Source organism: Scyliorhinus torazame, chromosome 2, assembly GCF_047496885.1.
Source record: "Scyliorhinus torazame isolate Kashiwa2021f chromosome 2, sScyTor2.1, whole genome shotgun sequence".
NCBI lineage: Eukaryota > Metazoa > Chordata > Chondrichthyes > Carcharhiniformes > Scyliorhinidae > Scyliorhinus > Scyliorhinus torazame.
Window position 1 is genome coordinate 123,113,926 of NC_092708.1, and position 144,179 is coordinate 123,258,104.

General features: G+C 48.5%; 1 protein-coding gene across 2 annotated transcripts; it reads right to left on the bottom strand.

Moving 5' to 3' along the window:
• Positions 1–24,841: 24,841 nt before the first annotated feature.
• On the bottom strand, positions 24,842–92,935 carry LOC140391609 (transcription factor Sp3-like). Of its 2 annotated transcripts, XM_072476271.1 has the most exons (7): positions 92,707–92,935; positions 92,448–92,539; positions 92,162–92,266; positions 65,275–66,742; positions 40,361–40,583; positions 33,063–33,262; positions 24,842–27,526 (listed from the first exon to the last, which is right to left on the bottom strand). In XM_072476271.1, exons 1-7 carry the CDS (start codon positions 92,711–92,713, stop codon positions 27,201–27,203), a joined length of 2,421 nt encoding a protein of 806 aa, XP_072332372.1. In that variant the 5' UTR covers positions 92,714–92,935; the 3' UTR covers positions 24,842–27,200. The 2 variants fall into 2 exon arrangements, with proteins under 2 accessions (XP_072332372.1, XP_072332381.1); XM_072476280.1 differs by lacking the exon at positions 92,162–92,266.
• Between the last annotated feature and the right edge of the window lie 51,244 nt (positions 92,936–144,179).

Sequence of the window (144,179 nt, forward strand, 5' to 3'; positions counted from 1 at the left end):
CCCGTCCCGCCTCCATCTTTTGAAGGTGGTATCTAGCATGGCTGGGGGGGGGAATCTGTGATTGCCGCAGATGGGGGCCATGGGGGACATTTTAGTTATCCCGAAGTGTTATCTGAGCTGCGTCCATGTTCTCAGCGTGGCCACTACCACTGGGCTTATTGTGTATCTTGTTGAGGGGGATGGGAGTGCTGTTGTAGCCAGGCCCCGGAGGTCCGTTCCTTTACAGGATGCCTCCTCCATTTGTACCCAATCTGTGTCAGGTTCTTGTACCCATCCCCTCACTCTTTCTGCCTTTGCTGCCCAGTGGAAGGATTGTAGGTTTGGTAAGGCCAAGCCCCGTTTGATTTTCCTTCTTTGCAGTGTCTGTTTTGGGATTCTCGGGTTCTTTCCCCCTCCCCCCCACACACACACAAACGCCATGATTAGACTGTCTACGTTTTGGAAAAAGGCCTTGGGGATGAATATCGGAATGGATCTAAACAGGAAGAGGAACCTTGGCAGTATGTTCATCTTGATCGTCTGCACTCTCCCCGCCAGGGAGAGTGGGAGTGAGCCCACCTTTGAAGGTCTCTTCTTACTTCCTCCACCAGGCTGGTCAGGTTCCACTTGTGGATCTGTGTCCAGTCGCTGGCTATCTGGATCCCCTGGTAGCGGAATCTGTTCTGGGCTGTTTTGAACGGGAGTCCCTCCAGCTCTCTCCCCCGTTTGGGTTCACTGGGAATGCCTCGCTTTTGCCCAGGTTAAGTTTGTAGCCCAAGAAGGTTCCAAACTCTTTCAGCATTTTCAGTATTGCCTTCAGTCCCTCCTGTGGCTTCGAGACATAGAGGAGCAGGTCATCTGCATAGAGTGAGACTCTGTGCTCTCTGTCTCCTCTCCGGATTCCCTTCTAGCTTTTCGCGTCCCGCAGGGCTATCGCCAGGGGTTCGATGGCTAGTGCGAACAAGAGTGGGGACAGGGAGCAGCCCTGTCTTGTTCCTCTCTGCAGCTGGAAGTATTTAGAGCTGGTGGTGTTAGTTCGGACGCTCGCTTTGGAGCATTGTACAAGAGCCTCACCCAGGCGATGAACCCCGCTCCTAGCCCAAACCGTTCCAATACCTCGAGGAGGTATTTCCATTCGACTCTGTCGAAGGCCTTTTCTGCGTCCAGGGAGACAATCACCTCTGGTGTTCTCTCCCCAGAGGGGGTCATTATTACGTTCAGCAGCCACCTGATGTTCGCTGTGAGCTGCCTACCCTTGACAAAGCCGGTTTGGTCCTCTGCGACCACCTCTGGTACACAGCTCTCCAGCCTTTTGGCCAGAACATTGGCGAGTATTTTCGCATCCACGTTCAGCAGTGAAATGGGTCTGTATGATCTGCATTCTGTCAGGTCTTTATCTTTTTTGGGTATCAGTGAAATTGTGGCCTGCGCTAGCGTTGGGGGCAGGGTGCCCCTTGCCAGTGAGTCCGCGAACATGTCCCTTAGGTGTGGGATCAGGACTGGTGCAAATTTTTTTTGGAAGTCCACCGGGAACCCATTGGGTCCCGGTGCCTTCCCCGCCTGCATGGAGCTGATGCTCTCCATGATTTCTCCCAGGTCTATTGGTGCTTCCAGCTCCGCCCGTCTGTCTTCCCCCACAACTGGTAGTTCCAGTCCGACTAGGAACAGTTCCATCTCCGCTTCCCCGTTGGGGGGCTCGGAGGTGTACGGTCCCCGGTAGAAGGTCTCAAATGCGCGATTGACATCCTTTGGTTCTGTTACCAGTCTGCTTCAGCTATCCTTTACCTGCGCTATTTCCCTTGTGGCTGCCTGCTTTCTCAGCTGGTGTGCCAATAGGCGGCCAGCCTTGACTCCGTGTTCGTAGAAGGTCCCCCGCGTCTGACGGAGTTGGTACACTGCTTTCCTAGTGGATAGCAGGTTAAAGTTCATTTGCAGCTTTTTCCTCTCCGCCAGCAGCCCTACGGTCGGGGCCTCGGAGTATTTTCTGGCGACTTCCAGGATGGAGTCCACCAGTTGTTGCCTAGCCACACTCTCTTCCCTATCTCTGCTTGCCTTGTAGGCTATGATCTCTCCTCTAATCACGGCCTTCAGTGCCTCCCAGAACGTGGAGGGTGAGACCTCCCCATTTTGGTTGTTACTCACGTAGTCGCCTATGGCCCGCGATATTTTCTGACAGAAGGCCTTGTCGGCCAGGGGGTCCGTGTCCAGCCTCCATGTGGGGCGTTGGGCACGTCCCATCTCCAACCTCACATCCATATAGTGTGGACCGTGGTCAGAGATAACAATTGCGGAGTATTCCGTTCCCGTGATCCCTGGAAGCACCGATTTCCCCATTGCAAAGAAGTCGATACGGGTGTATACCTTGTGTACTTGTGAGAAGTATGAAAATTCCTTCTCTCCCAGGTGCAGGAACCTCCATGGGTCCACCGCCCCCATCTGCTCCATAAATGCTCCTAGTTCCCCAGCCATGCCAGTCTTTTTCCCTGCTCTAGGGTTTGATCGGTCGGTCAGTGGGTCCTGTACACAGTTGAAGTCGCCCCCCATGATCAGTTGGTGTGTGTCAAGGTCGGGAATTTCTGTCATGGTCTTCTTTATGAATTCTGTGTCATCCCAGTTGGGAGCGTACACATTTATCAGTACGACCGGTGCCCCTTCCAGGACACCGCTGACCATGACGTACCGTCCCCCTGGGTCCGTAACTGTCTTGGTTTCCGTAAACCTCGTCCTCTTACTAATTAATATTGCTACTCCCCTAGCCCTCGTCCTGTTGCATGAGTGGTATGTCTGTCCCACCCAGCACTTCCTTACCAGCCGTCGGTCCTTCTCCCTCAGGTACGTCTCTTGTAGGTAGATTATGTCTGCTTTCAGGCTTCTTAGGTGGGTGAAGACTCTGGATCTTTCGACCGTGCCGTTGAGTCCCCTTACGTTCCAGGTAACAATCCTGGTGGGGGGGTTTTGACCCCCCGGTCCTGCGGGGTCACCCATACGTACCTGGTGGATGCGCCCCTGCCCTCCGGGGTTTCCCTTCATTAGGGGGCCGTACAAAATGGCCGCGGTCACCGCTCTCACCATGAGGTCGGGCTCCGGAGTTTCCTTTTGTCCAGGGGGCACCCACCATGGCCACCAGCTGTGTGTATGCCACGTGGCTGCGCCCCTGCACTCCAGGGTCTCCCTTCGTCCTGAAGCCCTCCCAAGTGGCTGTTTGTGGCACCATCTTGGTTCTTCGCCCTGCTCCATGCCTGCTGAGGCCTGTGTTCGTGCTGCTTATCTACCTCACCCTTCCCTTTGCTTCTCTTTTGTTCTGCGCTCTTCCCCCGACTCCTCTCCCCCCCTAGTCCCTGTTCCTCTGTCCACCCCCCCCCGTGTTCTTCCCCCCCCCCCCCCCCCTTCTGCCCTGCCCCCTCTCTCTTTGTGCCAGGCATTCCCTCTCCCCTGAGAAGCGCGCCGTGGCCCTCCTTTCTTCCTGCCCTCCCGTGTTAGCCCTCCTCGCTAGCATGGTGGCCCCCTCCCAGCATTTGCCCTGCTCTGGTCCTGATTTACCTTCCTTTTGCTAGCCCTTGTCTCGTCCTCCTGTCCGCCTTTTTCACCCTCATTCACCTTGCTTCGCTCCCCCCCATTGCATTGAGAGGCGGAACGAGCCCGGGAACGAGTCAGCACAGTCCCGCACAGTGCACCAAACACGTGTGTACAGTTCGTGATCGTATTGCCTCTGTTTGCGGTCTGCCCGCTGCTCTTTGTTCCAATTCTTCCTTTCTTTTCCATCCCCGTCGCTTTCATGATGGCCATTGTGGCTGTCCCTCCCCCAGTTTGTTCGCTCTAACGAACTTCTCCGCTGCCGCTGGGGTGTTAAAAAACAGCTCCTTCCCCTCAAATGTTCCCCAGAGTTTGGCCGGGAATAACATCCCAAATTTCACATTAATTTTGTAGAGTGCTGATTTGGCCCTGTTGAATTCAGCCCTTCTTTTGGCCAGGTCCGCCCCAATGTCCTGGTACTCCCGTATGGTTTTCCCTTCCCACGTGCTCGCTTTCATCTGCCGGGCCCACTTTAGGATTTTTTCCCTGTCTTGGAACCTGTGCAGCTTCACGATAATCGCTCTGGGCTGCTCCCCGGCTTTGGGCCTGGGTCTGAGCGACCTGTCGATTTCTGGGGGGTTTGGAAACTTCTCCCTTCCCACTAGCTTGCCCAGCATTTGGGTGACGTAGCCTGTTGGATCTCTGTCCTCCATCCCCTCTGGCAGACCCACTATTTTAACATTCTGCCGTCTGGACCTATTTTCCTGGTCCTCCACTTTCCCTCTTAGGCTCCCCTGGGTTGGTACCAGCCTTTTCACCTCGGTTTCCTGAGTTACCATCCTGTCGCTCTGGTCCGAGGCGGCCCTCTCCAACTCCTGAATAGTTTTCTCCTGCACCTCCACCTTCCTTTCCAGGCCGTTGATGGTTTGCTGCATTTTTTCTGTTGTCTCCGCCAGCATCTCCTTCATCATTGTGTGGAGCTCCGTCCTGAGTGCCTCCCTCATGGCGTTTATCTCCGTTTTTATCTCCTCCTTTATGGTGTTTATTTCCATTTTCAGCATGCTTCTCCATTCCTCCCCCTGTGCGGGGGGTCGGGGGGGGGGGGGGGGGGGGATGGTCGCCGCGTCCTGTTCCTGCTCCACTGCTCGGCTCGCCAACTTTTCTGCTTCCTGATTCGCCTGAACCTCCGCCTCGCCCCGTGGGGTCGTCTGCCTGCGTGGCTGCAGCTCCTGCTTTTTTCCTTCGTCTTCGCTGCTGTTCCTTCTTACATCTCGCCATCCCCCCAATTTATTATTTGGAGGCATATTTCTGTCTGTGCCTTTCTCTTTTTTTCCTGGGCTTTGGTGCGAAAAATAAATTCTTTTTTTTTGTTCCCCTCAAAGAAAAGAATAGAAAACAAAACCCAAGGGTTTTTTTTTTCTTTTTTTATCCTTTTAAAAACAATTTTTTTTAATATAAAAAGGGATTTCTTTTTTTGAAAGTTTTTTTTTCCCTTTAAAAAAGTTTTTCTTTTTTAAAAAAAATTTGCAGGAGAGGAACAAGGAAGGTTGAATTTTAAAATTCTTATTTTGTTCTTGTGATCCTCTCCGTGCACCGACTTTCAGGCCGTTTCTGAGCGATCCCCACTCCTCCTCCACATGCAGCTCACCGGGACCAGTCTCTCCTTTTTTATTCTCTCCCTCTCCAGCTCCTTGGATCGGAGCTTTGGCGCCTGGGCAGGGCCGAATTCGCGGAGCCTAAAGAATTTTTTAAAAAAAATTCCCTGGGAAAATCCCCCCCCAAAAAGCCGTGATTTTGTGGCTGTGCGCGAGCGTCTTTGCTGCGGCCGCTCCGTTCGCGATCGCCACCGGAAGTCTTCAATACCCTTCATGGGCCGTCCGGTCATGAGAGTGTGGGGGGTGAAACATGAGAGCAAATGGGAGGACTGTGTCCCACGTGGTATTGTTCTGTTGCACCATCTTCCTAATGGTCGCTTTTAAAGTTCGATTCATTCTCTCGACAATGCCACTGGATTGGGGGTGTTATGATATATGGAATTTCTGCCTGATCCTAAAAATTGTTAAAACATTTTGCATGTCTCTGCCGGTGAAATGGGAACCTTGGTCTGACTCAATGCTGCGGGGGAGACCCCAGCGTATGAATATCTGTTGGGTCAAAATCTTAGCGGTGGCCTTTGCTGTGTTTGTCCGTGAGGGAAATGCTTCTACCCATTTAGTAAAGGTGTCGATTACAACCAGCACGTACTTGAAACCGTTTCTGCAAGGGGGAAGGGGACCAATGTAATCGATTTGCAAATTTGTCCAAGGGCCATTCACAGGTCGGGTATGACGTAATTGTCCTTTCTTTGAGTAACGTTCAGGATTGTTCTGAGCACAGATAAAGGCAATTCTCGACATAATGGGTTACATCGCTTTTTAAATCGGGCCACCAACACAAAGGTCTTAAATGGGCAATGGTATTGTCTATCCCCTGATGTCCGTGTCTGTCATGAAATTGGTAAATGAGCTGGTTTCTGTCGTGGGTGGGGATTCCGTTTTTTAAAACTATGCTGTCCTGTACAGTCAGTGCGTCCTTCCATTTTTTATAGAGGCTGGGAAGGTGCTGTCTAAAACCTGTTTGAGGGTGTCGTCTGCTTTTTGGGCTTGAGATAGATCCTCAATATTGGTCTGGGAAACCTGGACTGAGTGTATTGGTTCGCTTTCGGGTGACTGCCAGAAGTGACCATGGCATCATCCTGCTTTGGCTAAAGCGTCTGCCTTTACATTACCAGGTGGGGAGGAGCGATAATGGCTTCTTACTTTAATGATACCATAAGTGCGACCTGAGGCTGTCTTGAGAATGTGCTTTAACAACTGGGCAGAGGGTAGGGGTTTTGCATCGGCTGAAACAAAACCCTCGAGATTCCCACAGAGGCGGGAAACTGTTGCACACATACAGGCTGTCTGACTGTATGTCTGCGGGAGTTGGAAAAGAGTCGGGGTGCTGAATTACATAGGCTATGGCTGCGAGTTCTGCTGCTTGTGAACCTAGGTGGACGGGCAATTTTAAAAGATCTCTTCTAGTGGCCGTCTCTACGCGTCTTCCACATAAATTCCACAACCAGTAATTCTAACTCCATTTTCGATTGTGGAAGAACCGTCTACAAAAAATTTTTAAGTACCCCCTGTGGTTTGGGAATCCTGTGTCTTACTGCCTGCTCGTGGGCATAGTGACTTTGGGACAAAGGGTCCTGTGTGGTGGTGGGCTGCTATGATCTGGCACTCATGTGGGGTCCCTGCATATTGGAGATTATCGGCTGGAAATGTGTGGGTTTTGGTGCGTTTTACCGTAATGTCCCTGCCTTGTAATAGTAGTGAACAGCGAGCTGCTCTGATTTGGCTGACTGAACCGTTCTTTAATCTATCATCCAGTAATAGTTGCGTGGGGGTGTGCTCGGTCAAGATCGTCACTGGGTTGAGGCCTGTGATGCACGCAAAGTACTGTACTGCCAAAAAGACTGCAAGAAAGTGCCGTTCGCAGGCTGAAAATCCTTGCTCTATGGGGTCTAATACTCTTGAGGCATAGGCTACGGGTCCTAAGTGATCGTGTCGTTCTTGCAGGAGCACTGCTGATAGGGTTCGGTCGGTGGTTGCTACTTCTATGGCATAGGGCAAGTCTGGGTCTGGAACTAGTAAAGCGTGGGCTGTGCCTCGGGTGCGCTTTAAATCGTCAATGGCATCTGTGTGCTGTGGAAGTTATTCCCATGGGGTGTTCTTTTTAAGGAGTTCTGAGAGTGGGGCTGCTTTGGTGGCAAAACCATCTATATAATTTCTGCAATATCCTACCAAACCTAGGAATGACCAGAGTGCAGTGACATTTTGGGGCAGGGGCAATTTAATGATGGGTTTGATCCGTTTCTGCTCAATTTCTCTCTTCCCATGGGTGATGATGGTGCCTAAATAAAGAACCTTTTCCTTTAAAATCTGGGCCTTTTTGGGGTTTCCCTTACATCCGATTGATTGCAGTAGGCCGAGTAATTCAGATAAGAGCTCTACATGTTCCTCTTTTGTGTCCGTTTGCAAGAGCAGATCGTCTACATGTTGTATTGGGCATTTGGGTCGGGAAAATTTAGAAAGTCTGTTGGCCAATTGTCGGTGGAAAATGGAGGGGGAATTATGGAATCCTTGTGGGAGGCATGTCCACGTGTACTGCTGCACTTGAAACGTAACTGCGAATTTATACTGGCAGCCCCTGTCTCACGGGATGGACCAAAGCCATTGCTGATGTCCAGCACTGTGAAATACTTTGCCTGTACTCCTTGTTTGAGCATGGTCGCAGGACTCGTGGCAACAGTGGGGGCTGCTAAAGGGGTTACCTTATTAAGTTCTCGGTAGTCGATCGTTAGTCGCTATGAACCATCGGGCTTTTTTATGGGCCAAATTGGGACATTTCTTGTGGAAGCTATGGGTCGAATAACTCCTTGGTCTAACAAATTGTTAATAACCTTCAAAATCTCACCCTCGGCTTCCTGCGGGAAACCGTATTGCTTTTGCGGCTTTGGATCGGGACCTGAAATCTTCACTGTACCTGGGATCTTCCCACAGTCGTGTTTGTGTTGTGCAAACGAAGCTTTGTGATTTATGAGGACCTCTCTAATCGTTTGGTCTGCACTAATTGTTTGGGGATTAAACCAATAATCCCTTACTGAGCAAATCCTGTTTTCATAATCCCCTACTGGGAGCGTAGCAGGAGCCCTAGCTGCTTTAGCCATTCGCCAGACACATTTGTTTACTGGGTCAAACGAAAGGTTATGGGAGCTCATAAAGTCAATGCCTAAGATGTGTTTGGCGGTTTGGGGTAAGTCAACTAAAACAACAGGGTGTTTGATGCTAATGTTCCCGATCTGGATGGGTACGGGAGCTGTGATATATCCTTGTTGCATGTGGCCTGTGAATCCACTAAGGGTGATGGTATCTGTGGTGGGCCATTTGTCCTGTTGAAACATGGTGGAGGAGTTTAAAGTGGTGCGGGATCTTCCTGTGTCCCAAAGAAAATAGACTGTATGTCCCCGGACTGTGCCTGTAACTACTGAACTGCCTGATTTGTCCCAGCGTGTGTCAGAGACCCAAGTTGGGGAGTCCGAACACCGTCAATCTAGGGAATTAAACCCTAAGTCGTCTGAATGGGCGCTATCATTATGCATGGGCCTAACATTGTTCCTGGGTGGGGGGTTTGGTTGTTGGTATCGTAGATGGTTCGGGGGTTTTGTCGGCAACCGCGGGCATAATGTCCTACGTGGCCACAATTGTAACAACCTCGTGGTGCCTGTGCTCTGGGTTGCTGTTCCTCGTGTCTACCCTCATTTATCCATGCTGGGTCCTGGCTAGTCCTAACTGGGTGCATGTTTGCTTCTATATCATCCTGATCTGTCCATCTGTGTAGGGTTTGTTCCCATGCTCTAGAAAGTCATTTAAGTACCCAAACCTCATTGTGTGTGTGGTCTGCGGGGTCGTAGTTTACACAAGCCTTTTGACCTGCGTCTGTGGCATGCGAGACATTCCTCATTTAGGTGTGCGCGGTTCAATTGTCCATAGACTGCCATGAAATGAATCCAGAGACGACCAGCAAACGCGGTCGGATGTTCTCCCTTCTTTTGCCTGCAGTAATTTAAACGCTCGACTGGATCTCCTTTGTTATACCCGATGGCATCTAATATAGCTGTTTTCATTTCCTGTAGGGTTCCTCCTGCTACATTTTGGGGTTCTGGCAAAGCTGACCTTACGGACTGGCTAAGGCTCATAACTATTAGCTTTGCTTCCTCCCTCTCATCTAGGATGTACATAACCTTTTGTTGGTGCACCTCCTCAAAGAAGCTGTGTGGGTCTGCGGTGGGCTGGAATGGAATAATTTTTGTGCAAGCCTCTCTTAATTGGGTTATGGATAGTGGGATGGTGTAAACAATATCAGGCTCCTCCCTATCCTTAGCTGCGTTCTGTGGTAACCGGATTCATGGGGGTCGAATTGTGAGTGGGGGTGTGTGCTGCCTGCACAGTCGGTGCTGCGGATGCTTTTCTTTTTGGGGCGTGGAGGGTTCGATTTTGATTTCCCGTGTCCTCTACGTATTTTTGGGCGCTTTCGTTTAACTCTTGCCAATGGGGAGCATCTTCCTCATCTAAATCCTGCCCAAAAGTGTACCTGAAGCCATTCTGCACTGAGAGTAGCGACTGTAACTTTTCTATCTTCTGTCGGCATTTAGCATGTCAACGGTACTCTGCCTCTGTTCCTTAGTGGAGTTGTAGGGCGCTCTCAAAGCTGCTTTTAAATCTGCGCATTTGCTACTTAGCTGAGCGACCTGTTGTTCTGTTTCCTCTCTTACCAGGACTGCACGCTGTGTATCTTGGTAGGCTTTATCATACTGGGTCTGGAAGCTATTAAGGTGAACTAGACAAGATTGATGTGCGCGTTTTACATCGGCCATTTCCTTATCCTTAGCTGCTAACTGTTCCCGGAGTTGCTCAATTGTCCATAGACACAAAACGAAGGAGATTATCATCGACTTTAGGAAGGGTAGTGGAGAACATGCCCCTTTCTACATCAATGGGAATGAAGTAGAAAGTGTCGAGAGCTTCAAGTTTTTAGGGGTACAGATCACCAACAGCCTGTCCTGGTCCCCCCATGCCGACAATATAGTTAAGAAAGCCCACCAACGACTACTTTCTCAGAAGACTGAGGAAATTTGGCATGTCAGCTACGACCTTCACCAACTTCTACAGATGCACCATAGAAAGCATTCTTTCTGGTTGTATCACAGCTTGGTATGGAGCCTGCTCTACCCAAGACCGCAGGAAACTACAAAAGGTCGTGAATGTAGCCCAGTCCATCATGCAAACCAGCCTCCCATCCATTGACTCTATCTATAATTCCCGCTGCCTCAGAAAGGCAGCCAGCATAATTAAGGACCCCACTCACCCCGGACATACTCTCTTCCAACTCCTTCCGTCAGGAAAAAGATACCAAAGTTTCAGGTCACGTACCAACCGACTCAAGAACAGCTTCTTCCCTACTGCCATCAGACTTCTGAATGGACCTACCTCGTACTCAGTTGATCCTTTTTCTACACCTTGCTATAACTGCAACATTATATTGTGCAGTCTCTCCTTCCTTCCCCATGTACGGTATGCATTGTTTGTACAGCATGCAAGAAACAATACTTTTCACTAATACATGTGACAATAATAAATCAAATCAAATCAATTATCTTCTCGCTTTCGTTACTGTTTCCCTCGTTCTTTTCTTCCTTCTCAATTAACTGCCTACGGAGCGTCTTCACAACCTCCTCTGTGCCTCGCAACTGTGCCAAACAGGACACTATTGCCATCGGCTTTCTGACTTTCCCTACGTTTTTCTTGTGGACCTCGCTTAGGTTCTCCCACCAAGTTTGTCCTATCTTTCCTGGACCTGACTCATCATTAGCGCAAAAATTCGACCAAAGGGGCTATCCTTTCCCCTTTAAGTATTTCCTTAACTCTTCCACCCATATGGAGCATTGCTCTACTCTGTTGGTCGCTGCGACCTCGGGTTCCTGTGGATTCATCAATCTTTCCATTGCTTTAGTGGCCATTACTTCTCTTATCTCTTTCTCTACTTTTAATTTAGTACAGGGGAATAAGGCGGTGATTTGAACAGCGGGTATAGCTTAGGCTATTTTCCGGCTCACAATCCCTCGATAGTTGTACACAATTCTAACGAGTTTACCTTACTCTTCCTGTTAGGTACGCATGCGGGTTAGTGCACACTTCCGAAATTTTGTTATTTGCTCAATATGGGACTTGCACTTGTGGTTCTTTCTCTTTCTCGCAATTGGATTCAAAGTTTGTGGGTTCTCTCGGAGTGACAAAGTTACTTCTATCGAGTCCCGTCAGAGTTCGCCAATAATGTTGCTCTATTTATTTATCTCGATGAACCACGAGCCTTTCCCTTATATATATCAAATGACCACACAACCAGTTAGTTAGTTCAAAAGATGGTTTATTGACAAACACAAGAGTTATCTCAACATGCAAACACAATATCTACTACGAGTTAAGCTACACCTATCAGCTACAATAACCTATACTTAACTTCAGGGCGACCAGCACTGCAAATGGATCAAGGCCTTTATCTCGATTTCACTGGGCTGGTTCGAAGAAAGTGGCTCTGTCTCTGCTGGGCTCATCTAGAACATAGAACATTACACCGCAGTACAGGCCCTTCGGCCCTCGATGTTGCGCCGACCTGTGAAACCATTGTAAAGCCCATCTACACTATTCCCTTATCGTCCATATATCTATCCAATGACCATTTGAATGCCCTTAGTGTTGGCGAGTCCACTACTGTTGCAGGCAGGGCATTCCACGCTCTTACTAGTCTCTGAGTAAAGAACCTACCTCTGACATCTGTCCTATATCTATCTCCCCTCAATTTAAAGCTATGTCCCCTCGTGCTAGACATCACCATCCGAGGAAAAATGCTCTCACTGTCCACCCTATCCAATCCTCTGATCATCTTGTATGCCTCAATTAAGTCACCTCTTAACCTTCTTCTCTCTAACGAAAACAGCCTCAAGTCCCTCAGCCTTTCCTCATAAGATCTTCCCTCCATACCAGGCAACATTCTGGTAAATCTCCTCTGCACCCTTTCCAATGATTCCACATCCTTCCTATAATGCGGCGACCAGAATTGCACGCAATACTCCAAATGCGGCCGCACCAGAGTTTTGTACAGCTGCAACATGACCTCATGGCTCCGAAACTCAATCCCTCTACCAATAAAAGCTAACACACCGTACGCCTTCTTAACAACCCTCTCAACCTGGGTGGCAACTTTCAGGGATCTATGTACATGGACACTGAGATCTCTCTGCTCATCCACACTGCCAAGAATCTTACCATTAGCCCAGTACTCTGTCTTCCTGTTATTCCTTCCAAAATGAATCACCTCACACTTTTCTGCATTAAACTCCATTTGCCACCTCTCAGCCCAGCGCTGCAGCTTATCTATGTCCCTCTGTAACTTGTAACATCCTTCCGCACTGTCCATAACTCCACCGACTTTAGTGTCATCTGCAAATTTACTCACCCATCCTTCTACGCCCTCCTCCAGGTCATTTATAAAAATGACAAACAGCAGTGGTCCCAAAACAGATCCTTGTGGTACACCACTTGTAACTGGACTCCAGTCTGAACATTTCCCATCAACCACCACCCTTTGTCTTCTTCCAGCTAGCCAATTTCTGATCCAAACTGCTAAATCACCCTGAATCCCATGCCTCCGTATTTTCTGCAGTAGCCTACCATGGGGAACCTTATCAAACGTTTACTGAAATCCATATACACCACATCAATTGCTTTACCCTCATGCACCTGTTTGGTCACCTTCTCAAAGAACTCAATAAGGTTTTGAGGCACGACCTATCCTTCACAAATCCACAAAAACAAAAACTCTAATCAAATTATTCCTTTCCAGATGATTATACACCCTATCCTTAACCTTTCCAAGATTTTGCCCACAACAGAAGTAAGGCTCACTGGTCAATAGTTACCGGGGTCAGGTAATCTGTCAGGTAGCGATCGTTGGTCTTGAACTTAGCTGGCTGTTCCTGCTGCAATTGGGTGGCACAGGCCGGATCCAAGAGAGACAGAACACATGGCTGCGCTCTCTTTTATCCCCCTGGGATTTCGCGCTCTTTGGGGCGGTCCTTAACCTTGAACCCAATAGTTCGACAGGGCTCTGATCATTCTCCTCGATTTCGGCCAATAAAGTGGCAGGTGCCTTGGTAGCTAGGCGGGTCCTTAGCTGTCATTGACCTTGGCAGTTCTGCTTTATGAGTAAGGGGAGTGGGGCCGATCGGTCTGTGGGTGTACCGGTAGCTTGATTGGAGTTCTATTGTCCTGGGAAAATGGGCCATTAAAATGTAAACGGGCAGGGGTTTTGGTCAGGTCTGGTTACCTGTGTTTTAGATACACATAGGCTGTGTATCCGTCTGAGTCCTGGGCTGGCCATAATTCCCATGGTCCTTTGCAGGTGGCCATCTTAGATGGCTACACCATCCAATGACTCTACACTTCCCACTGCCTTGGGAAAGCGGGCAGCATAATCAAAGACCACTCCCACCCATATCACTCACTCTTCCAACTTCTTCCATCGGGCAGGAGATCCAAAAGTCTGAGAACTCACATAAATAGATTCAAAAACAGCTTCTTCCCTGCTGTTACCTCACTCCTATCAACTCTCTTATGGATTGATCTGACTAATACTACACTCTTGTATGCTTCGCCCAATGTCTTTGTCTATGTATTTACACTGCGTACCTTGTGCTGCCCTATTACGCTAATTTTCTTTCATGTACTATATGATCTGTTTGAGCTGCACATAGAAAAATACTTTTCACTGTACCTCAATACAAGTGACAATAAACAAATCCAAATCCAAACCCCATGGAGCTTTGATTTTGCTCTTAAGCGTCTTATGTGGGACCTTACCAAAGCTTTCTGAAAATCCAAATACACCACATCCACTTGTTCTCCCTTATCTATTCTACTAGTTACTTCCTCAGAAACTCCAGTAGGTTTGTCAAACATGGTTTCCTTTTCATAAATCCATGTTGACTTTTTCCAATCCCATTGATATTTTCTACGGGCACTATTTAGTGGAAAGGTTTCGAAGTGTGGTAGCCGCAAGCTCCCTGATGCTCGGCCTGTCGCCACTATAAAGTGCTAATTGGTCACTTAAAGAGGCCCCATGGGATTCCCGCTGCAAATCATGGTTCGGCGCCAAGGAGACCAGCTCCAAGCATTGGTGCTGTCGACCTGGGGTGACTCTTGGATGCGGTGGAGGCCAGATAGGATGCCCTGTTCCCCTGAGGGTCCAGGAGAGTTAGCCACAGGGCAGCCACTGCCACCTGGGAGGAAGTGGCAGCAACCATCAGCTTGGGGAGCATGACGAGGACTGGCACCCAGCACCTCAAGAAGTCAACAACCCCCACTGGGCTGCCCGGGTGAGTTCAGACCGCACCCCTGACACTCTCCATACATACTCTTCCCCCCCCCCCCCCATCTCTCCCATATGCCCCCCCCAACCCCCCTCCCATAACCCCCAAGCCACCCTGGCAAGTAACCATGTGTGCGGCGAATGATGCCCTCTCTGTGTCCCTACAGGAGAGATTGGCCCACAACTGATGGGAGAGGGCCCAGGCAGGTGGTGGGGTGCCAGACATCAGAGTCCTCACCCCCAAAGAGAAACCGGGTATGAAAATTACGGGGTGGCCAAAGACAGATCGTTTACCAACGTGGAGGTTGGCGCACGGCGCAGAGGTGAGGTTACACCGACCCACACACACATGACTTGTCACATCTGAGCTGTTAATACCATAGACTGACCCATCTCTCCTCCTGACCACATGTCCATTTTCCCGGAGGACCTCCAGCCGATGGCACCAGCCCATCTGGGGTGCCCCCGCGCCCCCACCTCCCATGAGAATACCTCAGAGGAGAGCTCCGAGAATGCCTCCATAAACGCAGCACAGCTGTCATCTCCACCAGTGCAGAGGCAAACACATGGTTCGGCATGGGCAACGGCAGTGGACAGGCTTCTGGGGCACAATCTGCTGAGCATCACACCACAGTTGCAGATACACATCAGATAGTGGTAGGAACGCCCAGCTCAGGCAGCAGTTGCAGGTCTGCTGGATCCCTGGGTCTTAGCCAGATGCTGAGCCTTTAGACCAGGTTTACCCGGAGCTAAATCAGAAAATAGGGTGCAGCCGTGATATTCAGGCGAGGATGTCAGCGACTTTCCAGCAGTCCATAGCCGATTGTAGGAGTCCCAGAGGCTACAGGCGCATGAGATGCCGCTTCCAATGCGTGGCACCGAGGCTAACTCTGCTAGGATGGATTCTGCATTGGAGAGCCTGAGCATGACGTCAGCAGCATGAGTGGAGGTGTCCAAGGCGTGGCTCAGTCAGTGACGGCCATGGCTGAGAGCCTTGGTAGAATGTCCGGCTCGCTGGGGGACGTGACCCAGTACCAGGCTGACCAGGGTTCTGCGGGACATGTTCCAATCTCAGATGGGAATAGCCGAGGCGTTGTGGAGCTTGTCCCAGTCGCAGGTGTGTATTGCCGAGGCACTGCAGAGCATGTCCCAGTCACTGAGGAGCATCGCTATGGGCAATGCTGCAGACATTGGGGAGTCGTCAAGCCTGGGGCAGGGGCAGCCGGGGCTCGATCCGTCTGCCCCTCCATGCCAAGTTGGACCCCAGGCATCGCCACACCTGACCCATCCTATGGAGTGCAACGGCGGCCACGAGCCCCCCGCCCCCGAGTTCCACCCCTCTGACAACACCATGTCTCGCAGTCAGTACCTGGTACATTGCGGCAAGGTAGGGCATGTACCACCAGCAAGTGCACCGGGTCCCACTGGCCCCAGGGGACACCCGCTAGGAGCATAAAAGGCCACGGGACGTGGTAAGCAGCAGGCTGCCCCCACCTCTAATGTGCATCTTGGGAATACACCTAGGTGCAGCGATAGAGTACAGAAGGCTAAGCACGTCGAGGGTCACTGAGAGGGCACTGCGGGAAAGGCGGTAGATAGGGGGAAAAGGAGGTAGTGAGGGAGTAAGGTAGGGGAAGTGTGCTTGGGGGGAGGGGGAAAGGGGGTGGGTAGGGAGTAAGGGGGAGGAGTGTGCAGGAGGGATGGAGACAGGGCGGCATCATTCGGAGAATGGGGCAGTGGTAGACACTATGTGAAACCCAGTAAAATATCTGCACCTTGACCCACATGACGCCTCTGGCACTTTCTGCCGCTATGCGGGGCCAGCACCAATCACATGCCCCATCTCCCAGAACATGGGGGTCTTGGACTCCTGACGCCCCCCACTCACGTGCAGGTTAACTCAACTTCCTCCTGCGCGAGGATGAGCTTGATTCAGGTCAAGGTGGTGTATTAGGTGCACATGACTTGGGCGAGGATGGGTGGGTTCTTTTAGGGGATGACTGATGGGTTTGAGAAGTTTGGGCAAGGGCCAGCAAATTTAGCCCACATGTTCTGGGGCTGCGAGAAGATGGCGAGCGCCTGGGAGGCAGCGTTTGGAACATTTTCCAGATTATTGGAGGCTGAGGTCAGGTCAGGCTAGACCATTTGGTGGCAAACTTGGGGGTTTCGGAGGAGCCGGAGCTACTGGAGGGGTTGTGGGCTGCGTAGTGACCTTAGCCTCTCTGATTGCCTGGCGAAGGATCCAGTTGAATTGCAGGTCGAATACACCACGGGGCGGGGGAGGGGGTGGCCCGGCTGGGGATTGGTACGACTTTCTCCGACATAATTTGGATTTGTTTATTGTCACAAGTACCGAAGTGCAGTGAAAAGTATTGTTCTGCGTACAGTCCAGACAGGTCATTCCCTGCATGAAGAAAAACCATAGGACAAATGTTAATATGTAGACACAGGCATCGGGTGAAGCATACAATAGTGTAGTACTACTCAGTAAAGAAAATGTGTGAAGATATCAGATCGGTCCATAAGAAGGTCTTTTAGGAGTCCGGTAACAGCGGGGAAGTTGTTTTTGAATCTGTTAGTGCGTGTTCTATGACTTTTGTAACTCCTAACCGATGGAAGAAGTTGGAAGGGAGAATAACCCGGGTGGCAGGGGTCTTTGATTATGCTGCCCGCTTTGCCAAGGCAGCGGGAGATGTTGACAGAGTTAATGGATCGGAGGCAGGTTCGCGTGATGGACTTGGCTGTGTTTACGACTCTCTGTAGTTGCTTACAGTCTTGGGCCGAGCAGTTGCCATACCTGGCTGTGATGCAGCCAGATAGGATGCTTTTTATGGAGCATTTGTAAAAGTTGGCGAGAGTCAATGTGGGCATGCCGTGTTTCCTGAGAAAGTATAGGTGCTGTTGAGCTTCCTTGGTCATAGCGTCAACGTGGGTGGACCAGGACAGATTGTTGGTGATGTGCACATCTTGGAATTTGAAGCTGTCAACCATCTCCACCTCGGCACCATTGATGCAGACAGGGGTGTGCATGATACTTTGCTTCCTCAAGTCAATGATCAGCTCTTTAGTTTTGCTGACATTCAGGGAGATTGTTGTTGTTTCACCACTCCACTAGGTTTTCTGCCTCCTGTATTCTGACTTATTGCAGTTCCGAGATCTGACCCACTACGGTCGTGTCATCAGCAAACTACTGATGTACGAGTCCTTATTGTTGTTTTTTTTATTTTCGAGTAGTCAATTATTTTTCTTTTCCAATTAAGGGGAAATTTAGCGTGACCAATCCACCTAACCAGCACATCTTTGGGTTGTGGAGGTGAAACCCACGCAGACATGGGGAGAATGTGCAAACTTCACATGGACAGTGGCCCAGGGCCAGGATTCGAACCCGGGTCCTCAGCACCGCAGTCCCAGTGCTAACCACTGCGCCACATGGAGTCCTTATTGCTGAGGTGCTCCAGGAATGAGTGTAGGGCCAGGGAGATGGCATCTACTGTGAACCATTTGTGGTGGTATGTTAATTGTGGATCTAGGCATTCTGGGAGTATAGAGTTGATGTGCCTCGTGATCAACCTTTCGAACCCCTTCATCGTGATCGGTGTCAAGGCTACCGGACGATAGTCATTGAGGCACATTGCCTGGTTCTTCTTTGGCACCAGTATGATGGTGGTCTTCTTGCAGCAGGTGGGTAACTCAGAACGGTGTAGGGAGAGGTTGAAGATGTCCGCGAACACACCTGCCAGCTGGTCCGCGCAGGATCTGATTGCACGACCAGAGACCCTGTCAGGACATGTCACTTTCAGAGGGTTAACTTTCAAGAAGGCCGATCTGACTTCAGAAGCTGTGAAGGTCGGCATGGGTGTATCCGAGGCTCTGCTGGGTCAGTTAACAACGTTTGGATGGAACGACTTCCGGTGGTGGCTGTGAAGGAGTAAGTCGCACATTTGGTGGCTCCCGCTCTGGTCGGACTTTTGGACCTTTCCCCTGGACTTTTTTCCAGATTTAAGTGGTAAATTCGTAGGCTGAGGCAATTGAGCACCGTTTCTACGTATCGGTGTATGGAGAAAAGAACCAGAAGTGCACGAAAAGGCAGAAATAGAAAGATAGGCAAGAGCTGAGCTGAAGCTGCAGCAGGAGACAGCATGGCCGAGGACCGGACCCCTGGTGTGTCGGCCCAGCGATCAACGGAGCAGTTGATGCAGGTCATCCAGGACGGCTTTGCCAAGCAGAAACTGGACTTCCTGGACCCGATTAAAGAGTCGATTGATCGGCTGGAGCACAGATTGGACGCCCAGGATCAGGCGATCCAGAAGGTTGAGAAGGCGCTGGCTGAGCATCAAACAGTGGTGGAGCTGGAGGTGGGGATGCTGTGGGACCAGCAGAAAAGGCTTCTGGAGAAGGTGGAGGACCTAGAGAATAGGTCCCGTTGGCAGAACTTAAGAATTGTTGGGCTCCCGGAAAGGTCTGAGGGAGCTGATGCTGGGGCATACGTAGCTGTTATGTTTGAAAAGCTGCTGGGGGATGGGACATTCTTCCGACCCTTGGAGGTGGACAGGGCATACAGAGCACTTGCGAGGAAGCCACAAACGGGGGACCCTCCGAGGGCAATGGTGGTGAGATTCTACAGGTTCCTGGTCAAGGAATGTATTCTTCAGTGGGCCAAGCGAACGCGGAGCTGTAAATGGGACAACAGTATCCTGCAGGTGTACCAGGACCTGAGTGTGGAGGTGGCTAGGAAGAGGGCAGGCTTCAACCAAGTTAAGTCAGTCTTCTTCAAGAAACAGGTGAAGTTTGGACTGCTGTATCCGGCTCGTCTCTGGGTCACATATGAGGACCAGCATCATTATTTTGAGTCGCCCGAAGACGCGCTGGATTTCGTGAAAAGAAAAGGACTGGTGGGGGGCTGAGAACTCTCGAACTTTGATGAAACTTGTTGGCTTATATTGGGTCGCTTTTTTATTTTTTCTCTTCTGTTTTTGAGTTCTGTTTAAGAAGGGGGGGGATGTTTTTCGGTTTCGGGGTTTCTTTTTGTCGATGTTGGCAATGTCTTTTTCTTTGATGTGCACTTTTGTGGAATGGAGACGTGCTTGTTTCGGTTTCGGTGTTTTTTTTTTCAGCTGGGTGATTGTGTGGGGATTGTTAGATGAGGGAATATGTTTGTATGAGTGGGGGTAGGGGAGTGAGGGAACAATAGGTGGGAGACTTTTTGGCACCAGGGGTGGGGGCCACCAAGCTAGCTGGGTGAGCTAGCTCACGGAAGCGCAGTGGGGGGTGTGCATATGTTTAGTTTATTGTATGGGTTGGGTTTCAGAGTGGTGTTGCTAGGGTGGGGAGGGGGGGGGGCAGTTGTTCTGCTGACGAGGAAGGGACTTCGGTTGAGGGACAGAGAGGTCGGTTGTGGGGGGCGGGCCGGAGGAGGCGCGGCACATGGGCTGGAGGCGGGCCCAAGAAAGGGGATGGCTGATCGGCGGAGGCACTTTGCCCCCCAACTAGGCTGATAACTGGAATGTTCGAGGGTTGAATGGGCCGGTGAAGAGGGCGCATGTGTTCGCGCACCTGAGGGGACTGAAGGCGGACATGGTAATGCTGCAGGAGACGCACCTTAGAGTAGTGGACCAGGTTAGATTGAGGAAAGGCTGGGTCAGTCAGGTCTTCCACTCGGGGCTGGTTACAAAGACTAGAGGGGTTGCGATCTTGATTAATAAGCGGGTGATATTTGAGGTGGCTAGAATAGTTTCGCATGTGGGGGTTCGATATATTATGGTTTGTGGTAAGCTGGAGGGGATGAAGGTAGTGCTGGTTAATGTATATTCGCCAATATCACTCATTGCGCCAATGACGTGGAATTTATAAAGAGGATGTTGGGGAAGATACCGGACCTGGACTCGCACAAGCTGATTGTTGTGGGAAAATCAACCACTTCAGGAGTCAGACTTGCTGTGTCCAATTAGTGCAGTATATTGTTACACGAAGCTTCGGGAGAAAGCGAACGTACCCCGCGGTACAGTAGCCAGCCTTTCTGAAAGGGTTCATGGAGCAGATTGGGAGGGCGGGGGGGGGGTATATCCATGGAGATTTAGGCAGCCGAGAGTGAAGCAGTTCTCCTTCTACTCCCACGTGCTTAAGGTATACTCTCGGATCGATTTCTTTGCTTTGGGTAGGGCCTTGCTGGCAGGGGTGGTGGACACGGGGTACTCGGCGATCACAATCTCGGACCATGCAGGTTAGTAAAGATAGCAATCAGCGCCCGCAATGGAGGTTAGATGTAGGTCTATTGGTGGACGAAGCAGTATGCGTGAGGCTGAGGAAATGCATACAAAATTATCTGCAGGTAAATGATACGGGGGAGGTCTCAGCAGCGGTGGTCTGGGAAGCGCTGAAGGCAGTGGTGAGAGGGGAGCTGATCTCGATCCGGGCTAACAGGGACAGGACGGACAGGGCAGAGACGGACCGACTGGTAAAGGAGATTCTACAAGTCGACAGGAGGTACGTGGAGACTCCAGAGATAGGGCTTTTAAGGGAACGGCGGAGGCTACAGGTGGAGTTTGGCTTGTTAACCACAGGGAGGGCCGTGGAACAGCTCAGAAAGGCGAGGGGGGCGATCTACGAGCATGGTGAGAAGGCCAGCAGGATGTTTGCACAGCAGCTTAGAAAGAGGGAGGCAGCTAGAGAAATAGGGAAAGTTATTGACGAGGATGGGAACTTAGTTGGGGACTCGGCAGGGCTGAGCAAGGCGTTCAGGGATTTCTACAGCAGGTTGTACAGGTCGGAACCCCCTGCGGGGCCGGAGGGAATGAGGCACTTACTGGAGGGGCTGCCTTTCCCGAAGGTGGACGGGGAGCTGGTAGAAGGACAAGGGGCCCCCGATCAGGTTGGAAGAGATAGTGGAGGGCTTGAAGGTCATGCAGTCGGGTAAGGCCCCGGGACCGGATGGGTACCCAGTGGAGTTCTGCAAAATATTCTCTGGGATATTGGGACCGGTGCTGATGAAGGTGTTTAATGAGGCAAGGGAAAGAATGGTTCTGCCCCAGACGATGTCACAGGCCACGATTTCGCTTTTCCTGAAACGGGACAAGAACCTGGAGCTATGTGGGTCTTGCAGGCCGATTTCCCTGTTGAACGTAGACACCAAACTGTTGGCCAAAATTTAGTCCTCCAGGATTGGGGATTGTGTACCGAACGTCATTGTGGAGGATCGGGTTCGTTAAGGGTAGGCAGCTGGTGGCCAATGTAAGAAGGCTGTTAAACGTGATCATGATGCCCCCGGAAAGTAGGGCGATGGAGGTAGTGGTCGCGATGGATGCGGAAAAAGCTTTTGACCGGGTTGAGTGGGATTATTTATGGGAGGTTCTGGGGCGGTTCGAATTTGGGAGGGGATTTATTGACGGTCAGGTTGCTGTACCAGGCGCTTGTGGCAAGTGTATGGACAAACAGGACTTCAGACTATTTTAGACTGCACCGGGGGACGAGACAGGGATGCCCCCTCTCCCCACTGCTGTTTGCACTGGCTATAGAGCGGCTGGCAATTGCTCCGAGGGCCTCAAGGGGCTGGCCCGGGGGGTTGGTGGAGCACAGAATCTCGCTGTATGCGGACGACCTGCTTCTATGTTTCAGATCCAATTGAGGGGATGGAAGAAATCATGGGAATTTTAGCAGAATTCGTCCCATAAGCTTAATATGGGGAAGAGAGCGAGATGTTTGCGGTCCAGGCGAGGGGTCAGAAGCGACTGGGGGAACTGCTGTTTAGATTGATAGGGTACAGTTTCAGTTACCTAGGTATCCAAGTGGCACGGGATTGGGACCGGCTACATAAATTGAACTTGGCCCAGTTGGTGGATCAGATAAAAGATGATTTCCGGAGATGGGATGTGTTCCCGTTGTCTCTAGCTGGTGGAGTCCAAACGGTGAAAATGACGGTCCTCCCGATATTCCTGTTTGTATTTCAATGTCTCCCCATCTTCATTCCGCGGTCCTTTTTAAAGCGGGTCAATAAAGTTATAGTGGGCTTTGTAAGGGGGGGGCAAGTCCCCACGAGTGAGGAGGGTAATGCTGGAGCGGAGTCAGGGAGAGGGAGGGCTAGCACTGCCAAACTTTAGCAATTATTACTGGGTGGCTAACGGGGAGGATGGACGGGGCGTTCCGAATATGGTGGAGAGCGAGGATTGAGGGGATGGGGGACTTGTTCATAGAGGGGAGCTTTCCGAATAGGAGGGCGTGGAGAAGTTTGCATTGGCCGGGGGGGGTTGGGGTTGGGGGGGCAGGTGCGGAACTTTCCACGTAGACAGATACCAACCTTCCCACTCCTGCCGCTAAGGGGGATTCAGGACTGTAGTTTCCAGAGGATGGGTTTCTGACATTTATAAGGAACTTATGGGATCAGAAGAGATGCAGACTGAGGAGCTGAAGGGGGGAAATAGAGGAGGGCCTTTGGGCGGACGCGTTGAGTAGAGTCAACACAACCGCAACTTGTGCCAGACTCCGCCTGATTCAATTCAAGGTCGTTCACCGGGCTCACATGACAGTGGCCCGGATGAGCAGATTCTTTGGGGTGGATAGGTGCGCAAAATGTACGGGAGGACTAGCGAACCATGTCCACATGTTCTGGGCATGTCCAAAGCAGAGGGGATTTTGGCAGGGGTTTACTGACGTCATGTCCAAGGTATTAAAAACAAAGGTGGCATTGAGTCCAGAGGTGGCGATTTTTGGGGTGTCGCAGGATCCAGGAATCCACGAGGAGCAAGAGGCAGACGTTCTGGCCTTTGCTTCCCTGGTTGCCCGGAGGCAGATATTACTAGAATGGAGGGACTCAAAGCCACCCAAGTCGGAGACCTGGCTATCGGACATGGCTAGCTTTCTCTCTAGAGAAAATTAAGTTCGCCTTGAGAGGGTCACTGTTAGGGTTCGCCCGGAGGTGGCAACCATTCATCGACTTCTTCGCGGAGAATTAATCGTCAGCAAGGGTTAGGTTAGCGTAGATTAGGTTAGTGAAGATTAGGGGGTTAATTAATGGTGGGACCTGTTGGAGAGGGAGGTGGCATTTGCACTATGTTTATATTTTCATGTATTGTTTATATTGCTGCTGTTACAATGCCAAAAAATACCTCAATAAAACGTTTAAAATAAAACATTTGGATGGTTTCCTGCTCAAACCGAGCTTTGAATGCATTTTCATCAGGGAGGGGTGCACTGCTGTCGAAGATTCTACTTGGCTTTGCTTTGTAGTCCTCTGGCATCCCTGATGACTTTGCGGAGGACGTACCTGGATTTCTTGAATAGGTCAGGGTCGCTGGTCTTGGAATGCCTCAACCTGGCCTTCAGTAGGGACTCAATCTCCCGATTAAGCAATGGTGTCTGGTTGGGGAACTTACGTACTACCTTCTTTGGCACACAGTCTTCTACACACATGCTGATAAAGTCTGTGACGGTGGTGGCATACTCGTTTAGGTTGGTCACTCAGTCAGTCTACTGGCTCCAAGCAGTCATGGAGGAGCTCTTCTGTTGCGTCAGACCAGCACTACATGCTGCACAGGGGGTCAGAAGAGGATTTGAAGAGGAAGCCATTCATGACCTTACTCGAAGTTGTTTGTCGCTGGGGGAGAGCTTAAAAGGGGGGGAAAAAAAAACATTCTGTTGATGCTCTGTGTTTGGAATAAAATATCTTTTTTTTTTTTTAAAAAGGCAAATGGTCTGTTGGTCTTCATAGTGAGAGGATTAGAGTACAGGAGCAGGGATGTCTTCCTGCAATTATACAGGATGAAATGAGGCCACACCTGGAATCTTGTGTGCAGTTTGTCTCCTTATCTGAGGAAGGATGTTCTTGCTTTAGAGAGAGTGCAGCTAAGGTTTACCAGACTGATGCCTGGGATAGCAGGACTGACATAGCAGGAGAGATTGAGTCAGTCAGTTAGGATTGTCCTCACTGGAGTTCAGAAGAATTGGGGGGGGGGGGGGGGGTCGAATTCGGGTCCCTCATTGCCGTGAGGCAGCAGTGCTAACCACTGCACCACCTGGAAAGTCAAAACTTAAAACATTACCCCAAACTGGTTTCATATGTGGTTCGCTGGTTTTTCCCTTCACGTTCTTTGGAGTAAAACATGGTAGCATTAAAACAAGAGGAACGCTCTCTGGAGTTCTGGTATATTCCAGATCAAACTAAAAATTCAGTAGGCTTAACTAATTCAACAAATTAGTGATGCCAATCACTTTAGAATGGCATATATACATACTAATTATTTCTAATACTTGTTCCGTTTTGCTTTAATTTTATTTTTTCATTCTTCTCCCCTATTGTTTTTACATTAGTAATCAATTAACAATGTCATGGAACACCAAAAATGATACCAAATCTTGCCACAGATATTTTACTCGTGATTTAGTTTCAGAAACATACATTAATAATGCATACATCTCTTATGGCAGGATAACATTACGAACCAGAAAACCAAGCTCTATAGTTCTCCAAAACATACCATGACAGTATATAGTAGTGTTTGTGCATCTGAATCACAAACATGGACAAGAAGTTTCACCAAAAATAAACTAAAAAGGATTGGTGCTCAGGATGATTCAACAGACAAGGGAAGTAAACTTAAAATAAAAGGTCTAATTTTAGCTATTTGCAAATTACCTATTGGAACTATTTTTTAAAGTTATATTCCTCCTCCCCCCCCCCCGCCCTTAATTGGATGAGACAAATGAGGTGCCAAACTAGTTACTGCAAGAGTGTAATTATATACTTCCCTGTTGACTAATGAAAATTTAAATAAGGTTGGCAATTTATTGGTAGTATAATCTTATTTTATTAGCATTTTAATTTATATTTGTACATTTTGAAGGAACATGTAAGACTAGACACAATTACCACATGGCAATGTATATATTTTTATTGAATTTTAAAATCAAGTTTCATCATTGTTTTAAAATACCACATTAACTGTTTTGGGAGGGGAGGGAAGAGGTAGGGAGAGTATGATCTATATTAGCTCTAAAATGAAAAGAAAACTGCTCAAACAACCTATTTAAAACATTTAACAAAAAGTAAAAAAAAAATGCAATAGGTCACTACAAAACTGTACTATCCATTATATATTTTCACATGTAACATACACCTTTTTACCCCAACTGTTGGCACTTGCACATATAACAAATCTTAGTTTGAGGCCCACTTTTCCAATGCAAGTTCACACACCCTATGTGAGGGGAAAAATGACTGCAATCAAGGAACTATACTTCAACTGCAAATATCACTGCGGGGAAACCTCAAGTCTTGAGTCCTATGTTGATATACAACACACAATGTATGCTTTTTGGAGTTAGAGATAGATAATCAATTCACTTTTACTAAAAAGAGTAACTGGATTAAAAATAGAAACAATGATCAACTGATTAATGGTATAAACATTTCTTTCTATATTTGTGTCTTTATGCACTTTACCATTGGAATAATGCGACATCAAGTGACACTGAATCCTTCATAGTAGTGGTTCCTCAGTAACTAGAACCAAAAAATGTGAAACCACAATTCATTTCAGTTGGTTCAAAGCTGGTTTATACAGTTATCTGAATGTTTATTCTGCACATCTGATTTTATTACAAAAAAGGACACGGCAGTTAAAAATAAATTTAAATGGGGTGCAAACCACAAAGTGATGCACTACTCAAAGGAAAACGGCCACAGGATATCCCTAGTATATTCTGGAGAGAAGTGCAACTGTGTTATTTAATGGTACTGCATGTCTGGAGGCAATAATGGTCACCTTGGGTTTGAGAAGAAAAATGAAAGTCAAAAGGTAGCATCTTTATCCCTATTTCTATGGTGCTGAAATTATGATAGAGATTAAATAGTTATGCATTACCTCTGTAGCCTTAACAAATACGCAACAAATAGTTAAGGTAAAAACTTGTATAGAAAATTACAAAGGGTAGATGCATAAGAATCTGCAATGTGTCAAAGAAGTTTTATGCAATAGTTAACTTTGAAACTTCAAGGTAAATTACAATCAACGCATTCAGTCATTTGGCAGATGACCGTGAACATTTAGCAAAAAAAAATGGCTTTTAATAAATTGAAAAAATAGATTAAGACTTCAGATCCCATTTTTACAATATTCCTCTTTTATAAAGAGCTTAATGATACACAGAAATGCATACTTTGACATTTAAATGGCAAACAGCTAGTTTACTAATCAGCTTATAGAATGCAGACTATCAGTGACCCTTTTACGGTTGAAATATGCTTACTTGTATCAGAAAATGTAATGCATTGAATTAGAAAACGGCTATGAAATTTAATAGAAAACAGATTTATCACAATAAATTGTGTTCAAGATGTACATACTTTCCCATTCTGAACTTGGATCATCCCCAAATCTTAATTTTCAAGATTTCGCCATCAGTCTTGCATAGCTATTTCCGTATTTAAAATCTATCATGAGTGCTATTTTTGAAGAATTGCTACATGTGGTGAGTATCTGCAAAATGTACATGCAACATTGCCAGTCTTCAATAGATATATGAATACTGTATTACAAATACATAGAAAATAAGGCATTTTAGTGACATTTGTCACTTTTCCATAATACATGAATTTTTAACCACACTGATAAAAAGACTGCTCAAGAAAAAGCTCAAAATTTACTAGCCTTTTTTACTCCATTATAAAATCACTAACACATTGTTTTTTTTCCTCTATTAAACTGCATTTTTCAGTCCAGACAGTCATCTTCACCAATAGTGACTAACTGTATATCAGTATGTAACATTTCTTCAGTATTTGCACCATCAGAATGGTCAGTTCCAATCCCTTCCATATGGCCTTGCTGAATGCTTGCTATTACAGGGGACATAATAGTTCCTCCTGAAGGAAGGATACCAACATCAGAGGCAGATGTCACTTCCATTGATGATATAGCTGCACTGTTGTGGCTGGAAAGGTTGGCCCTCTTGTTCTGATGTGTTTTGATGTGCTTTGAAAGGTGGTCACTTCTTATAAAGCGCTTGGAGCATTCTGGACAGACAAATTTTTTCTCACCTGGGGGGTGGGGTATAAATTTAAACTTTCAAAGATTTCTCAAGAAATACTTGTATTAACATAGCACCTCTTACAACCTCAGTAATTTTAAAAAGTCCTTTCAATAAAATGGTTATTTATAATAATAATCTTTATTACTGCAATTAAGTTACTGTGAAAATCTGGTTGCCACACTCCAGCGCCTTTTTGGGTACACCGAAGAAGAATTCAGATTGCCCAATTCACCTAACAAGCACGTCTTTCGGGACTTGTCGGAGGAAACCAGAGGACCCGGAGGAAACCCACGCAGACACGGACAACTTGCAGACTCAGCACAGAGTTACCCGAGCCGGGAATCAAACCCGGGTCCCAGGTGCTGTGAAGCAACAGTGTTAACCACTGCCGCCATTTACACAAGATCTACAGATTTTGCATGTGCAAACAATATACAAGTTAATTTGTGAAATCCCTTGGCAGATTGGTGCTCTTATTTTTAACACATTAAGAAACTAAACATTATTCTAAACAAAAGCATTACCTCAACATATTAAAATCTTACATCTACATGTAGTTCCTATCAACTGCTTCCAATAAATTCCTATGCCTGCATGATACCTTCGACTCATGGTGACATTGCAGTGCCAGTTATGTCTTCCAGATTCTCAGTCTACTGCAGAGAAATTCATGTTTCAAGTAACTCATTCCTTTTGCTGTCTAGTTATAAATATAAAAGTAAACTTAATAGGCACAGAATGAAAGACTTTAAAATGCAACCAAGATACACCCATATGCTGCAGACCAATTATTCACCAGCCTCTAGCCCTTTTTCATCCAGATTACACTTGGCCTTGTCTCAGTGTGAAAAATAGGAAAATGGGCCATCTGCCACCTTTCCCCACTGTTGGCAAACTGGCATGGCAGCAGAAAAATATCAGGCGCACCATCCAATGCCTTCCCACACCATTTTGTTAGCCTTTCCATCTTTGAGCCGATCCCCAAAGGCACTCAAATTCTGGACAATACTCCAATTCTGAGTTGCGCAGATGAAACAATGGAACAAATGAAATGGGAAAATGGCTTTTAAGTAAAATTTCTGGTTAAGTGGGAAGAATGTCAAATCATATAGCTGCCCTAGCAAGAGCTTGTATTTCACTAACAGTTCAAAATTGTCCTCAACTCAAGTTAAAACAAGCATGAAATACAGAAATTGTAACAAAATCTAAAACAGATTTGAACAGTTTGCATAAAATAAGATCCTGACCACCTTAACGCAGTGGTTTTCAGAGTTGTCACGTGAAGACCCCTGCAGATAATTATACTTCCTGGGCTTATTGTCCAAGCTTCTCAAAGACAGTAACAGCTACTCTGAGGAAAAGATGGTCATTATTGCAGAAAACATTTTAAATCAGTATATAGCAACAGAAATAAAACAGTTACATTGAAATTTGGAAAATCTCAAATTACTTCATAGCTCTCTCCCCATCCTACACTATTGCAGCATTTGACTCAATGAAAACACCATCCTCCTCCAATGCATTATCTAACTTGGTGAGACTACCTTCACTTATTTTCCCACTCCATGCGGTCAGCTTGGGAGTCTCCCAGTGCGATCCTGCACCCCACATTAACATACTGCCTCTTGGCCATAAATCCGATGCACATGGGCACAAATTCAACTCAATTACTCCTCAATGCATGGACACTGCTTTTTGCCATTGAACCTCGCAGCACATCTGGGCCATTGAACCTCGCAGCACCATCCCCATATGTTCCCAGACAAGGATTGCACGGCGATTTCCCGGGAAGTTCAAACTCCCGATGGACAATTGCTCGGTGTTGGGAACCATCAAAATGCAATTTCAATTTCAAACTTCGGATGCTTCTGACCGTCTTACAGCAATAGTTAGCCAGAAAAATAATTTAAACCATTTCTGGGTCACTATTGTTACCCTTACCCGACGCCACACAGGACCCTCAACTACTCCCCTGACCCCCAAGGGGCCACAACTACCCCCAGAGGCCTCATCCAAACTCCACAGGACCCCTCAGACTACCCCCACTGCCCCAGGACACCCACACCAGCCCCCCAAACCTCCTACCAGTTTGCGCAAGCCCCCCCTCCCCCTCAATGCCTCCATGCACCCCAATTCCCCACCCCACCGACCCTCACTCCTCAATCCTATCCATTTACCATACAAACCCACCTTCTCCCTGGCTTGAAAGGGGCTGGAACTTTAAACATACCCGATTTACAGCAGCTAGTGCCATTCAGAAAGGGTGTGGCTTCCTTGCGTCCGACTGTGCAGACCTTGACTGAAGGCTTCAAGAGCGCATTGCCTTATACAGTTCTCCCTGCCCTGATTAGAAGGCGGACTAGCAATTTGACTCAGATTGTCACTCCATGCATGAGTCATGATTTTCTCCACCCAAGCAATAGCAACACCACAGACATATTAATTTTTATTTTTTTTTAATTTAGAGTACCCAATTCTTTTTTTTCCCAATTCAGGAGCAATTTAGAGTAGCTTTTGGGTTGTGGGGGTGAGACCCACGCAGACACAGGGAGAATGTGCAAACTCCGCACAGTGACCTGGGATCGAACCAGGTCCTCAGCACGTGAGGCAGCAGTGCTAACCACTGTGCCACCTTCTACATCATATTAATCTTATGGCCCTTCCAGAATCCGGTATCCTTCCTGGAAACAGGCTCAGTTTATACCTGACTTTATGAAAACTTTCTTCAAAATGACCCCAAACGATTTTAGACACCATATCCTCTTTATAAAGATAGCATACCCTATTTTTGTGCTATCTTAGCCCACTGTTGCTAAAATCTTTGCCTTTCAGCTCCAGACTCAACACTCCTGGTCAGCCTCTAAATTTTAGCTCACCAAAACTCTACTCCCCATTTCCTATCCTCTCACCTATCAGCCCTGTTCTCACTGAGGATCGACATCTCATAACCATCTCTATGCTGCAACAAGCTACTCCAATCAAACATTTTCTGGCTCCAGTCTCGAGTAGTCCCCCTTTGTTTGCAATCAGATCCATCCCATCAGCTAACTTGCTCCAACCTCTGGAATCTCCCACCCCTACCCCCTTTCAGCAGTCCTTCTCTTTTTATTCCCTTCTCCCACATGCTTATCCAGATTCCCCATAAATGTATCAGTTATTCACCTTAACTACTCCGTTTAGCAGTGAGCTCCATATTCTTCCTGCTTTTTGGGTAAAGTATCTCCCAAATTTCCCACTTGATTTATTAATGACTATCTTTTCCTTATAACTAGTTTTATTTACCCAACAAACAAACACATCATCACTACATCGATCTTACCAAACCGTTTTGCTAGTTCCCATTTCAATCTAGACTTTCCAAGAATCCAGCCTTTCCTGAAGTCTATTTTCAGCACTGGTATCATGCTTGTGAATCTGTTTTGCACCTTCTTCACTGCTTCTATACATCCTTTTTCAATATGGGAGGTCAGAACTTTGTACAGTATCCCAATTGTTAAAAGTAATTGTTTAAACTTTCGAATGGAGAAAATCACAAGATAGGGCTAACCAAATTAAAAGATCACTACAGAAAGTTGTTATTTTGTGTTGCAATCTCTAATAATGTAAGCCCAAAGGTTCCAATTGGGGTATCTAGGATAGAAAAGGGAAAATTCTTGAACTGACCAAGATCGGCAATTATCAGGATGTCAACTGAAACTTTCCTTAGTTCAAGTTTAGTATTTGGCCCAAATTAAAAAGAGATCTCTCCTTCTAGACTGCCCCTGCTCAATATTAGGATATCCAAGAGCCAGTTTTCATGGTTAGTTAGGAGTCACCAACATATATTTGTGCTCTCCATTTATGCCTTCTGAAATAGTCACATTCAGGTGAAACAGAAAATATATCTGAACGTTTATTTATGCAGAAAAGGATTTTGCTAGCATCTGATAATAAAACCCACCAAAGTATTTAGCTATCCATGGCAGCAAATTGGTCTATCTCTGCAATCCCAGTGCGGAAAAATTGTTGACAACCCACAAGTGCACTTTCCAAAGAGCAAGTTGTGCGACAGCCACATAGGTGATTACACGGTCTATTGTAGTTTAAAACTACAGCAGTGTGCCAGAGGATCACACCCTCATAAACGCACAGATCTGTCATGTACAGGGAGGTGGAAATGTTCAACAGCTAATCTCACTACCCATATATCTATTGTGCATCAGTCCTGATCCTACCGTTGGTGAGGCCGCATCTGGAGTAGTGTGTTCAGTTTTGGTCTCCTTACCTGAGAAAGGACATATTGGCACTGGAGGGAGTGCAGAGGAGATTCACTAGGTTGATCCCAGAGTTGAGGGGATTAGATTATGACGAGAGGTTGAGTAGACTGGGACTGTACTCATTGGAGTTGAGAAGGATGCGGGGGGATCTTATTGAGACATATAAAATTATGAAGGGAATAGATAGGATAGATGCGGGCAGGTTGTTTCCACTGGTCGGGGAAAGCAGAACTAGGGGGCACAGCCTCAAAATAAGGGGAGGTAGATTTAGGACGGAGCGTAGGAGGAACTTCTTCACCCAAAGGGTTGTGAATCTCTGGAATTCCTTGCCCAGTGAAGCAGTTGAGGCTCCTTCTTTAAACGTTTTTAAGAAAAAGATAGATGCCTTTCTAAAGAATAAAGGGATTCGGGGATATGGTGTATGGGCCGGAGGGTGGAGCTGAGTCCACAAAGATCAGCCATGATCTCATTAAATGGCGGAGCAGGCTTGAGGGGCCAGATGGCCTACTCCTGTTCCTAGTTCTTATGTTCTTTATGTACTCCCATTGTACGTTAGTGCCTTGCCAGGTTGGGAGCAGAGCTCTGCAGTGCCCATAGCTGAACAGGCTCAGCTGAAGTAGTTTCAAACTGGCAAGCACAAATCTTGTTGCTGTCGTGAAACTGTAAATATCCTTTCAATGGGGTACGTGACCCTTCTTATTAATAATAATAATAATCTTTATTGGTACAAGTAGGCTTACATTAACACTGCAATGAAGTTACTGTGAAAAGCCTAGTCACCACATTCCGGCGCCTATTCGGGTACACTGAGGGGGAATTCAGAATGTCCAATTCACCTAACAGCACGTCTTTTGGGACTTGTGGGAGGAAACCGGACCTGGAGGAAACCCGTGCAGACAATGGGAGAAGGTGCAGACTCCACACAGACAGTGACCCAAGCCAGGAATCGAACCTGGGACCCTGGAGCTGTGAAGAAACAGTGCTACCCACTGTGCTACTATGTAAGTAACAATTAAATTCCTCGTGGACTATGAACTGACCCAAAGTCAGAAATCCTTCTACTGAGCATGCAAAATAATACGAATAAGAAAATAATTGTAGCAGTTGTTGTAGCTGTGCTTCTTGCAACTAATCGTGAAGTCTAGCTCTTGGGACTATATTTAGCTCAATAACTCAGATCTCATGAAGTTCTGATTGATTAGGAATCGATTGAGGAGCAGCAATTTACGTTAAGATAATGTGTGAAATCTACTATACTATAGTTTCAAAAAGGTGAATGAAATTAACCTGTATGTGTTTTCCTGTGTCGCTGCAGTTCATCGCTGCGAGTGAACCTTTTCCCACAGAAAATCCAGTTACAGACAAACGGCCGTTCTCCTGTGTGCCAGCGAAGATGAGCTCGAAGATGGGATGTTTTTCCATAGGTCTTTCCACAACCGGGGAAGTGGCAAATATGCTGTTTTTTCTTGCCTAAATTATTGGAGGATCTGAAGAAAAACAAATTCAAATATCGTAAGCACTTTTTTTTTTTCCCTCTGAATCCTGAAAATGTTTCATACATTTTCAAAATTTTCTATAGAATTAACTGCACCAACTGAAAATATTAACCGAGTACTTCCTTCCAAACAACAGTTTTATACACTATTGTACTTACAACTACGAAGAATTGCAAAATTATACTTGGCAATTACCTTCAATTTATATACATGCAGAACCTGAAAATAATGAGCAATTTTTTGTCTATCTCTAAAAAATTTACTTAATTGGTAAATGAAGCTCAGGCTTTCACTTGAATTTCCTCCGTGTCCTAGGTGGGACAAACGGCCGCAATAATGTTCCTCCATCGGCTTCTGGCTTGTGCCCCGCCCCATGTAAGCACCATCTCTTCCAGTTCAGTCACAATCCTACACTATGTTTTTGGCCTGTCCCATTTACGCTTCCCAGCTGGTGTCCATCTTAGAGCAACCTTTGGTATTTGTTCTTGGGACATCCTTGGCATGTGGCAGAGCTTCTTATCCAGCGCTTCTTGATCTCAAGGACAATGCTGTGGCAATCAGTCTTCTCGTACAAACCTTCATTGGACATTTTATTTGGCCAACAGATCTTATATAGATAACTGTTATTTACACAGCCCTTAAATGTCTCAAGAGGAAAAATAAATGCTGAGCCACAGGAGATGATGCTGAGCCAAAGGAGGAGAGGTGAAGAGATATAAGACCATAAGACATAGGAGCGGAAGTAAGGCCATTCGGCCCATCGAGTCCACTCCACCATTTAATCATGGCTGATTTCAACTCCATTTACCCGCTCTCTCTCCATAGCCCTTAATTCCTTTAGAAATCAAGAATTTATCAACTTCTGTCTTAAAGACACTCAACGTCCCGGCCTCCACCGCCCTCTGTGGCAATGAATTCCACAGACCCACCACTCTATGGCTGAAGAAATTTCTCCTCATCTCTGTTCTAAAATGACTCCCTTTTATTCTAAGGCTGTGCCCCCGGGTCCTAGTCTCCCCTGCTAATGGAAACAACTTCCCTACATCCACCCTATCTAAGCCATTCATTATCTTGTAAGTTTCTATTAGATCTCCCCTCAACCTCCTAAACTCCAATGAATATAATCCCAGGATCCCATGACCATAGGTTTGGCTAAAGAGGGGTGTTTTAAGGCATATCTTGAGGGGCAGCTGGAAAGTAAAGTGGGACCGAGGCGGGGAAATATAGACATAGATGCCACTGTCAAAACTAAGAAAGCATCATGGGAGTGTAGTGATCGAAAACGTTAAAGAATGTAGCCACCTGAGTTGGCCAAGTCCCGATTTAAAATTGCGAACGGCAAAGGCAGACGGGAAATTCAGCCAACACAGGCAGAAACCAGCAGGTGCAAGTTTGCTGTGTATTTAACGCTGCAAAGGCCCAGAAAGCATCGATACTAGCAGCCATCTACATAATAACGTAGCAACCATCTACATACTAATAAGCAATTCCCGGGAACAATAGCAACATTTGGGACAAACAAAACTAAGCTAGACTCCCCGGCGCTAGCAGGGGCCAACACAAAAGAGGTTAACGGACACCTCAAGACCGCCCATCGATCAGGGAACCGCTCCAGTATTGGAGAAATCGAACCAAGCGATTGGAACAAAGTCCAATCACCTAGAACCAGGTACAGGGTCCGCCCCGAAAGGCGGGAAGCCCCTGGGGACTATAAAGTTAAGCCCCCAAGTTCAAATCGTCGCTTCTTCTTGACCGGGTCACCCAGCAACACGAACCAACATTGACCGTGACCGGTCCAACGGCCGCCGAGAGATCGTAAGTCTTAAGTCAACGCTCGCTACGAGATAGGCGCTCCTAGCTATCAATCCGTACCAAGTTCGAATCCCGCAGACTCAGAACCCAAACGAAAGGCCATTTGTTCCCCATACCTGGTGGGCCAGTCCGAAGTTAAGTACAGGCCTGTTAGTCGTAGAAGTAGCTTAGACGTAGAATTTGTGCATGTGTAGCGATTACGGTGTATAATAAATGTGCTTTGAATTAAATCTTACTAAATCGGTGTATTGAGTTATTGGTCATTACTCGAACTTGAACTTCGTGGCGGTATCATAAAGATACTTGGCGACTCGAGAGCAAAGGTTATAAAACAGAGCCAAGTGAACCAACCAAAAGTTAGCAACAAGAGACACAGCAGCAAGGGCGGCACGTGACACAGTGGTTAGCATTGCTGCCTACGACGCCGAGGACCCGGGTTCGAATCCCGGCTCTGGGTCACTGTCCGTGTGGAGTTTGCATATTATCCCCGTGTTTGCGTGGGTTTCACCCCCACAACCCAAAGATGTGCAGGGTAGGTGGATTGGTCACGCTAAATTGCCCCTTATTGGGGAAAATAATAATAATTGGGTACTCTAAATTTATTTTTAAACAGAGACACAACAGCAAAACGATGGAGGAATTTAACAGATAGGAGAATTTAAAATTTAATTTGAGATGAAGGAGAACTGGTAACACGCAGTCAGTGAGAAGCAGGGTAGAAATAGGAAAAATAGGGCATTAACAGGAAATGGGTGAGCTGAATAGTGAAAATCAGGCAAGCACCGTCATCGGGTATGCAACGATGCCAAAGATGTGGAAGTAGGTGGTCATTGTGATAAAGGGTTGAAAACGCGACTCGAGGTTGGATAGTTTTTTTTTATTTTATGGGATGTGGGTAGCACTGGTCAAGTCAGCATTTACTGCCCATCCCTAATTGTCCTTCAGAAGGTGGTGAGGAGTTCCATTCTTGAAGTCCACGTAATATACCACAGTACTGATAAAGAGGGTGTTCGAGATTTTGAGCCAGCTACAGTGAAGTGAGGCTGTGAAGTCTAGTTCAGCCCAAAATAGTGAATAGAGTTTGTTGTGGCTCAATATATTAGAAGAGTTTATGATTTGTGTTTGACGATATTTAGCTGCGGGAAATTACAACTCGTTGAGAATGCAAAAGGACGAGCATCAGGCCAACAGAACAAACAACCTGAGAAAGGCTAGTTGACCTTGTGTTAGCAAATGAATCCAGCAGAGGAGAAACATCAAAGGGGAGGACAGTGCAAGCGTGGGAAGGGAAGTTCTCAATTTTCAACATGATTGTGTAAATAGAATCTTATAAAATGGAGATCAATGATCAAAGAAACTCAAAACTTTAGGAACTTCTGAAAGCCTAGTTTACATGAAAAATGGCCTGAAAGAGATTAACTCAATTCAACTAATTGGTTTACATTTATGAATTACAGTAGTCTTACCTGAAAATGCAACGGTTTATATTTCTAATATCCATAATTAATTTTAAAAAGTCTTGGCTGGCAAAGTTGAATCTTAAATTCACAATGACCTGAACTAGTAACTGAAATACACCATTCCTATACTTCTTAGCCCACCATCTCCTGATGAAATGGGATAAGGATTTCCCTCTCCCTCCTCCTAGCAGGGGTCACTGGAAAGCGATCAGAACGGAGACCCTATCTCCGCAAATCCTGAAACAGAAGCCAAATGTAATACGTCCACTAAATTATTTAATTCAGCAGACCCTATAGATGATCAATCATGCATAAAATCCTTTTGTATTTGACTTTAAAGTTAAGACCCGACTTAAAACATTTAATATAGAATCAGAACACTCTCAGACTAAAAATGAAGTGTTATTTTATCTCTGATGGTTTGATTATTTCAATTTGTTGGGGTTTTTTTTTTTTTTTTTTTTTTTGAGTAAAGTAACGATGACAGTGCAAAACACCTCTTCTTAGGCAGTCCCTTGGGATTAAAGTTTGGTTTCCACTCTGATTCAATATGTCCAACGAGCCCAATGCACAATCTGCAGACTGCCATGTGGGGCAGGTGGTGCTTGCTGGCTCCCGCTGACACTTCGACTTCACCTCTGCATGTTCCGAAGTCTCTTGATATGTTCAATAACTTCTCAAATGAGCTTTCTCCATTTTGATCAGTCAAAAGTCAGGGTACTCTCGAGTTGATGGGTTTGGCCTCTTCAAGGATGCTGGAGGACAGTCTGAAGGCATTTCTGCGGTGTTCCTGAGAGTCTCCTGCCAGGAGTTCTACTTAGAGCAGTTACTTAGGGAGTCTGGTGTCAGGTATACAATGACATGCCCCATCCAGCTGAATTTGTTGTGAGTGATTAGGGCCTCAATGCTCCATTCTTCAATACCCTGCTACCCCAGTCTGGAGCTAAGTTCAAAAAGCCATTCAACAACTGAAAAACAACAAAGCCACTGACTGAGGCAGATGGTATTCCTGCTGAAATTCTGAAACAAAGCAGAGATATACACTCCTGACACAGTTGCACAACCTCAAATCCCTCATCTGGGAAAAAGGGTGCATGCCTGGGATCTCAGGACTGCTGTGATCACACCCAAATTCAAGAAGGGAGTCAGTCCAATTGTGATAACTACAGAGGAGTCTTCCTGCTTTCTGGCACTGGGGTAATCATTACGATGATCCTTCTCAAGTGCGCCTCCTCCCACTGGCCGAGGAGATTTTTCCAGGGTCACAATGTGGCTGTCACCATCAAAAGTACCACCTTCACTACACAGCAAGTTCAAGAGAAGTACACGAACAGCACCAATTGCCATAATGACCTTTCTTGACCTAATAAAAGCTTTCAACTGACAATTGTAAAGGCTAATGAGGTATTCTTCTCAAAATTGCCGAACTTCAAATTTTGTCACCAAAGCGGGAGGAAGGATCTCATTGATTTTTTTTTTTTAATTCCCTTCAGCCCGGTGGTGCAGTTGATGGTTAGGGTGTGGAATCCGCTGCGGAGACACTAAGTCGGAGGGGATGTCGGTGTTGACACCACTGTGCAGGAATCACAGGTTTAAGCCGGGGGATATGGATAGAATGTAGGGGAAGGAAGGGAGGCAAAACTGGTGACGATGAGGGACTTGTATTTGTAAGGGAAGTTTGCAGGTCTGGATGAGTTGCAGGAGGTTTGATTTGCAGAGAGGAAGTGAGTTTAGGTACTTGCAGGCAAGGGACTTTGCAAGGAGTGGAGGACGTTTCCCAAGTTGCCGGGGTATACACTATTGGAGCAGGGAGGGTAGTATTGGGGACATATCTGGGTGGTTGGGGGAATCGAGGGGTGCGCACACAAGGTGAAGATCAAGAGCACCAAAAAGAAGCCAAATAGAAAATGCTGGAAAATCTCAGCAGGTCTTGCAGCATCTGTAGGGAGAGAAAAGAGCTAACATTGAATCCAGATGACCCTTTGTCAAAGCTAAAGACAGAGAAAGTGGAAAATATTTATGAAAGATGAGTCATAGCCACAGATACTATGGCAGATTGTTTACTTAAAGATAGAATGAATAACGATGGTTTTGCTGGGAGTTGTTTATCAAGTTCCTACCAATTATTTCTAGAGCTTCAAGCGGATATATTTGAGAAAGTCATATTAACACAAGCAATATATGGCCACTGGAGGAATTCAAACTTAAAAGAAAATTTGAAAGCCACACCCAACAAAGTATTTGCAGGTTGGTTTCTTATACCAGAAAATGGAAAATCGGGAGATTCAGTAGAAAGAGTAGAGGTGCTCTTCCAAGGAGTCAAATTGTAGATTTCCTATTGGTGAAAGCAGTGATGTATTCCATGTCACTTACTATTCAAAAACCGTTCTTTGCACTAAAAATGAAGATTTCTAATAATGCTGTCAGATGAATTTTAAAAATCAATCAGCATGGACTCTACAGGCTAAGATGCAACAGTCTGCTTGCTCCTTTAGGTTCCTTCGACACCTCTTCCAAACCCATGACCTCTCCCACCTAGAAGGACAAGGGTAGCAGATGCATGAGCACACTACCATCTGCATGGGCACACCATCATCTGAAAGTTCCTCTCCAACCCACAAACCATGCTGACTTAGAACTATAATCACCATTCCTTCATTGTCGCTGGCCCAAAATCATGGAACTCCTTTCCTAACAGCACTGTGGGTGTTCCTACAACACGGACTACAAGATGAATTATGGTTGGGCATAAATACTGGCCTAGCCAGCGACACCTGCATCCCATGAATGATTTAAACATTTTTTTTTAAAAATTTTTTATAAAGTCCTCCAGAGTTTCTACACAGTCGAGCTCCAATGGCCATGCCAGTATACAAGCTTAAGGAACAACTCAAATGTTATGAAACACAAATCCTAAACAGGGATTTTGTAGTGGAACAGGATTGAAGAAAGCAGCTTCCTAATTGCCAATGAAATACACTTTTAACAGGCAGAGTTCAAGGAAATTAAGTATTTATTCATCGAATAATGTTGAGCCCATCAGATATAAACCAGAGTTCAAATCAGACTTCCATATTCAACCACTATAAACAAGTCATAGACCAGATTTTTAAGAAAAAATTATATTTATATTCCCAGGCCTGTTTACATATGAACAGCTTGATGTAGCTTTTTCCGGAGTGTGAGGTTTTTGATTCTGTTAAAAACTAGTGGAAATAAAACCTAAAAATCCTGAATTTAATGAAGTACGATTGTAATAAAAATACAAACTTGACTGCAAATGTTTTACAGGTCTCTTCTAGTACTACAACATAAGCATCAATGTTAATCCTGGGCACATAATCTTAGGCCTTGCATATACAAGGACTTAGGTACAGTGGTCAGTAGTGCTGCTTCATGGCGCCGAGGACCCGGGTTTGATCCTGGCCCCGGGTCACTGCCCTTATGGAGTTTGCATATTCTCCCAGTGTGTGTGTGGATCTCACCCCCACAATCCAAAGATGTGCAGGCTAGGTGGATTGGCCACGCTAAAATGCCCTTCATTGAACAAAAAGGAATTGGGTCCTCTAAAATTTTTTTTTATAAATACAAGGACTTGGGTTTTGTTTCATGAGTTGAAACTCTTACGAAACAGTCATAATTTGCTGTATAGAAATGTTTGGAGAAAATATTAATTAATATGAATTGGTTTGCCAAGCTTACTATGGAAGAATTTTTTTGCCACTGTGTATTTCCCCCTTAAAGGACACTTACTAAGTAGTGAGCCTAGTGCTCACAGAAGCTTTCAAAGTTTAATTTGTACTAAACAGAAACATACCTTCCCAAAACATCCTTACAATTAGGACAAGTACATGCTACTCGCCGGAGTCGTTTTCCTGGTTGATATTGCTGATCATTACCATCCTCATCCAGGTGCACTGACACTTGCGCTAAATCACTGGAACCAAGGACAGTCGCAGCTCCCACATTAGTAACTGTAGACGGTAGTGATGCTAGCTGCCAGGATTTAGAGTCATCCTCCTCCTCTTTTATCTGTACACCTGGAATAAGTAAGGGCATGAGGCAACTTAGTTGCTAACAGTGTATATATGGTACATAATTAACAAAACTTAAGTATTAAATGCTAAAGATTAGGCGATCACAAGAGATTGAAACAGGGAAGTATTTTGTGCAGATACTGCCCATCTAATACAAAAAAAATTACTGAATTACAAAAACGATCCTTTTCTAAACATATATGAATTATGGTAAAATATTCTTCTAGCTTGGCAATTTGCTTTAAACATTTATAAATTAAATCAGAATCCACACCATCGCCATCTATCTCAGGGGTCAGGTGGCACTGCATGCAGCCTTATTGGTTTAAGAAGAACACAAACAAAGAGCTGCTAGGATGAACACATCCAACAGTAATTGCCAGCTGAGCAAGAAAGAGGGTGAGAATGAACAAAAAGTTTCAACAGGATCTTTGGCAACATGGAAATAGGAAACATGGGAATATTTGCTCCTCCCAAACAAAGTGATGGAGAAGCTGCAGATTATAACTGAATGAAGGACTGAAAGCAAAAAGGAGATTCACAACCTACAATTTGACATAACCTACAATTCAAGATAAAACTTATATAGATTCACTTTCAAAAAAGGAAGTTGGCAGTGAATAGAGTATCCAAACCAAACTAAAATGAACAAACAAAATACATAATTATTTTCTAATTCAATTTGCCATGGATGCCACACCCAAAGGACTTTGACAGCAATGATAGATAAGTCAGACACTAAGTATGATGGAGGTAAGCTGGGTGAAGGAGAGCATATCTATTAATGAGCCTCCCACTAACACCAAATAATAAGAAGTCTTACAACACCAGGTTAAAGTCCAAAATGTTTGTTTCAAACACTAGCTTTCGGTGCACTGCTCCTTCCTCAGGTGAATGTACATTATGAATAGCATTCACCCGAGGAAGGAGCAGTGCTCCGAAAGCTAGTGTTTGAAACAAACATGTTGGACTTTAACCTGGTGTTGTAATACTTCTTACTGTGCCCACCCCAGTCCAACGCCAGCATCTCCACATCATGGCTACCAAATAATAAGGAAACCTTGATTTAAAATGTTATAAGAAATGACTCAAAACTATAAAAAATGATCAAATAGGACTTCCGGTGACGGCGGGCGGGAGGCAGCCGCGCGTTGGAGGGCTCCCAATCGGGAACGGCATTGTCGGGGGTTAACGCCCAGTCCTAGGGCCAGCGAAGGCAGTAAAAGTCGGAGACAGCACAGAGTAGAAGAATGTCGAAGACCAGCAAAAAAACGGCCGTGAAAAAAGCGGCCGAAAGTCCGTTGGGGAGTGGAAAGGTCACCGCGGGGTCAGTAAAGAAAATGGAAGCTGGAGCACCAGGGGAGGCCGCAGTGCTTACGGCTGAAGGAATAACTAAGGTGATGGCTGCAGAATTCGAAAAGCAGTTTGCGAAATGCATGGAGACGGTGAGGAAGGAGATGAGGGAGGTTTTGAATGCGCTGGTGAAGGAGGCGATTTCCCCGGTGATGATGGCGAGCGCAGTGGCGGAGGTGCAAGAGCAAGGGGAGGCGCTGAAGGAAGTGGAGGAGACGTTATTGCAGCACGGTGATCAACTTGCCTCGATAGGGAAGGAGATGCGGAAGGTGATGGACATTAAGAAGGATCTGCGAGGAAAAATGGAAGACCTGGAAAACAGGGGCTGTTTAGCACAGGGCTAAATCGCTGGCTTTGAAAGCAGACCCAGGCAGGCCAGCAGCACGGTTCAATTCCCGTAAAAGCCTCCCCGAACAGGCGCCGGAATGTGGCGACTAGGGGCGTTTCACAGTAACTTCATTGAAGCCTACTTGTGACAATAAGCGATTTTCATTTCATTTCATGGTTCAGGCGACAGAATTGGAGGATTGTGGGGCTGCCTGAAGGAGTTGAAGGACTGAAGCCGACTGAGTATTTTGCCGCGATGCTGGCAAAACTATTGGGGGAGGGGGAGGATCCCTCCCGATATGAACTGGATCGGGCTCATCGGTCGTGGAGGCCTGTACCAAAGGCGAGTGAGCCGCCAAGGGCAGTGACTCTGTGCTTCCGTAGGTACAGTGTGAAGGAGAAGGTCCTGAGCTGGGCCAAGCAGAAGCGGGTGGTGCAGTGGGCTGGAGCTGGTATAAGTGTATACCAGGACTTTACGGTGGAGCTGGCGAGGAGGCAGGCCGCCTTCAACCGGGTGAAGAGGGCACTGTACATTAGCACGGTGCAGTGCGGCATTGTATATCCAGCGGAGCGGAGGGTGACTTACAAGCTCAGGGACTTTTATTTTGGAACGGCGGAAGCAGCGGAGGAGTTTGTGAAGGCAGAAGGACTGTGGCAGAACTGACAGATTGAGAAATGGCCATGTGCCGACTGTATTTTCTTCTTTTTTGTTTCACTGCGCGCGGGTGTAGGGGCTAAAGGAGCCAATGTTGTATATATTTGGACAAGGGAAGTGATGGGATTTTCACTCAAAATGAGGGCCCTTTGGGGTGTAGGTGGATATGCAGGGTTTGTGTGCTAAAAGGGGATCTCTGGGCTTTCCTCGGGCCGGGCAAGGGGGAAAGGGACCCGGGCAGGGCCTCCACGCTGGCCGGTTTAGGCCGGCCAGTGAACGGGAGTGAGGTGGGGGGAGGGGCTGCGGCCATCGGAGCCTGGCAGAACAGGGTCCGAGTGGTCTAGCCGGGGTGGAAAGTTGGGGGGAAGGAACCAAGGTTTGGAGGAGGAGTTTTACAAGAGGCAGTGGACGGGAGGAGCTGGAGACTTGGGGGGTGGGGTGTACAACTCTTGGGCATCATGTACGGTACTCTTTCAGAGACTGGATGGCGTTGAGTGTAAGGGGGGGGACTCTATAGGTAAATGGTGACCATGGGCGGTCCCAGACTCCTTTTTATTTTTTGTTTCCACCGTGGGAGGGTTTGGTTTATTGGATGCATATATTGACAGGTGGGCCGTTGTTTGGGGTGGTGGGAGGATGGGATCATTGGTATTGTTAAGGGGATTGATTTTGTATATGTTACCATTTACTGTTTGTGGGTGGGGTGTAAATTTTTGAAGGAAAATGTGAAAATGTAGAATAAATTTTTTTATTTTTAAATGATCAAATAACCTATCAGAAAATCTAGACCAGATTTTTTTAAATGGGGATTAATAATAAATCAGCAATGGGTTCACCTCAACAGAAAACAACAACCCAGGGCTGGAAGCAACTAATGAAGTGACAATCTCTGGAAATTAAACAGAAAAAAAGCTCCAAAGTGTCACAAAATTTAATTTACAACCCTTGCCCCATAAGGTAAAGTAATAATAAATTGATTTTTAAAAACCTACACAGCTTCATTACCCTCAAGCAGAGATGGTTCCTAACACTCCATTCCCAATCAGCAAATAAGGACACCACAAACAAAACCTGGAACAATCATTAAAAAGAGCCAGTCCCCTCTCCAAAACAGAGCAGCAACACACCACTGCTTAGACATGGCTTCCAGATTCTGAGCGAGCAGAGATAGCAGACAAGCCTCTTGAGCAGACATCAATTTATAAAACAGATAATGAATAACTCCCACACATGCCACCCAACTCGATTATGGTCATTTGATTGGTACACAATGATTAAACATTGCATCCAACATGCCCATAAGCAGTTTTTAAACTGACCTCACTTATGAGACATTAAGATCAACCGTCACAGAACAGAAAGAGTGGCCCAAATGATCAAAGACTGCTGAAACACCACTCACTCAACAATCGCCTACTAACCCAGCCCAATGTTCTTGGTTGCTCCTATCCCTTCCATCCCCCATATCTGTGATCCCCAAAGTTGAGACAACAGAACAAAACCGGTTTGACTTGGAGTAGATTTGGTCTGGACTCCCTATGTGCAATGGCACAAGAGGTCACTGAAAATAGTGATTAAACTTGGGTGCAATCTGGGATGAAAAAACTGAAGCAACACCCTCCCCAAGGATTAAACTTGGTGAAAGAGTCAACTTCAAGAGATCAAAAAGAACTTCAAGTGATCAAATGTAAAGGAGTATTCAAGAACCTGTGGAAAAATGTAATACATTTAATAACAAATGACTGCATACTATATGAATTTATTCAACACACTTGGTGTGAACAAAATGTAACTCCAGATTAATATGACAATAAATGGGGAAATAAACTGCAAATCTTTTAGACGGTAAACGCACCAAAAATACAATTCCCTGTAATAACTGATCAGTATTGGTAGCATGTTGGCTCAGTGGTTAGCACTGCTGCCTCACAGCACTGAGGCCCCATGTTCGATCCTGGCTTTGGGTCACTGTCAGTGTGAAGTTTGCATTCTCTCAGTGTTTGCATGGGTTTCGCCCCTGCAACTAAAAGATGCACAGGGTAGGTGGGATGGCCATGCTAAATTTCCCCTTAATTGGAAAAAATTAATTAGATACTCTAAATTAATTTTTTAAAAATAACTGATCAGTATTGCTTTTTTTCACCAATTCCTTTTATCGCATCTTGCAGTCAATTGATAATATTTCTGCGCTTTAAATCTACAGTAAGGGAATAGACAATTTGGACTACAGTAACAATTGAATCCAAGGGGGGCATTGATTCAGGTACTGCACGTTCAGAAGGTGAAGTACAACCTAGATATTAATTTAGCGGAATTTAATAATTTGTAAAGACTTATTCAATTAAGAACAGACTTTAAAATCAACATTTTATGACGACAATTGCATTATTACCATTCCTCGTCTCCCATACAGTCCAGTTTGGAGGCCTGTTCTATATTCAAAATTCCTGCACTTAAGGGTACTGGGAAATAATTCAGTTACTTTAAAAAATGCAACCTGGTACACTAGATTAGGGTACAGGGGTAGAAGTGGTTATGGTCCTAGAACCTATGGTCCTTTGACAAGGTGCCACACAAAAGGTTGCTGCATAAGATAAAGATGCATGGAATTAGGGGTAAAGTAGTAGCATGGATAGAGGATTGGTTAATTAATAGAAAGCAAAGATTGGGGATTCATGGGTGTTTCCCTGGTTGGCAATCAGTAGCTAGTGCTGTCCCTCAGGGATCAATGTTGGGCCCACAATTGTTCACAATTTACATAGATGATTTGGAGTTGGGGACCAAGGGCAATGTGTCCAAGTTTGCAGACGACACTAAGATGAGTGGTAAAGCAAAAAGTGCAGAGGATACCGGAAGTCTGCAGAGGGATTTGGATAGGCTAAGTGAATGGACTAGGGTCTGGCAGATGTAATACAATGTTGACAAATGTGAGGTTATCCATTTTGGTAGGAATAACAGCAAAAGGGATTATTATTTAAATGATAAAATATTAAAACACGCTGCTGTGCAGAGAGACCTGGGTGAGCTAGTGCATGAGTCGCAAAAAGTTGGTTTACAGGTGCAACAGGTGATTAAGAAGGCAAATGGAATTTTGTCCTTCATTGCTAGAGGGATGGAGTTTAAGACTAGGGAGGTTATGCTGCAATTGTATAAGGTGTTAAGTGAGGCCACACCTGCAGTATTGTGTTCAGTTTTGGTCTCCTTACTTGAGAAAGGACGTACTGGCACTGGAAGGTGTGCAGAGGAGATTCACTAGGTTAATCCCAGAGCTGAAGGAGTTGGATTACGAGGAGAGGTTGAGTAGACTGGGACTGTACTCGTTGGAATTTAGAAGGATATTGGGGGGGGGGGGGGGATCTTATAGAAACATATAAAATTATGTAGGGAATAGATAGGATAGATGCGGGCAGGTTGTTTCCACTGGCGGATGAAAGCAGAACTAGGGGGCATAGCCTCAAAATAAGGGGAAGTAGATTTAGGACTGAGTTTAGGAGGAACTTCTTCACCCAAAGGGTTGTGAATCTATGGAATTCCTTGCCCAGTGAAGCAGTAGAGGCTCCTTCATTAAATGTTTTTAAGATAAAGATAGATCGTTTTTTTTGAAGAATGAAGGGATTAAGGGTTATGGTGTTCGGGCCGGAAAGTGGAGCTGAGTCCACAAAAGATCAGCCATGATCTCATTAAATGGCAGAGCAAGCTCGAGGGGCCAGATGGCCTACTCCTGCTTATGTTCCGACAGCAATCCAGAGGTCTTTATTTCAAATCTCACCATTGCAAATTGTAAGACTGAATTCTGAATATTGACTTCAGCAAGTCTGGTCATGTGCAGGATGGGAGCAGAAAAGAAAACTGCTGAGCTTGCATCAGGAACTTTGAAGGGTACCAAATTCCTGTGCCTCTTAGTCCATAAAGGATGATGTGTGTACTCAGATTTACAGAAGGCATTTGACAAGATGCCACATCAAAAGGGGACTACACAAAGAAACACCTCATTGTGTCGGGGGTAATATATTAGCATGGAAAGAGGATTGGTTAGCTAACAGGAACGGGGTCAGCATAAATGAGCCATTTTCATGTTGACAAGATGTAACAAGTGGAGTGCCACCAGGGATCAGTGCTCGGGCAGGGATCTCAACTATATGCAATCTATATTAATGACTTGGATAACGGGATCAAGTGTATGGCTGCTAGGCTGTAAATTTGCTGATAACACAAAAATAGTTAGGAAAATAAGTTGTGAAAAGAACATAAGGAATCTGGATGGTTAAGGGAGGAGGCATAAAGTTAACAGATGGAGTACGTGGAAAAATGTGAAAGTATCTACTTTGGCAGGAAGAACGAAGCAGCATATTATTTAAGTGCAGAGACATTGCAGAACTCTGCGATGCAGAGGGATCGTAATTATTGAAAAAATTAGTATTCAGATACAGCAAGTGATTAGGAAGGCAAATGGAATATCGTTGTCTATTGCAAAGGGAATGGAATATGAAAGTAGGGATGGGATGTTTTGCAACAGTTGTACAGGATATTGGTTAGACCACATCTAGAGCGCAGTTTGTCTCCTTATTTAAAGAAAGGACATAAAATTAGAAAGAGTTCCGAGGAGGTTCATTTGACCGGTTCCTGGAATGTTGAAAGGTTGGGCTGTATCCATTAAAGTTTAGAAGAATGACGTGCAATCTTCTTGAAAGATACAAGATCCTGTGGGAACCTGACAGGGTGGACACTGCAACTACAACTAGGGGACAGTGTTTAAAAATAAGAGGTCTCCCATTTAAAACTGAGGTGAGAATACTGCATCTATGTTACTCTCTTACTCAGAATAATGGAGGCAGGGTCATTGAATATTTGTATGGCTGAATTTAGATAGATTCTTGATTGACAAGGGAGCCAAAGCGAGTAGGGCAGTGGCTCCCAAACTGTGGAGTTTTACAAAATGCTTTTGAGTGTTCTAAGGGAAAATTCTGTACTGGCGAATTGGTGATTTTATTCACTTAGTATGAAGGAATTAGCAGACATTGCAGACAGTTAATTTGATGTATAAATAATTAATTAAGCATAATTACAAAAACACAGAAACGCAAACCTAATAAAAGCAACAGCAGCACATTGGGCGGCACTGCGGCTTCACAGCGCCAGGGAGCCGGGTTTAATTCCAGCCTTGGGTAACTGCCTGTGTGGAGTTTGCACTTTCTCCCCGTGTTTACGTGTGTTTCCTCCCGGTGCTCCGGTTTCCTCCCAGTCCAAAGATGTGCAGGTTAGGTGTATTGGCCATGCTAAATTGCCCTTGGGTTAGGTGGGGTTGCAGGGTTACGGGTTTTACGGGTTACGGGTTAGGCTTAAGTACGGTGCTCTTTCCAAGAGCCGGTGCAGACTAGATGGGCCGAATGGCCGTCTTCTGCACTGTGAATTCTATGATTCTATGGATCCGGAGTCACGTGGGCCAGATTTCCTTCCCTGAGGGACATTAGTGAACCAGATGGGTTTTTACGACAATTGGCAATGATTTCATGGTCATCGTTAGACTTTTAATTCCAGATTTATTTTTACTCACTTCAAATTTCACCATCTGCCATGGTGGGATTCGAACCCAGGACCCCAGAGCATTACCCTGGGTGGGTCTCTGAATTACTAGTTCAGTGACAATACCACTACACCACTGCCTCCCGTAGATTGCTCTTTACATTCTGGCAAGTATACCTTGGTCACTTGCCCTTATTCTCTTGTGTTCTATTCTGAGCCAGACTTGGGAGTGGAAGAACCCTTACAACAGAATATTATGTTCGAGTTGCACCAACCATGTTCCTAGGTGAGCACAGTACAAAACAATCACAAGATAATACTATTCATGTCTCACTGATGATGTGTTACAAGATTTTTTTTAAAAAATTTTACGTTTGGACAATTAAGGGGCAGTTTAGCGTGGCCAATCTACCTACCCTGTATGTCTTTGGGTTGGGAGGATGAGACCCACGCAATGTGCAAACTCCACACAGACAGTGACCCGGGGCCAGGATTGAACCTGAGCCCTCAGTGTCGTGAAGCAGCAGTGCTAACCACTGCACATTGCCACCCATGATGCCTCAAGATGACCGAGAAATTGAAGACTGTCATGTTTTTCCAGGAGAGGTAATTGAGCTTGGAGTTAGGAGTTAATGCTTTTTTGGGGCAAAATAAAGGGCACTATAATTTCAAATGTTCCACAGTGGGCAAGCGTTAACAACACAACCAGCATAAAAATTCAGGAAGTAGAAATAGTATTTGTCGGACAGTCATGTCTGACAAATCTGTTCGAATTCTTTGAGGAGGTAATAAGGAAGTTAGACCAAGGAGAACATGATCTCTTTAGATTTCCAGAAGGCCTTTGACAAGGTGCTGTATAGGAGGCTATTAAATAAGTTAAGAGCCCAGGCGTTAAGGGCAAGGTACTGGCATGGATAGAGGATTGGCTGACTGGCAGAAGGCAGAGAGTGGGAATAAAGGGTGTTTTCAGGATGGCAGCCGATAACTACTGGTGTGCCTCAGGAGTTGGTGTTGGGACCACAATTTTTCACAATATACATTAACGATCTGGAAGGAACTGAAGGCACTGTTGCTAAATTTGCAAATGATACAAAGAAATGCAGAGGGACAGAAAGCATTTAGGAATCAGGGAGGCTACAGAAGCACTTGGACAGGCTAGGAGAATGGGCAAAGTGCCAGGTGGAACACAACGTGGTAAAATGTGAGGTTATGCACTTTGGCAGGAATAACAGAACACAGTAAGAAGTCTTACAACACCAGGTGAAAGTCCAACAGGTTTGTTTCAAACACTAGCTTTCGGAGCACTGCTCCGAACGCCAGCATCTCCACATCAGGAATAATAGAGGCATAGACTATTTTCTAAATGGGAAAAGGCTTAGGAAATCAGAAGCACAAAGGGACTTAGGAGTCCTAGTTCAAGGTTCTTTTATGGTTAACGTGCAGGTGCAGTCGGCAGTTAGGAAGGGAAATGTAATGTTAGCATTCAAGCCGAGAGGGCTAGAATACAAGAGGAGGGACACACTTCTGAGACTGTACAAAACCCAAAGGGAGGATGTGCTGGCCTTGGAAAGGGTTCAAAGGAGGTCCAGAAGAATGAACCCCGGAATGAAGAGCTTGTCATATGAAAAGCGGTTGAGGACTCCTTGTCTGTAGTCGTTGAAGTTTAGAAGGATGAGGGGGGGATCTTATTGAAACTTACAGGATACTGCGAGGCCTGGATAGTGTACGTGGAGAGGATGTTTCCACTAGTGGGAAAAATTAGAACCAGAGGGCACAGCCTCAAACCAAAGAAATGATCCTCTAAAACAAAGAGGAATTTCTTCAGCCAGAGGGTGGTGAATCTGTGGAACTCTTTGCCGCAGAAGGCTGTGGAGGCCAAATCACTGAGTGTCTTTAAGATAGAGATAGATAGCTTCTTGATTAATAAGGGGATCAGGGTTATGGGAAGAAGGCAGGAGAATGGGGATGAGAAAAAAGTATGAGCCATGATTGAATGGCAGGGCAGACTCGATGGACTGAATGGCGTAATTCTGCTCCTATGTCTTATGGTCTTATTTCTCACTAATAGAAATTCTGGTACCTGTATCAGAAGAAACTGGAGGATAGATCAAGGCCTCGTGGTTATCAAACTACCTTAAATGAGATGACCAATGCTGTTCTCTGGGCCACAATGCCTCACAGTTTAACAAAGTCATTTTATTTAAGGAATGCTGAACTGCAAGTGCAAGTTTAGAATGGTGTACAAGCTTCAAAACCAGAAAATTGTCAAAGCAAATAGCATGTGAAGCTTCAACGTTTGCCCTCTTATGTTGTAGATGCACTGTTTATTATTTAGTGATGAACAATCAGGATTAGAGGTCAATCAATATTATTTTACCTCACCTCAAAGGTCAAGGGAAAGTGGTTATGTAGAAGAATTGGAGATCAAAAACAAAACAACATACCATCTGATATTCAAACTGACACATTGAGGCTACAACTATAACTGGTAACAAGCCTCCAGAAAACCACCTCAAAACAAATGCAAAAGCAAAATATCATGGATGCTGGAAATCTGAAATAAACACAGAAAATGCTGGAAAGACTGTCTGTGCGGAGTCTGCACATCCTCCGGATCTTACATTTAAATAGTATCTTTAATTTTTAAAGGTCCCAATGTCCTCTACAGATAGGTATACAGGAAAAAAAGTCAAAGAAAAGGAATAAGATGTGGTGATCGAATATTTTGTATAAAGCATGGACTTTGACAATTTGAGGGAAGTAGAGAGACTTGGGGAGGGAAGTGCAGAGAATAAAACTAATGGTGGGATCAAAAAGGGAGTGCACAAAATGCAACAAGTGTGCGTGGGTTTCCTCCGGGTGCTCCGGTTTCCTCCCACATTCCAAAGATGTGCAGGTTAGGTGGATTGGCCATGATAAATTGCCGTTAGTGTCCAAATTTGCCCTTAGTGTTGGGTGGGGTTATGGGGATAGGGTGGAGGTGTTGACCTTGGGTATGGTGCTCTTTCCAAGAGCTGGTGCAGACTCGATGGGCCGAATGGCCTCCTTCTGCACTGTAAATTCTATGATAATCATAGTGCATTCACAATGTCTGAACCTTCACACTAACTGGAATAATGGTGATTAACTCAACAGGTTTTTACCTGTTTACGCCAGATGGTTTAATTGCGCAGCCAAAATTTATAGTCACTCTTGTCAAAACCTTATCCAAGGAACATGGTGACAGTCAATCCTCATTTCTATCGTACTTTGAACATCCAACCATGTATGCTGTGAATGCTAGGGTACGATTACAATTTCTATCCTGCAATTGTAACACGCAGTCAACTGAGCCTGGGCTTGATTAACCCTATGAAAGCAAAGCATTGTACATTAAGTGCTGCTTTCCTTCTGGTAACCCATAACTAGAATGGTAGGACAGATGTAACAATGAGAGATTAACAGAAATAATAGAGCAAAGAGATTTCCAGAACAGGACATTTATCGAACACTCAATCTTACATTTAAATAGTATCTTTAATTTTTAAAGGTCCCAATGTCCTCTACAGATAGGTATACAGGAAAAAAAGTCAAAGAAAAAGGAATAAGATGTGGTGATCGAAAATTTTGTATAAAGCATGGACTTTGACAATTTGAGGGAAGTAGAGGGACTTGGGGAGGGAAGTGCAGAGAATAAAACTAATGATGGGATCAAAAAGGGAGAGCACAAAATGGGAGTGCACAAAATGCAACACTTGAGAATGCTAAATTGTTCAGAGAGCCAGGAAAGAGAGAAGAAAATGAAAGCAGTAAATGTGGAGAATATTACTTCACAGATAAGATGAGGCAAATTATAAGAGTTTAAACTTAAGCTGGGGGGGAGGGGGGGAAAAGAGAGAGAGAGAGAGAGAGAGAGAGAGAAGAGAAGAAGAGATAGATGGTTCATACAATTCAAAGTATAGGACAGGGGTTTTAAATCAGGACAGCATACATTCAGAATAAAGAATGAAATCAGCAGGGATGAGTGAGTGCACAAAGACAGTGCCAGGGACCCGGGTTCAATTCTGGCCTTGGGTGGCTGTGTGGAGTTTGCACTTTGTCCCAGTGTCTGTGGGTTTCCTCTGGGTCCTCCGGTTTCCTCCCACAGTCCAAAGATGTGCAGGTTAGGTGCAGTTATGGGGATAGGGCAGGGGAGTGGGCCTAGCGAGGGTACTCGCTCAGAAGATCGGTGCAGACTCGATAGGCCGAATGACCTCCTGCACTGTAGGTCTGAAAAGGTGACAAGAAATCATGAATCATGTACACATCATTGTGCAAACAGCAGTCATTTCATCATGAGGGACCAGTAAATTACAGCATTGTAGTCAAATACAAATGTTTGAGAAACTTCAAATAGGTGGAATTATTAGAAACACAGTTTTCCCCTTATTTACCTTCAATTACTGTCAAACCTGTGGATCAATGCATTTGTACAAAGTCACCCGAGTTCAGTATTTCAGTATTAAATGCAGTTATCATATGCACTTGACTGCAAGATCAAGTCCATTCTAACAAAACATTGCCTCGCCAGATTTTGTACATGCAAACCCAAGCACTACAGAAGGATGTGGTGGAGGTTGGGGGAAAAAAAAGGGTAGAATTCTAAAAGGCAGAAATCTCTCATCCCTGCATCAGGAAGACTGAGTTGTCGACTCCAGTGGTCTCAAAAGCACATATATGGGGTTTCAGCAGTGAAGGAGCTAAAATAATAACGAGGTCTATATTGCTGTGTCGTTGACAGTAAAATGTGATCAGAAGGATATGGGATTTTGCATAAGTTTATAATTTCCTCTTTCCATCAGTACTCTGCTAATAATAAAACGGTTAGCTTTTTAAAAAAAAATAGTTTTAATCTTGCTGCAGCTCTGCATCCACAAAGCTATGTATTAAACCTAGGTATTGGTCCTTCTACATTCTTCAGCATGTTTCCAATTTAACATACTTCTACAACACATTTTCATCACAAATATCCATTACCTCATAATTCAATCCTTAGTTTACCAAAGCTATACTTTTATGACAGTAAATTTCAAGAATGTCCCCCCTATATGCATGTCCAGAACATTTATAAAACGGAAAAGTAGATCCAACACTGATCCATGGGATTTCCAACCTTTCTCCAGAAGAACACAAGAAGTAGGAGCAGTAAGCCATTCGATCCCTCAAGTTTGCTTCACCATTTGATAAGATCATGATGAATCTCAATTGTGATCTCAACCTGGACTCCCTTGCTAATCAAAAAGTTGGGCCCGGCCGCGGACACACTCAAGAGCCCAGCCTCCACTGCTCTCTGGAGAAAAAACTAATGATCCTCAGGTTAGAAAAAAAATTCTCCTGATCTCTAGTTCCCCCTTGCTCTAGATTTCCCCACAACAGAAAACATCTTCACACCCTGTTGAGTCCGGTCAGAATCTTACATTTCATTAAGATCACCTCACATTCTTCTAAACTCCAATGAATCTGCCCAACCTGTTCGATCTTCTCATAAGACAACATATGCGTTCCAGGAATGAACTAAGGGAACCTTCTCTGAATTGGGTCTAATGTAATTTATCCTTTAAGTGAGGAGATCAAAATGGTACTCAGTACTTGAGGTATAGTCGCTCTAACACTATGGAGAACTGTACCATCCAATTCAAAACGTGCTCAATTCTGCTTCCTGTGTTAACCATCTTTTCTATTCATACCACTATATTTACTCCAATAACATGAATCCTGATCTCATATGTATGAAATGATTGAGCAGCAAATGATGATGATGAAGGAGGCTAGGGGAGATTCTTGGGAGATAGTGAAGGGAAAGAAAAAGACGGCACTATTGGAGATGCTTTGGCTATATCTGGAGAGATAGAAATATGTAAATACAGTGTCAGAGAAGCATTGATAACAGCCAACATATTCAACCAAATTGAATGCACACAATGTTGATTGCCTGTTTCTGCTTTGGAATTTGGGGACATATGAAAAATAAATTTTGGGACAAAATCATACTCTTTGGGATCCAATATGCTGTCCAAGGAATCTACTTGAAATTCCCTGTTTTCATCCATAGCAATGGTTTTGAAATATCACCAAGGAAAAATTGTACCCAAAGTCAACCTAGGCCACAGCTGAGAAGCCGGGAGCTATGATGTCGCAGTTTGGATGCCTAACCAATGAACAAAATCACTAACTTTGGAACTACATATGCCATGGAACTTGATGCTGGCCAGCTATCCTCAACTTGGCCCCCATTAACAAGTCATCCGAAGGCGGCATGGTAGCTGTGGTTAGCCTTGTTGCCTCACGGCGCCAAAGATCTTGGTTCAATCCCGGCCTCGGATCACTGTCTGTGTGAAGTTTGCATATTCTCCCAGTGCCTGCGTGGGTCTCATGCCCACAAGCCACTCTAAATTGCCCCTTAATCGGAAAAAAAAATCAAACCCAAGAAGAATTCATTACAACTATTAAGACAGCCAAGATATTAACATCCAATATTTAATGCAGAAGCATAATCAACTTTGCCTTCTTAGGATCCTCTTATATCTGGAGTCTCAATCATCGACAGTTATAGCTTTGATTACTTTCTTCTTGATGCTCACTTGTCACTCTTACCAGTAGTTCTTCCCCCTCCCACACAGTCTCAGTTTTTTTTTTTAAATTACCCTGACAGCATGGACTGTTTATTCAATATGTGAAAGTAGCATCAACTGAACAATGTGCAGTTTTTAAATCATTTAATTCCCCAGACATTTCAAACCTGATTCAGTCCACTTGACGCTGGTCACACCAGAATTATGTTTTGCCCTATAAAGCAACATTAAAATAACGTTTCCAGCAACATCTGAAATTTAATTACAAAAATACTGGTTGTAACAGAGCACCTAACTGTTCTCAAACTGGACAAAATTTCTATACAACTACTATTGATAATGTTTCTCTACTTCCGGTAGCGACCATGGAATGAGCAGTCACGCATCTGGTGGCTCCCGCTCGTGGCGTTTTTTTGGGGCCTTTTCCCCGGCTATGATGTGAGGCAGAATACAGGTGAAGGAGAGCGAGGGGAAAAGATATACCCTCTGGTGTATGGAACCGAGGGCCAGAAGCGGTCGAAAGAGAGGGAATTAGTTGTTTGGAGCTGGTGCGGCGCTTGCGACGCACGTGGAGATGGCGGAGGGGCAGGGAGCGACCCTGCCAGCTCAGTGGTCGCCAGAGCAGCTGGTTAGCTTCTTGAATGAGAGGTTCATCCAGCAACGGAACGAGAGTCTGGAGGACCTGACACTGGCAGCGGATTCAATCAAGGCGGTGGTCGACCGCGTTGAGACGAGGCTGGCAGCCCAGAACAAAGAAAAGTACAGCGCAGGAACAGGCCCTTCAAGCCTGTGCCGACCATGCTGCCCGTCTAAACTAAAATCTTCCACACTTCCGGGTATGTATCCCTCTATTCCCATCCTAGTCATGTATTTGTCAAGATGCCCCTTAAACATCACTATCGTCCCTACTTCCACCACTTCCTCCGGCAGTGAGTTCCAGGCACCCACTACCCTCGGTGTAAAGAAACTTGCCTCGTACATCTACTCTAAACCTTGCCCCTCTCACCTTAAACCTATGCCCCTTAGTAATTGACCCCTCTGCCCCGGGAAAAAGCCTCTGACTATCCACTCTGTCTATGCCCCTCAATTTTGTAGACCTCTATCAGGTCGCCCTTCAACCTCCAGTGAGGTCGTTCCAGTGAGAACAAACCGAGTTTATTCAACCTCTCCTCATAGCTAATGCCTTCCATACCAGGCAACATCCTGGTAAATCTCTTCTGCACCCTCTCTAAAGCCTCCACATCCTTCTGGTAGTGTGGCGACCAGAATTGAACACTATACTCCAAGTGTGGCCTAACTTAAGGTTCTATACAGCTGCAACATGACTTGCCAATTTTTATACTCAATGCCCCGGCCAATGAAGGCAAGCACGCCGTATGCCTTCTCCACCTGTGTTGCCCCTTTCAATGACCTGTGGACCTGTACACCTAGATCTGACTGTCAATACTCGTGGGTTCTACCATTCACTGCATATTCCCCTACCTGCATTAGACCTTCCAAAATGCATTACCTCACATTTGTCCGGATTAAACTCCATCTGCCATCTCTCCACCTAAGTCTCCATAAGACCATAAGACATAGGAGCGGAAGGAAGGCCATTCGGCCCATCGAGTCCACTCCACCATTCAATCATGGCTGATTTCAACTCCATTTACCCGCTCTCCCTCCATAGCCCTTAATTCCTCGACAAATCAAGAATTTATCAACTTCTGTCTTAAAGACACTCAACGTCCCGGCCTCCACCGCCCTCTGTGGCAATGAATTCCACAGACCCACCACTCTCTGGCTGAAGAAATTTCTCCTCATCTCTGTTCTAAAGTGACTCCCTTTTATTCTAAGGCTGTGCCCCCGGGTCCTAGTCTACCCTGCTAATGGAAACAACTTCCCTACGTCCACCCTATCTAAGCCATTCATTATCTTGTAAGTTTCTATTAGATCTCCCCTCAACCTCCTAAACTCCAATGAATATAATCCCAGGATCCTCAGACGTTCATCGTATGTTAGGCCTACCATTCCTGCGATCATCCGTGTGAATCTCCGCTGGACCCGCTCCAGTGCCAGTATGTCCTTCCTGAGGTGAGGGGCCCCAAATTGCTCACAGTATTCTAAATGGGGCCTAACTAATGCTTTATAAAGCTTCAGAAGTGCATCCCTGCTTTTATATTCCAAGCCTCTGGAGATAAATGACAACATTGAATTTGCTTTCTTAATTACGGACTCAACCTGCAAGTTTACCTTTAGAGAATCCTGGACTAGGACTCCCAAGTCCCTTTGCACTTCAGCATTATGAATTTTGTCACCGTTTAGAAAATAGTCCATGCCTCTATTCTTTATTCCAAAGTGCAAGACCTCGCACTTGCCCACGTTGAATTTCATCAGCCATTTCTTGGACCACTCTCCTAAACGATCTAAATCTTTCTGCAGCCTCCCCACCTCCTCCATACTACCTGCCCCTCCACCTATCTTTGTATCATTGGCAAACTTAGCCAGAATGCCCCCAGTCCCGTCATCTACATCGTTACTATATAAAGAGAACAGCTGTGGCCCCAACACTGAACCCTGCGGGACACCACTCGTCACCGGTTGCCATTCCGAAAAAGAACCATTTATCCCAACTCTCTGCCTTCTGCCTGACAGCCAATCGTCAATCCATGTTAGTACCTTGCCTCGAATACCATGGGCCCTTATTTTACTCAGCAGTCTCCCGTGAGGCACCTTATCAAAGGCCTTTTGGAAGTCAAGATAGATAACATCCATTGGCTCTCCTTGGTCTAACCTATTTGTTATCTCTTCAAAGAACTCTAACAGGTTTGTCAGGCACGACCTCCCCTTACTAAATCCATGCTGACTTGTCCTAATCCGACCCTGCACTTCCAAGAATTTAGAAATCTCATCCTTAACGATGGATTCTAGAATCTTGCCAACAACCGAGGTTAGGCTAATTGGCCTATAATTTTCCATCTTTTTCCTTGTTCCCTTCTTGAACAGGGGGGTTACAACAGCGATTTTCCAATCCTCTGGGACCTTCCCTGACTCCAGTGACTTTTGAAAGATCATAACTAACGCCTCCACTATTTCTTCAGCTATCTCCTTTAGAACTCTAGGATGTAGCCCATCTGGGCCTGGAGATTTATCAATTTTTAGACCTCTTTAGTTTCTCTAGCACTTCCTCCAGACAATCTAAATCCTGCTGTATCTTCTGACAATCCTCATCGCAATCTGCAATTCCACCAACCTTTGTGTCGTCTGCAAACTTACTAATCAGACCAGTTACATTTTCCTCCAAATCATTCATATATACTACGAACAGCAAACGTCCCAGCCCTGATCCCTGCGGAACACCAGAAAAGCACCCTTTCATTGCTACTCTCTGCCATCTATGACCTAGCCAGTTCTGTATCCAGGATCAGGCGATCCAGAAGATGGAGGTGGCGATGGGGGAGCGTAAGGAGCAGTTTGTCTCGATGGCAGCGGAGATGGGGCTGATGCACGATCAGCAGGAGCGGCTCCAGGTCAAGGACCTGGAGAACCGGTCACACAGGCAGAATACAAGGATCGTTGGCCTGCCGGAGGAGAGTGATGCTGGTGCGTATGTACAGAGGATGCTGGAGGAATTGCTGAGAAGGTACGTTTGCACAGCCGTTGGAGGTGGATTGAGCGCACAGGGCGCTAATGAGGAAGCCCCAGGAGAGAGCCGCTGAGGGCAATGGTGGTGCGGCTACACCGGTTCCTGGACAAAAGAGCAGATTATGAGGTGGGCCAGGCAGGTGAGGCGCTGAACCTGGGAGGGCAGTGAAATTCGAACATACCACGACCTGGGTGCAGAGTTGGCCAAGAGGAGGGCGAGCTTCAACAAGATCAAGGCAGTCCTCGACAAGAAGGGGGTGAAGTTCGGACTGTTGTACCCAGCACATCTGTGGGTGACCTACGAAGGCCAGGATCGCCGGAGGAGGCGGTAAAATTTGTCAGAGACAATGGATTGGCAGGAGAAGGTGGACCTTGAACGTTTTGTGGAGATGTTATTATGATGTTGCTGTTAATGTCCGGGGCCATTTCTTTCTTTTTCAGCTTCAAATTTTGTTTTTTGTTCTTTGCTGTGGACAGGGAGTTGGTCTCTTTGTTTGGGTTTGGGGAGGGGTTGTTTTTGGTTTGTTTGCACTAATGTTCGAGCGGGGAATGGGGGGGGGGGGGGGGGGGGGGGGGGATTCTAGGCACCATGGGCGGGGGCTACCAGGCTAGCTAGTTCACGGAAGCGCAATGGGGAATGAGGGGAAGGTCAGCGGGGGGGGGGTGGGGCCAGAGTGGGCACGCCTAGGGAGGTACGGGGCACAGGCCGGAGGCTGGCCCAAGAGGGGCTATGATTGATTGGTGGGGGGCAGGGTGCCCCCGACCAGGCTGGTCACGTGGAACGCGAGGATTAGATGGGCCGGTAAAGAGGGCCCGTGCATTCGCACGCTTAAAGCGATTAAAGGCGGATGTGGCTATGCTACAAGAGGGACACCTCAGGTGGGGGACCAGATTAGGTTGAGGGAGGAGTTGGGCAAGTGTTTCATTAAGGGTTGGATTCTAGGGGAGGGTGCTGATTTTGGTCAATAGGCGGGCAGCATTCGAGGTGGTAAGTATTGTGGGGGAAGTGCATTATGGCAAGTGGGAAACCGGAGGGGATGCCGATGGTGCTGATCAACATCTAGGCCCCGAATTGGGACGACGTGGAATTTATGAGACGGGTGTTGGGGAAGATTCCAGAACTAGACTCTCATCGGCTGACTATTGGGGACCGGTGGGGTGGGGGGGCCGGGCATTGAAAGCACCGGTGGTCATGGGGGAGTTCATTTCGATTTGTGTGCATAGGAAAAAGGCGGAGCAGGTGGAGATAGAAAGGCTAGTGTAAGGAATTCTGTAGGTAGCCCACAGATACACAGAGACCCCAGAGGAAGGGCTGCTAAAGGAACGTAGCGGCTGCAAATGGAGTTTGGATTGGGCCACGGGTAAGGCGGTAGGGCAGCTGTGAAGGGTGAGGGGGCGTTATAAGAGTACGGGGAAAAAGCGAGCAGGGTGTTAGCGCACCAATTGAGGAAGCAGGAGTCGGCAAGAGATATTGGGAAAGTGAAGGACACCGGAGGGAACATGGTCTTGGACCCAGCGGGGGTGAATGGGGTGTTTAGGGAGTTTTACAGTAAATTGTGTAAGTTGGAACCCCCAGCCGGCGGGGTGGAGTTCCCGAAGGTGGACGAGGAGCTGGTGGAGGGCTTGGGGGCCTCAATTGGGCTTGTAGAAGTAGTAGAGGGGTTGGAGGCGATGCAATTGTGTAAGGCCCCAGGACCAGACGTTCCACCAGGTGGAATTCTAAAAGACGTTTTCGGGGGTGTTGGGACCACTGTTGGCAAGGGCCTTCAATGAAGCAAAGGATCTGGGAGTGCTCTCCCCGACATTGTCACAGGAGTCGATCTCCCTCATTTTAAAATGGGATGAGGACCCAGAAAACTAGATCATATAGGCCGATTTCCCTGTTAAATGTGGATGCCAAATTGTTGGCGAAGATCCTGGCCACAAGGATCGAGGATTGCATCCCAGGGATAATTGGGGAGGACCAGACTCTGCACCCTCCCCTAGAATCCAACCCTTAATGAAACACTTGCCCAACTCCTCCCTCAACCTAATCTGGTCCCCCACCTGAGGTGTCCCTCTTGTAGCATGGCCACATTCGCCTTTAATCGCTGTTGTTGGCTACCAACATTAGGAGGTTGCTTAATGTAATCATGATGCCTCCAGAGGGGCGCAAGGTGGAGGTGGTGGTGGCCATGGACGCAGAGAAGGCCTTTGATCGGGTGGAGTGGGAAAATTTGTGGGAGGTCCTGGGGCGGTTTGGGTTTGGACATGGATTTGTGGACTCGGTCCGGTTGCTATACCAGGCGAGTGTGCGAACGAATCGGGTGAGATCGGACTACTTCAGGTTACACCAGGGGAAAGAAAGGGATGTCCACTTTCCCCACTGTTGTTTACCTTGGCTATAGAGTCGTTGACATTGGCATTGAGAGCGTCAAGGGTCTGGCAGAGGATAGTAAGGGGCGGGTGGGGGGAAAAAAAAAGAAGAGACAGGGTCTCGCTCTACGCGGACGATCTGCTGTTGTACACATCGGACCCACTAGGGGGAATTGAAGGGATTAGAGGAATTCGGCCGGTTTTCGGGATACAAATTGAACATGGGTAAGAAGAGGGAGGTCTTTGCGATCCAGGCGAAGGGGCAGAAGAGGAGATTGGGAGAGATGCCATTCAAGGTGGTGGGGAGCTTTCAGTATTTGAGTATCCAGGTGGCACGGGAGTGGGAGCAGCTGCAGGAACTGAATTTGGGGTGCATGGTAGAACAGATGAGAAGGGGCTTTCGGAGGTGGGGTGCGCTCCCGTTGTTATTAGCGGGGCGGATACAGACAGTTAATGACGGTCCTCCCGAGATTTTTGTTTGCTTTCCAGAGTCTCCCAATTTGTATTCCCAAGGCATTCTTCAAAAAGATGAATGCAGAGACCTCAGCATTTGATTGGGCAGGCAAAACCCCACAGGTGAAAAAAGTGCTGCTGGAGCGGGCATTGGGGGGGGGGGGGTTTGGCCCTCTCGAATTTCATCAATTATTACTGGGCGCCGAATATTGTGATGGTCAGGATATGGGGGAGGGGTTGTAATGGGAGCAGGTGGAGGTGGCCTCATGTATGGACACGAGTTTGGGGCACTGTTAACGGCACCTCTGCCGTTCTCGCCGACTCGGTGCTCCACAAGCCCGGTAGCAGTGGCAGCTCGGAGGGTATGGGGACAGTGGAGGCAGCTTACGGGATTAGAGGGGGCATCGGTGTGGGCGCCGATATGTGATAATCACCGGTTCGCTCCGGAGGTGGATGCTGGCAGGGATCGAGAGATTTAGGGAACTCTTTATTGACGAGGGTTTCACGAGCCTGGAGGAGGAATTTGGGTTGCCGGGGGAATTGGGTTCCATTACCTGCAGGTGAGGGATTTTGTGCGGAGGCTGGTTTCAACCTTCCCGTACCTGCCACCCCAGGGGCTACAGGATGGGGAGGCGAAGAGAAAGTGAGAAGAGGAGCTGGGTGGGGAGTTGGAGACCTGATAATGGGAGGAGGCCCTGAGACTTAATGCATCCTCGTCACGCGCCAGGCTCAGCCTGATAGTTTAAGGTGGTCCATAGGGCACACATGACTCTGGCTCGGATGAGAAGGTTCTTTGAGGAGGTGGAGGATAGGTGCGGGCGCTGTGCGGGGGGGGGGGGGGGGGGGGGGGGGGGGTCCTGTGAATCATGTCCATATGTTTTGGGGTATGTCCAAGGCCGAGGGGTTTCTGGCAGAGGTTTTTAGACGTCATGTCAGAGGTATTACAAATGAGGGTGGGTCTAAGTCCAGAGGTAGCGATCTTCGGTGTGTTGGAAGACGCAGGAGCGAGAGAGGCCGACGTCCTGGCCTTTGCCTCCCTGGTGGCCCGGAGGCGAATCTTACTAGGGTGGACAGATTCGGAGTCACCGAAGTCAGGGGTGTGGGTTAGCGACATGGCAGGGTTTCTCAGACTGTAAAAAATTTAATTTGCCTTGAGGGGTTCGTTGCAGGGGTTTACTCTGAGGTGGCAGCCGTTCATCGACTTCTTTGAGAAAAATTGTGGTTTTGTTTTTATTAAAATTTGATGTTGAAAACATAAATGCCTCAATGAAATATTTTCTAAAATAAATGTTTCTCTAAACTTTGCTACTAACTCAGTGCCTTAAAATAACCGTTAACACGCTTTTATATAGGTCTATTAATTAAGAATGATATTCGCAGCACGGTAGCACAGTTGCTTCACAGCACCAGGTCCCGGATTCGATTCACGGCTTGGGTCACCGTCCGTGCGCAGTCTGCACGTTTTCCCAGTGTCTGCGTGGGTTTCCTCCGCATGTTCCGGTTTCCTTCCACAAGCTCCGAAAGACGTGCTTGTTAGGTAAATTAGACATTCTGAATTCTCCCTCGGTGTCCCCGAACAGGTGCCGGAATGTGGCGACTAAAGGATTTTCACAGTAACTTCATGTTAATGTAAGCCTACTTGTGACACGAATAAAGATTATTATTACTAGGAGACATTCATTCTAAAGATCAAGATGTTAAATCAGTTTGGAAAGGGATAAGAACTAGTAACAGTAGAAAGTCACTTATGGGTATAGTTTATTGGCCCCCTTACAATGGCGGATTGAGAAAAAGGTACAGTGCTAATCATGGGTAATTTTAATCTATAGATTAAGTTGGCGAAACAGATTGGCAACGGTAACTTGGAAGATGAGATGCTAGAGTGTTTTCGGGAAAGTTTCTTAGAACAGCATGTGCTAGCGCCAACCAGACAGCAAGCGATTTAGGCCTTGTATTGTGCAATGTCACAGGATCAATTAAATTACCTCATAGTAAAGCCACCCCAAGGTAACAATAACATGACTGAATTTCACATTCAGTCTGAGGGAGAGAAGAATGGGTCTATGATTATGGGGAAATTAAGATATATAAAGACAGAGCTGGCTAAAGTGAACTGGGAAATTAGCTTAAGGGGCAGGTAAGCAGAGGTACAATGGCAGATAGATATTTCATAATACTCAGCAAAGATACATTCCAGAGAGAAATAAAAACTCTAGGGAAAGGAAGTATCATCCATGGCTACGTAAGGAAGTTATAAATAGTATCAAATAAAAGGAAAAGGTGTATAATTTCATGAAACATGGTAACAGATCATAGGATTGGACATAACATTTTAAAAAGTAAAAAACTAAAAGAAGAATGAGGGAGAAATTAAAGTATGACTGAAATCGAACAAGAACTATAAAAAAAACCAGAGGAGTTTATTAAAAAAAAACAGATGAGTTTCTACAAGTATTTAAAAAAGAAAAGATAAATTGAAGTGAGCATTGGTCCTCTAGTGTGTCTGGGGAAATAATACTGGAAAATTAGGAAATAGAAGGAAATTATTAGAACAAAAAGCTGACAAATCAGAGCTCCCGATGGACATTGTCCTTGGACCTTAAAAGAACTGGCTGCTGAGTGTAGAGGCATTGGTTTTAATTTCCCTAGATTGAGGAAAAGTCTAATCAGATTGGAAAATAGCAAATCTATATTCAAGGGAATGAGGGGGACAGAATGCAGGAAACTACAGGCCAGTTAACATCTGTCATAGGGAAAATCCTGGAATCTATTATTAAGGAGGTTATGGAGGATAAAATCTCAATGAGTTAACACGGTGTTGTGAAAGAAAAATATTGTTGGACTAATTGATTGGAGTTCCTGGAGGAAGTAACAGGCAATGCAGATAAATGGGAAACTGTGGATGTGTACACTCAGATTTTCAGAAGGAATTTGACACGGTGCCACTTCGAAGGGTACTACGCAAAATAAGAGTTCATGGTATAGGGGTAACAGATTAGCATGGATGGAGGATTGGTTTATCAACAGGAAACAGTCAGCATAAATGGGTCATTTTCAGGTTGGCAAAATGTTAGGAGAGAAGTGCCTCAGGGATCAATGCGGGTCTCAACTATTTACAGTCTATGACGACACAAATATAGGGAGGAAAGTAAGCTGTGAAGAGGGCAGAGGAGTTTGCAACGGTTATAGATAGGTTAATTGAGCGAGCAAAAACATGGCAGATGGAGTACATGGTGGGAAAATGTGAACTTGCCCACTTCGGTAGGATGAATAGGAAAACAGCATACTATTTAATATAGAGATTGCAGAATTCTGCGGTACAGAGGGTTCTGGATGTCCTGGTACATGAATCAAATAGTTAGTTTGCAGACACAAAGTGATTTGGAAGGCAATGGAAAGTTGATTATTTGATGGGGAATGGAATACAAAAGGAAGGATGCACATACACACACTTCTATATATTATTTAAGGGGTTATAACATTAAACTGGGTGGCAGTGTACACTGGAGTCTAAATGCTCTCCCAGTAGCAAAACAGCAGTTAAGATAACCAGGAGTCATAAATCATAGCCAATAGGACAGCCAGGCATGTCCAAGAAACACAATTAAAAAATCTAAAGTGGCTCTCACACCAGCCAGCACTCATATTTAGACTAGACCAGCAATGGCAGAATCTTGAAGGTAGGTTGCACATTGATATGACAGGACACAGGAAAACCACAAATAAGACATTGGAGAATATAACAGATTCAAACATTATCAATTTTTTAAAAATGGATTTAATTACCAGTCAAGTTAATTCAAATACTTACTTGAATTGTGTGCACCATGCTGCAACTGAATGCTTGAAGAAGTGAATGAATTCACAGTTGCCGTCTGTAATTGTGGGCTACTAACAGTTAATGGAGCTGGTGCAATTGGTGTTAATGCCCCACTGGATGCTACTTGGCCCAACGTGACAGTGTGCACCGGTGTCAGAGTTATCTGCTGGGTTGGTGCATTCTGAATTTGCACATTTTGCAAGTTCTGGATATTCTGCACCTGAAAGGTTTGCCAGGTAATTTCTCCAGATGGAGTCAATGTTGGGGCTCGTAATATTAGGGAGCCTGCATTTTGCACAACTTGTAATTGGAGATTCTGCAAAGCTTGCTGAGGAACGGCTTGAGCACCAATTGTTTGTCCTGCAATTGTCTGTATTGTCTGTTGTGGAATACTCTGAACCATCTGTGGCTGGACTGTAAATTGCTGATGTGACTGAAATTGAATCTGATGGTCAGCTGTTTGCGAGGTTGACGCTTGTAAGTCTTGTAACTGTGTTTGATCAACAGTAGTCGGATTCACATGAAGTACATCTGTTGCCTGTATCTGATCAGAGGTTTCAGCAGAATTAATACCAGAGGAAACTTGCTGTACATCATCAATATGATCAGGAACAACCATATGGCTCACTGAAGTTGTTGGCACAAATGAAGTTATATTAGTGTTAGATTCACGAGAAGCGGAGTTCTGCACAGCTCCAGTGATGCTTTGCTCATCTGTCCTTGCTGAGGTATCTATGTTATTTATAGCTTCTGATGAAACAGGTATAATCATCGGGCTTGACGTAGTAATTGCTGCAGCATTACTTTGAGTCAGGGGCTCTGAAGTAGGTGCTGTTCCGAGAGAATCAACATCAACGTTTCCAATGGGTACAAAGGCAACATTTCCTGTTAATCCAACAGGAACATTAGTAAGAAGTTGAGCTTGATTAGGATAAGATGTACCACTGTAAGCTACTCCTTGAATCTGCATAGGGACTTGAGCATTGCCCTGCTGTATCTGAACCGAAACAGCTGGTGACATAAGATTCTGCGTAGTCAGAATGTTGCCTGAAGGAGTCTTACCAGCAATTATTGCTTGGTTGGAGCCAGGAATAATTTGAATATGGCCATTACCATCTTGCTGTAATGCTGCATCTGCACCAGAAGAGGCTAAGCTCAGTTGTAAGTGCTGCCCATCTCCAGTCTGAATTTGTGGAATAACTTGATATTGAACACTAGGCACCACACCAGTTGGAGCTGTGGATGATCCTGGAGCGACAGCAAACACCTGCTGGTTCTGTAAACTTTGTAAAACATATTGTCCACTTGTTGGTACAGAAGCAGTGACTGGAGATCCGGGTACCTGTCCAGTAATTTGCACAAAATTACCAGCAGTATCTTTTGTTACAACAGTTGGTGTTGAAGTTATTAACTGCCATCCATTTGACGCTGCAAGCTGTGCAGAAGCCAAGTCAAGCGGCTAGAAAAAAAAACATGATTATCATACTACAATCCAAACATTAGAAGCTGCTATAATAATTACAATGCACTCTTTTCAGTCTGTGAAAAAAAAATCAATTGGACCATATTAAAATTTGGTCACTTAACACTAATTTAAAAGCTTGTTCCTGAAATGCAAGAGCCACATTACTTGTATTAAAAATATCACAATTCTTATTATGTTTTCCTTCCTGGAGTTCATCACCATTCTATCCTCCCTGCATAAAAACTCCCACTCCCATACTCAACCTTGTCATCTCAAGTAGCCTCACTATTCCATCATGTCAGTCATAGACAAGGTCATCTCTGGCCACCACTTAGCATCACTCTCCACTTCCATTTCCCTTCCAACCCACTTCCCTTTACGACCACCCCTGGAAAAACTCTCCCCCAGTGTCACTTAAAACTGTACTTCCAAATTCCCAACTGCTTAGACTTTGGCCCACCATTCAGCACAAATTTTCTGCAGCTGGTAATCTATTCAATCACACTCAGCACCACCTATGACATAGGGGCAGCATGGTAGCATTGTGGATAGCACAATTGCTTCACAGCTCCAGGGTCCCAGGTTCAATTCCGACTTGGGTCACTGTCTGTGCGGAGTTTGCACGTTCTCCCCGTGTCTGCGTGGGTTTCCTGCGGGTGCTCCGGTTTCCTCCCACAGTCCAAAGATGTGCAGGTTAGGAGAATTGGCCATGATAAATTGCCCTTAGTGTTGGGTGGGGTTACTGGGTTATGGGGATAGGGTGGAGGTGTGGACCTTGGTTAGGGTGCTCTTTCTAAGAGCCGGTGCAGACTCGATGGGCCAAATGGCCTCCTTCTGCACTGTAAATTCTATGATAATCTATGATGAACTGGTCCCAATTAAAGCCATTGTTCTCTTTCAACTACTGAGCACTCTTCTTGGAACAGTCCTCATCCCCACTCCCTTAAGTCTAAGGGTGTGGATTTAAACACTTACGGAGTTCAACAGGTTTAGCCATTTATCAGTCTGTTGAACTACATAAACTAAAGCACCTGCCAAAACTGACCAACTTCCTGTTCCCTTAATCCTATTCACATTAAAATGTTGAGCACCCAACTTCCCATACAGCCCCCCATGTTAGCTGATACTGTTAATAGCTCTCTTTCCTCAGATACTATCCCTCCCCTTCAAATCTGATCTCAGCAGCTTACTCCACACACAAAAAATAACAGCCTTGATTTCCCCTTTCCCCCAGGGAGAATGACCAATGAGAGAGAGAGCAATGGCTTTCAAAGGGATTAGTGTAAAGATGAAGGAGAGGGCTTGATTGAACAGATTGTTTGGCTGCAGATTTGCGAATGGCTGGTCATTGGCTAGATAACTGAGAATTTGCAAATGCAGTTGCAATTGATTTGGGATTAAGAAGGGGAAAAATAGAGTATGAAAGTAAGCTGGAGTAAACTGACTGTAAAAGTTTCTATAGGCATGTAAAGAGGAAAAGATTCACAAAAACTAATGTAGGCCCCTTACAGTCAGGAAAGGGGATTTCATAACGGGGAAGAAAGAAATGGTGGAGGAACTAAATTCGTACTTTGCTTCTGTATTCATAAAGAAAGACATGAATAATGTACCAGAAATCCTGAGAAACACAAGTTTTAGTGAGTAGCTGAAGGAAGTCTGTATTAGCAAAGGAATGGTTTAATGGCAAATAGATCTCCATGGCCTGATAATCTTCATCCCAGAGTACGTAAGTAGCCCAAGAAATACAAGATCCATTGGTGGTCATTTTCCAAAATTCTTCACTCTGGAATAGTTCCTACAGATTGGAGGTGAGCAAAAGTAAGCCCACTATTCAAAAAGGGAGAGGAACAAGGAACTATAGACCAGGGTGCCGAATGTCGTTAGTGGGGAAGTTGCTAGAGTACATTATCAAGTATTTCATAGTCAGCATTTGTAATGCAGGGGTGTAATCAGAAAAAGTCAGCATGGATTTACAAAAGAGATCATGCTTGACAAATCTGCACGAATTCTTTAGAACATAGAACAATACAGCGCAGTACAGGCCCTTCGGCCCACGATGTTGCACCAAAACAAAAGCCATCTAACCTACACTATGCCATTATCATCCATATGTTTATCCAATAAACTTTTAAATGCCCTCAATGTTGGCGAGTTCACTACTGTAGCAGGTAGGGCATTCCACGGCCTCACTACTCTTTGCGTAAAGAACCTACCTCTGACCTCTGTCCTATATCTATTACCCCTCAGTTTAAAGTTATGTCCCCTCGTGCCAGCCATATCCATCCGCGGGAGAAGGCTCTCACTGTCCACCCTATCCAACCCCCTGATCATTTTGTATGCCTCTATTAAGTCTCCTCTTAACCTTCTTCTCTCCAACGAAAACAACCTCAAGTCCATCAGCCTTTCCTCATAAGATTTTCCCTCCATACCAGGCAACATCCTGGTAAATCTCCTCTGCACCCGCTCCAAAGCCTCCACGTCCTTCCTATAATGCGGTGACCAAAACTGTACGCAATACTCCAAATGCGGCCGTACCAGAGTTCTGTACAGCTGCAATATGACCTCCCGACTCCGGAACTCAATCCCTCTACCAATAAAGGCCAACACTCCATAGGCCTTCTTCACAACCCTATCAACCTGGGTGGCAACTTTCAGGGATCTATGTACATGGACACCTAGATCCCTCTGCTCATCCACACTTAAGAACTTTACCATTAGCCAAATATTCCGCATTCCTGTTATTCCTTCCAAAGTGAATCACCTCACACTTCTCTACATTAAACTCCATTTGCCACCTCTCAGCCCAGCTCTGCAGCTTATCTATATCCCTCTGTAACCTGCTACATCCTTCCACACTATCGACAACACCACCGACTTTAGTATCGTCTGCAAATTTACTCACCCACCCTTCTGCGCCTTCCTCTAGGTCATTGATAAAAATGACAAACAGCAACGGCCCCAGAACAGATCCTTGTGGTACTCCACTTGTGACTGTACTCCATTCTGAACATTTCCCATCAACCACCACCCTCTGTCTTCTTTCAGCTAGCCAATTTTTTCTGATCCACATCTCTAAATCACCCTCAATCCCCAGCCTCCGTATTTTTTGCAATAGCCTACCGTGGGGAACCTTATCAAACGCTTTGCTGAAATCCATATACACCACATCAACTGCTCTACCCTCGTCTACCTGTTCAGTCACCTTCTCAAAGAACTCAATAAGGTTTGTGAGGCATGACCTACCCTTCACAAAGCCATGCTGACTATCCCTGATCATATTATTCCTATCTAGATGATTATAAATCTTGTCTCTTATAATCCCCTCCAAGACTTTACCCACTACAGACGTGAGGCTCACCGGTCTATAGTTGCCGGGGTTGTCTCTGCTCCCCTTTTTGAACAAAGGGACCACATTTGCTGTCCTCCAGTCCTCTGGCACTATTCCTGTAGCCAATAATGACATACATTGAGTATGTAACTAGTAGAGATGACCAGGGAGAACTAGTGGATGTGGTTTAATGAAACTTTCAAACGCCTTAAGACAAGGTCTCACATAGTAGATTACTATGTAAAGTTAAAGTGCATGGAATTGTTAGTGTCTTGATATGTATAGAAAGCTGGTTAGCAGACAGGAAGCAGAGTTCGAATAAATGGGTCTTTTCCCAAATGGCGGGCAATGACTAGTGGGGTACCATCAGTGCTAGGACCCCAGCAGTTCACATTATATATTAATGATTTTATCGCTTCTTTGCCTTTTGGCTCAGATCAAGTGTCAGATCAAGCCCAAGATGAGGTGCAATGCCTTTTCTTGTCAGCTTGGATCTTGTATGTCTCTCTTGTGGAGACAATGAAATGGCTAGAATTTCACTTTTGTTTTTGGAGGAAGCAATGAGATGGATTACGGGTTTGCCATGTCCACTCTGCACATTGGCTTTGTAACTTTATGGGTGGGATAAAAAATTAAAATATATAAATGATTTGGACAAGGGAACTAAACGGATCATCTCCAAATTTGGGAGGGTGAGCAATGAGGAGCATGCAGATGCTTCCATGTGATTTGGACAGGTTGAGTGAGTATATGCATGGCAGATAAGTAGATAAATGTGAGGTTATCCTCTTGGGTAGCAAGAAAATAGGACGGCAGATTATCTGAATGGGTGCAGATTAAGGGGGGTGGATACTCAGCAAGACCTTGGTGTCCCTGCACTTCAGTCGCTGAAAGTAAGACACAGGTATAGCATCACTTTCTAAATCTGCACCCTTCATTCCTGGAAATATGTTTGCATACCTCCAGCTTCCACTCCAACCATAATACAATTTATAGCCTTCAGTTACAAATGTTTTCCTACGTTATAGTGACAATGGAAATATATTCCTTCTTGCCCAATTCAATCAATTTACAGACTTTGACATGCCTGACTACATCACTTTCCTCCAAAACCTCTTCATCCTTTTGCTGTGTGGCGTGCTCTACTGGCTCCAGTTTTGTCCATCAATTCGTCGTCAGTGAATCAGTCATCTTGGCTCCCCTTCCTGCTCCCATGCCATTACCTGAAGTACACAAGGATCTTAGGCTCCCTGTACTGGTCATCTACCTTTTCCCCTCTGTGACATCATTGGAAAACAGTGTTAGTTTTCATACATATGCAGACCCAACTCTACCTCTCCACCCCCTCTCTTTTCTTATAATAAATTTAGAGTACCCAATTATTTTTTCCAATTAAGGGGCAATTTAGCATGGCCAATCCACCTACTCTGCACAACTTTGGGTTATGAGGGTGTGACCTACGCAGACACAGAGAATGTACGAACTCCACACGGACGGTGACCCTGACCAGGATCATACCCAGGTCCGCAGCGTCGTGAGGCAGTAGTGCTAACTACTGGGCCACCCACCACCACCTCTCTCGATCCTTTCCATTGTCTCTAATTTGTCACACTGCTTGTCCGACAACCAGGATTAGAGGAGTCAACGGCTACCTACAATTTCTGTTCCACACACAGCCCTCTCCCTAGCACATATTTATCCACCAAACCAGCCTGTTCACCCGTGTAGTATCTGACCTGGAAATGAGTTTCCTACCATATATCCCTGCCATTACCAACACTGCCTCCATAACGTCACCAGACTCCATTCTAGTCTCCACTCATCTGCTGCTGAAACCCTGAACTATGCACTTGTTACCTCTGTTGCAATGTACTTCAGGCAACCTTTCAATATCTACCCTCCATAAACTGGGGCTCAACCAAAACTCTGCAGCCGGTATCCGAACACACAAGTCTCATTTATCCATCACCCCACTGCATGCTCACCTACTCAGACTCCTGGTCTGGCAATATCCCAATCTTAAAATTAATTTCTAATCTTTCCATGACCTTGCCCTCATCCCATCTATTAATCCTCCTCCAGCCCCAAGAACTCTACACTCATGCAATTTTGGCCCCCTAAACATGCCCTATTTTAAAAGTTCCACCAATGGTACCTGTGCTTCAAGTTGCCTAGGTCTTAATCTATGGAAATCCCTCTCCAAATCTAAACATCCTTTAAGATGCGTCTTAATTCTTTGACCAAGATTTTAATTATCTGATGTGGCTCAGTACCAAATTTTGTTGATAACTCTTGCGAATGATTTATTTTAAAATCACTACCAGCTCCGCTTCTAATTCAGAAGCATATTCTCACTTGATAGCAAGTCTTCATTTATCTATTAATCAGAACACATACCCTACAATCAAGTAATTAGTGCTTTAACCTTAAATACCTGAAGAAAAAAAAAGACACTTCCCAACTCTCCCATCATTTTGGGAGGTCAGCATTGAACATGTAAAACCATGACTCCAAGAACAAGGCAAATATGGTGTACCTTGAAACTAACCCCTTCCTTCCAAAACCTTGATATCTACAAGGCTCAAATAAACAGTATTATGGTATACTCAGCAATCGGCATCATCCTATTTAATTAATTAGCACTATGCCATAGATCCAATGACGTACTAGAACTGCAGTGTATACAATTCATCGGATGCATTGCAGCAGCTCACCCAAGGTGACAAAGCAGTACCTCATCCCTGTGACCGCTACCATGGAGCTGGCTATGAGCAGCAATATCAAGAAAATACCATTATCTCTGAAGTATCTATCCAAGTCATAACACTACCTGGCTTAGAAACATTTTTCCATTCCTTCAATTCGACTAGGAAATATCCTAGAACTTCTTACCCAACATGTGGAGCACCATGGCAAACTTTCCCAGTAATCAAGCCAAGTTGAAGGGCAGGATGGCAATTCCCCATCTGTCAACTTTTGAGTTTCATTGTTTCAAATGTGTGCAAGAAATTGGAGACTGGATTTTCAAATCTTTTATTTCAGCCAAATTACAAATTTATTAACTTGCATTAATTTCATAAATTTTGCCCTCCATTTTGGTCAAGAGAAACAGCTATCATGGTTCCTTGGTCAATGGTTAGACAATTTTGAAGAATGGATATTTTTTCAAAGCCATTTTTTTTTTTTTTGGTTTGGTATATATTCCATAGAATCCCGACATTGCAGGAGGCCATTCAGCTCTTTGAGTCTGCACCTCCCAAGTGCTCCACTTTCATCCCACAGTCCAAAAGATGTGCAGGTTAGGTGGATTGACCATCATTAATGCATGGTGTTGAGGATAGGGTTCCAAATTAGCCAACAGCAGGTTGGATCCATTTGCCATCACAAGATTATTGGGATGGCAGATAAATAATAAATAAATAATCTTCATTATTGTTACACGTAACACTCCAAATGAAGTTACTGTGAAAAGCCCCTAGTCGCCACATTCCGGCGCCTGTTCGGGTACACAAAGGGAGAATTCAGAATATCCAATTCACCCAACAGTGACCCAAACAGGAATCAAACCTGGGACCCTGGCGCTGTGAAGCAACAGTGCTAACCACTGTGCTACCATGCTGTCTTAATAATGCCAAAAACTTTATCTACATCAAATATCACTTCCCCTCTCACCCATCTCAAACCCCAATATAGTAAAAATCACCCCAATATTTATAGACCTCCCTCTGACCTCTCCACAATTGCTTCAGATCCCAGGAGTTCTCTTCCAACTGTGTGTCCTAGTTTTTCTGGAATTCTTGTACCAATGCCCCTAGATGCTGTCAAAATACTGCCAGAGCTCATCAGAAGGTTCTCTTCCCGATGCTCTTAGATTGCTGTGCAACCAAATGTTGATTAACATTATATTCTTATCAAGTCTCTAACTCAATCACCAATTACTATGGAAGAATTGCTCATAGCACATACCTGTGCCAATCTAACTTCCAATTACAATTTAGGCATCACACTAAAAATTTAATGTATTATCTCAACTCTGAAAAGTGTTATGGTGAAATTCACCTATTGTATCACAATTGTCATACCTAGTTGCCACACAAATGCTACTTTTAACTGTACAGCAGATATACATTATACACAACTTCCAGTCCCTTCAATGGTATGTGGCAATAGTGTGCAGGTTCTGTCTTGGGAGGGCAGTTTGTCTTGATGCTACATCTAACTTTAATTTTTTATATTGTTATAGACTGCCCCCCATATATCCCAGTTGGCAGTTACCATTTTATGCTTCAAGCGTGGAGCGGCCGGATTCTAAATTCAAAGCCTTTTCCATACATCCAGTTTAAAACGTGATTTTAAATTAATGGGGCCAGAAGAGCTGGCCATTCAAACCCTCAAGCCTGCTCCACCAGGCATGGTGGTGCAGTGGGTAGCACTGCTGCCTCACGACACCGAGGACCTGGATTCAACCACAACATCGGGTCACTGTCCATGTGGAGTTTGCACATGCTCCGTGGGTCTCACCCCCACAACCCAAACATGTGCAAGGTAGTTCAATTGGCTACACGAAATTGCCCCTTATTGGGGGAAAAAAAAAGAATTGGGTACTCCAAAAACTTTTTAAAAAGCCATTCATCTATAACCAGGCAGTGTCAAACTCGGGGGCCACCTGTGGGTCGCGGCGCTCCCGCAAATCTGCACGCAACAGCCGGCTGTTAATAACACCGGCTGGAAGTGGCCTTCAAAATGGCCACGTACATGTAAAAAAATATGCGGCCGCACTGCGCACGAGTGCCAGATCATCGGCGCACACGCGCATAGTTTTGCACATGCACACCAATGATCAGGCACGCGTGCGCAGTGCAGCCGCTTTTATTTTTAAACGATCGCAGCTTTTTGTTTTACAAGTTCAGGGTGGTTTTATTCATTTTATTTTTATTCTTTTACAAGTTCGGGGGGGGGGGGGTGGATTTTATTTGCTGTAACTTTACAGGAAACAAATGCAGAACTTTGGACAGATGGAGACTCCATACTTTCCGACACCAGAAGTCTTCACCTTCATCCAACAGGTTCCATTGGAGGAGCGTGTACGAGGGCCAAAGGGACTCAAAACCATTTCCTCCATTTTTGTCAGCAGCAAACAAGGTAAGAGAAAATGGTGGGTCAGGAAGGTCGGCTGGCGTGGGTCCCCGGGAAAAAAAAAGTTTAAAGAACACTGATCTATATCATGGCTGATCACCTATCCCACCACCAATTTCCCATATCCCTTGATGCCATTAGCATCAAATCCATCAATCTCCGTCTTGAACATAGCCATGAGAAATCTTCCATCACAGTCCTAAACGGCTTGCCCATTAGTTTGAGACTATGCACCCTGGTTCTAGATTCCCCGTCCAGCCAGGAGAAACATCCTACCCACATCTTCCAGTCTGGTCCTTCAAGAATGTTACTTTCTGAATTTCAATGAGATCGCCTCTCATTCTGCTGAACTGAGAATACAGGCCCAGTCTTCTCAATCGCTCCTCACAAGACAATCCCGTCGTCTCAGAAATTGAGTCTGGTGAACCTCCACTGCACTCCTTCCATGATAAATATATCCTTCCTTAGGAACGGGGACCAAAACTTGACACAATACTCACAGAATCATAGAAAAATACAGTGCAAAAAAAGACTATTCGGGGGCGGCACGCAGCACAGTGGTTAGCACTGGGACTGCGGTGCTGAGGACCTGTGTTTGAATCCCGGCCCTGGGTCACTGTCCGTGTGGAGTTTGCATATTCCCCCCCCCCCCCCCCCCCCCCCCCCCCCACCGTGTTTGCGTGGGTTTCACCCCCACAACCCAAAGATGTGCAGGGTAGGTGGATTGGCCACACTAAATTGCCCCTTAATTGACAAAAAATAATTGGGTACTCTAAATTTATAATTAAAAAAACAGGTCACTCGGCCCATCAGGTCTGCACTGCCGCATGAAAGGTACCTGATCTACCAATCCTAATCCCATTTGCCAGCACTTCGCCCATAGCCTCGAATTTTAACACGTGCCAAGAGCCCATCCAGGTAAGTTTTAAAAGGACGTGAGGCAACCCGCCTCTACCACCCTCCCAGGCAGTGCGTTTGAGACCGTCACCACCCTCTGTGCAAAAACATTTTTCCTCAAATCCCCCCTGAACTTCCCACCTTGAACTTGTGTCCCCTCGTAACCGACCCTTCAACTAAGGGGAAGAGCTGTTCCCTATCCATGCCCCTCTTAATCTTGTACACCTCGATCAAGTCACCCCCAAGTCTTCTTTGCTCCAGCAAAAACAACCCAAGCCTATCCAGCCTTTCTTCATAACTAAAATGCCCCATCCCAGGCAACATCCTGGTGAAACGCCTCTGCACCACCTTCAGTGCAATCACATCCTTCCTAAAATGTGGTGACCAGAACTGCACACAGTACCCCAGCTGTGGCCTCACCAATGTTCTAGATAAGTCCCAACATAACTTCCTTGCTTTTGTAGTCAATGCCACGATTGATAAAGGCAAGTGTACCATATGCCTTTTTCACCACCTTATTACCCTGTTCTTCTGCCTTCAAAGATCTATTCACAAACACGCCATGGTCTCTTTGTTCCTCAGGACTTCCCAGTGAGGTGCCATTCACGGAATATTTCCTTGTCAAATTGCTCCTTCCAAAGTGTAACACCTCTCACTTTTCAGGATTAAATTCCCTCTGCCACTTTTCTGCCCATTTGACCACCCCATCTTCCTGTCACCCAAGACTCTCAGCCATACTATTAACCGCCCGGCCTACCTTTGTGACATCCACAAACTTACTGATCCTACAACGCCCCCCCCCCCCCCCCCCCCACACCACCACAGTCATCCAAGTCATTTATATAAATGGCGACTAATAGGGGACCCAGCAGAGATTCCTGTGGCACACCACTGGACACTGGCTTCCAGCCACTAAAGCAGCCATCTGTCATCATCACCCTGTTTCCCACAGCTCAGCCAGCTTTGAATCCACCGTATCAAGTTCCCCTGTATCCCATGTGCATTCTTTATAAGTCTCCCATGTGGGACCTTGTTCAATGCTTTGCTGAAATCCATGTAGACTACATCAACTGCACTACCCTCATCTACACACTTAGCCACGAGCTCAAAAAATTCAATCAAATTTGTTGGGCATGACCTCCCTCTGACAAAGCCATGCGGACTATTACTGATCAAAACTTGCCTCTCCAAGTAGTTAGATTCTGTGTCAGAATTTTCTCCATTAGTTTCCCCACCACTGACGTGAGACTCACTGGCCTATAATTCTCCGGTTTATCCCTACAGCCTTTCTTAAATAGTGGGACCACATTCGCGGTTCTTCAATCGTCTGACATCTCTCCTGTGGCAAAAGAACTAAAAATTTGGATCAGGGCCCCTGCAACTTCCTTCTTCACCTCCCACAGCAATTTGCCTGGACCTGGAGATTTCTCCACTTTTAAGCCTGCCAACACCTCCAATACGTTGTCCCACCTATGACAACTTGCTCAGTAACCTCCGTCTCTCGCCCCAAGTTCCATATCTGCCTCCTCATTCTCTTGAGTGAATGTGAAATCTGGGGCTGGTTTAACAAAGTGGGTTTGTAATGCAAAACAAGGACAGCAGCTCGGGTTCAATTCCCGTACCAGCCTCCCCGAACAGGTGCTGGAAGGTGGCGACGAGGGGCTTTTCACAGTAACTTCATTGAAGCATACTTGTAACAATAAACGATTATTATTATTAAATATTCATCTAAAACCCTAACAATGTCCTTTGGCTCGACCCACAGATTTCCTCCATGGTCCCTACTTTTTCCCCTAGTTATCCTCTTCCCTTTGATATACTCAGAATATCTTGGGATTTTCCCTACTTTTACCAGCTAGAGATTTCTCAAATCCCTTCTTTGCTCTCCTAATTGCTTTCTTGGTGCAGTCTAACCAAGGTTCTGTACAATTGAAGAAAGACACCGTTACTCCTGTACTTGAATGTTCTTGCGATAAAGGCCAGCCTTCCCAAATTTGCCCTCCCAATCCCTTGCGGCTTTCAATGACTTATGAAGAAGGTCAGTCGGGTCACTTCGGACATCAACACTTCCCAATATTCCTCTTCTTCTAACCTGCTCTATTCTCTCTTTTTCTTTCTAAAATAATTTTTATTAAAGGTTTACATAAAATATAAAGAACAAAATGAAAAAGAAACCCAACAGGATTAAGTACAAAACACAGTCCAGAAAAACAACCCTCCTTACCCCCCTCCCCCGTACATCAATAATAAATTAACATTAACAACCCGACTTACTACAACAAGCATATACAACCCCTCAGACCCTCCAGTGTAAATAACAAAAACAAAAAAAATAAAGTGAACTTCCCCCACCCAGAGTTGCTGCTGCCATTGACCAATGTCTACCGCTCTGCCAGGAAGTCCAAGAACGGTTGCCACCGCCTAAAGAACCCTTGTACCGACCCTCTCAAGGGAAATTTCACCCTCTCCTTTAGGGAAAAGTCCCCGAATTCCCCAAGAATCCTCATTACCTCCGCGGCATTCCTCCCACCGGGTCCGCCACATACAGCAGCAGGTCGTCCGCATAAAGTGACACCCTATGCTCCTCCCCACCACGCATCAACCCCCTCCAGTTCCTCGACTCCCTCAGTGCCATAGCCAGGGGTTCAATCGCCAGCGCAAAGAGCAGGGGGGGGGGGGGGAAATAGGAGACACCCGTCTCGTCCCTCGGTGCAACCAAAAGTACTCGGACCTCCTCCTGTTTGTGGCCACACTCGCCATCGGGACCTCATACAACAGCCTAACCCACCTGACAAACCCCTCCCCAAACCCAAACCTCTTCAGCACCTCCCACAGGTACCCCTACCCTATCGAAGGCTTTCTCAGCGTCCATCGCCACCAATATCTCCGCCTCCCCCTCCCTCGCCGGCATCATGATATCGTTCAAAAGCCTCCGCACATAGGCGTTCAACTGCCTCCCCTTCACAAACCCAGTCTGATCTTCATGGATGATCTGCGGCACACAATCCTCGTGGCTAAGACCTTCGCCAGCACCTTGGCATTTACATTTAGCAAGGAAATCGGTCTGTAAGACCCACACTGCAGGGGATCCTTGTCCCGCTTCAGGATCAAGATCAGTGCCCGGGACATCGTCGGGGGCAAAGCCCCCCCCCCCCCTTGCCTCATTGAAGGCCCTAACTAACAGCGGGCCCAACAGGTCCATATATTTTTCTTGAATTCGACCTGGAAAACATCCGGCCACGGTGCCTTCCCCGCCTCCATGCTTCCTATCCCTTTGATCAGCTCCTCCAGCCCAATCCCGCCACCAGTCCCTCTTCCACCTTGGGAAACCTCAATTGGTCCAGGAAGCGGCCCATCCCTCCCTCCTCCAGAGGGGACTCGGATCGGTACAATTCCTCGTAGAAGTCCCTGAAGACCCCATTGATGCCAGCTCCACTCCGCACCACACTCCTCCCCCCCGGCCCCCTCTTCCTCTCCACCCCCCCCGCCCCCCCTTCCTCTCCACCCCCCCCACCACTCCCCCCCCGCGCACCACATTCCTCCTCCCGCCCTTAACTCCCCCAATCTCCCTAGCTGCATCCCGTTTCCAAAGCCGACGTGCCAGCATCTGGCTTGCCTTTTCCCCATACTCGCAGACCGCCCCCTGGGCCTTCATCCACTGCACCTCCGCCTTCCTGGTGATCACCAGGTCGAATTTGGCCTGGAGGCTACGCCTCTTCCTCAACAATCCTTCCTCGGCCTCCTCTGCATACCTCCTGTCTACCCTCACCATCTCCCCCACCAGCCTCTCCCTCTCCCCCCGCTCCTTGTGGGCCCTAATGGAGATCAGCTCTCCCCTCACCACCACCTTCAGTGCCTCCCATACCATCCCCACTCGGACCTCCCCGTTGTCGTTGGTCTCCAGCTACCTCTCCACACTTGCTCGGACCCACTCGCTCACCTACTCGTCCGCCAACAGCCCCACCTCCAAGTGCCACAGCGGGCGCTGGTCCCTCTCCTTCCCCATCTCCAAGTCCACCCAATGCGGGGCATGGTCCGAAATGGCTATTGCCGAATACTCAGTATCCTCTACTCTCGCTATCAACGCCCTACTCAAGATGAAAACGTCGATTCGGGAATAAGCCTTATGGACATGCGAGAAGAATGAAAATTCCCTATCCCCCGGCCTTGCAAATCTCCAAGGGTCCACCCCTCCCATCTGGTCCATAAACCCCCTCAGCACTCTTGCCGCCGCTGGCTTCCTACCCATCCTCGACCTGGAGCGATCCAGTGCCGGATCCAGCACCGTGTTAAAGTCTCCCCCCATTATCAGGCCCCCCACTTCCAAGTCTGGGATCCGACCCAACATACGCCCCATAAAACCCGCATCGTCCCAGTTCGGGGCATACACATTGACCAGTACCACCCTCTCTCCCTGCAGCTTACCACTTACCATTTATGTACCTGCCGCCATTATCTGCCACAACGCTCGACGCCTCAAACGACACCTTCTTTCCCACCCCTCGATTTTTGGCATCCAGCCCCAAGTGAAACACCTGACCTACCCACCCATTCCTCACTCTTACCTGGTCTGCCACCTTCAGGTGTGTCTCCTGAAGCATAACCACATCCACCTTGAGCCCCTTCAGGTGCGCGAACACACAAGCCCACTTAACCGGCCCATTCAGTCTCCTTACATTCCAGGTTATCAGCCGGATCAGGGAGCTACCCGCCCCCCCTCCCCCGCCGACTAGCCATGACACCTCCTTGGCCAGCCACGCGCCCGCACCCCACACCCAGCCCGTTGCCCACAGTGGCATACCCCCGTCTCGAGCCCCCCCACTCGCTCCAGCTCCTCCTTGACCACAGCAGCAGCAACTCTATTCCCCCCACCCAACCCCCGGCTAGGACCAATCCTAGCTGATTTACTCCCCCTATTGCACTTCCGCAAGTCAGCTGACTCCTGCTGACCCCGGCCACTCCCTCGACTCCTCCCGTTGTGTGGCGCACATTCCTCTCCCGTCCCCATCCATAGGCTCTCCCCCTCCCGTTCTAAGCACGGGAAACAACCCTTGCTTCCCCACCCCCTCCAGTCTTCAGCGCGGGAAAAAGCCAGCGCTTTCCACCTACCAAGTCCCGCCACCTCTGATGCAGCTCCTTTTACAGGCCCGGTCCCCTCACCCGACTCTGGCCTCCCCCTCCCCCGCGGGGCCCCATCTCACCTCCAAGAGCCCCCCCGACCAACCCAACCAAAACAGTGCCCAACCCGCCCCAGCCACCCTCACCAACCCGAAAGAGAAAAACACAGATAAAAATAAGCCCGGAGCAATACAAAGGCCCCCCCTCGAAACAAGAATAAATATAGCATATCAACCGTAATCACCAATCGCCCGTCCCGACCCTCAATCTGTGTCCAACTTCTCGGCCTGAACAAAGGCCCACGCCTCCTCCGGAGACTCAAAATAATGGTGCCGGTCCTTGTAGGTAACCCACAGTAGCGCCGGCTGCAACATGCCAAACTTCACTCCCTTCCTGTGCAGCACCCTTCCTGTGCAGCACCGCCTTCGCTCTATTGTACCCAGCCCTCCTCTTCGCCACCTCCGCACTCCAGTCCGGATATATCCGAACCTCCGCGTTCTCCCACCTGCAGTTCCTCTCCTTCTTGGCCCACCTGAGCACACATTCCCGATTGACGAACCGATGGAACCTCACCAGCACCGCCCGCGGAGGCTCGTTAGCCTTGGGCCTCCTCGCCAGCACATGGGCCCCTTCCAGCTCCAGGGGTCCGGGAAGGACCCCGCTCCCATCAGAGAGTTCAACATGGTGACCACATAGGCCCCCACGTCCGGCCCCTCCGGGAGGCCCAGAATCCGCAGATTCCTCCACCTCGACTGATTCTCCATCTCCTCGAACTGCTCCTGCCATTTCTTGTGGAGCGCCTCCACCTTTGCCGCCAGGCCTAAGATCTCGTCCTCATTGTCAGAGATCTTTTGTCGAGACTCGCGGAGCGCCACTCCGAGCCGGCTGTCTCCAGCAGCTTATCAATAGACGCCTTCATCAGCTCTAGCAGGTCCATTTTAATCTCTCTGAAGCAGCGCTGGATACCCTCCTGCTGCTCTTCCACCCACTGCATCCACGCTGCCTGGTCTCCGCCCGCCGCCATTTTGTCATTCTTCCCTCCCTTCTTCTGGTCCACCACCACCTTTTTTGTCGTCCCGCTCCTAGTTGAAGCCATATACTGACGGGGAGCTGGAGTAAACTCCTTCCCACACCGGGAAATGTCGAAAAAGTGCCTTTGGGGGCCCTGAAGAGCCCAAAAGTCCGTTTTTGCAGGAGCCGCCGAATATGCGACTTGGCTCTGCATAGCTGCAACCAGAAGTCCCTATTCTCTATTCTAAATGACATATGGCTAGCCAAGGCCAAATGATAATGCCATATTAGATCAACCAAGACAGAAACAGCCATTTCACATCAAATTTCAAGATGACTGGACAGCACGACAGCACAGTGGCTAGCACTGCTGCATCACGGCACAGAGGACCCAGGTTCAATGCCGGGCCCAGGTCAGTGTCCATGTGGAGTTTGCACATTCTCCCAGTGTGCAGGGGCCTCACCCCCACAACCCAAACACATGCAAGGTGGGTGGTTTGGCCATGCTAAATTTCCCCTCAATTGGAAAAAAAATGAATTTATTTTAAAAACATTCCAAGATGGCGACAGTGGTTAGCACTGTTGCCTCAGTGCCAGAGACCCAGGTTCAATTTGGCCTTGGGTGACTATGTGGAGTTTGCACTTTCTCCCCGTGGATTTCCACCAGGTGCTCCGGTTTCCTCCCACAGTCCAAAGAGGTGTAGGTTAGGTGGATTGGCCATGCTAAATTGTCCCATGGTGTCCAAAAGGTTAAGTTAGGTTATGGGGATAAGGTGGGGGTCTGACCAGAGGTAGGATGCTCTTTCAGAGGGTTGGTGCAGACTTGATGGGCTGAATGGCCACCTTCTGCACTGTAGGGATTCCATGACTTTCCACCTCTCTCCCCCCCACACACAATACTATGCTGATATATATTTGAAACTTTCCTCCCCAGTACTGCAAAATCCCAATATTGCTGATGAAACCTCAAACCTCCCCCTACCTAGTCTTGATGACCACCCCACCCTCCCTTGCATTTACTTTCATTTATCCAGTTCTCTAGGGAGGATTGATCAACAACCTAATGAGACCATATGTAAATCAATGGACTAATTTATTTTCCATGGAAACAGCGACTGAACACAACACTGTTCGTAAGTGCAAGATAAATTGTAATCATTTCCTCTTAAAGCTTATGCAAACTCTTGCCCATTCAGGCACACCTCACCTCACAAATCAGCATCAACTGACTGGCAATAACTCCTAGGGAAAAGACTCCGGTCTCTTTGTTCTAGGACCAAAGCTTGCTGCTGTTATTTTCTGCCCAATTAAAAATGAAGAACCAAATTTTTAACAATCGTTTCCTCAGCTGTGTTGAGAAATTGCCCATTAGCCTGTAGATCATCAGGCAGTAAATGTAGATCAGACAGTAAATCATATGTAATAGGGTATTCTTGATGCATCGTAGTTCATATTGTCCATTGGATCGACATTGTTAAATGTTGTAAGTACACTGTCCGTGTGGAGTTTGCACATTCTCCCCATGTCTGCGTGGGTTTCGCCCCCACAACCCAAAGATGTGCAGAGTAGGTGGATTGGCCATGCCAAATTGCCCCTTAATTGGATACTCCAAATTTTTTTTTTTTAATGTTGCAAGTACATTATTACTGCATGGTTGCACTTCCGTAGAATCCCACGTCTAAACTGTCCATAGAATCCCTACAGTGCAGGAGGCTATTCGGCCCATCGAGTCTGCACCGACCCTTCAAAAGAGCACTCCACCCATAACCCTATAACCAAATCTGCACATCCCTGGACACTTCAGGGGCAATTTAGTCTGGCCAATCCACCTAACCCATACATCTTTGGACTGTGGGAGAAAACCAGAGCATCCGGAAGAAACCCACACAGACACTGGGAGAAGTAACTCCACATAGACAGTCACCCAAAGCCGGCATTAAACCCAGGACCCTGGTGTTGAGAGACAGCAGTGCTAACCACCATCACCCGCTACCCACAGTAATGGACTAAACAGTTTAATGTCATTAAAATATCAATAATATTTATTATTGGATCAAAATTATAGGTCAAGTCTCACTGAACCTTACCAGCGGACTGGTAGGCTTTCAACACTTCTTTTCAAGCTTGGTTTCATTTCTTGTAAATTTAGAGTACCAAATTCCTTTTTTCCCCAATTAAAGGGCAATTTAGCATGGCCAATTCACCTACCCTGCACATATTTGGGTTGTGGGGGGTGACGAGACCCTTGCAGACATGGGGAGAATGTGCACACTCCACACAGACAGTGACCCAGGGCCGCGATCGACCCTGGGTCCTCCCCGTCGTGAGGCAGCAGTGCTTCCCACTGCACCACTGTGCCGCCCTATCAAGCTTGGTTTCATGCAGCCACAGTTCTTCCTAACTAACTTTATATTTGAGGTTCTCACTCTTCAATCCACTTACTTTAGGTGCCTCCCATTTCCACTTCCAATATTTTTAAGCCAGAATGCTCACTTTTGTCATCTTAGTTTGTGGTGAATTACTCAAAATATAACCCATTTTAGATAATTGATAAAGAGGGAGATATGGTCAGGGCAACACGATGGCACAGTGGTTAGCACTGTTGTCTCACGGCACTGAGGGCCCAAGTTCAGTCCCGGCCCACTGTTCGTGTGCCGTTTGCACATTCTCCCAGGTCTGCGCCGGTCTCACCCCGACAACCCAAAGATGCAGGATAGGTGTGTTGGCCATGCTAAATTGTCCGTTAATTGTAAAAAAAATAATTGGGTACTCTAAATTTAAAAAAAAGAAAGGGAGATACTGTCAACTGTAAACCAGTTAACCTTCATTTTACATGAAATCCAGATTACACTTGGCTTACTGCAAATTCAGAAAACATATACGGCAAACTTGCTCCTCAAACAGGGGTATTTTACCCCTGGGCCGCCCCTCCCCGCTGCATCTGCAGCAGGCAGGGGCCGCCCCTCCCCGCTGCATCTGCAGCAGGCAGGGGCCGCCCCTCCCCGCTGCATCTGCAGCAGGCAGGGGCCGCCCCTCCCCGCTGCATCTGCAGCAGGCAGGGGCCGCCCCTCCCCGCTGCATCTGCAGCAGGCAGGGGCCGCCCCTCCCCGCTGCATCTGCAGCAGGCAGGGGCCGCCCCTCCCCGCTGCATCTGCAGCAGGCAGGGGCCGCCCCTCCCCGCTGCATCTGCAGCAGGCAGGGGCCGCCCCTCCCCGCTGCATCTGCAGCAGGCAGGGGCCGCCCCTCCCCGCTGCATCTGCAGCAGGCAGGGGCCGCCCCTCCCCGCTGCATCTGCAGCAGGCAGGGGCCGCCCCTCCCCGCTGCATCTGCAGCAGGCAGGGGCCGCCCCTCCCCGCTGCATCTGCAGCAGGCAGGGGCCGCCCCTCCCCGCTGCATCTGCAGCAGGCAGGGGCCGCCCCTCCCCGCTGCATCTGCAGCAGGCAGGGGCCGCCCCTCCCCGCTGCATCTGCAGCAGGCAGGGGCCGCCCCTCCCCGCTGCATCTGCAGCAGGCAGGGGCCGCCCCTCCCCGCTGCATCTGCAGCAGGCAGGGGCCGCCCCTCCCCGCTGCATCTGCAGCAGGCAGGGGCCGCCCCTCCCCGCTGCATCTGCAGCAGGCAGGGGCCGCCCCTCCCCGCTGCATCTGCAGCAGGCAGGGGCCGCCCCTCCCCGCTGCATCTGCAGCAGGCAGGGGCCGCCCCTCCCCGCTGCATCTGCAGCAGGCAGGGGCCGCCCCTCCCCGCTGCATCTGCAGCAGGCAGGGGCCGCCCCTCCCCGCTGCATCTGCAGCAGGCAGGGGCCGCCCCTCCCCGCTGCATCTGCAGCAGGCAGGGGCCGCCCCTCCCCGCTGCATCTGCAGCAGGCAGGGGCCGCCCCTCCCCGCTGCATCTGCAGCAGGCAGGGGCCGCCCCTCCCCGCTGCATCTGCAGCAGGCAGGGGCCGCCCCTCCCCGCTGCATCTGCAGCAGGCAGGGGCCGCCCCTCCCCGCTGCATCTGCAGCAGGCAGGGGCCGCCCCTCCCCGCTGCATCTGCAGCAGGCAGGGGCCGCCCCTCCCCGCTGCATCTGCAGCAGGCAGGGGCCGCCCCTCCCCGCTGCATCTGCAGCAGGCAGGGGCCGCCCCTCCCCGCTGCATCTGCAGCAGGCAGGGGCCGCCCCTCCCCGCTGCATCTGCAGCAGGCAGGGGCCGCCCCTCCCCGCTGCATCTGCAGCAGGCAGGGGCCGCCCCTCCCCGCTGCATCTGCAGCAGGCAGGGGCCGCCCCTCCCCGCTGCATCTGCAGCAGGCAGGGGCCGCCCCTCCCCGCTGCATCTGCAGCAGGCAGGGGCCGCCCCTCCCCGCTGCATCTGCAGCAGGCAGGGGCCGCCCCTCCCCGCTGCATCTGCAGCAGGCAGGGGCCGCCCCTCCCCGCTGCATCTGCAGCAGGCAGGGGCCGCCCCTCCCCGCTGCATCTGCAGCAGGCAGGGGCCGCCCCTCCCCGCTGCATCTGCAGCAGGCAGGGGCCGCCCCTCCCCGCTGCATCTGCAGCAGGCAGGGGCCGCCCCTCCCCGCTGCATCTGCAGCAGGCAGGGGCCGCCCCTCCCCGCTGCATCTGCAGCAGGCAGGGGCCGCCCCTCCCCGCTGCATCTGCAGCAGGCAGGGGCCGCCCCTCCCCGCTGCATCTGCAGCAGGCAGGGGCCGCCCCTCCCCGCTGCATCTGCAGCAGGGGCCGCCCCACCCTCAGCAGCTTTCCCACCCATACACAGTCCGAAATGATCGTGTCCACTTTCCGAAAAAAGGCCTTTGGTATAAAGATTGGGAGAGTCTGAAATAGCAACAAGGACCTCGGCAGAATATTCATTTTCACCACTTGGACCCTCCCCACCAACGTTAAGTGCAACGTATCCCACCTTTTAGGATCCTCCCTGGCCTCATCCACCAGCTTTGTTAAATTCAACTTACGGAGCCCCGTCCATTCCCCTCGCTACCCGATTCCCCAAATACCGAAACCTATCCCTCGCTACTGTAACCCCCCCCCCCAAATTAGCCCGCTGTCCCGGCTCATTCACCTGGAAAACCTCACTTTTCCCTATATTCAGTTTTACCCAGAGAACCCTCCAAACCTCCTCAACAGGCCCATAATCCTTCCCATACTCTCCAACCGATCTGAAACATACAGCAAGAGATCAGCATAGAGCGACACCCAATGCTCCCTCTATTTCCCCCCCCCCCCCCCCCCGGTAATCCCCCACCACTCCGTCGACCCCAGAGGAGCCATCGCCAACGGCTCTATGGCCAGCGCAAACAGCAAGGCGACAGTGAGCACCTCTGCCTTGGAACCCTGTTTAAGTCAAAGCTTTGAGAGCTCATATAATTCGGCCTCACACTCACCCTTTGGTGCCACATACAGCAACCACACCCATGCCACCAATCTCAGCCCAAACCCAAACCTTCTCAAAACCTCAAACAAGTACCGCCACTCCATCCGACCAAATGCCTTATCCACGTCCACGGACACCACCACCAGAGCCCCCAACAGTTTCAGCACCACATTCAACAGCTGTCTTTTATTACTCGCGAGCTGCCTGCCCTTCACAAAGCCTGTTTGATCTTCTGAAACCATCCCCGGGTCACAGTCCTCCATCCTCCGCGTCGACAACTTAGCCAATACTTTCATATCAGTGTTCAATATGATAGGGGCCTATACAACCCACATTCCACCGAGTCCTTCCCCTTTTTCGAGATTAGTGGGATTACTGCCTGCATCAGTGATCATCCTCCATATTGAAAAAGTCTTCATTAAAGATGCCAATGAAAGCTTCCAGTGTGGGTGTTATGTAGCCACCTGAATTGGCCAAGTCACGATTTAAAATGGCAAACGGCAAAGGCTGAAGGGAAATTCAGCCAACACAGGCAGAAACCAGCAGGTGCAGGTTTGCTGTGTATTTAACTCTGCAAAAGCCCAGACACCAGTGACCATCAGCATAATAATGTAGCAGCCATCTACATACTAATGCGCAATCCCTAGGAACAATAGCAACATTTGGGACACACAAAACTAAGCCAGACTCCCCGGCGCCAGCAGGAGCCAACACAAAAAAGGTTAACCAACACCTCAAGGCCACCCATCGATCAGAGAACCGCTCCAGTATTGGAGAAATTGAACCAAGCGATTGGAACGAAGTCCAATCACCTAGAACCAGGTACAGGGTCCGCCCCGAAAGGCGGGAAGCCCCTGGGGACTATAAAGTTAAGCCCCCACGTTCAACTCGCTCTCTTCTTCCTGCCCAGGTCACCCAGCAACTCGAACCAACCTTGGTGCAGTGACCGCCGAAAGACCGTAAGTCTTAATTCAACGCTCACTACGAGATAGGCGCTCCTAGCTACCAATCTGCACCAACTTCGAATCCCGCAGACTCAGAACCCGAACGAAAGGCCATTTGTTCCCCTGACCTGGTGGGCCAGTCCGAAGTCAAGTATAGCCCTGTAGAAGTAGCTTAGACGTAGAATTTGTGCATGAGTAGCGATTACTGTGTATAATAAATGTGCTTTGAATCTTACTAATCGGTGTATTGAGTTATTGATCATTACTTGGACTTGAACCTCGTGGCGGTCTCATAAAGATACCTGGCGACTCGAGAGCAAAGGTAATAAAACAGAGCAATTGAACCAACCGAAAAGTTAGCAACAGTTATAAAGTAAATTAGGTTCAGCACAAGTCCTAGCAAAACAGACAAGGAATGGAGGCCATTTTAGTCTCACAAGTGTGCATATTTCCCAATGTCAGATGAATGCATCTTTTCAAACTAACCCGACATGCACAAAATTGTACTTGATTAACAACCAAGAGAGCATGCTTCAAGTTGTCAATTTCAAATGGCTGAATTTAATTTTGATTGATTGATTGTCACATGTACCGAAGTACAGTGAAAAGTATTTTTTCAATTTCGACACAATATAAATATTCTTTCCAGGCCACGAAAATAAAAACCACAAGGTACAATATGACTCCATTTCCTCAGTACTAATCATAGAATCAATAACGTGCAGGATGCCATTTGACCTATCGATGCTGCACCGACACTATCTAGGCCCACCCCCCCACCCTATCCCCGTAAACCAATAACTCCATCTAAGGTTTTGGACAATTAAGGGCATTTAGCATGGCCAATCCACCTAACCTGCACATCTTTGGACTCTGGGAGGAAACCGGAGCATCCAGAGAAAACCCAAGCAGACACTGGGAGAATGATAGTCACCCAATGCTGAAATTGAACCCAAGTCCCTGAGGCAGCAGTGCTAACCACAGAGACCATATCACTAAAATTTATGAAGTTACAATTGCCCTCTAATTCACCAAGGGCACACAAGCAGCTACAATTTCCTTGATGTGTGCATTTTTGGTTCTTTCCTTTCCCAGAGTATCCAAGCTAAATAAAAAGGGACAGAGCAGGTCAGCAGCTAAGCATCACACCATACCACAGGATATCCGTGAGTGGCAAAATAAAAATGTTAGCATCTGTATATTTTGATTTTAAGTGGATTTCAATAAACAACAGTATAATCAAGCTAATCACAGGAATCTATAGTCACTTCCATAAACAAGGATAAGTTACTCCAATTTTATTCACAGCTTTAATTCTGTTGAGCTATCAACAAGAAATTAGAGGGAAGCCTAGGTACAGACTCCTTCAGTTGGCAAGATAAGTATATTGTAGCATAGGGAGGATAGAATTACAGCAGCAGGTAGATGGAATGCAAGTATCCTTCCAATTGAACATCTATATGACCTATACATGTTGTGCATCACAATGAGAACTGATATCTTCAAATCTTTTACATTCTTCTGTTGCAGAGATAATTTCCCATATACATTTGGGTGTCTTTATTCTGGTAAAGATGAGAATTTCTGCACATCAAGTTCTCAAGACTCATTTTCATCACTCAGGCAAGATGAATGCTGCTGGGAATGCACAAGGACTACATGATTCTGTCTTTTCTACAAATGTAGAGCATTCTTGTTATTTATTTCCCCTCTCCAGTCAATGGGCATGAAACAATGGAGGATTGAACAAAACACTTCCAATATCTTTGTGTACCGTTTTACTTAGGATCCAAGAGTATTCCACCCCACCCCCCATAATTTTTAAAATAAAGATTTGCAGTTTCTGGTGCAGCTCAAGGCTTTTGCAATATAGTGGTCTTCCAAGATCACAATTGGAAGATCTTGAATCAGTGGATGAATTCTGATGGATTGGAAGACGTAGGTGCATTCCAGAGGTAATTTCACACAATACACAAAGGTAGAAAGACAAATTATTAGTTCCAGACCAATGCAAGATATGACCTTCAGAAAAACAACTGTTGATTTCTGATCTAAAAAACACACTACCCACTACCAATAGCTGGTATTTTGGATGGTTTATCATAATGTTTAATCATAGGAAAGTTGATAATGCCAGTCTCATTGCTGGGAAAGAGGAAAAGAATTAAGTGAAGTTATTTATTGCTATCAAATTAAATTGCAGGGCATTTAGCAAGGCTGAGCTAAAACTCAGCTTGTGTAGTGGTTGCGGTCTATTAACTGACTGCAAAAAGTATTGATAATTTTACTTCTTTTTAACCCCAGCAGCCACTTTAAAAAAACAAATTACCCTGGGATAGCTTCGGTTGTAAACTCAATAGATTTGTCAAGAAGACATGGCCGAGATCTGGGCAAACTATTACATTAAATACGTGCATAGAATTGCTGCCAACTTTGTTACTGGTACACCATTAGTGTCACACAAATCATTTTATCATGCTTGATCACACTGCCCTCCCCTTAGCAATACCACCAATAGCTTCCAGAAAATTGAGAACTGCCTTGGAACAATATTTTTGATCACATGGGCATCTGAAAGAGAAGACCAAAAACTGAGGTGACTAGGAAATGCCATCTTATACCAGAGTAAATTCAAGATTTGCAAATAGCTTAAAGGTTTGTTGAGCTTCTGATTCCAATATTCACTTTGCATTCTTCAAGAACAGAATGGGATAGCTGAAGAAACAAGCCACCTGTATGGTTAAGATGTTGTGCAATGGATAGTATGACAAAGTTCAATTTTTTCTTTGAGCAGGCAGTAAATTAAATAATTCGTACAACTTCTTTGTTCTCAAAAATATTGTCTACTCCCAACATTTTGGGGGTTATATTTCCTCAGGGAAATTATTATTATTAAAAATGTATGAGTGAAGATCACTCAGGTGTGTAATGTGTCCTAAGGAGCAGTATTTACTTGGGGTTTAGGGAGCTGTCATTTGAGGTAGTTATAAAAATAAAATTTAATCCTGCTCATACACACACATATCTGGGTAGCACAGTGGTTAGCACAGTTGCTTCACAGGTCGATTCCAGCTTGGGTCACTGTCTGAGGAGTTTGCACGTTCTCCCCGCATCTGCGTGGGTTTCCTCCCACAAGTCCCGAAAGACGTGCTGAGGCGCGAATTGGACATTCTAAATTCCCCCTCTGTATAACCGAACAGACGCCGAATGTGGCGACCTGGGGCTTTTCACGGTAACTTCATTGCAGTGTTAATGTAAGCGTACGTGTGACACTAAGGATTATTATACTTCAGAAATAAGACCAAATGACTATGAGTTTCCAAATGTTTTGAAACTTAAGTCAATAAGGCCACTGAAGTCTTGGCGAGGCTATTTTTCATAGAACATTATAATACTTCAGAGAATAAATTTGCATGAAATGTCCGTACAACGGCTCAAAAATCAACCTGCCCGAGATTATATCTGCTTTTTCTTAAAATCGTCGGCATCAAAAGACTGAATTTGCAGAACTTCGCTGCACCGATAATTGTGTTTGTTGCCGGGAAGGGGGGGGGGGGGGCAGCTTTATTTTGCGATGTTTATTTTTTTTTCAATGCGTGTTCACACATTGTCTGATTGACTCACCAGCCCGGTCCCAACTGTGGTGGTAGCTCCAACGGTCTCCGATGGCGGCGAGCCGATCTTGCTGCACGTAGCTGCCAGCAATGCAAGCGGTGACGGCTGAATGTTCTACCCACAGGGGGCGGGTTTAGGAGGAAAGTGGGTGTGAATTAGTCCGGGGCTTACACAGGAAGTAACCGTACACATCAAAATTTAAACATGTGAACACACACCAACATAACAGATTCTGTTTATTTGCAAACTGCAAGACAAAAGAAAGCGCGCGAGTTCTGGGGGTGGGCGGCCTTACCTGCGCGCCAGCGTTTCGGTGCTGCAGATACTCGCTCTGTTTGTCCACGTCCAGCGCAGCCATTTCCTCTTGCTTCACTGGCTTTTCTGGTGCTGCAAAGAAGGGGGAGGGGAACGGGGGGGAAAAGAATAAGAAAGATCAAGAGGAAGAAGAGACTCGCAACAAAAAATCGGCGTGAAGGAAATGTAATCAGACTGAACAGGCCCCGGCCTCCCTCGCCACCGCTCAGCGGCCCCCGGTCTTTTTCTCGCAAACCTACCAGTCATAGCGGCTCCCGGACAGCTCACACCGGCTCGGTTTATACGGTTAACATGGTGTCTTTCGGACGCTGGTGCCAGGCGAGCGACGCTCGGGTTTTTTTTGTGTGTTGTGTATTACTTTGATTGACGGTGCAGGAAGCGGGCGAAGGGTGGGGCTTCGAGCCGGGTCCGTCCGGGGGTCGGCAGAAATACCACGACGTTCCGGGAGCTGCAACCCAACCTGCTAGCGGAAGCGTCCGCCCTCTCACTGCATCCTCATTGGCTCGCCTCTGCTTCTTCTCCGCTCCGCCTCAGCGCTGGTTGGCTAATGGAGCACTCAATCTCCCCACTTCCGCTCAGCAGGTTTGGTTGAGCCACTGCATGTTTGTCCCTCAGGGGGTGGGGGTGGGGGAGGGGGAGGCAATCGATTACAGTCGGGAGGCGATTCGATGATATTCGAGTATTGGGTCCATAGCTGTTTAAGCAGTAAAATTGTCCCGAGTAAATGAAGGCGCTGGGTGACATTCCTTATCATATTATCACGGTTGATGTGATTATACCCAAAACTCCACTTTCTTCCCTGCACCCCTCCCCCCCCCCCCCCCCCCCCCCCCAAAAAAAATCGGTTGTGGATCAAACACAGGGCAGCAGGGTAGCATTGTGGATAGCACAATTGCTTCACAGCTCCAGGGTCCCAGGTTCGATTCTGGCTTGGGTCACTATCTGTGCGGAGTCTGCACATCCTCCCCGTGTGTGCGTGGGTTTCCTCCGGGTGCTCCGGTTTCCTCCCACAGTCCAAAGATGTGCGGGTTAGGTGGACTGGCCGTGATAAATTGCCCTTAGTGTCCAAAATTGCCCTTAGTGTTGGGTGGGGTTACTGGGTTATGGGGATAGGGTGGCGGTGTTGACCTTGGGTAGGGTGCTCTTTCCAAGAGCCGGTGCAGACTCGATGGGCTGAATGGCCTCCTTCTGCTCTGTAAATTCTATGATAATCTGAACGTGGGCGGCACAGTGGTTAGCACTGCTGCTTCACAGCGCCAGGGACCCAGGTTTAAATTCTGGCCTTGGTTGACTGTGCAGAGTTTGCACATTCTCCCCATGTCTGCCTGGATTTTTCCTTCAGGTGCTCCGGTTTCCCCCCCCATAGTCCAAAGATATGCAGGTTAGGTGGATTGGCCGTGATAAATTGCCCCTTGGTGTCCAGGGATTTGCTGGTTAGGTAAAGGGGTTATTGGGATAGAGTAGGGAAGTGGACTTGGGTGGTGTGCTGTTTCAGAAGGCCGATGCAGACTTGATGGGCCAAAGGGTCTCCTGCACTGTCGGGATTCTATGATCAAGGCTGAGTTACTGACACTCTGTGGAAGAGAATTCCAAAGATTAACAACCAACCGAGTAAAAAATAAGTCCTTCCTCATCTCAGTCTTTAATGGGAGATCCATAATTCTTAAACCATGCTTTTAGCTCTCGCCTCCAAGAGAAACATCCTCTCAGCCTGTAAAGGCCCCTCATTGTCTTTTATGGTTCAATAAGATTGCCTCTCATTCTTCTGAATACCAATTGACCCAACCAACTCAACCTTTCCTCATAAGACAGCTCCTTTATCCCAGGAATCAACCTGGTGAACCTTCTGAATAGCTGCAAACTTAAACAAGGAGACCAAAACTGCACCCACTACTCAAGGTGTAGTCTCACCAAAGCCATGTAAAAGTTGCAGCACGACTTCCCTACTTGCATACCCCAACTCCCGAGCAATAATTCAAAACAAAAAGCGAACGTTGGAAAACCTCAACAGGTCTGGAGAGAGAAAACAGAGTTAATATTTCAAGTCCACATGGGCGGCACGGTAGCACAGTGGTTAGCACAGTTGCTTTACAGCTCCAGGGTCCCAGGTTTGATTCCTGGCTTAGGTCACTGTCTGCGGGGTCTGCACTTTCTCCCAGTGTCTGCGTGGGTTTCCTCCGGGTGCTCCGGTTCCCTCCCACAATCCAAAGATGAACAGGTTAGGTGGATTGGGCATGCTAAAATTGCCCTCAGTGTCCAAAATATGTTAAGTGGGGGTTATGGGGATAGGGCAAATACGTGGGCTTCAGTGGGGTGCTCTTTGTAGGGGCCGGTGCAGACTCGATGGGCCGAATGGCCTCCTTCTGTACTGTGGAATCTGTAATTCTGTGAGTAGCACTACACTCCGTATGCTTTAACCTATGTCTATGTATTTACATTTGTGTATTTATCATATGTGGTATATTTTTCATGTATGGAACAATTTGCCTGGGACTACGCAGAACAATACTTTCAACTGTACCTCAGTATACGTGACAATAAATCCACATCTAATCTAGTGAGGGCTGAGAGAAATTGCAACATAGATGTAGCAAAATTTAAGAACAAATGACAGATGGCCTGGTGGGGGAGGGAGGGATTTTGCAGTGGAACAAAAAAAATGTGTGGGATATTAAAAAAGGGAGAGGTGTCGGGTAGCAAGGTGGCACAGTGGTTAGCACTGAGGGCCTTGGTTCGATCTCGGTCCCAGATCACTATCTGGTGGAGTTTACACATTCTCCCTGTATCTGCGCGGGTTTCATCCCCACAACCCAAAGATGTGCAGGTTAGGTGGATTGGGCATGCTAAATTGCCTCTTAATTGGAAAACAATAATTGGGTACTCTAAATTTATTTTTTTTAACGGGAAAGGTGGAGGAGAAAGGTCACAGTCTAAAGTTGTTGAACTCACTGCTGAGCCCGGAGGGCTCAAATGTGCCTTATTGGAAGAAGAGATGCTGCTCTTCCAGTTTGCTTTGGGTTTCACTGGAGCTTTGCAGCAGGCCAAGGGCAGACATGTAGCCATGAGAACGAGATGCTGAGTTAAAATAGCAAGCAATAGGAATAATAATAATCTTGATTAGTGTCATAAGTAGGCTTACATTAACAGTGCAATGAAATTACTGTGAAAATCCCCTAGTTGCCACATTCCGGCACTTGTTCGGGTACACTGAGGGAGAATTCAGAATGTCCAATTCACCTAACAGCTCGTCTTTCGGGACTTGTGGGAGGAAACCGGAGGAAACCCACGCAGACATGAGGAGAACCTGCAGATTCTGCACAGACTGTGACCCAACCGGAATCGACCTTGGGACCGTGGTGCTGTGAGGCAACAGTGCTAACTGGGGTCATTCTTGCAAGCTGAGCAAAGGTGTTCCACAACGCGGTCACATACTGCGTTTAGTCTCCCCAATGTAGGGGAGACCGCAGAAGTGCCATTTTCGAAAAGCTGCCGAGTAGGAGAAACTGGGAGAATGGGAGGGAGTCCTCACAGGAAGAAGAGTTTGAGGAGTTGTAGTCGACGTAGCTGTGGGAAACAGTGGGCTTGTAATGACTATTGGTGGTCAGTCTATCACCAGAAATGGAGACGGATAGGTGAGGAAAGGAAAGTGCCGGAGATGGACCATGTGAAGGTGAGAGGATTTGAAATTGGAAACCAAGGGCAGCACGGTGGCGCAGTGGATAGCATTGCTGCCTCACGGCACCGAGGTCCCAGGTTCGATCCTGGCTCTGGGTCACTGTCCGTGTGGAGTTTGCACATTCTCCTTGTATTTGCATGGGTTTCACCCCCACAACCCAAAGATGTCCAGGGTAAGTGGATTGATAACGCTAAATTGGCCCTTAATTGGAAAAAATGAATTGGGTACTCTAAATTTATTTTAAAAATACATTTTTCCTGGTCCGGATGTGTGTATGAAGTCGTCAATACAGTCGTCAATGTAATGGAAAAAGCATTGCAGGAGCAGACCTGAGTAGGACTGGAACAAGAAGTGTTCCACATAACCCACAAAAGGACAGGCATAACTCACACATGACCACACCTTTATTTGCAGGAAGTGAGACAAGTTAAAAGAGAAGCTGTTGAGTGACAGAACAAGTTCAACCAGGGTAGCCTTCCTAATTACTTGCTATATCTGCAGGCTAACTGATAAAGCCAGGGGAGTCCAATGAGCTTCTTAAAAGTCCTTTATTTCAGCAGCAGCATCACACATTCACAGGGCCCGGTTACCTTTCACCAGGTCCTCATTCCTTTTTAGCTGGCTCTGCAGCTGCCTGCCTTTTATGCTACTGCTGGGTTAACTCAGTCCAATTGAGCACGGGGAACAATCATCCCCAGCTGGATGAGTCCTGTGCAGGTTATGACACCCTGATGCACTATCAATTACGACGAGACGAGAGTAGAGGGTAATCAAGGCTTTATTACACAGAGATATGTGGCCTCCTACAGCTGCTGCTGAAATGGCTGCCGTTCAGAGAGCACACACATTTATACTCCACCTACTGGGCGTAGCCAGCAGACAGGGATCTACCCCCGTACCTGTTGTACAGGGGCCTTACCGTAATACCCTCGTATGCAGTGCAGTATATACAATATAATACAACAGTGGTGACTACCACATTCACCCTCTGTTAAAAATGAGTCCAGCGGGGTGGTGGAAAACTATTTACATACAGGTTGTCATACAAATTTCAGTGAAGGTTACAAATTTAGACGGTTGGGCGCCTTGATCCATCGTTGAGAGCGCCGCAATGCTGGTGGTGAGTCAGGCGTCGGCTCGGTCGTCGGTGACTCCGGGAGCATGTCAACATCCTCTTCATCCCCGGGTGGGACAAAGGGGAGGACGGATTGTCCTGGATTGGGGGCTGTGGTGGGGTGCGCTGGGGAAGGGAGGGTGGCGCCGAGGGTGGGGGGGGTACCCAGCTGGTGCCAGGTCCCTGAGGGAGACTGTGTCTTGGCGGCCGTCGGGGTACACTACGTAGGCGTACTGCGGGTTTGCATGGCGTAGCTTTACCCTCTCAACCAACGGGTCCGCCTTGTGGAGACGCATGTGCTTGCGGAGGAGAACGGGTCCTGGAGCTGCCAGCCACGTTGGGAGCGATACCCCGGAGGTGGACTTCCTGGGGAAGGCAAGGATACGTTTATGGGAGGTTTCGTTAGTCGCCGTGCACAGGAGCGACCGAATGGAGGGAAGTGCGTCGGGGAAGACCTGCCAGCGAGAGGCCGAGAGATTTCTGGACCGTAGGGCCAGCTGGACGGCCTTCCAGACCGTCCCATTCTCCTGCTCCACCTGCCCGTTTCCCCGGGGGTTGTAGCTGGTTGTCCTGCTCGAGGCAATGCCCCTGTTGAGCAGGTACTGGCGCAGCTCATCGCTCATAAATGAGGATCCCCGGTTGCTGTGGACGTAGGCGGGGAAACCGGACAGAGCGAAGATGGTGTTGAGGGATTTGATGACGGTGGCAGACGTCATATTGGGGCATGGGATGGCGAAGGGAAATCTGAAATATTCGTCGACCACATTGAGAAAATACATGTTGCGGTCGGTGGAGGGGAGGGGCCCTTTGAAGTCCACGCTAAGACGTTCAAAGGGGCGGGAGGCCTTCACCAGGCGCGCACGGTCTGGCCGATAGAACTGTGGTTTACACTCTGCGCAGACCTAGCAATCTCTGGTGATAGCCCTGACTTCCTCGATGGAGTAGGGCCTTAATGAAGTGATAAAAACAGGTGACCCCTGGATGACAGAGATCGTCGTACAGGGTCCGGAATCGGTCCACTTGTGCGCTGGCACATGTACCTCGGGACAGGGTATCGGGGGGCTCGTTGAGCTTACCGGAGCGATACAAAATCTCGTAATTAAAGGTGGAGAGCTCGATCCTCCACCGCAAGATCTTATCATTTTTGATCTTACCCCGCTGTGTGTTAAACATGAAGGCAACCAACCGTTGGTCTGTGAGGAGAGTGAATCTCCTGCTGGCCAGGTAATGCCTCCAGTGCCGCACAGCTTCAACGGTAGCTTGGGCCTCCTTTTCGACGGAGGAGTGCCGAATTTCGGAGGCATGGAGGGTGCGGGATAAGAATGCCACGAGCCTGCCTGCCTGGTTGAGGGTGGCGGCCAGAGCGACGTCTGATGCATCGCTCTCGACTTGGAAGGGGAGCGCCTCGTCGACCGCGTGCATCGCGGCCTTGGCAATGTCAGCTTTGATATGGTTGAAGGCCTGGTGGGCCTCGGCCGTCAGTGGGAAACCGGTGGAGTGGATGAGTGGGCGGGCCTTGTCTGCATAGTTAGGGACCCACAGGGCATAGTACGAAAAGAACCCCAGGCATCGTTTGAGGGCCTTGGGGCAGTGGGGAAGGGGGAGATCCATGAGGGGGCGCATGCGATCGAGGTCAGGCCCAAGAACTCCGTTCTGAACCACATTGCCGAGGATGGCTAATCGGTTCGTGCTGAACACACACTTCTCCTTGTTGTAGGTTAGGTTGAGGAGTTTGGCGGTGTGGAGAAATTTGGAAAGGTTAGTGTCGTGGTCCTGCTGGTCGTGGCCACAGATGGTGACTTTATCCAGGTAGGGGAAAGTGGCCCGCAGTCCGTACCGGTCAACCATTCAGTCCATCTCCCGTTGGAAGACCGAGACTCCGTTAGTGACGCCGAAGGGAACCCTAACGAAATGGTAAAAGCGGCCGTCCGCTTCAAATGCGGTGTACGGGCGGTCCGTCTTGCGAATGGGGAGCTGGTGGTAGGCAGATTTCAGGTCCACTGTCAAGAAGACCCGGTACTGTGCAATCTGATTGACCATATCAGATATGCATGGGAGGGGGTACGCGTCGAGCTGCGTGTACTGATTGATGGTCTGACTGTAGTCAATAACCATCATGTTTTTCTCCCCTGTTTTCACCACTACCACTTGGGCTCTCCAGGGGCTGTTGCTGGCCTCGATGATACCTTCCCGCAGCAGCCGCTGGACCTCAGACCTGTTGAACGTCCTGTCCTGGGCACTGTACCGTCTGCTCCTGGTGGCGACGGGTTTGCAATCCAGGGTGAGGTTTGCAAACATAGAAGGCGGGTCGACCTTAAGGATCGTGAGGCCGCATACAGTAAGTGGTGGTAGGGGCCCGCCAAATTTCAGGGTTAGGCTCTGGAGATTGCACTGGAAGTCCAGGCCGAGTAGCAAGGCAGCGCAGAGGGGAGGACGTAGAGCCGGAAGCCGCTGAACTCTACGGCCTGGATGGTGAGGGTAGCGATGCAGTACCCCCGGAGTGGGATTCGGAGGCCAGGGAAATTCTTTAGTTAATGGGGTGTACCACGAGGGAGCAGCGCCTTACCGTATTGGGGTGGATGAAGCTCTCAGTGCTCCCGGAGTCCAAAAGGCAGGATATCTCATGCCCGTCGACCTTCACCTTTGTCGACGCGGTCGCGAGGTTGTGCAGTAGGGACTGGTCGATCGTGACGGAGGCTGGTCGTCGGCGGTTGCAGGCAATGAGCGGCCCGATGAGGTGCCCGATGGGCAGAGGTCCTGAGACGGGAAAGATGGCGGCGCCCACGGGCCGTACGTGTCCTGAGGCAGGCAAGATGGCAGCGCCCACGGGCCGCACGTGTTGTGAGGGGAGCAAGGTGGCGGCGCCCACGGGCCGCACGTGGTCTGAGGCGAGGAAGATGGCGGCACCCACTGGCCACACGCGGGGGGTGCAGGGACAATAGCGGCGATTGAACGGGCCTGGCACACTGCAGCGAAATGTCCTTTCTTGCCGCAGGCCTTGCAGAGCGCGCTCCGCGCTGGGCAGCGCTGCCAGGGGTGTTTTGTCTGTCCGCAGATGTAGTGCTTGGGTGCCCCGCGGTTGGTTGGCTGCCGAGCGGCGCAGGTGTGGGGTTGGCTGGGGCTGGCCGCTGATGAGGTCCATGATGCGGGGTCCACGATGCCCAGGAGGGGTGAGCCGTGCGGTCGGGGGCATATGCCTGTACGTTGCATGAGGCGACAGTGAGCGAGAGCGCTAGTTTCTTGGTCGCCGCGAGGTCAAGCGTAGCCCCTTCTAAGAGGCGCTGGCGGATGTAGGCCGACCCTATGCCTGTAATGAACGCGTCTCATTAGCAGGTTAGAATGTTTAGCAGCTGAATCGGCCTGGCAATCACAGTCTCTTACCAGGGCGAGCAGGGCACGCCAGAAACCTTCCACAGACTCACTGGGAAGTTGGTGCCGCGTGGACAGGAGGTGCCTGGCATAGATCTTGTTGGTCTGCTGAGCGTAGTTCTCCTTCAGTAGCGCCATGACCTCTGCGTAGGTAGGCGCGTCCTGGATGAGGGGAAAGGCATCGGAGCTCAGCCACGTGTACAGAATCTGGAGCTTCTGTGCTTCTGGGATTGGGTCTGTCACAGATCCGATGTATGCTTCAAAGCAAGCTAGCCAATGTGCGAAGTCCTTTTTGGCGTTGCCTGCTTGAGGATGCAGCTGCAGGCGATCCAGCTTGATGCGGAGGTCCATCTTTGTAAAATCACTGTGTAATAAATTGATGCACTATCAATTACTTCGGGACGAGAGTAGAGAGTAATCGAGGCTTTATTACACAGAGATGTGTGGCCTCCTACAGCTACTACTGAAATGGCTGCCGTTTGGAGAGCACCCACATTTATACTCCGCCTACTGGGCGGAACCAGCAGGCAGGGGTCTACCCCCGTACCTGTAGTACAGGGGCCTTATCGTAATACCCTCGTATGCAGTGCAGTATATACAATATAATACAACAGTGGTGACTACCACACACCCCTCCCCCCCAAAGTCTGAAAACCCCTCGCAAGGACAACCATTGAGGAGGAGAGGATGGGAGAGGACCAAACGGGTGCTATCCCCACAGTAACCAGATACCAAACCTAAAAAAAAATTGGGTCGGATAAGGCGCCACCGAACGGGGAAGCAGGACGCTCAGGCGTGTACTCCACCAAGCATTACGTCCGGCCCGACACCCTCACCAGTCACTCAGGGGGCGAAGCTGCCAACAGTCGAACCAGGGGACAGCGCGCACCACGACATCGGACCCATCAACCCTAGGCCCCTGGCTCCGCCCTCTTGAGGGGAGGTATAAGAGCAGCTGCTCTGTAGGCGGCTCTCACTTGCAGAGCAGTCGCAGGCAGGCACTGTTCTAGTTGATTTAAGCCACTGTTCACTTCAACTCTCTGTCTTGTGTGAATTGATGGTCGCATCAATTTTAATCAACTACAACATCGCGATGGAAGCAGCCCTCAAACCTGACCGACTGGAACTTGACCCAAAGGCCACGGAAGCCAAAGGGATTTTTTCACACTGCCTCCGATGTTTTGAGGCCTACCTCGCCGCCTCCTCCTCACCCTCAGTCACCGACGATCAGAAGCTGAGTCTCCTCCATGCCCGGGTGAGCCATCGAATCTCCGTACAATTCGAGGAAGCGACCACATACGCGGACGCCCTCGCGATGCTGAAGCGCCTATACGTGAGGCCGGTGAACGAAGTGTACGCGCGGCATCTCCTCACCACTCACCGCCAACACCCCAGGGAATCGCTGGAGGAGTACCTACGCGACCTCAAAGTCCTCGTGCGAAGCTGCAACTACCAGGCCATCACGGCCTCCCAACACATGGAACTCGCCGTCCGGGTCACCTATGGGCTGGTGTCCGGTCCAACTACGTCAGACAGCGCCTGCTCGAGAAGGGCGCCCTCGACCTAGCAGAGACGGTAAAACTAGCCACCTCCCTAGAAATAGCGTTTCAAAGCCTCAACGCTTTCCCGCCCGATCACGCGACCCCCTCGTGGATCCCTGACCAGAGAGTACCCTAGGCCTGTGCCGTGCGGCTGCCCGCCCAACCCAGGGGGCTACCCTGCTATATCTGCAGCCAGCACCAGCACACCAGGCAACGCTGCCGGCTCGGAACGCGAACTGCAGCGACTGTGGCAAGAATGGACACTTTGCCAAAGTTTGCCTGGCCAGATCCAAGTCCTCCAAATCGCAGGCCCGATTCTCAGGCTCACAGGCCCGCAGACCCCACAGTGTGGTTGCGTGCCTGCCGGCTCCGCCCCCTCTAGACGCGTCATCTGCCTCGTGTTGTCCGTGGGGGCAGCCATCTTCAACTCCGCACAACACGTGCTACTCATGGGGGCCGCCAGCTTGGCCACGGTCTCGCACGTGGCCTGCCATGTGCGACTCATGGGGGCCGTCATTTTGGACGCCATCTTCCTCGCCGCCCGACACGTGTGACCGAAGGGGGCCACATCTTGGCCGCCATCTGCATCGCCGCCCGACATGTGCGACCGACAGGGGCAGCCAGCTTGGACGCCATCTTCCTCGTCGCCTGACATGTGCGACCGACGGGGGCAGCCATCTTGGGACCACCCCACCACCTCTGACCACGCCGGCTACCCGCAACTCAGCGCGGTCACCCTTGACCAGTCACGCCCAAAGCACCTCCGGAACTCCATGATGACCGCTCGGGTCAATGGACACGAAACGCCTTTCCTGTTTGACTCCGGGAGCACGGAGAGCTTCATTCACCCAGACACGGTAAGGCGCTGTTCTCTCCCAATTTTCCCCGCATCTCAAACAATCTCCCTCGGTTCCGGATCACATTCAATGCAGATCCGGGGGTACACTGTCGCGAACCCCGCGATACAGGGCGTTGAATACTCAAACTTTAAGCTATACGTACTCCCCGATCTCTGCGCTCCTCTTCTGTTGGGACTGGACTTCCAGTGCAACCTCAGTAGCCTGACCCTGAAGTTCGGCGGGCCCCTGCACCCTCTCACCGTATGTAGCCTCGCGACCCTGAAGGTCGCCCCTCCCCTGCTCTTTGCAAACCTCACCGGCGACTGTAAACCAGTGGCCACCAGAAGCAGACGGTACAGCATCCAGGACAGGACTTTTATCAGGTCCGAGGTCCAGCGACTCTTGCGGGAAGGGATCATCGAGGTTCGTAATAGCCCCTGGAGAGCTCAGGTGGTGGTTGTCAGGACCGGGGAAAAGAACCAGATGGTTGTACATGACAGCCAAACCATAAACCCGTACACGCACCTCGATGCGTACCCCCTCTCCTGGATAGCGGACATGGTTAACCAGATCGCACACTACCGAGTGTTCTCCACGGTGGATCTGAAGTCCGCATACCACCAGCTCCCAATCCGCCCGGAGGAACGCCACTGCACGGCCTTTGAGGCAGACGGCCGCCTCTTCCACTTCCTCCAGGTCCCCTTCAGTGTCACCAACGGGGTCTCGGACTTCCTAAGAAAGATGGACCGAATGATGGACCAGTACGGGCTGCGGGGCACATTTCCGTACCTGGACAACGTCACCATCTGTGGCCACGACCAGCAGGACCACAACGCCAACCTCCAGAAGTTTCTCCAAACCGCCCAAGCCCTCAACCTCACTTATAACAAGGAGAAATTAGTTTTCCGCACAACCAGACTAGCCATCCTCGGCTATGTTGTGGAAAACGGCGTTCTAGGCCCCGACCCCGACCCCGACCGTATGCGCCCCCTCCTGCAACTCCCCCTTCCCCACTACCCCAAGGCCCTGAAAAAGTGCCTTGGGTTCTTTTCCTATTACGCCCAGTGGGTCCCCAACTATGCGGACAAAGCCCGCCCACTGACCAAAGCTACCATCTTCCCACTGGCGGCTGAGGCCCGCCAAGCCTTCAGCCGCATCAAGGCAGATATTGTCAAGGCCGCGGTGCGTGCGGTGGACGAGCCTGTCCCCTTCCAGGCGGAAAGCGACGTATCAGAGGACGCTCTCGCCGCCATCCTCAATCAGGCGGGCAGGCCAGTTGCATTTTTCTCCCGTACCCTCACCGCATCCGAAATTCGACACTCCTCAGTCGAAAAAGAAGCTCAAGCCAGCGTGGAAACCTTACGGCACTGGCGGCACTACCTCGCTGGTAGGAGGTTTACACTCGTCACCGACCAACGGTCGGTAGCCTTCATGTTCGACAATACACAGCGGGTCAAGATCAAGAACAATAAGATCTTGAGGTGGAGGATCGAACTCTCCACCTATAATTACGATTTGGTGTATCGGCCTCGGAAGCTCAATGAGCCCCCAGATGCACATGCGCCAGCGCGCAAGATGACCGACTCCGGGCCATCCACAATGACCTCTGCCACCCGGGGGTCACCCGGCTTCTCCACTACATCAAGGCCCGCAACCTGCCCTACTCCGCCGAGGAGGTCAGGGCCATGACCAGGGACTGCCAAGTCTGCGCGGAGTGTAAGCCGCACTTCTATCGACCAGATAAGGCCCACCTGGTGAAGGCATCCCGGCCTTTTGAACACCTCAGTGTCGACTTCAAAGGGCCCCTCCCCTCTACCAACCGCAACACGTATTTCCTCAACATCATTGACGAGTTCTCCCACTTCCCCTTTGCAATCCCTTGCCCCGACATGACCACGGCCACTGTCATTAAGGCCCTGCATAGTATCTTCACCTTGTTCAGTTTCCCCACTTACGTCCACAGTGACCAGGGCTCCTCGTTTATGAGCGACGAACTGCGTCAGTACCTGCTCGGTAAGGGCATCGCCTCGAGCAGGACTACCAGTTACAACCCCCGGGGAAACGGACAGATGGAGAGGGAAAACGCGATGGTATGGAAGGCCGTCCTCCTGGCCCTACGGTCTAGCAATCTCCCAGTTTCCCACTGGCAGGAGGTCCTTCCCGACGCGCTCCATTCCATTAGGTCACTCCTTTGCACAGCCACGAACGAGACCCCTCATGACTGCCTGTTATTTTCCATAGGAAATCCACCTCCGGGGTCTCGCTTCCGTCCTGGCTGAAGACACCGGGGCCTGTCCTACTCCGCAAACACGTAAGGAGCCATAAGTCCGACCCCCTGGTCGAGAGGGTCCAGCTCCTTCACACCAACCCCCAGTACGCATACGTAGAGCACCCCGACGGCTGGCAGGATACAGTCTCCCTCCGGGACCTGGCACCCATAGGATCCCCTGCCATCACCCTAACCTACCCCCACCAACCTACACAACAGTGCCCCCACCCCTACATGGCCCCACTCCCCCTCCTATACCCCCTCCCCCCTTCGCCGATCTACAGGAATGAAGCTCCTGAAGACACGCTCCCGGAGTACACACCTGTGCCCGCGTCGACGAGTTCACCACCCATGCCCGCGCCGACAAGTTCGACACCCGTGCCTGCTGCAACACCAGAGCTCCGGTGATCGCAGCGCACGATCAGGGCGCTGGACAGACTGAACCTGTGAGCCCTTCACCCCCACCGGACTTCAATTTTTTTAACAGGGGGTGAATGTGGTGAACGTATTATGGTAACCATTCACCACTGTATTGCATTGTACCACGCTGTTGCCCATGTGGGCTCCACCTATGGACCATTGTACACTAATTGTATCATGTTGGTGCACTTGTGGGCTCCGCCCCCTTGAGGGGAGGTATAAGAGCAGCTACCCTGTAGGTGACTCTCACTTGCAGAGCAGTCGCAGGCAGGCACTGTTCTAGTTGATTAAAGCCTTTGTTCACTTCTATTCTCTGTCTCGAGTGAACTGATGGTCGCATCATTACACTAACCTTTTGATTCATTTTGTGATCCCTCTACCGCAGTATTCTGCAATCTCACCATTCAAATCATATTCTACTTTTCTATTCTACCTGCCAAAGGGGACAGCTTCACATTTTCACACATTATATTTATCCAATATACATCTGCCAAACATTTGCCCACTCACAACCTATCTATATCCATCTGCAGACTACCTCAAAATTTGCTTCCCTACCTATATTAGCATCATCAGCAAATTGTTGAAGAGGAAGAGTAAGGACATTTAGAAATCATAATGCAATCAGGCAGATGTGATGTACTTCATCCAAGTCATTAATATAACTTGTGAATAGTTGAGACCCCAGCACTGAGCCCTGCAGCACTCTATTAGTTACAGTTTGTCAACCTGAAAATGACCCATTTATCCCAACACTGTTTCCTGCTAGTTAGCGAATTCTCCATCCATGCTGATATTTCACCCCACACCATGAGCTTTTATCTTGTGCAGTAACCTTATCAAATGCCTTTTGGAAATTCAAATACATATCTAATGGTACCCCTTACTCACCCTCCTTGTTACATCCTTAAAGAGTTCTAACACGATTTTCCTTTCACAAATTATGTTGACTCTGACTGCTCCAAATGTGATTCTCTAAATGACCTTATTCAACCTCCTTATGGATTCAAGCAGTTCTCTAATGACAATGTTAAACTAACAGGTCTGCATATTCCTGTTTTCTTTCTCCATCCTTTCTTGAATAGGAGTGTTACCTTTACAGTTTTCCAATCTCTGGGATCTTTCTAGATTATAGAGAATTTTGGAAGGTTACAACCAGTGCATCCACTATCTCTGCAGCCACTTATTTTAAGACTCTAATATACAGTCCCAAGGGACTTGTCAGCCTTCAGTTCCATTAGTTTCCTCACTAGTTTTTCCTTTAGTGATTATGATTGTTTTAATTTTCTCCTTCCCGTTTGCCTCTTGATTTTTACTATTCTTCAAATTTGTTTGTCTCTCTGCTGTGCAGGTACAAATATAAAATATTTGCTCAAAGTCTCCGACATTCCCTTTTCTCGCCAATAATTTCCTAGTCTCATCCCCTTAAGGGACCAACACTCAGTTTTGCTCTCTTTACCTTTTTATATACTGGTAGAAGCTTTTACTGTCCATTTTTATATCTATTGCTAGTTTTCTCTAATTTCTTGAGTCATCCTTTGCTAATTATTCTATTTTTTCCAAGCTTCTGTGCTGGCACTAATATTTGCAGCATTGTATATCTTTTCTTTCAGTTTGATAGCATCGTTAACTTTCTTAATTAGCCACAGATGGTGCATTCCTCTCAGTCTTTCTCTCTTTCTCCATGGAATAGATCTTTGTTGAGAGATTTTTGTTTTCCAATTAAGGAGCAATTTAGCACGGACAATCCACCTACCCTGTGTGATGATATGCATAAAGCAATTCTGTATATAATATTATACATGACCTCCGACCAGCAGGTGGCAGTGTACGTCCACCAGGCGACTCTCTGCCTCAAGGCAGCTGGCAGTAAGTCGTGTTCGTGGCAGACGTATTTTGCAGTATCTCTACAATAGTAGTTTTTTTATTTATTCTAGTTATCTTTACTATGCAGTTGTTTCATAATAAATTATTTAAACGAGATGTTCTGAAATGCATCATTCATATCGGCCAGACCACAGGATATGACATGGTACCAAGAGTGATGATCGACTAAGAACAAGAAGATTCTGCACAGATCCGAACAATTAAAGATAACTTTGAAGAAAGAAAACGCATTTCTTTTCTCTACTTACCTGATAAACTACTGGCAACAGGTGCTCAATGCACGGTAAAACATCGAAGCCCAGAATGGAAGATATCAAGACACCTCAACAACTTCGGATTACTGGTAACATAGGCGAGAATTAGCGGGTTTTAAAACAAATTTAGAGTACCCAATTTTTTCCAAATTAAGGGGCAGTTTAGCATGGCCAATCCGCCTACCTTGCACATCTTTCGGTTGTGGGGGCAAAATCTATGCAAGTACGGGGAGAATGTGCAAACTCCACACGGCCAGTGACGCAGAGCTGGGTTTGAACCTGGGACCTCGGCGCTGTGAGGCAGCAATGCGAACTACTGCGCCACCGTGCTGCCATAGTTAGCGAGTGTTTAAGCAGCAGTTCAAACTCTTATGTTGCAGCCCATGGGCATCACAGTAGCACATTGGTTAGCACTGTTGCTTCACATCGCCAATGACCAGGGTTCGATTCCCAGCTTGGGTTACTTCTGCGCGAAGTCTGCACGTTCTCCCTGTGTCTGCATGGGTTTCCTCCAGGTGCTCCGATTTCCTCCCACAAGTCCCGAAAGACGTGCTTGTTAGGTGAATTGAACATTCTGAATTCTCCTTCAGTGTACCCGAACGGGCGCCGTAGTGTGGCAACTCGGGGATTTTCACAGTAACCTCATTGCAGTGTTAATGTTAGCCTACTTGTGACACTAACAAAGAGTATTTGATTATGTGGTCTGCAGGCACAGCCTGACAAGAGGCGTATCGTGTTGCTGCTCACTGTAGCAGATCCCCGAGCAATTGAAATTTTCAACATGTTTGTCTTCGAAAGAAAGTCAGATAGTAAGAACCCCGACAAAGTTCTCAAGAAATTTGATTGGCATTGCTCTCCTAAAAAAATGAAACCTTCGAGTGCTACATATTTCGCATCCGCATCCAGAAAGCAGGTGAAGCATTTGATACTTTTCTCACCGACTTGCGGTTGAAGTCGCAGCCGTGTAATTTTAGTACCCTCCAGTCATCAATGATCTGCGATCAGATCGTATTAGGGATCTCCAATGATAAGATGCGCGAGAGGCTTCATAGAGAAACAGAGCTTCAACTCGAAAATGCTATCCAAATATGTCACGCTAGAGAACTTGCAGCAAAGCATTGAACCTCCGGCATTTCGGCGCGAAGGTAGAAGAGGCGGCTGACACCATTAGTGTGGTGATGTACTTGAATAAAAATGTGCTCCCAGCGCAGACAACCATTTTGAGCAGCCGACCTGATCCTCCATGTCATGCCAGCGATGTGGTAATTAACATTTGCCACGACAATGCCCAATGTTTGGAAAGGTATGCTCCAAATGTGGAAGAACAAATCATTTTGCGAGACAATGTTTTCCTTGTCAAAAAGAGGAACAAACAAAAGCCATCAACACAGTTGATGAAATGTGCCTCGAAGACATGTTCTTCGTTGACATGAGCTATAGTGGGGACAAGTATAGTCATTGCATGTAAAATGCCAATGTTGCAATGACAATTTGCAACAGTGCAGTTAATGCAGAAACTCAAAAAGCTAAGTGAACAGTGCCGTTAATGATAAATAACACAGGGGCAGCACGGTGGCGCAGTGGTTAGCTCTGCTGCCTCACGGCGCCGAGGTCCCAGGTTCGATCCTGGCTCCAAGTCACTGTCCGTGTGGAGTTTGCACATTCTCCCCGTGTTTGCGTGGGTTTCGCCCCCACAACCCAAAGATGTGCAGGTTAGGTGGATTGGCCAATCTAAATTGCCCCTTAATTGGAAAAATGAATTGGGTACTCTAATTTTTTTTAAAAATGATAAATAACACAGTAATAATATTCAAACTTGACACAGGTGCGAAAGCCAACCTCATCAATTTGTCCGATGTCAAAAAACTGTGAATCAAACCGCAAGTAGTAAACCAAACAATATTGTATAGAGATTCCAATGGAAATGAAATAACGATGTTAGGAGCTTGCGAGCTCAATGCGAATTTAAAAACAGAATTTACACATTGAAATTTTCCGTTGAGGCAGTGGAACGCAAATCTCTGATAGGAGTAGAAGAATGTGAGGAACTGCAGCTAGTTAAGCGGGTTTACAGTGCAGACAGTTCTGCAACAAGCCCACATGCCTCAGGAGACTCCATACTAAGTTCATTTCCTGAGATTTTCCCAGTCTTTGGCACTTTGCCTTAAACGTACAAAATCCAAATAAAGGACAACGCAAAGCCAGTGATTCACGCACCGAGATGTGTACCAGCTCCATTGAGAGATAAATTGAAGGCTGAGCTAGAAATTATGACAGCTTTAGGTGTAATTAAGCACATGGAAGAACCTACAGACTGGGTAAACTCTATGGTTTGTGTCAAGAAGTGTAATGGAGACCATTGAATCTGTATGGACCCTAAAGATCTGAACCTCAACATTCAGAGAGAACATTACTGTATACCAAAAAGGGAGGAAATAACATGCGAGATGGCAGGAGCAACTTGTTTCTGTAAATTAGACTCATCACAAGGCTTCTGCAACATAAATTAGATAGAGAAAGCCTAAATCCAGATACGTTCAACACACCCTTCAGAAGATATTGCTTCTTAAGGATGCCATTTGGCAAAATTTCTGCTTCAGAAATTCTTCATCGTGCCATGGAGCATATAGTTGAAAGGATTCCAGGAGTCTGAGTTTATGTGGATGACATCATTTGGGGATCAACATGGGAAAAACATGACAAAGGCTTCTCAGGGTCCTCAAGAGCATAAAGAAAAATGGCTTGAAGTTGAACAGGAGGAAATGTCAAAATGTGTGTACAGCATCACCTTCCTGGGAGACAAGCTCTCCGCACAAGGCGTTCAGCCTGATCAAAATAAAATAAGGGCAATCTTGCAGATGCCATATCCCATGGATAAAAAAGACATATTAAGAATGTTAGGAATGATACATTTTGTGGGCAAATTCATTCCCAATCTTGTGGCTTAAATTGTACATTTTAGAAAAACTATAAAGAAAGACGCAACTTCCAGTGGTTCATTCGCGATGAACTAGAATGGCAAGCATTGCAAGTTTCATTGGCAACAGCGCCAGTACTGACATTTTTCGACCCAGCAAAAAACACAAAAATCTCAGACGTATGAAAGGATGATCTGGAAGCGGTGCTACTCCAACAAGATCTGGAACGAAACTGGCTTTCAGTAGCATACACATCCAGATCAATGTCTGATGCGGAATGTAGGTATGCTCAAATTGAAAAGGAATGCCTCGGGCTGATTAATGGGCTCACAAAGTTCCATGATTATGTATATTATTATTTACCATTTTTTCTACTCAGCTCCAGATCCACTCTTACACTTGTATGTTTTCACTTCATGACACTCTTTGGTTAGCATTACTCATATCGTCTCCACTCACTATTGCCTTGTGCTTTCTCTAACTTTCTAAATATCCAATCACCATACAGGTCTACCGCAACCCCCACCCGCCCCCGCAACCCACCCACCCATGCCCAGCCCCACTATTTAGCTCAAAGTCCTCTCTACAGCCCTAGTTATTCAATTTGCCAGGACACTTGTTCCAGCACAGTTCAACTGAAGCCCATCCCCTTTGGGTGACACGACGGCACAGTGGTTAGCACTGCTGCCTCACAGCGCCAAGGACCCATGTTCGATCCTGGCCCTGGGTCACTGTCCATGTGGAGTTTGCACATTCTCGTATCGGCGTGGGTCTCACCCCCACAACCCAAAGATGTGCAGGGTAGGTGGATTGGCCACGCTAAATTGTCCCTTAATTGGAGAAAAAAAACTGATGCCCAACAGATTTTCCCAGTACTGTTGCCTGTGCCCGATGAATTGAAATGCATTTCTCTTGTACCAATCTTTCCACTGCAAATTCAACTCTGATAATATTGACTCAATTTGGCAACACAGGCAACCCTCACAATACACTTACCATCCGCTTATAGGAAATTCATAGCAGAAACAGAGGATATTAGTTTACAATTAAAAAGTCTTGTTCTGGGGAAAGAAGGTGGAGAGTGGAGTTAAACACCCAGCTTGGAATGAGTTGACAGAGCAACATTTCTTTATCTCTTTTCCCATACCAATGTGTTAACTAGTCCATATAACCATTTTCATAAGATTAGGTGAAATTAGATATTATACGTATTTAAATAAGAATTGTAAATGCAGGAAATACCCAGCAGATCTGGTAGCATTCGTGGAGAGAAACTGAGTTAATGTTTCGATCTGTAATCTTTCATCAAGCATAACTCAAAACTGAAACTACTTGCCTCCCTCAGTTTACTTTGTTTCCAGTCACTTGTCCGTTTACTCTTTTAAACTTTGGCACTGCTTTGTTCCACAATTAAAAAGTAAAACCAAAAGGAGAAAATGAGCTAAACTATTGAGCCATGAACCCATTCTGTCAGCTGAAGCTTATTTGGTAACAGCCTCTCATTCAGAATGCTTTGGGTCAAGCCCCACATCAAAGACTACATGAATTCAAAATCTAGGCTGACATTCTATTGAAGCATTGCATTGTTGGAGGTACCATCTTTCAGGTGAGACATTAGGCCCCATTGCCCTTTAAGGTGGACGTAAAAGATTCCATGGCAATATTCAAGGAGCTTGGGAGTTCTGATGAAAGGTCAACTTGAAATGTCAACTTCTAATTTTTCAGATACTCCAGGACCTACTCAATGTTCCCAGCATTTTCTGATTTTAAGAGCTGGTCGGGTCCTGGCCAATATTTATTCCTTAACCAACATCACTAAAACTGATTAGTAAGTCAGTATCACAGTGCTGCTGAGGGACCTTGGTGAGTGGCAATTCACTGCCACATTCCTACATTACATCGATGACGCCATTTGAAAAGCAATTCCTCAGCTGTAAATTGTTTTGAGGCATTGCGAGATAATGAAAGGTATATATACGTCCTCTGTTTTACACAATCCATAGAACTCAGAGAAATGTTAACATTCCATCCCACTGTCTAAACTGAATGAAGCTCCTCTATAGTTGTTCATCCTTGTATTCAACAACAAGTATACCCAACTTTTGAAAGCAGTGGTTTATATATCCAATTTCTACCACATTTCTGTCTCCCTTACTTCAGCTACCTTCTCTCTTTTCCCTGAACACCTTTCCTCCTCATGTTATAATGTCTTTGCAGTTTCCTAATTTCTTTTCCAATTTCTTCTGCTTTCACATGTCTTCCATTTGTACGGCTGTACAGCAGGATAAGAGGTAAGGAGAGATTTCATGATGAAGACAGGTTAGACGCAACCACATTGATGGCAACTGGGATGCAGTGATAAGAGATCAAGGATGGTAGTGTGGGAGAGTTGGGGGGTGAGAAGGGTCGTACAATCAACTTGTTAATAGAATTTTGGCAGGAGATGCAAGTACTGAGGTGAGATATTCAAACTGCATCTTTTTAAAAAGTTGATTGGGGGGTCACATGATGTGAGCGCGGGAGTGGCTGCATTTTCGCAAACTCCGATTCTGCTTATCTTTTAATACCTCCTTTCAGCCTAGTGCACATTTCGTATTTGTCTTTTCTTGGTGCACATAGCTTGTGTTATGTCCCGAGAAGTGTTTAGCCGGTGTCCCTACATGAAAGAGTTGCGATTAAATGCTTAAATCCTCTTTGTTCAAGCACTCAACAAGTCCAGAGGTAATAGCCACGCTCCAGGCAAGGAACCAACCATGGCAACACTTCGGCCTGACCGAAATGTCCCCCATCTGCACCAATCGCAGGTTTGCGCCAGCAACAATGGACGGCACCTTTAAAAGGTAGAGACAGGATTGGGGGGGACATTGACAGTGAATTTACATAGACGATAGACTAGCGATGCTAGAAGAACTGACAGAGAAATTTCAACTTCCCAAAGGGAACGAGTATGGCACATACAGATCAAAAACTTCCTCCACGGGGAAACGCCGACATACCCAAGGACGCCAGGACACTCACTGGTGGTGGACGCAGGCGACTTGGGGAGGGGGAACTGTGGGACCTGTGTGGTCGACTGTTGGAGGTACACTCCCCGCTGGACGAGACAAGGGAAAAATGGGAGGAAGAATTAGGGATAGAAGTAGTGCGGGGACTCTGAAGCGAAGCGCTCAACAGGGCAAACTCCACCTGCACATGTGCAAGGCCAAGCCTCATGCAGCTAAAGGTGGTGCACAAAGTGTACTGAGCAGAATCCGGATGAGCAGGTTCTTTCCAGAGGTGGAGGACAAATGTGAACGGGCCAGGGAGACCCGGCCAACCACACCCACATGTTCTGGACATTCCCCAGACTTGTCGGGTTGTGGAGATTGGACTATTGTTATGACTTATATCTGGTACGTTATGACCGTATGCTCCAGACACAATGATGTAAAATAACAAAAAGCCAATAAAAACATTTTTTTAAAAATCGTCTCTTGGTTTGTGGTGGCCAGAGTGGGCCCTTCTTTCAATGGGGCAGTTACCATTGGACGGGCTCCTGCCTTAGGAGACCAGGAGGGGGTGCACCATGTAGCCTAGTCTTCGGTGTGAGGTGGTGGAAGACTTCCCGAGTGAGTTCCAGAATTGGCTGGCATGTGTTGGGCATCTTGATTTGGAGGATGGGAGTATCAAATCAGATCAGATGGAACGCAATAAATCTCGTCTTCGAGGCTCGGAGTCGGTTTGGCCTGCTGATCACTGGTCCTACTTTGTCCTGTTCCTGATGCTAGTCATGAGGGGTTGGAGGTGGCCGAACAGATCGAGTCATCCCGGCTGGGGCCCAGGCTGTAGACCGCTTGGGTATTAGTGAGACAGCATGGTGGAGGTATTGGTGTCTCGTGCTTCAATCATTGGAATCTTTGAAAGATCCTGAGGGGTGTTCATTGATCCGGTTTTATCCTTGGCCCCTGTTTTCTCCTTGTGCTGTGATAAAGTATCCTTTTTTTATATTAATTTACAGGATATGGTTATCACTGGTTAGGCTAGCATTTATAGCCCATTTTAGTTGCCCTTCAAAAGGTGGTGGTGAGTTGCCTTCTTGAGCCACTGAAGTCCCTGATGTGGAGGTACACCCACAGTGCTGTTAAGAAGAGAGTTCCAGGATTTTGACCCAGCGACAGTGAAGGAACGGTGATATATTTCCAAGTCGGGGTGATGAGTGATATGGAGGGGAACCTCCAGGTGGTGGGGTTCCCTAGTATCTACTGCTCTTGTCCTTCTAGGTGGTAGTGGTAGTGGGTTTGGAAGGTACTGCCGAAGGAACCTTAGCGAGTTCCCCGCAGTGCATCTTGTAGTTGGTACACACGGCTGCCACTGTTTGTCAGTGTTGGGGGGGATTGAAAGTTTATGGAAGGGGAGCAATCAAGCGGACTGCTTTGGTTAGCACTGCTGCTTCACAGTGCCGAGAACCCAGGTTCCATCACGACCCTGAGTCACTGTTCATGTGGAGTTTGCACATTCTCCCCGTGTCTACGTGGGTCTCACCCCAACAACCCAAAGATATGCAGGGTAAATGGATTGGCTATGCTAAATTGCCCCTTAATTGGAAAAAGAATTGGGCACTTTAAATGTATTAAAAAACAGCGGGCTGCTTTGTCCTAGATGGTGTTGAGCTTCTTGAGTGTTGTTGGAGCTGCACTCATCCAGGCAAGTGGAAAGTATTCCATTACACTCCTGACTTGTACCTTGTAGATGGAGGGCAGGCTTTGGGGGGGTCATGAGATGAGTTATTCGATGTAGGGTTCCTAGCCTTTGACCTGCTCTGGTAGCCACAGTATTAATGACTTATTCTCTGATGTTCTCTGCCATCGCCGAAACCCTCTGTCCATCCTTCCAGGGGTAAACCGGTGATTATTACAGATTGGAGACCAAACCGATGCTCCCTCTGCTCCCACATGCCTCCTCCATTGCCCGCAGACTCTCAGGGCCGCCACCACCATGGGGCTGGTGGAGTACCGTGCCGACGGGAACGGCAGAGGCGCCGTTATCAACGCCGCTAAGCTGGTGCCCTGACATGAAGCCGCCTCCATACGCTCCCATGCCGACCCTCCCCCCACCACCCACTTCCTGATCATGGCTATATTCGTCGCCCAATTGTAGTTATTGAAGTTTGGCAGCGCCTGCCCGCCCTCTCCCCGGCTCCGCTCAAGCATCCCCCTCTTTACTTGGGTATGGGTCTTGCCCGCCCATACAAAGCCAGTGATCACTTTGTTAACCCGTTTAAAAAAGGACCGCGGAATGAAGATGGGGAGACACTGAAACACAAACAGGAAGCTCGGGAGACCGTCATCTTCACCATCTGCACCCTCCCAGCTAGTGACAACAGGAGCGCGTCCCACCTCCGAAAATCATCCTTCATTTGGTCTACTAGTCGGGCCAGATTTAGTTTGTGCAGCCATTCCCATTCCCGCGCCACTTGGATGCCTAGATACCAAAAGCTTCCCCCTACCACTCTAAATGGCAGTTCCCCCAGTCGCCTCTCCTGTGCCCTCACCTGGACCGCAAACATCTCACTTTTCCCCATATTTAGTTTATACCCTGAAAACTTACCAAATTCCGTCAGAATCCTCATGATTCTTCCATCCCCTCTGCTGGGTCCGATACATACAGGAGCAGGTCGTCTGTGTAAAGCAAGACTCTGTGTCCCCCGCCCCCCCCGGACCAGTTCCTTGAGGCTCACAGAGCAATTGCCAGCGGATTGCGGTTAGCAATTGCTAACGCGAACGGCAGGGGGGGTGGGTGGGGTGGAAGCGGGCATCCCCGTCTCGTCCCCCGATGCAGTCTAAAATAGTCCGATGTTGTCCTATGTGTCTGTACGCTCGCCACAGGTGCTTGATACAGCAATCTGACCCAGTCAATAAAGCCCCGCCCAAATCCGAACCGTCCCAGTACCTCCCACAGATATTCCCATTCTACTTGATCAAAGGCCCTCTCTGCGTCCATTGCAACCACTACCTCCACCTTCCGGGGGCATTATGATCACGTTTAATAGCCTTCTTACATTGGCCACTGTTGCTAACTTTCTCCTTGGTTCAATTGCTGTGTTTTGTTACCTTTGCTCTCAAGTCGCCAGGTATCTTTATGATACCGCCACGAGGTTCAAGTCCGAGTAATGATCAATAACCCAATACACCGATTAGTAAGATTCAAAACAAAGCACATTTATTATACACAGTAATCGCTACTCATGCACAAATTCTACGTCTAAGCTACTTCTACAACTAACAGGCCTGTACTTAACTTCGGACTGGCCCACCAGGTCAGGGGAACAAATGGCCTTTCGTTTGGGTTCTGAGTCTGCGGGATTCGAAGTTGGTACAGATTGGTAACTAGGAGCGCCTATCTCGTAGCGATGTTGAATTAAGACTTACTTTGTTCGGTGGTCACTGCACCGGTCATGGTCAATGTTGGTTTGTGTTGCTGGGTGACCCGGGCAGGGCGAAGCCGTGAAGAGGGCTGAAGAGAGACCGATTTGAACTTGGGGCTTAACTCTTATAGTCCCCAGGGGCTTCCCGCCTTTTGGGGTGGACCCTGTACCTGGTCGCAAGTGATTGGACTTTGTCCCAATCGCTTGGTTCGATTTCTCCAATACTGGAGCGGTTCCCTGATCGATGGGCGGTCTTGAGGTGCTCGTTCACCTCCTTTGTGTTGGCTCCTGCTGGCGCCGCGGAGTCTGGCTTTGCTTTGTGTGTCCAAAATGTTACTTATTGTTCCCGGGGATTACTCATCAGTATGCAGATGGCTGCTACATTGTTATGGTGATGGTCGCTGGTATCGATGTCTGGTCTTTGCAGAGGTAAATACACAGCAAACCTGCAGCTGCTGGTTTCTGTCTATGTTGGCTGACTTTCCTATCAGCCTTTGCCGTTCGCCATTTTAAATCGGGAGTTGGCCAATTTAGGTGGCTACACCACCAACTGCCTTCCCTTAACAAACCCCATCTGCTCCTCCCCAATAAAGTCCGGAATACAATCCTCAATGGACGACAAAATTCTGGCCAGCAGTTTGGCGTCCACGTTCAATAGGGATATTGGCCTGTAGGACCCACACAGCTCCGGGTTCTTGTCCCGCTTCAGGATCAGCAAAATCGTGGCCTGTGACATCGTTGGGGGAAGCACCCCTCTCCCCTTGCCTCATTGAATGTCCTCATCAACAACGGCCCCACTATCCCAGAGAACTTCAAAAAATATATATTTCTTTATTCTCCTTTTTTGCATTTTCTCCCCAATTTACACCCACCAACAATAATCAGTAACAAATATGTCAATCCCCATATCAATAACAACAATCCCATCCTCCCACCAAACCCAAAACATTCACCCAAATGTTCACATAAACAACTGACAAAAAGGAATCTCCCATAGCCCCCTTTAACACCCATCGCGCCCTCCCCCCAGCCCTCCCACCCACCCCCCCAACTAATGTTCGATGTCATCCAGTTGTTGAAAGTGCATAATGAATAATGTCCATGATTTGTAGAACCCCTCTGTCCTTCCCCTCAGTTCAAACTTAACCTTCTCAAGAGCCAAGAATTCCAACAGATCTCCCCGCCACGCCAGGACACAGGATGGAGAGGCTGCTCTCCAACCCATCAGGATCCGCCTTCGGGCGATTAATGAGGCGAAGGCTACAACATCTGCCTCCGCACCCGTTTCCAACGCTGGCTGGTCCGACACCCCGAATATGGGGCAGGATTCTCTGAAATGGAGGCAGACCGATTCAGGGCCCGATAATGGGCTAGGAGCGGTGCCGCATCATTTACGCGCGCCAGGCCTTGGCGCCGTGTAAAGGCGGCGCTGCATACATGACGCGGCCGGCACCGCATAACTGGCGGGTTGGCCGGTGCCAACCCGCGCATGCGTGGTTGCCGTCCTCTCCGAGTCCGCCCCGCAAGAAGATGTCTGACGGATCTTGCGGAGCTGCGGAAGAAAGGAGGTCCTCCTTCAGAGAGGCCGGCCCGAGGATCGGTGGGCACCGATCGCGGGCCAGACCCCATTTGAGCCCCCCCCCCCCCCAGGTGCAGGATCCCCCCTCGCCCCCCCGCAGGCCGCCGCCCCCAGCATTCCCGCGCTGTTCCCGCCGGCAGCGACCAGGTGTGGGCGGAGCCAGGGGGAACCCGCCGTTTTGGGCAGGCCGCTCGGCCCATCCGGGCCGGAGAATCACGGGGGTACCGGTGAATCGCCATTTTGGCTGTCTTGGGCGATTCACTGTACCGCGCCGCGCAAAACACAATTGTGCCGATCTGGCCGCTTCCGTGAATCGCGGGAGGGCGTCGGACCGGCGTCGTGGGAAAATGGGGCGACCCAGGCGATTCTCCCAACCGGCGCGCGAGCGGAGAATCGCACCCATGGCCTCCTGGGGGCCCGGGTCCAGTTTCACGTGCACTACTTTAGAAATTATCCTTAAAAACTTCCTTCTAGTAATCCTCTAGCTTGGGACAGGACCAAAACATATGAACGTGGTTAGCAGGCCCCCCTCCCCCCCCCCGCGCAACGTTCACACACACCTACTCCTTCAAAGAATCGGCTCATCCTCGCCCACTTGAGGTGTGCTCTGTATACTACCTTCAGCTGTATCAGCCCCAACCTCGTGCACGAGGTGGAGGCATTCACTCTCCGGAGCACCTCACACCAGAACCCCTCCTCCATTTCCTCTCCCAACTCTTTCTCCCACTTTGCTTTGATCCCTTCCAGTGGTGCCTTATCCTCCTCCAAAATAGCTCTGTAGACCGCTGATACAACCCCCTTCTCCAGTCCCCCTGTCGTCAGCACCTCCTCCAGCAATGTGGAGGCTGGCTCCTCCGGGAAGGTCTGTATCTCCTTTCTGGCAAAATCTCGAACCTGCATGTATCTAAACACTTCCCCCCCACTTCAGCCCATACTTTGCTTCCAGCTCCTTCAGTCCTGCAAACTGACCCCGAAGAAACAAATCTTTTAGCGTCTTAATCCCCTTCTCCCATTTCTGAAAATTTCCATCCCACCTCCCTGGCTCAAATCTGTGGTTCCCTCGAATCGGCATTTCCCTTGACCCTGCCTCCAACCCTAAGTGTTGGCGGAACTGCCTCCAAATTTTATCCCAGAGAACTTTTTATAGAACTCCACTGGGTACCCATCCGGCCCCGGGGCTTTACCTGACTGCATGGCATTCAGACCCTCTGCTATCTCTTCCATCCTAATTGGGGCCCCCAGCCCTTCTACCAGCTCCCCATCCACCTTCGGAAAATCCAGCCCCCCTAGGAAGTGCCTCATCCCCTCCGGTCTCGTTGGGGATTGCAACTCATACAATCTACTATAAAACTCCTTAAATGCCTTATTCACCCCTGCTGAGTCTCCAACCAGGTTCCCATCTCCATCCTTTACTTTCCCTATCTCCCTGACTGCCTCCCTTTTTCTTTTTTTAAAAAATTATTTTTATTGAAGGTTTTCATAAAATATCAATAACAAAATGAGAAAGAAATAAGAATCCAACAGGGTTAAGTACAAAACACGATCTAAAAAAGCAACCCCCCCAAACCCCTCCCCCCCTGCACCTAAATAATAAATTAACATTAACACCCCGACTTAACACAACAGGTGTATACACCCCTTCAGACCCTTCCAGTGTAAATAACATAAACAAAAATAAAGTAAACCCCCCCCCCCCGCCCCACCCCCCGAGCTGCTGCTGCCATTGACCAATGTCTATCGCTCTGCCAGATAGTCTAAGAACGGTTGCCACCACCTAAAGAACCCTTGTACCGACCCTCTCAAGGCGAATTTCACCCTCTCCAATTGAATGAACCCTGCCATATCGCTGATCCAGGATTCCACGCTTGGGGGCCTCACATCTTTCCACTGAAGGAGAATCCTTCGCCGGGCTACCAGGGACGCAAAGGCCAGAATTCCGGCCTCTTTCGCCTCCTGCACTCCTGGCTCCTCTGCCACCCCAAATATTGCGAGCCCCCAGCCCGGTCTGCCCCTGGATCCTACCACCCTCGACACCGTCCTCGCTACGCCCTTCCAAAATTCTTCCAGCGCTGGGCATGCCCAGAACATATGGGTGTGATTTGCTGGGCTCCCTGAGCACCTAACACACCTGTCCTCACCCCCAAGGAACCGTCTCATCCTTGTCCCGGTCACGTGTGCCCTGTGCAGCACCTTAAACTGTATGAGGCTGAGCCTCGCGCACAAAGAGGAAGAGTTCACCCTCCCTAGGGCATCTGCCCACGTCCCCTCTTCGATCTTCTCTCCCAACTCCTCCTCCCACTTACCTTTCAACTCCACACCGCGGCCTCCTCCTCCTCCTGCATCACCTGGTAAGTTTCCGAGATCTTCACCACTCCCACCCACCCCCCCGAGAGCACCCTGTCCTGTACTGTGTGTGGCAGTAGCCGCGGGAATTCCACCACCTGCTGTCTGGCAAACGCCCTTACCTGTAAGTACGTGAAGGTGTTCCCCGGGGGGAGCCCGGACTTCTCCTCCAGCTCACCCAAGCTCGCGAACTTCCCGTTCACAGACAGGTCCCCCAACTTTCGTATACATGACCTGTGCCACCCCGAAAACCCTCCACCTGTTCTTCCTGGGGCGAACCGGTGGTTCCCCTGTAATGGGGTCCACGCCGGGGCCCCAACTTCCCCCCTATGCCGCCTCCACTGCCCCCAGATTTTGAGGGCCGCCACCACGACCGGGCTCGTGGTATACCTCCTTGGAGGGAGCGGCAGCGGCGCCGTTGCCAGCGCCCCCAGATTCGTACCCACACAGGAAGCCGTCTCCAGCCTCTTCCATGCATCCCCCTCCATCACCCACTTGCGCACCATCGTCGCATTGGCGGCCCAGTAGTACCCACAGAGGTTGGGCAGCGCCAGTCCCTCCCTATCTCTACTCCGCTCCAGGAACACCCTTCTCACCCTCGGAGTCCCTCGCGCCCACACAAACCCCATTATACTCCTGTTAACCCGCCTGAAAAAAGCCTTCGGAATAAACACGGGGAGGCACTGGAACAGGAACAAAAACCTTTAAAGCACCATCATTTTGATTGACTGCACCCTACCTGCCAAGGACAGCGGCAACACGTCCCACCTCTTGAACTCCTCCTCCATTTGCTCCACCAGCCTTGTAAAATTAAGCCTATGCAGGGCCCCCCAGCTCCTGGCCACCTGGACCCCCAAATATCTGAAGCTCCTCTCTGCCCTTTTTAGTGGGAGCTCGCCAATCCCCCTCTCATCATCACCTAGCTGAACTACGAACAGCTCGCTCTTCCCCATATTGAGCTTGTACCCCGAAAAGTCCCCGAAAAGATCTAAGGATCCTCATTACCTCTGCCATTCCTCCCACCGGGTGCGCCACATACAGCAGCAGGTCGTCCGCATAAAGCGACACCCTATGCTCCTCCCCACCCCGCACCAACCCCCTCCAGTTCCTCTACTCTCTCAGTGCCATAGCCAGGGGTTCAATCGCCAGTGCGAAGAGCAGGGGGACAGGGGACACCCCTGTCTCGTCCCTCGGTGCAACCGAAAGTACTCGGACCTCCTCCTATTTGTGGCCACACTCGCCATTGGGACCTCATACAACAGTCTAACCCACCTGACAAACCCCTCCCCAAACCTGAACCTCTTCAGCACCTCCCACAGGTACCCCCACTCTACCCTATCAAAGGCTTTCTCAGCGTCCATCGCCACCACTATCTCCGCCTCCCCCTCCCTCTCCAGCATCATGATAACATTCAAAAGCCTCCGCACATTTGCGTTCAACTGTCTCCCCTTCACAAACCCCGTCTGGTCTTCATGGATGATCTGCGGCACACAATCCTCAATCCTCGTGGCTAAGACCTTCGTCAGCACCTTGGCATCTACATTTAGCAAGGAAATCGGTCTGTAAAACCCACATTGCAGGGGATCCTTGTCCCGCTTCAGGATCAAAGAGATCAGTGCCCGGGACATCGTCGGGGGTAAAGCCCCCCCCCTCCCTTGCCTCATGAAAGGTCCTAACTAACAGCGGGCCCAACAGGTCCATATATTTTTTATAGAACTCGACCGGGAAACCGTCCGGCCCCGGTGCCTTCCCCGCCTGCATGCTTCCTATCCCTTTGATCAGCTCCTCCAGCCCAATCGGGGCCCCCAGTCCCGCCACCAGTCCCTCTTCCACCTTTGGAAACCTCAATTGGTCCAGGAAACGGCCCATCCCTCCCTCCTCCCGTGTGGGCTCGGATGGTACAATTCCTCGTAGAAGTCCCTGAAGACCCCATTGATGCCAACCCCACTCCGCACCACACTCCCTCCCCTGTCCTTAACACCCCCGATCTCCCTAGCTGCGTTCCGCTTCCGAAGCTGATGCGCCAGCACCTGGCTTGCCTTTTCCCCATACTCGCAGACCGCCCCCTGGGCCTTCCTCCACTGCACCTCCGCCTTCCTGGTGGTCACCAGGTCGAATTCGGCCTGGAGGCTGCGCCTCTTCCTCAACAATCCTTCCTCAGGCTCTTCCGCATACCTCCTGTCTACCCTCACCATCTCCCCCACCAGCGTCTCCCTCTCCCCCCGCTCCCTCCGCTCCTTGTGGGCCCTAATGGCGATCAGCTCTCCCCTCACCACCGCCTTCAGTGCCTCCCATACCATCCCCACTCGGACCTCCCCGTTGTCGTTGATCTCCAAGTACCTCTCTATACTTCCACGGACCTGCTCGCTCACCTCCTCGCCCGTCAACAGCCCCACCTCCAAGCGCCACAGTGGGCGCTGGTCCCTCTCCTCCCCATCTCCAAGTCCACCCAATGCGGGGCGTGGTCCAAAATGGCTATTGCCGAATACTCGGTATCCTCTACTCTCACTATCAGCGCCCTACTCAAAATGAAAAAGTCGATTCGAGAATAAGCCTTATGGACATGTGAGAAGAATGAAAATTCCCTAGCCCCCGGCCTTGCAAATCTTCAAGGGTCCACCCCTCCCAGTTGGTCCATAAATCCCCTCAACACTCTAGCCGCCGCCGGCTTCCTACCCGTCCTAGACTGGAGCGATCCAGTGCCGGAACCAACACCGTGTTAAAGTCTCCCCCCATTATCTGGCCCCCCACTTCCAAGTCTGGGATCCGACCCAACATATGCCGTATAAGACCCACATCATCCCAGTTTGGAGCATACACATTGACCAGTACCACCCTCTCTCCCTGCAACTTACCATTATGTACCTACCGCCATTATCTGCCACAATGCTCGACGTCTCGAATGACACCTTCTTTCCCACCAAGATCGCCACCCCTCGATTTTTGGCATCTAGCCCCGAGTGAAACACCTGACCTACCCACCCTTTCCTCAGTCTTACCTGATCTGCCACCTTCAGGTGTGTCTCCTGGAGCATAACCACATCCGCCTTGAGCCCCTTCAGGTGCGCGAACACGCGGACCCGCTTAACCGTCCCATTCAGTCCCCTTACAGTCCAGGTTATCTGCCGGATCAGGGGGCTACCTGCCCCCCTCCCCCGCCAACTAGCCATGACCCCTCCTCGGCCAGCCACGCGCCCGCACCCCACATCCGGCCCGTTCCCCACAACGGCATACCCCCGTCTCGACCCCCCCCCACTCGCTCGAGCTCCTCCTTGACCTTAGCAGCAGCAACACGATTCCCCCCCCCCCGGGCTAGGACCCATTCTAGCTGGTTTACTCCCCCCATTGCACTTCCGCAAGTCAGCTGACTCCTACTGACCCCGGCCACTCCCGCCTCCCCTTCGACACCTCCCATTGTGTGGCACACCCTCCTCTCCCGCTCCCCATCCACAGGCTCTCCCCTACCCCCTCCGTTCTAAGCGCGGGAAACAATCCTTGCTTCCCCACCCCGGCCCCGCCCCCCCAGTCTTCGGCGCGGGAAAAAAGCCCGCGCTCTCCACCTACCAGGCCCCGCCACCAACCAAAACAGTGCCCAACCCGCCCCATCCACCCTCCCCAAACCGAAAAAGAAAAACACAGAGAAAAAGAAACCCAAAACAATGGGCCCCCCCCCAACCAAAAATAGGCATAACATATCCACCGCAGTCCCCAATCGCCCATCCCGACCCTCAGTCTGTGTCCAGTTTCTTGGCCTGAACAAAGGCCCGACGCCTCCTCCAGAGACTCAAAATAATGGTGCCAGACCTTGTAGGTAACCCACAGTCGCGCCGGCTGCAACATGCCAAACTTCACCCCCTTCCTGTGCAGCACCGCCTTCGCTCGATTGTACCCGGCCTTCCTCTTCGCCACCTCCGCACTCCAGTCCTGATACATCCGAACCTCCGCGTTCTCCCACCTGCTGCTCCTCTCCTTCTTGGCCCACCTGAGCACACACTCCCGATCGACGAACCGATGGAACCGCACCAGCACCGCCCGCGGAGGCTCGTTAGCCTTGGGCCTCCTCGCCAACACTCTATGGGCCCCTTCCAGCTCCAGGGGCCCCTGGAAGGACCCCGCTCCCATCAGCGAGTTCAACATGGTGACCACATAGGCCCCCACGTCCGGCCCCTCCAGCCCCTCCGGGAGGCCCAGAATCCGCAGATCATTCCACCTCGACTGATTCTCCATTTCCTCGAACCGCTCCTGCCATCTCTTGTGGAGCACCTCGTGCGCCTACACCTTTACTGCCAGGCCTAAGATCTCGTCCTCATTGTCAGAGATCTTTTGTCGAGCCTCTCGGATCGCCACCCCCTGGACCGTCTGTGTCTCCAGCAGCTTATCAATAGAAGCCTTCATCGGCTCTAGCAGGTCCGTTTTAATCTCTCTGTGGCAGCGCTGGATACCCTCCTGTTGCTCCTCCACCCATTGCCTCCACGCTGCCTGGTCTCCGCCTGCCGCCATTTTGTCATTCTTCCCTCCCTTCTTCTGGTCCACCACCACCTTTTTTTCGCCCCGCTCCTAGTTAAAGCCATATACTGATGGGGAGCTACTATTAACTCCTTCCCACACCGGGAAACGTCGAAAAAGTGCCCTTGGGGGCCCTGAATAGAGCCCAAAAGTCCATTTTTGCGGGAGCCGCCGAATGTGCGACTTAGCTCCGCATAGCCGCAACCGGAAGTCTCGAGAGGGAATCCTTTTGGCAGTGTTCGTTTCACCAATCTGCCCCAAAAAGTCTGTGGAAACCCCTGAAAAAAGTCTGAGAGTCCGTTCCAGACAGGAGCTGCCGAATGCGCGACCTACTCCTCCATGGCCGCCACCGGAAGCCTCGTCCCTGCTTCTTCAATGGCCTTGGTAGATCTTTTCACAGTTGTTCCCTCTGCTGCTAGAATTCACTTTTAATAAAGGCCCTCAAGTCAGCTTGCAGCTTTAAGCTTGCCCTTCCCCCGCCTGCATGCTGGAAGAGGCCCCTCTCTCCCCTGCAGTTACAGCCAAATCTTTTACTGTTTCTGCCGGGTCTGGTAACCAAGAGACATACCATTCCTGGGGGACACTGTCAGGGGAATGTTGCAGTCTTCTTCCCACACCGGAAAATGTCAAACAAATGCCGTGGGGGCCCTGTAAAGAGCCCAAAAGTCCGTTCCAAGCGGGAGCTACCGAATATGCGACCTAGCTCTGCATAGCTGCACCCGGAAGTCTGCCTCCCTCTTTCTAAGCTGCTGTGCAAGCATTCTGCTGGCCTTCTCTCCATGCTCATAAATCGCCCCCCTCGCCTTTCTCAGCTGCTCCACCGCCCTCCCTGTGGTTAACAAGCCAAACTCCGCCTGTAGCCTCCGCCGTTCCCTTAAAAGCCCTGCCTCTGGGGTCTCTGCATACCTCCTAGTCGACCTGTAGATCTCCTTTACCAGTCGGTCCGTCTCTGCCCTGTCTACCTTCTCCCTGTGGGCCCAGGTCGAGATCAGCTCCCCTCTAACCACCGCCTTCAATGCTTCCCAGACCATCGCTGCCGAAATTTCCCCCGTGTCGTTGACTTCCAGGTAGTTTTGAATACATTTTCTCAGACGCCCGCACACCTCATTGTCAGCGAAAAGTCCCATGTCCAGCCTCCAGTGCGGGTGCTGGTTACTGTCTTTACTAACCTGTAGGTCAACCCAGTGCGGGGCATAGTCTGAGATTGTGATCGCCGAATACCTCGTGTCCATCACCCCCGTCAGTAAAGCCCTGCTCAGAATAAAGAAATCAATCCGGGAGTACACTTCATGCATGTGTGAGTAGAAGGAGAGCTCCTTCACCCTCGGCTACCCAAATCTCCATGGGTCCACCCCCCCCCTCCCCCCATCTTCTCCATTAACCCTTTTAGTTCCTTTGCCATTGCTGGCACCCTGCCCGTTTTTGAGCTTGACCGGTCTAAACCAGGGTCAATAACTGTGTTGAAGTCTCCTCCCATGACCAACTTATGCGAATCCAGGTCCGGTAACTTCCCCAGCATCCTCTTTATAAACTCCACATCGTCCCAATTTGGCGCATACACATTTACTGGGACCACCTGCACCCCTTCCAATTTCCCACTGACCATAATGTACCGACCTCCCACATCCGAAACTACTCTTCCCGCCTCAAACACCACCCGCTTGTTGATCAGGATCGCGACCCCTCTAGTCTTTGAGTCCAGTCCCGAGTGAAAAAACCTGTCCGACCCAACCTTTCCTTCATCTAATCTGGTCAGCTACTCTAAGATGTGTCTCCTGCAGCATTACCACGTCCGTCTTCAATCCTCTCAAATGCGCAAACACACATGCCCTCTTGACCGGCCCATTTAGTCCTCGTACATTCCAGGTGATCAGCCTAGTTGGGGGGCTCAAGTCCGGTAAGAAATCGGGGGAAAAGGTCCAAAAGTCCTACCCGAGTGGCAGCCATCAAATGTGCGACTTACTCCTTCATAGCCGCCGCTGGAAGTCAGCCATGGATTATGTTGCACATAGGCTGGAAAGGTTGGTGGAGAGAGCACCTTTGACCATCCCCTCAAGGTTGACCGAGTGCACAGAGCACTGAGAAAGAAGCCGAAGGCGGGTGAGCACCTGAGCGCGATGGTGGTACGCCTGTATAGATTCCTGGACAAGCAGAAAATCCTGCGCTGGACCAGGCAGACAAAGTGTAGCAGCTGGGAGGGGATTATGGTCCGATTGGGGCATGGAGCTGGCCAAGGGTCGGGCCAGATTTAATAGGGTCAAGGCAATCCTACATAAGGAATGCGTGAAATCTGGAGTACTGCATCTGGCTCGACTGGATTACGTTTCTAAACCAGCAGTTTTGCATGGACTCCAAAAGTGAGCACGTTTTAATGTGATCACGAGATCGGTAACCTGTAAATATGTTTTCTTTTAAATATTTTTATTGCCCGCCGCCGCCGCCTTTGGCTTCAGCTGTGTTTTTCTTCTATTTCCTGGGAAAGGGGGGGGGGGGCGGGCAACAGGGAAGGGGGAGGAATTAAAGACCATTCCAGAGGGCAGCAAAATGTACATAGGGTCAGTTAAACAAAGGACAAAATAAACCTCTCTGTACAATAAAGTGAGTTTGCGGGCAAGAAAAATGTAATGTATATATACAACTGTTTATAAACAGCAATAATAAGATTTAAAAGAAAGCATATTTACAGGTTCCCGATCTCGTGATCACATTAAAACGTGCTCACATGGTAACAGCGGGGAAGAAGCTGTTTTTGAAACTGTTAGTGCGTGTTGTCAGACTTTTGTGTCTCCTGCCTGATGGTAGATATTGGAAGAGAGAATAACCCGGGTGGGAGGGGTCTTTTATTATGCTGCCTGTTTTCCCAAGGCAGCGGGAGGTGTGGACAGAGTCAATGGATGGGAGGCGGGTTTCTGTAATGGACTGGGTTGTGTTCACGACTCTCTGTAGTTTCTTATGGTTTTGAGCCTAGTAGTTGCCATACCACGCTGTGACAATAAATCAAATCAAATCAAATGTGCAGAGGCTATTGGATGTGATCATCCTCCAGTGGAGAGGGAGGTGGAAGGGTTGGTGTCTATGGATGCGGAGTAGGTGTTTGACCGGGTGGAATGGGCGTATTTACTTGATGTACTGGAATGATTTGGGTTTGGACAGGGGTTTGTAGACTGGGTCAGATTATTATATAAAGGCCCCGAGGGCGAGCGTCGTGACCAATGGAGTCAGCTCTAAGTACTTTTCTTTGCAGCGTGGGACGAGTCAGGGGTGCCCACACTCCCCATTGCTCTTTGCCCTTGCGATCGAGCCATTGGTGATGGCTCTTCGGTCCTCTGGGGTATGAAGTGGTATTGAGCAGAGGGAGGAGTGGGAGAGGGTGGAGTGGAACACCGGGTCTTCCTATACATGGAGGACCTCCTATTGTTTATAGCAAACCCCATGGAATGCATCGGTAGGATAATGGAGATTCCAAGAGATTGGCTCCTTCTCAGGATACATGCTCAATATGGCAAAAAGTGAGGTGATCCCGATTAATACCAGGGGGCAGGAGGGTAGCTCGGGTAAACTGCCGTTCTAGCCGGTGAGGTCGAGTTTCCGATATCTGGGAATACATATAGTGCAAGACTGGGCCCAACTCCATAAGTTAAATTTGACAAGGATCGTGGAAGAGATGAGGAAGGACTTCAAGAGATGTGATATGTTGCCATTGTCCTTGATGGAAAGAGTTCAGACTGTAAAAATGGTGGTTCTGTCGAACTTCTTGTTTGTATTTCAGTGTCCTAATTTTCTTGCCCAAGTCGTTCTTTAGGAAGGGGAATAAGATGATCCTGGGTTTTGTGTGGGCAGGCAGGATTCCTCGAACCAAGGGAGCTTTACTAGAGAGAGATAGATGGAGAGGAGGCCTGGTGCTCCCAAACTTACAAAACTATTACTGAGCAGCAAACATTGCCATGGTCTGGAAGTGGATGGAGGACCAATGGTCGATGTGGGGAAGAGTGGAGGAGGTCTCATGTAAGGGAACCACTTTGAGAGCATTAGTTTTGGCACCTCTGCTGCTCTCACCAAACAGATATTCCTCAAATCAGGTGGTAATCTCTACATTGAGGATGTGGAACCAGTGCCGGAAGCACTTTGAAATTGAGGGCATGTAGATGAGGGCACCGATCTGCGGCTACCACACAGCGAGGCTGGATGCTAGGTTTCAGGGGTGGGACCAAGTGGGTGCTTTGAGGACCTGTTTATGGGGTGCAAATTTGCAGACTTGTCGGAGCTGGGTAAGGTTTACCAGTTGCCAAATGGAAATGGGTTCAGATACCTTCAGATTAGGGCTTTCCTGAGAAAGGAGGTGGGTTCATTCCCAATGTTGCCGCCCTCAGGACTACAAGATAGGCTCTGATCAGAGGACGAGATTTGGAAAGGCAGGATCTCTGATATTTATGCGGAACTGAGCAGGGAGGAGGAAGCACCAGTGGAGGAAATCAGGCTGAAGTGGGAGGAGGAATTTTTGGAGTATCTGATGACCCGGGTGCTCTGGTGGGAAAAGAAGCCGACACAATTGCCTTCACTTCCCTGCTAGCCCGAAGGATGATCTTGATGAGTTGGGGAGACTTGGAGCTGCTAAGGGTTGGGACAAGGGTGAAGGACCTAGCAGAATTCCTCGACTTAGAAATAATCAAGGTCACCATTAGAGGGTTGGACGAGGGGTTCTCAGTGAGATGGAAACTGTTCATTGATTTCTTCAAAACAGACAATAACGTCAGCAGGGGGAGGGGAGAGGAGGGTCTTGTCCTTTTTTTGGGATGGGGCCGAGGGTCATACTGAATAAAAATTTAAGGGGGGAGGTAGGCGGAACTGTATATACATAGGGTTTGCTATGTTATATAAAAAGATAGTTAATATTCTTAATTTATTTTTTTAAAAGAGCCATAACAGATGAACCGTGATGTAATAACATATATATTGTTATAATATGTTATTACATCACAGTTCATCTGTTATGGCTCTTTTTAAAAATAAATTAAGAATATTAATTATTTTTTTTCCCAATTAAGGGGCAATTTACTGTGGGCAATTCACCTAACCTGCACATCTTTTGGGTTGTGGGGATGAAACCCACACAGACAGGGGGAGAATGTTTAAACTTCACACAGACAGTGACCCGAAGCCGGGATCGAACGTGGGTCCTCAGCGCCTTGAGACAGCAGTTCTAACCACTGCACCACCATGCTGCCTATGAATATGCAAACGGACTTCCGGTTGCGGCGATGCGGAGCTAAGCCGCACGTTTTGGCAGCTCCCGCGACAACGGACTTTTGGGCTCTCCAGAGGAGCCCCAACGGAGCTTTTTTTGAATCAATCCCGTGTGGGAAGGTGCAGTAAGGTCCCCCCTTACAATGTATGGCAGAAATTAGCAGTGGAACGACGAGGAAAGAGGCCCTGGAGCAGAGACCAAAACGAGGGAAAAAAGCAGGAGGGCGGAGAGCGAGCAGCGTGGGGGCCAGACCAGCAGGAGTTCCTCAAGCGATGTGTGGAGGAGCTGAAAAAGGAGGTGCTGGCGCCAATGCTGTTGGCGATCGAGGGGCTGAAGGAGACCCAGAAGACCCAGGCGGTGGAGCTTCGTGAGGTGAATGATAAAGTGAATACCAACGAGGATGAGATCCTGGGCCTAGCGGTAAAAATGGAGGCGCACGAGGCGGTGCACAGGAGTTGGGCCGAGAGAATTGAGATCCTGGAGAACAGGTCGAGGAGGAAGAACCTCCGGATTCTGCGTCTTCCCGAAGGAGTGGAGGGAGCTGATGCCGGGGTGTACATGAGTACGATGCTCCATTCGCTGATGGGTGCGGAGGCCTCTCTGAGCCCCCTGGAGCTGGAAGGGGCCCACCGGGTCCTGGCGAGGAGACCCAAGGCCGATGAACCGCCAAGGGCGATAGTGGCATGGTTCCATCGCTTCGCGGACAAAGAAAGTGTGCTGAGATGGGCCAAGAAGGTGCGGAGCAGTAGATGGGAGAACACGGTGATCCGAGTCTACCAGGATTGGAGCGCGGAGATAGCAAGGAGGAAAGCTGGCTTCAACTGGGCCAAGGCGGTGCTGCATAAAAAGAGTCAGGTTCGGCATGCTGCAGCCTGCGCGACGGTGGGTCACTTATCAGGACAGACACCATTATTTTGAAACGCCAGAAGAGGCTTGAACCTTTATTCAGATGGAAAAACTGGACTCGAACTGAGTGGTTGTGGTTGCGGGGGGAGATGTCGGTTGCATATGGGGTTGTAAATATGGGTAAAGAATACTTCATGGATGGGATGATGGATGGGAATGTGGGTAGAGTTCTGGTTAAAATTCCTAAAATTCCTTTTTTCTTTTCGGTAGACAAGATGATGATGATGGGGAATGTGGGCGTCGGTGCTGGAGGGAGGTGAGATTCGGGGATGAGGGAATTGGGATAAGGGTCGCAACAGGAGCTGCGCCACAGGGGGCGGGGCTGGTTCGGGAAAGCGCAGGCTTTTTCCCGCGCCAAAAGGGGGGGGGATGGAGGAAGGTAAGGAGGAGGAGAGACTTCCACACGGGGAGATCAACGGGTAGGCGGGGGAAGCCGGGGTCAGCAGAAGTCAGCTGACTCACGGAAGTAACATGGGGGGAGCAAAAGAGCTAGACGTAGATCTAGCGGGGGGGGGGGGGGGGGTGGAGGGAAGGGGCGGAGAGTTTGTTTTTTTAGGGTTGCTGCTGCACTGTCCGAGGGGGAACTGAAAATGGAAGAGGTGGTCGGGACGGGGGTTCCCCGCCTGGGGGACTGGAGGGTGCAGGAGGCGCGAGCACGGGACTGGCCTAAGATAGGAGATGGCTAGTCGGCGTGGAGGGGGGGGGGTTACCGCGTGGAGGGGGTGGGTAACCCCCCCAATCCAGCTGATCACGTTGAATGTGAGAGGCCTAAATGGGCCGGTTAAGAGGGCCCGAGCGTTCGCGCACCTAAAGGGACCGAAGGCAGACGTGGTCATGCTTCAGGAGACACATCTGAAGGTGGCAGATCAGGTCAGGTTAAGGAAGGGATGGGTAGGACAGGTGTTCCACTCGGGGCTGGATGCGAAGAATAGAGGGGTGGCAATACTGGTGGGAAAGCGGGTGTCGTTTGAGGCCAAGAACATAGTAGCGGACAAGGGAGGCCGATACATGATGGTGAGTGGCAGGTTGCAGGGGACGGAGGTGGTACTGGTGAATGTATATGCCCCGAACTGGGACGATGCTGGATTCAAGAAACGGATGTTGGGGCGTATTCCAGACCTGGAGGTAGGGAGCTTGATAATGGGGGGGGGATTTCAATACGGTGCTGGACCCAGCATTAGATCGCTCTAGATCGAGGACAGGGAAGAGGCCGGCTGCGGCCAAGGTGCTTAGGGGGTTCATGGATCTGTGGAGATTTGCCAGGCCTTTGGCCAGAGAACTTTATTTTTTCTCCCACGTCCATAAGGCCTACTCCCGGATAGATTTGTTTGTTCTGGGCAGGGCATTGATCCCGAAAGTGGAGGGAACGGAGTATTCGGCCATAGCCATTTCAGACCATGCCCCGCATTGGGTGGAGCTAGAGCTGGGGGAGGAGAGGGACCAAAGCCCGTTGTGGAGGTTGGATGTGGGACTGCTGGCAGACGTGGAAGTGTGCGGGAGGGTGCGGGGTGTATCGAAAGGTATCTGGAGGCCAACGACAACGGGGAGGTGCAGGTGGGAGTAGTATGGGAGGCGCTGAAGGCGGTGGTCAGGGGAGAGTTAATCTCCATCAGGGCTCATAGGGTGAAGAGAGAGGGCAGGGAAAGGGAGAGGTTAGTGGGGGAGATATTAAGGGTGGACAGGTGCTATGCAGAGGCTCCAGATGAGGGACTACTCAGGGAGAGACAAAGTCTCCAGACAGAGTTCGACCTGTTGACCACAGGGAAGGCAGAGGAACAGTGGAGGAAGGCACAGGGGGCGATATATGAATATGGGGAGAAGGCGAGTCGGATGCTGGCACATCAGCTCTGTAAGAGGATGGCAGCGAGGGAAATAGGCGGAATCAAAGATGGCAGGGGAACTACGGTGCGGTGAAAGTAAATGAGGCTTTTAAGGCCTTTTACAAGGAGCTGTATAGGTCCCAGCCCCCAGGGGGAAAAGAGGGGATGCGGCGATTCTTGGACCAATTGAGGTTCCCGAGGGTGGAGGAGCAGGAGGTGGCTGGTTTGGGGGCGCCAATTGGGGTGGAGGAGCTGGTTAAAGGACTGGGGAGCGTGCAGACAGGGAAGGGCCCGGGGCCGGATGGGTTCCCGGTGGGGTTTTATAGGAAGTATGTAGACCTGTTAGCCCCATTGCTGGTAAGGACCTTCAATGAAGCAAGGGGGGGGGGGGGGCCCTGCCCCCGACAATGTCGGAGGCGATGATCTCTTTGATCTTGAAGCGGGATAAGGACCCACTGCAATGTGGGTCGTATAGACCGATCTCGCTCCTTAACGTAGATGCTAAGTTGCTGGCAAAAATGTTGGCCTTGAGGATTGTGTCCCGGGGGTGATTCACGAGGACCAGATGGGATTCGTAAAGGGTAGGCAGTTAAACACTAATGTGCGAAGGCTCCTAAATGTGATAATGATGCCATCGGTGGAGGGAGAAGCGGAGATAGTGACAGCCATGGACGCGGAGAAGGCCTTTGATCGGGTAAAGTGGGAGTATCTCTGGGAAGTGTTCAGGAGGTTTGGGTTCGGGGGAGGGTTCATTAGTTGGGTTAAGCTCCTGTATAAAGCCCCGGTGGCGAGTGTGGTCACGAACCGGCGGAGGTCGGAGTATTTCCGGCTGTATTGAGGGACGAGGCAGGGGTGCCCCCTGTCCTCTCTGCTGTTCGCATTAGCAATTGAACCTTTGGCCATGGCGTTAAGGGAGTCGGGGAAATGGAAGGGGGTGGTTCAAGGGGGAGAGGAACATCGAGTGTCGCTGTACGCAGGCGACCTGTTGCTGTCTGTGACGGATCCAGTGGAGGGGATGGTTGAGGTAATGCAGATCCTACGGGAGTTTGGAGACTTTTCGGGCTATGAGCTCAATGTGGGAAAGAGTGAGCTCTTTGTGATCCATCCGGGGGAGCAGGGAAGAGGGATAGACAACCTACCATTGAGGAGGGCGGAAAGGAGCTTTCGAAAGTTGGGGATTCAGGTAGCTAGGAGCTGGGGGGCACTGCACAAACTTAATTTGACGCGGTTGGTGGAACAGATGGAGGAGGATTTTAAAAGGTGGGACATGTTGCCACTCTCGCTGGTGGGTAGGGTACAGTCGGTTAAAATGGTGGTCCTCTCGAGGTTTCTTTTTGTAATCCAATGCCCCCCAATTGTGATTACTAAGGCCTTCTTTAAGAGGTTTATGGGATTATTGGGGCATTATGGGATTTGTGTGGGCGAGTAAGACCCCGAGGGTAAGGAGGGGGTTCCTGGAGCGTTGCAGAGATAGAGGAGGGTTGGCGCTGCCGAATTTGGATGGTTACTATTGGGCAGCCAACGTGGCAATGATCCGTAAGTGGGTGATGGAGGGAGAGGGGGCGGCGTGGAAGAGGTTGGAGATGGCGTCTTGCAAAGGAACGAGCCTGGGGGCACTGGTGACGGCACCGCTGCTGATCTCGCCAACAAAGTACACCACAAGCCCGGTGGTGGCGGCAACGCTAAAGATCTGGGGGCAATGGAGACGACACAGGGGTGCGACGGGAGCCTCGGTGTGGTCCCCGATCAGAGACAACCATCGGTTTGTCCCAGGAAAGATGGACGGGGGGTTTCAGAGCTGGCATCAGGCAGGAATTAGAAGAATGGGGGACCTGTTCATTGACGGGACGTTTGCGAGCTTAGGGGCGCTGGAGGAGAAGTTTGGGCTACCCCTGGAAAACGCTTTCAGGTATATGCAAGTGAGGGCGTTTGTGAGGTGGCAGGTGAGGGAATTTCCGCTACTCCCGGCACAGGGGATTAAAGATAGGGTGATTTTGGGTGTATGGGTCGGAAAGGGCAAGGTGTCGGCGATATACCAGGAGATGAAAGAAGAGGGGGAGGCTTTGGTAGAGGAGCTGAAAGGTAAATGAGAGGAGGAGTTGGGGGAGGAGATTGAGGAGGGGCTATGGGCTGATGCCCTAAGTAGGGTTAATTCCTCTTCCTCATGCGCCAGGCTTAGCCTGATACAATTTAATTTGGTTCATAGAGCACATATGACGGGGGCGAGGCTGAGTAGGTTCTTTGGGGTGGAGGACAGATGTGGGAGGTGCTCAGGAAGTCTGGCGAACCATGTCCATATGTTTTGGTCATGCCCACATTGGAGGGGTTCTGGAGGGGAGTTGCAGGAACAGTATCTAAGGTGGTGAAAGTCCGGGTCAAGTCAAGCTGGGGGCTAGCACTATTTGGAGTAGTGGACGAACCGGGAGTGCAGGAGGCGAAAGAGGCCGGAATTCTGGCCTTTGCGTCCCTAGTAGCCCGGCGAAGGATCTTGCTAATGTGGAAGGAGGCGAAGCCCCCCAGCGTGGAGGCCTGGATAAATTATATGGCTGGGTTTATTAAGTTGGAAAGGATAAAGTTTGCCTTGAGAGGGTCTGCGCAGGGGTTCTACAGGCGGTGGCAACCGTCCCTAGACCATCTCGCGGAGCGTTAGAGGAAGGTCGGTCAGCAGCAGCAGCAGCCCAGGGGAGGAGGGGGGGACATCGTTCATGGGGGGGGGAAGGGGGGTTCCTTTGGGGGGCATTTGAGCAAGAAAACACATGAATGATCCGGAAACTGACATGTACGGGAAGAATCCAATGTACAAAGTTCTGTATCTTATTGACTTGCCATGTTCATGTCTTGCCACGCGAGTTCTCTTTCTCTTCCTTGTTACGGGGGGGGGGGGGGGGGGGGGGTGGGGGGGGGGTTGTTTGTAAGGTGGAAGATATTGTTGAAATTTTTTAAATTAAAACATATTTAAAAAAATTTTAAATGAATATGCAAACGCCACACAGAAAGTGACCCGGGGCCAGCATCGAACCCGGGTCCTCAGTCCGTATGCAGCAATGCTAACCACTGTGTCACCGTGCCGCCCCATGTTATGGCTCTTTGAGTCTTTATATTTCTGTATCTATTTGGAAATATCTCCAATAAACTATCTTTAAAAAAAAATATGGCCAGTCCAGTTCAGTTTCTGATCAATGGTAACCCCCAGGACTTTAACTGTGGAGGTTTCAGCGAAAAGCAATGCCATTGAATGTCAAAGGGCGATCGTTAGATCCTCTCTTGTAGGAGATGGTCGTTGCCTGTCACTTGTGTGGCGCAAATATAACTTACCACTTGTCAGCCCAAGCCGGGACATTGTGCAGGTCTTACTGCATTGTTGAGCCGCGAATGGTGCTGAACATTGTGCAGTCATCTGAGAACATCCCCACTTTTTTTCCCCCCACTTCTGACATTATGAGGGAAGGGAGGTCATTGATGAAGCAGCTGAAGATGGTTGGGCCTAGGACACTACTCTGAGGAACTCTTGAGTGATGTCTTTGAGTTAAGATAATTTTTTAAAAATAAATTTAGAATACCCAATTCATTTATTTCCAATTAAGGGGCAATTTAGTGTGCCCAATCCACCTACCCTGCACATCTTTGGGATGTGGGGGCGAAATCCACGCAAACACAGGGAGAATGTGCAAACTCCACACGGACAGTGACCCAGAGATGGGATAGAACCTGGGACTTCGGCGGCTTGAGGCCGCAGTGCTAACTACTGCGCCACCGTGCTGCCTGGAGTTAAGATAATTGACCTCCAACTACCACAACTTTCTTCCTTTGTGCCAGGTATGACTCCAACCAGCGAAGGGTTTCCCTCCTGGTACCCATTGATTCCAGTTTTGCTAAGGCTCTTTGATGCCATGCTCGATCAAATGTTGCCTTGATCTCAAGTGCAGTCACTCTCACCTCACCTCTGACATTCAGAACTTTTGTCCATGATTGAACCAAGGCTGTAATGAGGTTAGAAGCTGAGTGACCCTGCGGAACCCAAACTGAGCGCCTGTGAGCAGGTTATTGTTGAGTAAGTGCCGCTTGAAAGCACTGTTGATGACTCTTTCCATCAATTTGTTGATGATGGAGAGTATACTGACATGGTGGTACGAGTCTTTTTTCTTTTCAATACTTTTGGAACAATTGGTTGGGTTGGATTTGTCCTGTTTCTTGTGTACAGGACGCACCTGCGCAGTTTCCACATTGCCGGGTAGATGCCAGTGTTGAAGCTATACTGGAACAGCTTGGCTAGGGGTGCTGTCGTGGGGATCTTCCTGCAACTCAATCGTTATCCAATGGCTTCTCGACCTTTTAACTAAGATCGAGCACGAGGTCAGGTGCAATGCCTGGATCTGGTATGTCAACCTTGTGGGGACCATGAATTGGATTCAATTTGAATTGTTTTTTTGGAGTAGGCAAGGAGATGGATTAGGGGTTTCCACTCTGAGCTTTGGCTTTGTAACTGATAAGAATTTTTAAAAACTCAGTCATTATCCTGGGCATGCTCACTGCTATTATTAGCCTGATGCTGTTTTTTACTTCCTTACAGGGAAATGTGCAATACGAGTGTAATGGCCTGTACTGTTGGTTATTCTGATTTGGCAAGTTCGTATCATGTTGAGACGAATGTTGAATGTGGGATTTATGAACAATTTCAATCCTAAATGTATTGGTCTTATAATGTCTGATAATCCTCGTGGTGGAGGAAGGGGGTGTTCCTTGTTGTTCCCTCAACTGGCCCACAGCAGACGCCATTTCCCTGGCCCTACACTCATCCCTAGAGCATCTCGACAACAAGGACTCCTACATCAGGGGCGAAATTCTCCCGAAACGGCGCGATGTCCGCCGACTGGCGCCCAAAACGGCGCCAATCAGACAGGCATCGCGCCGCCCCAAAGGTGCGGAATGCTCCGCAACTTTGGGGGCCGAGCCCCAACATTGAGGGGCTAGGCCGGCGCCGGAGGAATTTCCGCCCCACCAGCTGGCGGAAACGGCCTTTGTTGCCCCGCCAGCTGGCGCGGAAATGACATCCCCGGGCGGCGCATGCGCGGGAGCGTCAGCGGCCGCTGATAGTGTCCCGCGCATGCGCAGTGGAGGAGTCTCTTCCGCCTCCGCCATGGTGGAGACCGTGGTGGAGGCGGAATGGAAAGAGTGCCCCCACGGCACAGGCCCGCCTGCGGATCGGTGGGCCCCGATCGCGGGCCAGGCCACCGTGGGGGCACCCCCCGGGGCCAGATCCCCAGGACCCCGGAGCCCGCCCACGCCGCCTTGTCCCGCCGTTCAAAAGGTGGTTTAATCCACGCCGGCGGGACAGGCAATTTATCGGCGGGACTTCGGCCCATCCGGGCCGGAGAATCCAGCGGGGGGGCCCGCCAACCGGCGCGGCCCGATTCCTGCCCTCGCCGAACATCCGGTGCCGGAGACTTCGGCAACCGGCGGGGGCGGGATTCACGCCAGCCCCTGGCGATTCTCCGACCCGGCGGGGGCTCGGAGAATGACGCCCCAGATTCCTATTTATTGACTACAGCTCCGCATTCAACACCATAATCCCAGCCAAGCTCATATCAAAGCTCCAAATCCTAGGACTTGGCTCCTCACTCTGCAACTGGATCCTCGACTTTCTAACCCACAGACCACAATCAGTAAGAATAAATAACAATACCTCCTCCACAATAGTCCTCAATACTTGTGCCCCCTACTCTACGCCCTATACACACACGACTGTGTGGCAAAATTTGGTTCCAACTCCATCCACTTTAAAAAAAAAGTTTAGAGTACCCAATTCATTTTTTCCAATTAATGGGCAATTTAGCGTGGCCAATCCACCTACCTTGCACATCTTTGGGTTTGTGGGGGGTGAAACCCACGCAAACACAGGGAGAATGTGCAAACTCCACACGGATAATGACCTAGAGCCGGGATCGAACCTGGGACCTCGGCGCCGTGCCAACTCCATCTTCAAGTTTGCTGACGATACAACCATAGTGGGCCAGATCTCGAATAACGACAAGTCAGAATACAGGAGAGAGATTGAGAACCTCGTGGAGTGGTGCAGCGACAACAATCTATCCCTCAATGCCAGCAAAACTAAGAGCTGGTCATTGACTTCAGAAAGCAAAGTACTGTACACACCCATGTCAGCATCAACAGGGCCGAGGTGGAGATGGTTGGCAGTTTCATACTCCTAGGGGTACACATCTCCAAAAATCTGTCCTGGCCCACTTACATCGACGCTACCACCAAGAAAGTACAACAGCGCCTATACTTCCTCAGGAAACTACGGAAATTCGGCATGTCCACATGAACTCTTACCAACTTTTACAGATGAACCATAGAAAGCATCCTATCTGGCTGCATCACAGCCTGGTATGGCAACTGCTCAGCCCAAGACCGCAAGAAACTTCAGAGAGTCCAGCACACGAACCTGCCTCCCATCCATTGACTCCATCGACACCTCCCGCTGCCTGGGGAAAGCGGGCAGCATAATCAATGACCCCTCCCACCCGGCTTACTCACTCTTCTAACTTCTTCCATCGGGCAGGAGATGCAAAAGTCTGAGAACACGCATGAACAGACGCAAAAACAGCTTCTTCCCCGCTGTTACCAGACTCCTAAACGACCCACTTTTGGACTGATCTCATTAACACTACACCCCCGTATGCTTCACCCGATGCCGGTGTTATGTAGTTACATTGTGTACCTTGTGTTGCCCTATTATGTATTTTCTTTTATTCCCTTTTCTTTCTGTACTTAATGATCTGTTGAACTGCTCGCAGAAAATTACTTTTCGCTGTACCTTGGTACACGTGATAATAAACAAAATCCAATCCAATCCTCACCCATCTCATTTAGAGGGAAGATGAACAGAGCCAGAACAGGGAGAGTTAGTTTGTCCTCGCTGTGAGTGACAATCCCATCTCCCCATCCCGCTTCAAAAGTTAGAGCTGATCAGTTTCAGGCTTTTCTTATTTTTCTGTTGGTTTTGGGAATTTGTGCTGTTATGCTTCTTGGGCCCATCAAAGTTCTGTTATTCTGGGAAAGATTGGGTATTGTTTGACTCTTCCTTCGGGTCGAGTTTGTCTTTTATCCTTGTACGAGTCTCTTTCTTTTGCTATTTTCAATATTTTTGGAACTATTAGAGCGTTTGCAGTGTTGCAGTGTAGTTGGTCTCCGTGGTCAGGGACCGGAGATGAGGATGGTTTGTATATCCTTTGTATAGTAGTGGTTGATCTGGTTGGGTGTCTTCACCCTGGGGTATTCTTTTCTGCTCTTATCTGGGTGCGCATACTGCTTGCCCTGGTTCTGGCTTGGTCTGGTAGGACAGGAGGGGAGGTGGGGGCCTCTTGGAGGTAGGGAGTAGGCAAGGGATGGGTGAGGGTTGGCCCTCCCCCCCCCCCCCCCCCCCCCCCAGGAAACCCATTTTGTGGGCATCTTAATTGTTCTCCTTCCTTTTCTCGTGCAGGTGGGGTAGTACCTAGCCCTGATTGGAGCTAGGTTAGTGTAGGCTCAACAGGGTGCAGGTGTTGGGGTTGTGTGGAAAATCCTAGGGTCATATTCTCCCGAGGTGGCTTTTTTTGGATGGCATCTATCAAGTCCAGGCCTGGCACTGTGATCAGTATCCTGTTGTCCCTGTGGATCGCAGAGGGGAGCTCAAAGCGGCTGGGTTTGGCTCCCGGGTAGCTGGAGATTTTAGGATAGGCATATTTGATTTGGCTAGTAGATATCCTGCTTCTTATTCCCTGGGGTAGAAGTGATGTCCTTTCGTGGTTTGAATGGCTGGTTCTTTTCTTTGGTGACACGTGTCAGGCAGTTGCTCAAGAAGTTGGGGGCCCTCCTTCCCAGGATGCCCCTTTTGGGGAGGCGTCTTGACGGGGTGGGGCTCTTCCTTTTGATTAGGGCTGAGGTTATCCTTACTTTACTTTCTGGCCTCATGGTTATCCTGTCATTCACCTTGGGGGTGTGCTTGGCTATTATCTGTTGGTGGTCGGGTGGCTTATTTCCTTTTGGTTGCTGGGCACTTCACATGTGCTTTGGACCTGGGATCTGGTGGGTTGGCTCTGGTCTTCACTTTTTTCTTCTTTTTCCATGGGAGACCCTGGGTCTAAGAATGACTTGGATCTGTCGTTACTAGTCCTCTCTTGACAATTTTGTAGTCATATGATTCTGTCCTGGATGGAGGTTGGCTTGCATTGTGGGGTACAAGTGTAATGTATTTCCCCCTTAGTGCTTGGGTACTCTTGAAGTTTCTTTTGTAGTGATGGGTATGATGTATCTGTGTTGTTGACTACATCCTTTGTTACAATATTTGTAAAAATCCATTAAAAATATATTTTTTAAAAAGTTGATTGGGGTCAATTGCTGGTTCAAAGGGCTGTCCAAGTACTGACAGTTTATCCTCACTGCTGAAGGTAGACAGTTAGAGATAAGGGAGTTAACCCTGTTAGTGAAAAGCACTCGTCTCCAAGACAAAGAAGTTGTACTTGCAGAAACGCTTTATCTGCCTGTAGGTTAAGGAATACAAATAGTGGGCGGCATGGTAACACAGTGGTTAGCACTGTTGCTTCACAGCGCCAGGGTCCCAGGTTTAATTCCCAGCTTAGGTCACTGTCTGTGCGGAGTCTGCACGTTCTCCCTGTGACTACGTGGGTTTCCTCCGGGTGCTCCGGTTGCCTCCCACAAGTCCCAAAAGACGTGCTGTTAGATGAATTGGACATTCTGAATTCTCCCTCTGTGTACTCGAACAGGCGGCGGAATGTGGTGACTAGGGGCTTTTCACAGTAACCTCATTGTTGTGTTAATGTAAGCTTACTTGTGACAATAAAGATTATTATCTTTGTCTGCATCAGCAAGAAGGCCTTTGTCAAATGCTTCCAGCAGAATTATAGGACATGTCACACAACTCCACACTTCCATAGGATCCAGTGGAGAGTGTGCAGCACAAATGGAAACATATTAAGTGTAGTCCAAATTGTGTGCGTGAGCAGCACTTTGGTTGTGTTATTCCCTTAATCCAACTGGTTAATTGGTTACCTACAAAAAAAGTGGCAATAGAAGTAAGCGTTTTTTTTTTTAAACACCCCTAATTTTCTCCCCTCTCCCAGGGGCAGCACAGTGGTGCAGTGATTAGCACTGCTGCCTCATGACGCCGAGGACCCGGGTTCGATCCCGGCCCTGAGTCACTGTCCATGTGGAATTTGCACAGTATCCCGTGTCTGCGTGGGTCTCACCCCCAAAACCCCAAAAGATGTGCAGGGTAGGTCAATTGGCAGAGCTAAATTGACCCTTAATTGGGAAAAAAATTTGAGTACTCTAAATTTATTAAAGTTAGAAAAAAAAGTTCTCCCCTCTCTCTCATCCCCCCATCATTAGGCGACATATTGCGCAGGATTCTCCGACCCCCCCGCTGGGTCGGAGAATCCTGCCCCGCCGCTGGCTGGCCGTATTCTCCGGCGCCGGTTTTCGGGCGGGGGTGGGATTCACGCCATGCCGGTTGGCGGCTGTTGGCCGCGACCCCCCCAGCAATTCTCCGGGCCCCGATGGGCCGAGCGACCGTGGGTTTTTGGCCAGTCCCTCCGGCGTGGATTGGACATGGTCCCACACGGGGGGACCTGGCAGGTAAATTGGCTGGTGCGGTCCTCAGGGGGGATCCGGGCCCCACGGTGGCCTGGCCCACGATCGAGGCCCACCGATCTGCGGGCGGGCCTGTGCCATGGGGGCACTTCTTCCTTCCGCGCCGGCCCCTGTAGGGCTCCACCAGAATACGCCGGCCGGTCTGCGCATGCGCGGAACCACGCCGGCGGTTCTGCACATGCACTAACTCACGCAGTCCCTTCGGCGCCCGCTGGCGAGGCGCCAACCCCTCAGGCGCCAGCACAGAATTCCACTACGTCCGGCTGGCCAGACACTGGAGTGGTTTGCGCCGTTTTTGACGCCGGCGTCAGGCCATCGCGGAGAATCCCGCCCATTATCTTCCATCGAAAACAGACTGCAGTCAATACCTGCTTTCTTCCAGGTTAATCTACTTTAATGATTACTCTCTGTCGGTTTGACCTTGCTATTTAATCTTTCCTCCTATTTGCTTCATTCTGTAATCTCTTCATTCCAGCTTGTGGTAGGAATGTGATATTTACATGCAAGGCCAGGATTGACAATGAATCTGTTGTTATGCACTGAGAATGATTCAGGTAAAACCATCAACTTTGTCAGCTCATGAATAACCATTCGATGGTTCTATATGCCTTGAAAATATCTTGAGTAGGAATTTTTCAGATTCAATTTCATTGCTGGAACATTAAACAAAAAAAAAAATCACCCTTACTCATTTACTGGCTATTTAGATGCAGAACATAAAAACAGTAGCTAGTTGACCATCTGGCCCCTTGAGCCTGCTCCACTATTCAATTTGATCATGGCTGATCTGATTATGGTCATAACTCTACTTTCTTGCTGGCCCCACCTAATCCTCTACACTCTAGTCGATCAAAAAACGAAATATATTCAATGATCCAGTCTCCAATAACCCTAAGACCATAAGACATAGGAGCAGAATTAGGCCACTTGGCCCATCAAGTCTGCTCCGCCATTCAATCATGGCTGATATTT

Bases quoted from the DNA above. Each gene is read 5' to 3' on its own strand.
- LOC140391609 (XM_072476271.1), bottom strand. The intron at 92,267-92,447 runs GTAAGGCCGCCC...CCCTGTGGGTAG, and splicing joins ACCGAAACGCTGGCGCGCAG to AACATTCAGCCGTCACCGCT. The intron at 40,584-65,274 runs GTAAGTATTTGA...TACTTATTCCAG, and splicing joins GCATGGTGCACACAATTCAA to GTGTACAGATAAAAGAGGAG.